This window comes from Carcharhinus amblyrhynchos, unplaced genomic scaffold (assembly GCF_965287045.1).
Source record: "Carcharhinus amblyrhynchos unplaced genomic scaffold, sCarAmb.v2.hapA chromosome_127, whole genome shotgun sequence".
In the NCBI taxonomy this organism is placed as follows: Eukaryota; Metazoa; Chordata; class Chondrichthyes; order Carcharhiniformes; family Carcharhinidae; genus Carcharhinus; species Carcharhinus amblyrhynchos.
The window spans coordinates 288,197-432,375 of NW_027649867.1; the positions used below are offsets into that span (position 1 = coordinate 288,197).

The 144,179-nt window shown below is 45.0% G+C and overlaps 1 protein-coding gene across 1 annotated transcript; it reads left to right on the forward strand.

Moving 5' to 3' along the window:
- Positions 1-48,813: 48,813 nt before the first annotated feature.
- On the forward strand, positions 48,814-113,003 carry LOC145338646 (putative G-protein coupled receptor 139). Its single transcript, XM_080183033.1, has 3 exons — positions 48,814-48,888; positions 67,301-67,388; positions 112,096-113,003. The coding sequence occupies exons 1-3, from the start codon at positions 48,814-48,816 to the stop codon at positions 113,001-113,003; spliced, it is 1,071 nt and encodes a 356-aa protein (XP_080039159.1).
- Positions 113,004-144,179: the final 31,176 nt, after the last annotated feature.

The following is a 144,179-nucleotide window of genomic DNA, read 5'->3' on the forward strand; positions in this document are numbered from 1 at the left end:
TGTGCATCTCAATGAAATGAGAAAGTGGTAACGTGCTTATCTCGATGAGTTCAGCAAGTTGTAGGAAATGTACAAAAGGTTACAATGATTCCCTGAATACGCTCGAAGAATGAATGCAATTTGGCTGATATGCTGCCAATGTGTGTATCTCAATGAAATGAGCAAGTGGTAACGTGCTTATCTCGATGAGTTCAGCAAGTTGGAAGAAATCCACAATATGTTGCAAAGTTTCTCTGAATACTATCGAGCACTGAATGCCATTTGGCTGATATTCTGCCAATGTGTGTATCTCCACGAAATGAGAAAGAGGTAGTGTGCTTATCTCGATGAGTTGTGCAAGTGGGAAGAATTCCACAATCGGTTCCAAAGTTTCTCTGAATATCCTTATTGTAGTGAATGCCATTTGGCTGATATTCTGCCAATGTGTGTATCTCAATGAAATGAGAAAGTGGAAAAGTGCTCATCTCGATGAGTTGAAGAAATTGGAGGAAATCCACAAAAGGTTCCAATGTTTCGCTGAATACTTTGTGGCACTGAATGACACTTGGCTGATAGTCTGCCAATGTGTGTATCTCAATGAAATGAGGAAGTGGGAAAGTGCTTATCTCGATGAGTTCAGCAAGTTGGAAGAAAACCACAGTAGGTCCCAAAGTTTCTCTGAACTCCTTCGAGTTGTGAATGCCAACTGGCTGATATTCTGCCAATGTGTGCATCTCAATGAAATGTGAAAGTGGTAACGTGCTTATCTCGATGAGTTCAGCAAGTTGTAGGAAATGTACAAAAGGTTACAATGATTCCCTGAATACGCTCGAACAATGAATGCAATTTGGCTGATATTCTGCCAATGTGTGCATCTCAATGAAATGAGAAAGTGGTAACGTGCTTATCTCGATGAGTTCAGCATGTTGGAAGAAATCCATAATATGTTGCAAAGTTTCTCTGAATACTATCGAGCACTGAATGCCATTTGGCTGATATTCTGCCAATGTGTGTATCTCAACGAAATGAGAAAGTGGTAATGTGCTTATCTCGATGAGTTGTGGAAGTTGGAAGAAATCCACATTCGGTTCCAAAGTTTCTCTGAATGCCTTAGAGTAGTGAATGCCATTTGGCTGATATTCTGCCAATCTGTGTATCTCAATGAAATGAGATAGTGGTAACGTGCTTATCTCGATGAGTTCTGCAAGATGGAAGAAAGCCACAATATGTTGCAAAGTTTCTCTGAATACTATCGAGCAGTGAATGTCATTTGGCTGTTATTCTGAAAGCGTGTGTATCTCAATGAAATGAGAAATTGGCAACGTCCTTATCTCGATGAGTTCAGCAAGTTGGAAGAAATCCACAATAGGTCCCAAACTTTCTGTGAATTCCTTCGAGTAGTCAAAGCCATTTGGCTGATATTCTGCCAATGTGTGGAACTCAAGGAAATCAGAAAGTGGTAAGGTGCTTATCTCGATGAGTTCAGCAAGTTGTAGGAAATGTACAAAAGGTTCCAATGATTCCCTGAATACGCTCGAAGAATGAGTGCAATTTGGCTGATATGCTGCCAATGTGTGTATCTCAATGAAATGAGCAAGTGGTAACGTGCTTATCTCGATGAGTTCAGCAAGTTGGAAGAAATCCGCAATATGTTGCAAAGTTTCTCTGAATACTATCGAGCACTGAATGCCATTTGGCTGATATTCTGCCAATGTGTGTATCTCAACGAAATGAGAAAGAGGTAATGTGCTTATCTCGATGAGTTGTGGAAGTGGGAAGAAATCCACAATCGGTTCCAAAGTTTCTCTGAATATCCTTATTGTAGTGAATGCCATTTGGCTGATATTCTGCCAATGTGTGTATCTCAATGAAATGAGAAAGTGGAAAAGGGCTCATCTCGATGAGTTGAAGAAATTGGAGGAAATCCACAAAAGGTTCCAATGTTTCTCTGAATACTCTCGAGCAGTGAATGCCATTTGGCTGATATTCTGCCAATGTGTGTATGTCAATGAAATGAGAAAGTGGTAACGTGCTTATCTCGAAGAGTTGTGCAAGTTGGAAGAAATCCACAATCGGTTACAAAGTTTCTCTGAATACCTTAGAGCAGTGAATGCCATTTGGCTGATGTTCTGCCAACGTGTGTATCTCAAGGAAATCAGAGAGTGGTAAAGTCCTTATCTCGATGAGTTCAGCAAGTTGTAGGAAATCTACTATCGGTTCCAATGTTTCTCTGAATACGCTCGAACAGTGATTGCAATTTGTCTGATTTTCTACCAATGTGTGCATCTCAATGAAACGAGAAAGTGGAAAAGTGCTCATCTCGATGAGTTGAACAAATTGGAGAAAATCCACAAAAGGTTCCAAAATTTCGTTGAATACTTTGTGGCACTGAATGACACTTGGCTGATATTCTGCCAATGTGTGTATCTCAATGAAATGAGGAAGTGGTAACGTGCTTATCTCGAGGAGTTCAGCAAGTTGGACTAAATCCACAATATGTTGCAAAGTTTCTCTGAATACCAACGAGCAGTGAATGCCTTTTGGCTGATATTCTGCCAATGTGTGTATCTCAACGAAATGAGAAAGTGGTAACGTGCTTATCTCGATGAGTTGTGCAAGTTGGAAGAAATCCACAATCGGTTCCAAAGTTTCTCTGAATACCTTAGAGCAGTGAATGCCATTTGGCTGATATTCTGCCAATGTGTGTATCTCAAGGAAATCAGAAAGTGGTAAAGTCCTTATCTCGATGAGTTCAGCAAGTTGCAGGAAATCCACAAACGGTTCCAATGTTTCTCGGAATACGCTCGAACAGTGATTGCAATTTGGCTGATTTTCTGCCAATGTGTGTATGTCAAGGAAATGAGAAAGTGGTAACGTGCTTATCTCGAAGAGTTCAGCAAGTTGGAAGAAATCCACAATCGGTTCCAAAGTTTCTCCGAATACCTTCGAGCAGTGAATGCCACTTGGCTGATTTTCTGCCAATGTGTGCATCTCAATGAAATGAGAAAGTGGAAAAGTGCTCATGTCGATGAGTTGAACATATTGGAGGAAATCCACAAAACGTTCCAAAGTTTCGCTGAATAATTTGTGGCACTGAATGACACTTGGCTGATATTCTGCCAATGTGTGTATCTCAATGAAATGAGGAAGTGGTAAAGTGCTTATCTCGATGAGTTGTGCAAGTTGGAAGAAAAGCACAATAGGTCCCAAAGTTTCTCTGAACGCCTTCGAGTTGTGAATGCCATTTGGCTGATATTCTGCCAATGTGTGTATCTCAATGAAATGAGAAATGGGTAACGTCCTTATCTCGATGAGTTCAGCAAGTTGGAAGAAATCCACAATAGGTCCCAAACTTTCTGTGAATTCCTTCGAGTAGTCAAAGCCATTTGGCTGATATTCTGCCAATGTGTGTAACTCAAGGAAATCAGAAAGTGGTAATGTGCTTATCTCGATGAGTTGTGCAAGTTGGAAGAAATCCACATTCGGTTCCAAAGTTTCTCTGAATGCCTTAGAGTAGTGAATGCCATTTGGCTGATATTCTGCCAATCTGTGTATCTCAATGAAATGAGAAAGTGGTAACGTGCTTATCTCGAAGAGTTCAGCAAGTTGGACGAAATCCACAATATGTTGCAAAGTTTCTCTGAGTACCAACGAGCAGTGAAAGCCTTTTGGCTGATATTCTGCCAATGTGTGTATCTCAACGAAATGAGAAAGTGGTAACGTGCTTATCTCGAAGAGTTCAGCAAGTTGGACGAAATCCGCAATATGTTGCAAAGTTACTCTGAATACTATCGAGCAGTGAATGCCATTTGGCTGATATTCTGCCAATGTGTGTATGTCAATGAAATGAGAAAGTGGTAAAGTGCTTATCTCGATGAGTTGTGCAAGTTGGAAGAAATCCACAATCGGTTCCAAAGTTTCTCAGAATGCCTTAGAGTAGTGAATGCCATTTGGCTGATATTCTGCCAAAGTGTGCATCTCAATGAAATGAGAAAGTGGAAAAGTGCTCATCTCGATGAGTTGAACAAATTGGAGGAAATCCACAAAAGGTTCCAAAGTTTCGCTGAATACTTTGTGGCACTGAATGACACTTGGCTGATATTCTGCCAATGTGTGTATCTCAATGAAATGAGGAAGTGGGAAAGTGCTTATCTCGATGAGTTCAGCAAGTTGGAAGAAAATCACAGTAGTTCCCAAAGTTTCTCTGATCTCCTTCGAGTTGTGAATGCCAACTGGCTGATATTCTGCCAATGTGTGCATCTCAATGAAATGAGAAAGTGGTAACGTGCTTATCTCGATGAGTTCAGCAAGTTGTAGGAAATGTACAAAAGGTGACAATGATTCCCTGAATACGCTCGAAGAATGAATGCAATTTGGCTGATATGCTGCCAATGTGTGTATCTCAGTGAAATGAGCAAGTGGTAACGTGCTTATCTCGATGAGTTCAGCAAGTTGGAAGAAATCCGCAATATGTTGCAAAGTTACTCTGAATACTATCGAGCAGTGAATGCCATTTGGCTGATATTCTGCCAATGTGTGTATGTCAATGAAATGAGAAAGAGGTAATGTGCTTATCTCGATGAGTTGTGGAAGTGGGAAGAAATCCACAATCGGTTCCAAAGTTTCTCTGAATATCCTTATTGTAGTGAATGCCATTTGGCTGATATTCTGCCAATGTGTGTATCTCAATGAAATGAGAAAGTGGAAAAGGGCTCATCTCGATGAGTTGAAGAAATTGGAGGAAATCCACAAAAGGTTCCAATGTTTCTCTGAATACTCTCGAGCAGTGAATGCCATTTGGCTGATATTCTGCCAATGTGTGTATGTCAATGAAATGAGAAAGTGGTAACGTGCTTATCTCGAAGAGTTGTGCAAGTTGGAAGAAATCCACAATCGGTTACAAAGTTTCTCTGAATACCTTAGAGCAGTGAATGCCATTTGGCTGATGTTCTGCCAACGTGTGTATCTCAAGGAAATCAGAGAGTGGTAAAGTCCTTATCTCGATGAGTTCAGCAAGTTGTAGGAAATCTACTATCGGTTCCAATGTTTCTCTGAATACGCTCGAACAGTGATTGCAATTTGTCTGATTTTCTACCAATGTGTGCATCTCAATGAAACGAGAAAGTGGAAAAGTGCTCATCTCGATGAGTTGAACAAATTGGAGAAAATCCACAAAAGGTTCCAAAATTTCGTTGAATACTTTGTGGCACTGAATGACACTTGGCTGATATTCTGCCAATGTGTGTATCTCAATGAAATGAGGAAGTGGTAACGTGCTTATCTCGAGGAGTTCAGCAAGTTGGACTAAATCCACAATATGTTGCAAAGTTTCTCTGAATACCAACGAGCAGTGAATGCCTTTTGGCTGATATTCTGCCAATGTGTGTATCTCAACGAAATGAGAAAGTGGTAACGTGCTTATCTCGATGAGTTGTGCAAGTTGGAAGAAATCCACAATCGGTTCCAAAGTTTCTCTGAATACCTTAGAGCAGTGAATGCCATTTGGCTGATATTCTGCCAATGTGTGTATCTCAAGGAAATCAGAAAGTGGTAAAGTCCTTATCTCGATGAGTTCAGCAAGTTGTAGGAAATCCACAAACGGTTCCAATGTTTCTCGGAATACGCTCGAACAGTGATTGCAATTTGGCTGATTTTCTGCCAATGTCTGTATGTCAAGGAAATGAGAAAGTGGTAACGTGCTTATCTCGAAGAGTTCAGCAAGTTGGAAGAAATCCACAATCGGTTCCAAAGTTTCTCCGAATACCTTCGAGCAGTGAATGCCACTTGGCTGATTTTCTGCCAATGTGTGCATCTCAATGAAATGAGAAAGTGGAAAAGTGCTCATGTCGATGAGTTGAACAAATTGGAGGAAATCCACAAAACGTTCCAAAGTTTCGCTGAATAATTTGTGGCACTGAATGACACTTGGCTGATATTCTGCCAATGTGTGTATCTCAATGAAATGAGGAAGTGGTAAAGTGCTTATCTCGATGAGTTGTGCAAGTTGGAAGAAAAGCACAATAGGTCCCAAAGTTTCTCTGAACGCCTTCGAGTTGTGAATGCCATTTGGCTGATATTCTGCCAATGTGTGTATCTCAATGAAATGAGAAATGGGTAACGTCCTTATCTCGATGAGTTCAGCAAGTTGGAAGAAATCCACAATAGGTCCCAAACTTTCTGTGAATTCCTTCGAGTAGTCAAAGCCATTTGGCTGATATTCTGCCAATGTGTGTAACTCAAGGAAATCAGAAAGTGGTAAGGTGCTTATCTCGATGAGTTCAGCAAGTTGTAGGAAATGTACAAAAGGTTCCAATGATTCCCTGCATACGCTCGAAGAATGAATGCAATTTGGCTGATATGCTGCCAATGTGTTTATCTCAATGAAATGAGAAAGTGGTAACGTGCTTATCTCGAAGAGTTCAGCAAGTTGGACGAAATCCACAATATGTTGCAAAGTTTCTCTGAGTACCAACGAGCAGTGAAAGCCTTTTGGCTGATATTCTGCCAATGTGTGTATCTCAACGAAATGAGAAAGTGGTAACGTGCTTATCTCGAAGAGTTCAGCAAGTTGGACGAAATCCGCAATATGTTGCAAAGTTACTCTGAATACTATCGAGCAGTGAATGCCATTTGGCTGATATTCTGCCAATGTGTGTATGTCAATGAAATGAGAAAGTGGTAAAGTGCTTATCTCGATGAGTTGTGCAAGTTGGAAGAAATCCACAATCGGTTCCAAAGTTTCTCAGAATGCCTTAGAGTAGTGAATGCCATTTGGCTGATATTCTGCCAAAGTGTGCATCTCAATGAAATGAGAAAGTGGAAAAGTGCTCATCTCGATGAGTTGAACAAATTGGAGGAAATCCACAAAAGGTTCCAAAGTTTCGCTGAATACTTTGTGGCACTGAATGACACTTGGCTGATATTCTGCCAATGTGTGTATCTCAATGAAATGAGGAAGTGGGAAAGTGCTTATCTCGATGAGTTCAGCAAGTTGTAGGAAATGTACAAAAGGTTACAATGATTCCCTGAATACGCTCGAAGAATGAATGCAATTTGGCTGATATGCTGCCAATGTGTGTATCTCAGTGAAATGAGCAAGTGGTAACGTGCTTATCTCGATGAGTTCAGCAAGTTGGAAGAAATCCACAATATGTTGCAAAGTTTCTCTGAATACTATCGAGCACTGAATGTCATTTGGCTGACATTCTGCCAATGTGTGTATCTTCACGAAATGAGAAAGAGGTAATGTGCTTATCTCGATGAGTTGTGCAAGTTGGAAGAAATCCACAATCGGTTCCAAAGTTTCTCTGAATATCCTTATAGTAGTGAACGCCATTTCGCTGATATTCTGCCAATGTGTGTATCTCAATGAAATGAGAAAGTGGAAAAGTGCTCATCTCGATGAGTTCAGCAAGTTGGATGAAATCCACAATATGTTGCAAAGTTTCTCTGAATAGTATCGAGCACTGAATGCCATTTGGCTGATATTCTGCCAATGTGTGTATCTCCACGAAATGAGAAAGAGGTAATGTGCTTATCTCGATGAGTTGTGCAAGTGGGAAGAAATCCACAATCGGTTCCAAAGTTTCTCTGAATATCCTTATTGTAGTGAATGCCATTTGGCTGATATTCTGCCAATGTGTGTATCTCAATGAAATGAGAAAGTGGAAATGTGCTCATCTCGATGAGTTGAACAAATTGGAGGAAATCCACAAAAGGTTCCAAAGTTTCGCTAAATGCTTTGTGGCACTGAATGACACTTGGCTGATATTCTGCCAATGTGTGCATCTCAATGAAAAGAGGAAGTGGTAAAGTGCTTATCTCGATCAGTTCAGCAAGTTGGAAGAAAAGCACAATAGGTCCCAAAGTTTCTCTGAACGCCTTCGAGATGTGAATGCCATTTGGCTGATATTCTGCCAATGTGTGTATCGCAATGAAATGAGAAAGTGGTAAAGTGCTTATCTCGATGAGTTGAGCAAGTTGGAAGAAATCCTCAATATGACACAGATTTAAGGTGCGGGGAGGAAAGTACAGAGGAGATGTCAGGGGTAAGTTTTTCACTCAGAGGGTGGTGAGTGAGTGGAATCGGCTGCCGTCAGTGGTGGTGGAGGCGAACTCGCTGGGGTCTTTTAAAAGACTTCTGGATGAGTATATGGGGTTTTATGGGATTGGGGGTTATAGATAGGTGTTGATGTGATCGGCGCAACTCGTGGGCCGAAGGGCCTGTTTGTGCTGTAGTGTTCTATGTTCTATGTTCTATGTTCCAAAGTTTCTCTGAATACCATCGAGCAGTGAATGCCATTTGGCTGATATTCTGCCAACGTGTCTATCTCAGGAAATCAGAAAGTGGTAAAGTCCTTATCTCGATGAATTCAGCATTTTGTAGGAAATGTACAAAAGGTTCCAATGATTCCCTGAATACGCTCGAACAATTAATGCAATTTGGCTGATATACTGCGAATATGAGTATCTCAATGAAATGAGAAAGAGGTAACGTGCTTGTCCCGATGAGTTGTGCAAGTTGGAAGAAATCCACAATCGGTTCCAAAGTTTCTCTGAATACCTTTGAGCAGTGAATGCCATTTGGCTGATATTCTGCCAATGTGTGTATGTCAATGAAATGAGAAAGTGGTAAAGTGCTTATCTCGATGAGTTGTGCAAGTTGGAAGAAATCCACAATCGGTTCCAAAGTTTCTCCGAATACCTACGAGCAGTGAATGCCATTTGGCTGATTTTCTGCCAATGTGTGCATCTCAATGAAATGAGAAAGTGGAAAAGTGCTCATCTCGATGAGTTGAACAAATTGGAGGAAATCCACAAAAGGTTCCAAAGTTTCGCTGAATACTTTGTGGCACTGAAAGACACTTGGCTGATATTCTGCCAATGTGTGTATGTCAATGAAATGAGGAAGTGCTTATCTCGATGAGTTGTGCAAGTTGAAAGAAAACCACAATAGGTCCCAAAGTTTCTCTGAACGCCTTCGAGTTGTGAATGCCATTTGGCTGATATTCTGCCAATGTGTGTATCTCAATGAAATGAGAAAGTGGTAAAGTGCTTATCTGGATGAGTTGAGCAAGTTGGAAGAAATCCTCAATGTGTTCCAAAGTTTCTCTGAATACCATCGAGCAGTGAATTTTCATTTGGCTGATATTCTGCCAATGTGTATATTTCAATGAAATGAGAAAGTGGTAAAGTGCTTATCTCGATGAGCTGAGCATGTTGGAAGAAATCCAAAATCGTTTCCAAAGTTTCTCTGAATACCATCGAGCAGTGTATGCCGTTTGTCTGATATTCTACCAATGTTTGTATCTCAATGAAATGAGGAAGTGGTAAAGTGCTTAACTCGACGTTTGAGCAAAATGGAGGAAATCGACAATAGGCTCCAAATTTTCTCTGAATATCATAGAGCAGTGAATGCCATTTGGCTGATATTCTGCCAACGTGTGTATCTCAATGAAATGAGAAATGGGTAACGTCCTTATCTCGATGAGTTCAGCAAGTTGGAAGAAATCCACAATAGGTCCCAAACTTTCTGTGAATTCCTTCGAGTAGTCAAAGCCATTTGGCTGATATTCTGCCAATGTGTGTACCTCAAGGAAATCAGAAAGTGGTAAGGTGCTTATCTCGATGAGTTCAGCAAGTTGTGGGGAATGTACAAAAGGTTCCAATGATTCCCTGAATACGCTCGAAGAATGAATGCAATTTGGCTGATATGCTGCCAATGTGTGTATCTCAGTGAAATGAGCAAGTGGTAACGTGCTTATCTCGATGAGTTCAGCAAGTTGGAAGAAATCCACAATATGTTGCAAAGTTTCTCTGAATACTATCGAGCACTGAATGCCATTTGGCTGATATTCTGCCAATGTGTGTATCTCAACGAAATGAGAAAGAGGTAATGTGCTTATCTCGATGAGTTGTGCAAGTGGGAAGAATTCCACAATCGGTTCCAAAGTTTCTCTGAATATCCTTATAGTAGTGAATGCCATTTGGCTGATATTCTGCCAATGTGTGTATCTCAATGAAATGAGAAAGTGGAAACGTGCTCATCTCGATGAGTCGAACAAACTGGAGGAAATCCACAAAAGGTTCCAAAGTTTTGCTGAATACTTTGTGGCACTGAATGACACTTGGCTGATATTCTGCCAATGTGTGTATCTCAATGAAATGAGGAAGTGGGAAAGTGCTTATCTCGATGAGTTCAGCAAGTTGGAAGAAAACCACAGTAGGTCCCAAAGTTTCTCTGATCTCCTTCGAGTTGTGAATGCCAACTGGCTGATATTCTGCCAATGTGTGCATCTCAATGAAATGAGAAAGTGGTAACGTGCTTATCTCGATGAGTTCAGCAAGTTGTAGGAAATGTACAAAAGGTTACAATGATTCCCTGTATACGCTCGAAGAATGAATGCAATTTGGCTGATACGCTGCCAATGTGAGTATCTCAATGAAATGAGCAAGTGGTAACGTGCTTATCTCGATGAGTTCAGCAAGTTGGAAGAAATCCACAATATGTTGCAAAGTTTCTCTGAATACTATCGAGCACTGAATGCCATTTGGCTGATATTCTGCCAATGTGTGTATCTCCACGAAATGAGAAAGAGGTAATGTGCTTATCTCGATGAGTTGTGCAAGTGGGAAGAAATCCACAATCAGTTCCAAAGTTTCTCTGAATATCCTTATTGTAGTGAATGCCATTTGGCTGATATTCTGCCAATGTGTGTATCTCAATGAAATGAGAAAGTGGAAGAGTGCTCATCTCGATGAGTTGAAGAAATTGGAGGAAATCCACAAAAGGTTCCAATGTTTCGCTGAATACTTTGTGGCACTGAATGACACTTGGCTGATAGTCTGCCAATGTGTGTATCTCAATGAAATGAGGAAGTGGGAAAGTGCTTATCTCGATGAGTTCAGCAAGTTGGAAGAAAACCACAGTAGGTCCCAAAGTTTCTCTGAACTCCTTCGAGTTGTGAATGCCAACTGGCTGATATTCTGCCAATGTGTGCATCTCAATGAAATGTGAAAGTGGTAACGTGCTTATCTCGATGAGTTCAGCAAGTTGTAGGAAATGTACAAAAGGTTACAATGATTCCCTGAATACGCTCGAACAATGAATGCAATTTGGCTGATATTCTGCCAATGTGTGCATCTCAATGAAATGAGAAAGTGGTAACGTGCTTATCTCGATGAGTTCAGCATGTTGGAAGAAATCCATAATATGTTGCAAAGTTTCTCTGAATACTATCGAGCACTGAATGCCATTTGGCTGATATTCTGCCAATGTGTGTATCTCAACGAAATGAGAAAGTGGTAATGTGCTTATCTCGATGAGTTGTGGAAGTTGGAAGAAATCCACATTCGGTTCCAAAGTTTCTCTGAATGCCTTAGAGTAGTGAATGCCATTTGGCTGATATTCTGCCAATCTGTGTATCTCAATGAAATGAGATAGTGGTAACGTGCTTATCTCGATGAGTTCTGCAAGATGGAAGAAAGCCACAATATGTTGCAAAGTTTCTCTGAATACTATCGAGCAGTGAATGTCATTTGGCTGTTATTCTGAAAGCGTGTGTATCTCAATGAAATGAGAAATTGGCAACGTCCTTATCTCGATGAGTTCAGCAAGTTGGAAGAAATCCACAATAGGTCCCAAACTTTCTGTGAATTCCTTCGAGTAGTCAAAGCCATTTGGCTGATATTCTGCCAATGTGTGGAACTCAAGGAAATCAGAAAGTGGTAAGGTGCTTATCTCGATGAGTTCAGCAAGTTGTAGGAAATGTACAAAAGGTTCCAATGATTCCCTGAATACGCTCGAAGAATGAATGCAATTTGGCTGATATGCTGCCAATGTGTGTATCTCAATGAAATGAGCAAGTGGTAACGTGCTTATCTCGATGAGTTCAGCAAGTTGGAAGAAATCCGCAATATGTTGCAAAGTTTCTCTGAATACTATCGAGCACTGAATGCCATTTGGCTGATATTCTGCCAATGTGTGTATCTCAACGAAATGAGAAAGAGGTAATGTGCTTATCTCGATGAGTTGTGGAAGTGGGAAGAAATCCACAATCGGTTCCAAAGTTTCTCTGAATATCCTTATTGTAGTGAATGCCATTTGGCTGATATTCTGCCAATGTGTGTATCTCAATGAAATGAGAAAGTGGAAAAGGGCTCATCTCGATGAGTTGAAGAAATTGGAGGAAATCCACAAAAGGTTCCAATGTTTCTCTGAATACTCTCGAGCAGTGAATGCCATTTGGCTGATATTCTGCCAATGTGTGTATGTCAATGAAATGAGAAAGTGGTAACGTGCTTATCTCGAAGAGTTGTGCAAGTTGGAAGAAATCCACAATCGGTTACAAAGTTTCTCTGAATACCTTAGAGCAGTGAATGCCATTTGGCTGATGTTCTGCCAACGTGTGTATCTCAAGGAAATCAGAGAGTGGTAAAGTCCTTATCTCGATGAGTTCAGCAAGTTGTAGGAAATCTACTATCGGTTCCAATGTTTCTCTGAATACGCTCGAACAGTGATTGCAATTTGTCTGATTTTCTACCAATGTGTGCATCTCAATGAAACGAGAAAGTGGAAAAGTGCTCATCTCGATGAGTTGAACAAATTGGAGAAAATCCACAAAAGGTTCCAAAATTTCGTTGAATACTTTGTGGCACTGAATGACACTTGGCTGATATTCTGCCAATGTGTGTATCTCAATGAAATGAGGAAGTGGTAACGTGCTTATCTCGAGGAGTTCAGCAAGTTGGACTAAATCCACAATATGTTGCAAAGTTTCTCTGAATACCAACGAGCAGTGAATGCCTTTTGGCTGATATTCTGCCAATGTGTGTATCTCAACGAAATGAGAAAGTGGTAACGTGCTTATCTCGATGAGTTGTGCAAGTTGGAAGAAATCCACAATCGGTTCCAAAGTTTCTCTGAATACCTTAGAGCAGTGAATGCCATTTGGCTGATATTCTGCCAATGTGTGTATCTCAAGGAAATCAGAAAGTGGTAAAGTCCTTATCTCGATGAGTTCAGCAAGTTGCAGGAAATCCACAAACGGTTCCAATGTTTCTCGGAATACGCTCGAACAGTGATTGCAATTTGGCTGATTTTCTGCCAATGTGTGTATGTCAAGGAAATGAGAAAGTGGTAACGTGCTTATCTCGAAGAGTTCAGCAAGTTGGAAGAAATCCACAATCGGTTCCAAAGTTTCTCCGAATACCTTCGAGCAGTGAATGCCACTTGGCTGATTTTCTGCCAATGTGTGCATCTCAATGAAATGAGAAAGTGGAAAAGTGCTCATGTCGATGAGTTGAACATATTGGAGGAAATCCACAAAACGTTCCAAAGTTTCGCTGAATAATTTGTGGCACTGAATGACACTTGGCTGATATTCTGCCAATGTGTGTATCTCAATGAAATGAGGAAGTGGTAAAGTGCTTATCTCGATGAGTTGTGCAAGTTGGAAGAAAAGCACAATAGGTCCCAAAGTTTCTCTGAACGCCTTCGAGTTGTGAATGCCATTTGGCTGATATTCTGCCAATGTGTGTATCTCAATGAAATGAGAAATGGGTAACGTCCTTATCTCGATGAGTTCAGCAAGTTGGAAGAAATCCACAATAGGTCCCAAACTTTCTGTGAATTCCTTCGAGTAGTCAAAGCCATTTGGCTGATATTCTGCCAATGTGTGTAACTCAAGGAAATCAGAAAGTGGTAATGTGCTTATCTCGATGAGTTGTGCAAGTTGGAAGAAATCCACATTCGGTTCCAAAGTTTCTCTGAATGCCTTAGAGTAGTGAATGCCATTTGGCTGATATTCTGCCAATCTGTGTATCTCAATGAAATGAGAAAGTGGTAACGTGCTTATCTCGAAGAGTTCAGCAAGTTGGACGAAATCCACAATATGTTGCAAAGTTTCTCTGAGTACCAACGAGCAGTGAAAGCCTTTTGGCTGATATTCTGCCAATGTGTGTATCTCAACGAAATGAGAAAGTGGTAACGTGCTTATCTCGAAGAGTTCAGCAAGTTGGACGAAATCCGCAATATGTTGCAAAGTTACTCTGAATACTATCGAGCAGTGAATGCCATTTGGCTGATATTCTGCCAATGTGTGTATGTCAATGAAATGAGAAAGTGGTAAAGTGCTTATCTCGATGAGTTGTGCAAGTTGGAAGAAATCCACAATCGGTTCCAAAGTTTCTCAGAATGCCTTAGAGTAGTGAATGCCATTTGGCTGATATTCTGCCAAAGTGTGCATCTCAATGAAATGAGAAAGTGGAAAAGTGCTCATCTCGATGAGTTGAACAAATTGGAGGAAATCCACAAAAGGTTCCAAAGTTTCGCTGAATACTTTGTGGCACTGAATGACACTTGGCTGATATTCTGCCAATGTGTGTATCTCAATGAAATGAGGAAGTGGGAAAGTGCTTATCTCGATGAGTTCAGCAAGTTGGAAGAAAATCACAGTAGTTCCCAAAGTTTCTCTGATCTCCTTCGAGTTGTGAATGCCAACTGGCTGATATTCTGCCAATGTGTGCATCTCAATGAAATGAGAAAGTGGTAACGTGCTTATCTCGATGAGTTCAGCAAGTTGTAGGAAATGTACAAAAGGTGACAATGATTCCCTGAATACGCTCGAAGAATGAATGCAATTTGGCTGATATGCTGCCAATGTGTGTATCTCAGTGAAATGAGCAAGTGGTAACGTGCTTATCTCGATGAGTTCAGCAAGTTGGAAGAAATCCGCAATATGTTGCAAAGTTACTCTGAATACTATCGAGCAGTGAATGCCATTTGGCTGATATTCTGCCAATGTGTGTATGTCAATGAAATGAGAAAGAGGTAATGTGCTTATCTCGATGAGTTGTGGAAGTGGGAAGAAATCCACAATCGGTTCCAAAGTTTCTCTGAATATCCTTATTGTAGTGAATGCCATTTGGCTGATATTCTGCCAATGTGTGTATCTCAATGAAATGAGAAAGTGGAAAAGGGCTCATCTCGATGAGTTGAAGAAATTGGAGGAAATCCACAAAAGGTTCCAATGTTTCTCTGAATACTCTCGAGCAGTGAATGCCATTTGGCTGATATTCTGCCAATGTGTGTATGTCAATGAAATGAGAAAGTGGTAACGTGCTTATCTCGAAGAGTTGTGCAAGTTGGAAGAAATCCACAATCGGTTACAAAGTTTCTCTGAATACCTTAGAGCAGTGAATGCCATTTGGCTGATGTTCTGCCAACGTGTGTATCTCAAGGAAATCAGAGAGTGGTAAAGTCCTTATCTCGATGAGTTCAGCAAGTTGTAGGAAATCTACTATCGGTTCCAATGTTTCTCTGAATACGCTCGAACAGTGATTGCAATTTGTCTGATTTTCTACCAATGTGTGCATCTCAATGAAACGAGAAAGTGGAAAAGTGCTCATCTCGATGAGTTGAACAAATTGGAGAAAATCCACAAAAGGTTCCAAAATTTCGTTGAATACTTTGTGGCACTGAATGACACTTGGCTGATATTCTGCCAATGTGTGTATCTCAATGAAATGAGGAAGTGGTAACGTGCTTATCTCGAGGAGTTCAGCAAGTTGGACTAAATCCACAATATGTTGCAAAGTTTCTCTGAATACCAACGAGCAGTGAATGCCTTTTGGCTGATATTCTGCCAATGTGTGTATCTCAACGAAATGAGAAAGTGGTAACGTGCTTATCTCGATGAGTTGTGCAAGTTGGAAGAAATCCACAATCGGTTCCAAAGTTTCTCTGAATACCTTAGAGCAGTGAATGCCATTTGGCTGATATTCTGCCAATGTGTGTATCTCAAGGAAATCAGAAAGTGGTAAAGTCCTTATCTCGATGAGTTCAGCAAGTTGTAGGAAATCCACAAACGGTTCCAATGTTTCTCGGAATACGCTCGAACAGTGATTGCAATTTGGCTGATTTTCTGCCAATGTCTGTATGTCAAGGAAATGAGAAAGTGGTAACGTGCTTATCTCGAAGAGTTCAGCAAGTTGGAAGAAATCCACAATCGGTTCCAAAGTTTCTCCGAATACCTTCGAGCAGTGAATGCCACTTGGCTGATTTTCTGCCAATGTGTGCATCTCAATGAAATGAGAAAGTGGAAAAGTGCTCATGTCGATGAGTTGAACAAATTGGAGGAAATCCACAAAACGTTCCAAAGTTTCGCTGAATAATTTGTGGCACTGAATGACACTTGGCTGATATTCTGCCAATGTGTGTATCTCAATGAAATGAGGAAGTGGTAAAGTGCTTATCTCGATGAGTTGTGCAAGTTGGAAGAAAAGCACAATAGGTCCCAAAGTTTCTCTGAACGCCTTCGAGTTGTGAATGCCATTTGGCTGATATTCTGCCAATGTGTGTATCTCAATGAAATGAGAAATGGGTAACGTCCTTATCTCGATGAGTTCAGCAAGTTGGAAGAAATCCACAATAGGTCCCAAACTTTCTGTGAATTCCTTCGAGTAGTCAAAGCCATTTGGCTGATATTCTGCCAATGTGTGTAACTCAAGGAAATCAGAAAGTGGTAAGGTGCTTATCTCGATGAGTTCAGCAAGTTGTAGGAAATGTACAAAAGGTTCCAATGATTCCCTGCATACGCTCGAAGAATGAATGCAATTTGGCTGATATGCTGCCAATGTGTTTATCTCAATGAAATGAGAAAGTGGTAACGTGCTTATCTCGAAGAGTTCAGCAAGTTGGACGAAATCCACAATATGTTGCAAAGTTTCTCTGAGTACCAACGAGCAGTGAAAGCCTTTTGGCTGATATTCTGCCAATGTGTGTATCTCAACGAAATGAGAAAGTGGTAACGTGCTTATCTCGAAGAGTTCAGCAAGTTGGACGAAATCCGCAATATGTTGCAAAGTTACTCTGAATACTATCGAGCAGTGAATGCCATTTGGCTGATATTCTGCCAATGTGTGTATGTCAATGAAATGAGAAAGTGGTAAAGTGCTTATCTCGATGAGTTGTGCAAGTTGGAAGAAATCCACAATCGGTTCCAAAGTTTCTCAGAATGCCTTAGAGTAGTGAATGCCATTTGGCTGATATTCTGCCAAAGTGTGCATCTCAATGAAATGAGAAAGTGGAAAAGTGCTCATCTCGATGAGTTGAACAAATTGGAGGAAATCCACAAAAGGTTCCAAAGTTTCGCTGAATACTTTGTGGCACTGAATGACACTTGGCTGATATTCTGCCAATGTGTGTATCTCAATGAAATGAGGAAGTGGGAAAGTGCTTATCTCGATGAGTTCAGCAAGTTGTAGGAAATGTACAAAAGGTTACAATGATTCCCTGAATACGCTCGAAGAATGAATGCAATTTGGCTGATATGCTGCCAATGTGTGTATCTCAGTGAAATGAGCAAGTGGTAACGTGCTTATCTCGATGAGTTCAGCAAGTTGGAAGAAATCCACAATATGTTGCAAAGTTTCTCTGAATACTATCGAGCACTGAATGTCATTTGGCTGACATTCTGCCAATGTGTGTATCTTCACGAAATGAGAAAGAGGTAATGTGCTTATCTCGATGAGTTGTGCAAGTTGGAAGAAATCCACAATCGGTTCCAAAGTTTCTCTGAATATCCTTATAGTAGTGAACGCCATTTCGCTGATATTCTGCCAATGTGTGTATCTCAATGAAATGAGAAAGTGGAAAAGTGCTCATCTCGATGAGTTCAGCAAGTTGGATGAAATCCACAATATGTTGCAAAGTTTCTCTGAATAGTATCGAGCACTGAATGCCATTTGGCTGATATTCTGCCAATGTGTGTATCTCCACGAAATGAGAAAGAGGTAATGTGCTTATCTCGATGAGTTGTGCAAGTGGGAAGAAATCCACAATCGGTTCCAAAGTTTCTCTGAATATCCTTATTGTAGTGAATGCCATTTGGCTGATATTCTGCCAATGTGTGTATCTCAATGAAATGAGAAAGTGGAAATGTGCTCATCTCGATGAGTTGAACAAATTGGAGGAAATCCACAAAAGGTTCCAAAGTTTCGCTAAATGCTTTGTGGCACTGAATGACACTTGGCTGATATTCTGCCAATGTGTGCATCTCAATGAAAAGAGGAAGTGGTAAAGTGCTTATCTCGATCAGTTCAGCAAGTTGGAAGAAAAGCACAATAGGTCCCAAAGTTTCTCTGAACGCCTTCGAGATGTGAATGCCATTTGGCTGATATTCTGCCAATGTGTGTATCGCAATGAAATGAGAAAGTGGTAAAGTGCTTATCTCGATGAGTTGAGCAAGTTGGAAGAAATCCTCAATATGACACAGATTTAAGGTGCGGGGAGGAAAGTACAGAGGAGATGTCAGGGGTAAGTTTTTCACTCAGAGGGTGGTGAGTGAGTGGAATCGGCTGCCGTCAGTGGTGGTGGAGGCGAACTCGCTGGGGTCTTTTAAAAGACTTCTGGATGAGTATATGGGGTTTTATGGGATTGGGGGTTATAGATAGGTGTTGATGTGATCGGCGCAACTCGTGGGCCGAAGGGCCTGTTTGTGCTGTAGTGTTCTATGTTCTATGTTCTATGTTCCAAAGTTTCTCTGAATACCATCGAGCAGTGAATGCCATTTGGCTGATATTCTGCCAACGTGTCTATCTCAGGAAATCAGAAAGTGGTAAAGTCCTTATCTCGATGAATTCAGCATTTTGTAGGAAATGTACAAAAGGTTCCAATGATTCCCTGAATACGCTCGAACAATTAATGCAATTTGGCTGATATACTGCGAATATGAGTATCTCAATGAAATGAGAAAGAGGTAACGTGCTTGTCCCGATGAGTTGTGCAAGTTGGAAGAAATCCACAATCGGTTCCAAAGTTTCTCTGAATACCTTTGAGCAGTGAATGCCATTTGGCTGATATTCTGCCAATGTGTGTATGTCAATGAAATGAGAAAGTGGTAAAGTGCTTATCTCGATGAGTTGTGCAAGTTGGAAGAAATCCACAATCGGTTCCAAAGTTTCTCCGAATACCTACGAGCAGTGAATGCCATTTGGCTGATTTTCTGCCAATGTGTGCATCTCAATGAAATGAGAAAGTGGAAAAGTGCTCATCTCGATGAGTTGAACAAATTGGAGGAAATCCACAAAAGGTTCCAAAGTTTCGCTGAATACTTTGTGGCACTGAAAGACACTTGGCTGATATTCTGCCAATGTGTGTATGTCAATGAAATGAGGAAGTGCTTATCTCGATGAGTTGTGCAAGTTGAAAGAAAACCACAATAGGTCCCAAAGTTTCTCTGAACGCCTTCGAGTTGTGAATGCCATTTGGCTGATATTCTGCCAATGTGTGTATCTCAATGAAATGAGAAAGTGGTAAAGTGCTTATCTGGATGAGTTGAGCAAGTTGGAAGAAATCCTCAATGTGTTCCAAAGTTTCTCTGAATACCATCGAGCAGTGAATTTTCATTTGGCTGATATTCTGCCAATGTGTATATTTCAATGAAATGAGAAAGTGGTAAAGTGCTTATCTCGATGAGCTGAGCATGTTGGAAGAAATCCAAAATCGTTTCCAAAGTTTCTCTGAATACCATCGAGCAGTGTATGCCGTTTGTCTGATATTCTACCAATGTTTGTATCTCAATGAAATGAGGAAGTGGTAAAGTGCTTAACTCGACGTTTGAGCAAAATGGAGGAAATCGACAATAGGCTCCAAATTTTCTCTGAATATCATAGAGCAGTGAATGCCATTTGGCTGATATTCTGCCAACGTGTGTATCTCAATGAAATGAGAAATGGGTAACGTCCTTATCTCGATGAGTTCAGCAAGTTGGAAGAAATCCACAATAGGTCCCAAACTTTCTGTGAATTCCTTCGAGTAGTCAAAGCCATTTGGCTGATATTCTGCCAATGTGTGTACCTCAAGGAAATCAGAAAGTGGTAAGGTGCTTATCTCGATGAGTTCAGCAAGTTGTGGGGAATGTACAAAAGGTTCCAATGATTCCCTGAATACGCTCGAAGAATGAATGCAATTTGGCTGATATGCTGCCAATGTGTGTATCTCAGTGAAATGAGCAAGTGGTAACGTGCTTATCTCGATGAGTTCAGCAAGTTGGAAGAAATCCACAATATGTTGCAAAGTTTCTCTGAATACTATCGAGCACTGAATGCCATTTGGCTGATATTCTGCCAATGTGTGTATCTCAACGAAATGAGAAAGAGGTAATGTGCTTATCTCGATGAGTTGTGCAAGTGGGAAGAATTCCACAATCGGTTCCAAAGTTTCTCTGAATATCCTTATAGTAGTGAATGCCATTTGGCTGATATTCTGCCAATGTGTGTATCTCAATGAAATGAGAAAGTGGAAACGTGCTCATCTCGATGAGTCGAACAAACTGGAGGAAATCCACAAAAGGTTCCAAAGTTTTGCTGAATACTTTGTGGCACTGAATGACACTTGGCTGATATTCTGCCAATGTGTGTATCTCAATGAAATGAGGAAGTGGGAAAGTGCTTATCTCGATGAGTTCAGCAAGTTGGAAGAAAACCACAGTAGGTCCCAAAGTTTCTCTGATCTCCTTCGAGTTGTGAATGCCAACTGGCTGATATTCTGCCAATGTGTGCATCTCAATGAAATGAGAAAGTGGTAACGTGCTTATCTCGATGAGTTCAGCAAGTTGTAGGAAATGTACAAAAGGTTACAATGATTCCCTGTATACGCTCGAAGAATGAATGCAATTTGGCTGATACGCTGCCAATGTGAGTATCTCAATGAAATGAGCAAGTGGTAACGTGCTTATCTCGATGAGTTCAGCAAGTTGGAAGAAATCCACAATATGTTGCAAAGTTTCTCTGAATACTATCGAGCACTGAATGCCATTTGGCTGATATTCTGCCAATGTGTGTATCTCCACGAAATGAGAAAGAGGTAATGTGCTTATCTCGATGAGTTGTGCAAGTGGGAAGAAATCCACAATCAGTTCCAAAGTTTCTCTGAATATCCTTATTGTAGTGAATGCCATTTGGCTGATATTCTGCCAATGTGTGTATCTCAATGAAATGAGAAAGTGGAAGAGTGCTCATCTCGATGAGTTGAAGAAATTGGAGGAAATCCACAAAAGGTTCCAATGTTTCGCTGAATGCTTTGTGGCACTGAATGACACTTGGCTGATATTCTGTCAATGTGTGCATCTCAATGAAATGAGGAAGTAGTAAAGTGCTCATCTCGATGAGTTGTGCAAGTTGGAAGAAAAGCACAATAGGTCCCAAAGTTTCTCTGAACGCCTTCGAGTTGTGAATGCCATTTGGCTGATATTCTGCCAATGTGTGTATCTCAATCAAACGAGAAAGTGGAAATGTGCTCATCTCGATGAGTTGAACAAATTGGAGGAAATCCACAAAAGGTTCCAAAGTTTCGCTAAATGCTTTGTGGCACTGAATGACACTTGGCTGATATTCTGCCAATGTGTGCATCTCAATGAAATGAGGAAGTGGTAAAGTGCTTATCTCGATCAGTTCAGCAAGTTGGAAGAAAAGCACAATAGGTCCCAAAGTTTCTCTGAACGCCTTCGAGATGTGAATGCCATTTGGCTGATATTCTGCCAATGTGTGTATCGCAATGAAATGAGAAAGTGGTAAAGTGCTTATCTCGATGAGTTGAGCGAGTTGTAAGAAATCCTCAATATGTTCCAAAGTTTCTCTGAATACCATCGAGCAGTGAATGCCATTTGGCTGATATTCTGCCAACGTGTCTATCTCAGGAAATCAGAAAGTGGTAAAGTCCTTATCTCGATGAGTTCAGCAGTTTGTAGGAAATGTACAAAAGGTTCCAATGATTCCCTGAATACGCTCGAACAATTAATGCAATTTGGCTGATATGCTGCGAATGTGAGTATCTCAATGAAATGAGAAAGTGGTAACGTGCTTATCTCGATGAGTTGTGCAAGTTGGAAGACATCCACAATCGGTTCCAAAGTTTCTCTGAATACCTTAGAGCAGTGAATGCCATTTGGCTGATATTCTGCCAATATGTGTATCTCAATGAAATGAGAAAGTGGTAAAGTGCTTATCTCGATGAGTTCAGCAAGTTGGAAGAAATCCACAATCGGTCCCAAACTTTCTGTGAATTCCTTCGAGTAGTCAAAGCCATTTGGCTGATATTCTGCCAATGGGTGTAACTCAAGGAAATCAGAAAGTGGTAAGGTGCTTATCTCGATGAGTTCAGCAAGATGTAGGAAATGTACAAATGGTTCCAATGATTCCCTGAACATGCTCGAACAATGAAAGCAATTTCGCTGATATGCTGCCAATGTGTGTATCTCAACGAAATGAGAAAGTGTAAACGTGCTTATCTCGATGAGTTGTGCAAGTTGGAAGAAATCCACAATCGGTTCCAAACTTTCTCTGAATACCTTAGAGCAGTGAGTGCCATTTGGCTGATATTCTGCCAACGTGTGTATCTCAAGGAAATCAGAAAGTGGTAAAGTCCTTATCTCGATGAGTTCAGCAAGTTGTAGGAAATCTACAAACGGTTCCAAAGATTCTCTGGATACGCTCGAACAGTGATTGCAATTTGGCTGATTTTCTGCCAATGTGTGTATCTCAAGGAAATGAGAAAGTGGTAACGTGCTTATCTCGAAGAGTTCAGCAAGTTGGACGAAATCCGCAATATGTTGCAAAGTTTCTCTGAATACTATCGAGCTGTGAATGCCATTTGGCTGATATTCTGCCAATGTGTGTATGTCAATGAAATGAGAAAGTGGTAAAGTGCTTATCTCGATGAGTTGTGCAAGTTGGACGAAATCCACAATCGGTTCCAAAGTTTCTCTTAATACCATCGAGCAGTGAATGCCATTTGGCTGATTTTCTACCAATGAGTGCATCTCAATGAAATGAGAAAGTAGAAAAGTGCTCATCTCGATGAGTTGAACAAATTGGAGAAAATCCACAAAAGGTTCCAAAATTTCGTTGAATACTATGTGGCACTGAATGACACTTGGCTGATATTCTGCCAATGTGTGTATCTCAATGAAATGAGGAAGTGGTAAAGTGTTTATCTTGATGAGTTGTGAAAGTTGGAAGAAATCCACAATCAGTTCCAAAGTTACTCCGAATACCTTAGAGTAGTGAATGCCATTTGGCTGATATTCTGCCAATGTGTGTATCTCAAGAAATGAGAAAGTGGTAAAGTGCTTATCTCGATGAGTTCAGGAAGTTAGAAGAAATCCACAGTAGGTCCCAAACTTTCTGTGAATTCCTTCGAGTAGTCAAAGCCATTTGGCTGATATTCTGCCAATGTGTGTATCTCAATGAAATGAGAAAGTGGTAAAGTGCTTATCTCGATGAGTTGAACAAATTGGAGAAAATCCACAAAACGTTCCAAAATTTCGTTGAATACTTTTTAGCACTGAATGACACTTGGCTGATATTCTGCCAATGTGTGTATTTCAATGAAATGAGAAAGTGTAAACGTGCTTATCTCGATGAGTTGAGCATGTTGGAAGAAAACCACAATAGGTCCCAAAGTTTCTCTGAACGCCTTCGAGTTGTGAATGCAATTTGGCTGATATGCTGTCAATGTCTGTATCTCAATGAAATGAGAAAGTGGTAACGTGCTTATCTCGATGAGTTCAGCAAGTTGGAAGAAATCCACAATAGGTCCCAAACTTTCTATGAATTCCATCGAGTAGACAAAGCCATTTGGCTGATATTCTGCCAATGTGTGTAACTCAAGGAAATCAGAAAGTGGTAAGGTGCTTATCTCGATGAGTTCAGCAAGTTGTAGGAAATGTACAAAAGGTTCCAATGATTCCCTGCATACGCTCGAAGAATGAATGCAATTTGGCTGATATGCTGCCAATGTGTGTATCTCAATGAAATGAGAAAGTGGTAACGTGCTTGTCTCGATGAGTTCAGCAAGATGGAAGAAATCCACAATCGGTTCCAAACTTGCTCTGAATACCTTAGAGCAGTGAATGCCATTTGGCTGATGTTCTGCCAACGTGTGTATCTCAAGGAAATCAGAGAGTGGTAAATCCTTATCTCGATGAGTTCAGCAAGTTGGACGAAATCCACAATATGTTGCAAAGTTTCTCTGAATACTATCGAGCAGTGAATGCCATTTGGCTGATATTCTGCCAATGTGTGTATGTCAATGAAATGAGAAAGTGTAAACGTGCTTATCTCGATGAGTTGAGCATGTTGGAAGAAAACCACAATAGGTCCCAAAGTTTCTCTGAATGCCTTCGAGTTGTGAATGCAATTTGGCTGAATTGCTGCCAATGTGTGTATCTCAATGAAATGAGAAAGTGGTAACGTGCTTATCTCGTAGAGTTCAGCAAGTTGGACGAAATCCACAATATGTTGCAAAGTTTCTCTGAATACCAACGAGCGGTGAATGCCTTTTGGCTGATATTCTGCCAATGTGTGTATCTCAACGAAATGAGAAAGTGGTAACGTGCTTATCTCGATGAGTTGTGCAAGTTGGAAGAAATCCACAATCGGTTCCAAAGTTTCTCTGAATACCTTAGAGCAGTGAATGCCATTTGGCTGATATTCTGCCAATGTGTGTATCTCAAGGAAATCAGAAAGTGGGAAAGTCCTTATCTCGATGAGTTCAGCAAGTTGTAGGTAATCTACAAACGGTTCCAATGTTTCTCTGAATACGCTCGAATAGTGATTGCAATTTGGCTGATTTTCTGCCAATGTGTGTATCTCAAGGAATTGAGAAAGTGGTAACGTGCTTATGTCGAAGAGTTCAGCAAGTTGGACGAAATCCGTAATATGTGGCAAAGTTTCTCTGAATACTATCGAGCAGCGAATGCCATTTGGCTGATATTCTGCCAATGTGTGTATGTCAATGAAATGAGAAAGTGGTAAAGAGCTTACCTCGATGAGTTGTGCAAGTTGGAAGAAATCCACAATCGGTTCCAAAGTTTCTCCGAATACCTTCGAGCAGTGAATGCCATTTGGCTGATATTCTGCCAATGTGTGTATGTCAATGAAATGAGAAAGTGGTAAAGTGCTTATTTCGATGAGTTGTGCAATTTGGACGAAATCCACAATCGGTTCCAAAGTCACTCCGAATACCTTAGAGCAGTGAATGCCATTTGGCTGATATTCTGCCAATGTGTGTATCTCAAAGAAATGAGAAAGTGGTAAAGTGCTTATCTCGATGAGTTCAGGAAGTTAGAAGAAATCCACAATAGGTCCCAAACTTTCTGTGAATTCCTTCGCGTAGTCAAAGCCATTTGGCTGATATTCTGCCAATGTGTGTATCTCAATGAAATGAGAAAGTGGTAAAGTGCTTATCTCGATGAGTTGAACAAATTGGAGAAAATCCACAAAAGGTTCCAAAATTTCGTTGAATACTTTGTGGCACTGAGTGACACTTGGCTGATATTCTGCCAATGTGTGTATCTCAATGAAATGAGGAAGTGGTAAAGTGCTTATCTCGATGAGTTCAGCAAGTTGGAAGAAATCCACAATAGGTCCCAAACTTTCTGTGAATTCCTTCGAGTAGTCAAAGCCATTTGGCTGATATTCTGCCAATGTGTGTAACTCAAGGAAATCAGAAGTGGAAAGGTGCTTATCTCGATGAGTTCAGCAAGTTGTAGGAAATGTAAAAAAGGTTCCAATGATTCCCTGAATACGCTCGAAGAATGAATGCAATTTGGCTGATATGCTGCCAATGTGTGAATCTCAATGAAATGAGAAAGTCGTAACGTCCTTATCTCGATGAGTTCAGCAAGTCGGAAGAAATTCACAATATGTTGCAAAGTTTCTCTGAATACCTTAGAGTACTGAATGCCATTTGGCTGATATTCTGCTAATGTGTGTATCTCAATGAAATGAGAAAGTGGTAAAGTGCTTATCTCGATGAGTTCAGCAAGTTGGAAGAAATCCACAATATATCCCAAACTTTCTCTGAATTCCTTCGAGTAGTCAAAGCCATTTTGCTGATATTCTGCCAATGTGTGTAACTCAAGGAAATCAGAAAGTGGTAAGGTGCTTATCTCGATGAGTTCAGCAAGTTGTAGGAAATGTACAAAAGGTTCCAATGATTCCCTGAATACGCATGAAGAATGAATGCAATTTGGCTGATATGCTGCCAATGTGTGTATCTCAATGAAATGAGAAAGTGGTAAAGTGCTTATCTCGATGAGTTAAGCAACTTGCCTCAAGGTCCATTAGTTTCCATTGTCTCTCTCAATGCCATGGTGAGTTTTCTGCCATGATATTAGTACTGCCCTAACGTGGTCACCACGCTGTGTTGAGCATTTTCTTCCTATCCACCAGAGTTTCTTAAGTATCACTCCATGCCATTCAAGATTTATTTTCCCAAGCAAGATAACGCTGCCGCCAAATGCCCATACCGTCGAGTTCAGCATTTGGAGTAAATCCGCATGAGCTCCCAATGTTTCTGTTATAGCAAGTCAACATTTTTCATCACAGAGCTGATATTGCGAGCGGGTGCTAATTTCGATGAGTTGAGCAGCTTGCATGACCGTCCAGTAGTTTCCATTGTCTGTCTCAGTGTCGCGATCAATTTCTGCCAAGTTACTGCGATAGCCCCAGCATGGCCACCACACTGCATTTAGCCGTTTCTTAACATGCACAACAGATTCCAAAGTATCACTCCATACCTTTCAAGATTTATTTTGCTTAGCAAGGTAATATTCTGGCCAAATGCCAATAACGTCGAGTAAAGCATTTGGACTAAATCCACTTTAGCTCCCAATGTTTCTTTGATAGTAAGTCAACATTTCCTGTCACTGAACTGATAATTGCGGCAAACTTCTTATCTCATTGACTTCAGCAACTTGCGTCAACGTCCATTAGTTTCCATTGTCTCTCTCAATGCTACGGTGAGTTTTCTGCCAAGTTACTGATGTTGTCCCAACGTTGTCATCACACTGTGTTAAGCATTTTCTTGATATCCCAAAGAGTTTCTAAGGTGTGACTACATGCCAATGAAGATATATTATGCCAAGCAAGATAATATTCCCGCCACACGCCCTTGCGTTGAGTTAAGCATTTGGAGTAAATCCACATTAGCTCCCAATGTTTGTTTCATAGGAAGTCAATAGATTTCGCCGCTGAACTGATATTGCGGCAAAGAGCATATCTCGATGAGTTGAGCAACTTTCGTTTACAATGGCTCCCTCAACGCCATGGAGACTTTCCTGGCAACGAATTGACATTGAGGCGAACTCCCTGTCTTGATGTGTTAAGAATTTTCACTGTCTCAACTTTAGGTTCTATGGTCCCACCTCATGCCTTTTAAGAATGCTTTCACCGAGGAAGGTAATATAGCCGCCAAGTAACCACCTCGTTGACTTAAGCATTTTGAGGAATAGTCCACATTCAGTTCCAATGTTTCTCTCACAGAAAGTCAACATTTTTGTGGCTGAAGTGTTACTGCGGCAAAGTGCTTATGTCGATGAGTTGAGGAACATAGCTGAACCCCATTAGTTTCCATTGGCTCTCACAATGATTTGGAGAGTTTTCTATGAAGGTTACATGGCAAAGGCCTCGTTTCGATATATGAAGTGCACAACAGTTTCCGAAGTAGCACTTCATCCCATTCAAGAGTCCTCTCGCCAAGCAAGTGCCCAACTTAAGCATTTGGAGGAAAAATACACTTTTGGTTCCAATGTTTTTTCTCACAGTAAGTCAACGTTCTTCATCGTTCAACTGATATTGCGGCAAAGTGCTTACCTCCATGAGTTGAGCAATTTGGTTCAACATCCTTCAGTTTCCATTGTTTCACTGAACGCCATGCTGTGTTTTCTACCAATTTATTGATGCTGCGGCAAAGTGGTCATCTCACTGTCTTAAGCATTTTCTACATACCCACAACAGAGTCCAAAGTATCACTCCATGCCATTCAAGATTTATTTTCCCAACGAATGTCATGTTGCCGCCAAATGCACATACCGTTGAGTTAAGAATTTCGAGTCAATTCACAGAAGCTCCCAACGTTTCTCAACATTTTTTGGCACTGAACTGGCATTACAGCAAAGTGCTTTTCTCCATGAGTTAAGCAACTTGCGTCAACGTCCATTGTTTCCATTGTCTCTCTCAATGCCATGGTGAGTTTTCTGGCACGATATTAATATTGCCCCAACGTGGTCACCACGCTGTGTTAAGCATTTTCTTACTATCCACAAGAGTTTCCAAAGTATCACTCCATGACATTCAAGATTTATTTTCCCAAGCAATGTCATGTTGCCGCCAAATGCACATACCGTTGAGTTAAGAATTTGGAGTCAATTCACATTAGCTCACAATCTTTCTCACATAGCAAGTCAACACTTTTTGCCACTCAGCTGGTATTGCAGCAAAGTGCTTATCTCGATGAGTTAAGCAACTTGCGTCAACGTCCATTGTTTCCATTGTCTCTCTCAATGCCATGGTGAGTTTTCTGCCATGATATTAGTATTGCCCTAACGTGGTCACCACGCTGTGTTGAGCATTTTCTTCCTAACCACAAGAGTTTCTTAAGTATCACTCCATGCCATTCAAGATTTATTTTCCCAAGCAAGGTAATGCTGCCGCCAAATGCCCATACCGTCGAGTTCAGCATTTGGAGTAAATCCGCATGAGCTCCCAATGTTTCTGTCGTAGCAAGTCTACATTTTTCGTCACTGAGCTGATATTGCGAGAGGGTGCTAATTTCGATGAGTTGAGCAGCTTGCATGACCGTCCAGTAGTTTCCATTGTCTGTCTCAGTGTCGCGATCAATTTCTGCCGAGTTACTGCGATAGCCCCAGCATGGCCACCACACTGCATTTAGCCATTTCTTAACATGCACAACAGATTCCAAAGTATCACTCCATACCTTTCAAGATTTATTTTGCTTAGCAAGGTAATATTCTGGCCAAGTGCCAATAACGTCGAGTAAAGCATTTGGACTAAATCCACTTTAGCTCCCAATGTTTCTTTGATAGTAAGTCAACATTTCCTGTCACTGAACTGATAATTGCGGCAAACTTCTTATCTCGTTGACTTCAGCAACTTGCGTCAACGTCCATTAGTTTCCAGTGTCTCTCTCAATGCTACGGTGAGTTTTCTGCCAAGTTACTGATGTTGTCCCAACGTTGTCATCACACTGTGTTAAGCATTTTCTTGATATCCCAAAGAGTTTCTAAGGTGTGACTACATGCCAATGAAGATATATTATGCCAAGCAAGATAATATTCCCGCCACACACCCTTGCGTTGAGTTAAGCATTTGGAGTAAATCCACATTAGCTCCCAATGTTTGTTTCATAGGAAGTCAATAGATTTCGCCGCTGAACTGATATTGCGGCAAAGAGCATATCTCGATGAGTTGAGCAACTTTCGTTTACAATGGCTCCCTCAACGCCATGGAGACTTTCCTGGCAACGAATTGACATTGAGGCGAACTCCCTGTCTTGATGTGTTAAGAATTTTCACTGTCTCAACTTTAGGTTCTATGGTTCCACCTCACGCCTTTTAAGAATGCTTTCACCGAGGAAGGTAACATAGCCGCCAAGTAACCACCTCGCTGACTTAAGCATTTTGAGGAATAGTCCACATTCAGTTCCAATGTTTCTCTCACAGAAAGTCAACATTTTCGTGGCTGAACTGTTACTGTGGCAAAGTGCTTATCTCGATGAGTTGAGGAACATACCTGAACCCCATTAGTTTGCATTGGCTCTCACAATGATTTGGTGAGTTTTCTATGAAGGTTACATGGCAAAAGCCTCATTTCGATGTATGAAGCATTTTCTTTAAGACCACAACAGTTTCCGAAGTAGAACTTCATCCCATTCAAGAGTTCTTTTGCCAAGCAAGGTAATAGTGCCGCCAAGTGCCCATCTCATTGACGTAACCACTTTGAGGAAAAATCCACTTTTGGTGCCAATGTTTCTCTCACAGTGAGTCAACGTTCTTCGTCAGTCAACTGATATTGCAGCAAAGTGCTTACCTCCATGAGTTGAGCAATTTGGCTCAACGTCCTTCAGTTTCCATTGTTTCTCTGAATGCCATGGTTTGTTTTCTGCCAAGTTATTGATGCTGTGGCAAAGTGGTCATCTCACTGTCTTAAGCATTTTCTACATACCCACAACAGTTTCCAAAGTATCACTCCATGCCATTCAAGATTTATTTTCCCAAACAAGGTAATGTTGCCGCCAAATGCACATACCGTTGAGTTAAGAATTTGGAGTCAATTCACATTAGCTCCCAATCTTTCTCACATAGCAAGTCAACATTTTTTGGCACTCAACTGGTATTGCAACAAAGTGCTTATCTTGATGAGTTAAGCAACTTGCGTCAACATCCATAAGTTTCCATTGTCTCTCTCAACGCCACGATGAGTTTTCTGCCATGATATTGTTGTAAAAATCAGTCTGTTTTAACCCTTATACGGTGGAGAAATCACTTTGAGTAGACGTCTTATTTGTACAAACAATATTTATTTAAACCCACACACTCAATAATCACCCACCCGACCAACAATAAGTTATCTTACAGAAAATACTAGAATTCAAGTACAATCCAAGACCTTGACTTATCTTTGCGTGACTGACTAATACCCAAACAGATACTGGCACACAGGTCACATACCTTCCTCCTAAATAAGGATTCACGGTGCCTTTACGTCTGGCACACAACCCAGTGTGACCAGAAAGTCTCTTTCATCCTGAAGATGGCCCATATCCTGTGTATTCACTCATCAGGGTTGCAGCCTGTTTGTCTGTCTTTAAACTGCAGCCTGTCGGTTTAGTTTCTTGCCCAGTTGTCCCAGAGAGCTTTACAAAACGCCATTTTAGAGGCCTGTTTGGCTACATTCCTGGTAGCCTACATGTGGAAATGGCTGAGGCATCGAATAACTTTTTTGTTTCAGTCTTCACGGAGGAGGGCGTAAATAATTTGCCGGGTGTTAGTGATGGAAAGGTGGTAGGACTGGAGGGTCTCAATGACATTATTGTTACTAGAGAGGCGGTGCTCGACAGACTGGAGGGGCTGATTGTGGACAAGTCCCCAGGACCGGATGGAATGCATCCAAGGGTTCTGAAAGAAATAGCGGAGGTGATAGTGGATGCCTTGGTGGTTATTTTCCAAACGTCGCTGGATTCCGGGGAAGTGCCGGAAGATTGGAAAACGGCTAATGTTACGCTGTTGTTTAAGAAGGGTGCCAGGCAAAAGGCAGGGCTGGTTAGTTTAACATCTGTTGTAGGTAAAATGTTAGAATCTGTGATCAAGGAGAAAATAGCGAGGCATCTTGAGGAGAATGGTTTGGTAGAGCAGACGCAGCATGGTTTCGTTAAGGGGAAGTTGTGTCTGACAAATTTATTGGAGTTCTATGAGGATGTGTCTAGGGCGGTGGATAGAGGAGAGCCAGTGGATGTGGTCTTTCTTGATTTTCAGAAGACGTTTGATAAGGTGCCGCACAAGAAGTTATTACAGAAGGTCAGGGGGCATGGAGTTGGGGGTAGGGTGTTAGCGTGGATAGGGGATTGGCTATCAAATAGGAGGCAGAGACTGGGGGTCAATGGGTGCTATTCGGATTGGCAGTTGGAGTGCCCCAGGGGTCGGTGCTGGGGCCTCAGCTATTTACCATTTATATAGATGATCTGGAGGAGGGAACCGAGTGTATGGTGTCAAAATTTGCTGATGGCGCCAAGATTGGTGGAACGGCAAATTGTGCAGAGGGTGTGGAAAGTCTGCAGAAGGATCTAGATAGGCTGGGCGAATGGGCCAGGAACTGGCAAATGGAATTTAATGTTGGCAAGTGTGAAGTTGTCCACTTTGGTAGGAATAGTGGTAGGAAGGACTATTACTTACGTGGTGAAAAACTGCAGCATGCAGCGGTGCAGAGGGACCTCGGGGTCCTTGTGCATGAGTCGCAAAAACCCAGCATGCAGGTGCAGCAGGTGGTCAGGTCGGCGAATGGGATGCTGGCCTTCATAGCGAGGGGGATTGAATATAAAAGCAGGGAGGTCTTGCTGCAGCTGTACAGGCCACTGGTGAGGTCGCAGCTGGAGTACTGTGTGCAGTTTTGGTCGCCGCACTTACGCAAGGATATTTTGGCCTTGGAAGGAGTGCAGAGGAGGTTCACTAGGCTGATACCGGAGTTGAGGGGGTTGAACTATGAGGAGAGGCTGAATAAACTAGGCTTGTACTCGTTAGAGTTTCGAAGAATGAGGGGAGATCTCATTGAGACATATAAGATGATGAATGGGATGGATAGGATAGAGGTGGAGAGGCTCTTCCTGCTCAGAAAGGACAGTAGGACTAGAGGGCACAGCCTCAAGATAAAGGGGGGGGGCGGTTTTGAACGAAGTTGAGGGGGAACTTTTTCAGCCAAAGGGTGGTGAATCTCTGGAATTCTCTGCCCGTCGAAGTGGTGGAGGCTACCTTGCTAAATATATTTAAGACGCGGGTTGATGGGTTTTTGATAGGCAAGGGGATTAAGGGTTATGGGGAGAAAGCGGGAAAGTGGAACTGAGTCACGAGAGATCAGCCATGATCTTATTGAATGGCGGGGCAGGCTCGAAGGGCTAGATGGCCTACTCCTGCTCCTATTTCTTGTGTTCTTATGTTCTTACATTCCCCCCTTTGATCCTGAACGTGAAGCGTGATGGATCACAAACTCAGGACCAATATCTGTCAAGAATTCCCCAGTCACTCAGTCAAGCAAGGCCCAGGTATTGACATGTACAGTAATGATCCATCCCTACAACATATTCCAGAGGCTACAGACAACAACAGTCTACAATACAAATACAAACAACCACATATTCTAAACCCCATTATTACAATAAGCTAGTTTCCCACAGATACAGACAATCAGATATTCCAAACACCATTACTATAATAAATTAATTATAAACCAACATTTAAACAAACATTAGAATAAAGTATTCGCATATCTGAGACACATTTTGGTAGTAGAATTTCTAATGGCTCATTAATATAAATGGTAAAATATCAGCCTTCCTATAAACATTGTTCTACTGAATTAGAGGAGACATGATTCAAGGGCAAACCCTACATTCTGCCTCCAGGTCATCCTTTTTTTCCATCGGCTGAATTGGACTGTGAGGATGATCAGATGTACGAGGGTAAACAAAATTAGTACTACAGCCAGGTGTGACATTAAGCGAACAAATGGATGGATTTGGATGTTTGAGCCCCAGTTCCAAAGGTCATCCCACCAAGTGGTGACTTTGATTTCCTTAATCCTCTTTTTTTACCCCTTGGGTCTGCTGTACTACTTTGGTGAAGGTTCTGTGGGCTGTAGCCAATTTTGCCCGAATCAGGTTCAATTCCTCCAGCAGGAGGTTTAAGCTTGTATCATATTTCTCATGGTACTCCCCCAGAGTCTGTCGGAGCTCGTCAGTGGCGTTCACATCTATCCTCTCCCTCTTATGAATGTCTATTAGTTGAATGAGGCCCACTCTGGCTGGTATGTCTGGTTTGATGCAGAATGTAGTGTTAGTAATGTTACAATGGGTTGTGCCATACTGATATTGTTTCAGGGAGGTGGTAAGACAGTATCTCCCTGCTCCTTTGTAAGCTACTCTGGTAATGTCTGTGTCCAGGTTATGAGCTTCTACTGAGCAATTTAGACTCGTGTTTGTTCTGAAGCCACACAGTGCGTGCTCATTTAAATAAACTGGGTACAGACATGCAATTATTTCATCAGTTTGCTGACATCTATCCAGAGTAGTGCTTATGAGTCTCCCTTCTTTTTCCATTGCGTACGGTAAAGTGCCATCATACCCTATCCAGATATCCTCATGGATAGTTCCTATATTTTCCACTTCAAAGACCCTCAGTCCAACCTGGTCGTCAGTGATTATGGGGAGCCCTAATATCATTCCCAGGGCTTTCCCTGGAGTCCCTTTGCAGTCGTCGTTGAACCAGACTTTGGTCAACTGTCGCATCTGGCAACCAGATAACTTGGGGTGTTTCTTACCCGTAAATAGATGGTCCATCTGTTAGTCACTAATCCACGATGGAACCTGTCCATTACGTACCTGCTCCAGGTTTTCCCTTAGCTGTTCTATCATCCACTGTCCATATGCACTACATAAAGTCCGGTTCTGTTGTCAGTCGTCATCCTCTAATTTTTCCCTAATAATTTGATTGATTGTCTTGGCGTGTCCGTCTAATACAGCTACCATGTGACTGCTGGCTACATTCCCAATCAGTTCCCCTTCAGCATCTTGCTGATTGTCCTCATTGATAGAACTTAGTGTCTGTTTAACCTGTTGGGTCAAAACCCTAAGTTTATTGTCCAGGTCAGCTCAATCAAGGGCGTTGATAGTTGCTACCCCTGCCCCGTATGCTGTGGCCATGTCATTGACTAACTCCCTCTTGGATCTTTGTCTCTCATCCATTTCTACCTTCTGTCCTGACAGTCTGCGAGTTAAGTGGGGGTATAATCTCTTCAGCTGGGGAGAGCACCACTCTGGCAGTTGGGTCCCAGCAATATCCACCACCACAGGTACTAATTTGTGGTGGATGTTGTCAAACAAGGTTTTCCCTGTGTGTTTTAGTATCAACCCATTCTGGGGCCCTGGAGTGGTTTTGGGACAAGTGGAGATGGGTTTGCCAACAGTTGGTCTTAACCCATTCTTAATTTCATAGTAGTTATACTCGTTCTGAATAACCTTCTTTCCTAATTCCAGCCCTTTTCTGGACCATAGGCTAGACAGGCTAGCTCCATGCACCCATGGTTAGTGTATGCCCACCAGTCAGTAGTGAGGGTCGTCCTTAGGAAGCAGTAATCAGAGCTCCTATTATCTTTCCTGTACACCACTCCTTGGATATTACATCCATCGGTGATACTCTTATTGGGGTGTACCCATAGGATGCCATCCTCACATTTGCCTGCTTCTGGTGGGATGAACCACATATATCCAGGGTATCGTAGGCTGCTCTTCTGGTCTTTGGTTGAGGTGGTGTCTGTGGTTCGGTCTGAGACGAGGAATCCCAGATAGCAGAGAAGTATGTTATTCATTCTGGGGGAGATCAAGGTAGCACCTGTTAATTCTTATTAATATCTGATTCTCTTTCCAGTTTCATTACAAGAATGTCGTATGACTCCCCCGCCCTTTTTTAAAAAAAAGAAATAAGTAAATGAATAATAAAGGCCCAATAGTGTCATATGAAGGGTTGGTTGGCAATCAGTGTTTAATGGGGTTGAGTGGGGTGAGGAATTTGCAGAACGTGAAAATAAAATGTCAATTGGGTGATGTGTGGCGTGGACGGATAAAGCTATTTACAATCTGGACTGTGATGTCCTGGTTCTTCCTGAGTGAAGGGACCTTACTTGGGCGGGCTTTGGCTGCCAGGTACCATCCCTGGTAGTGAGCGCCGGGTCAAACGGTTCTGGGAGTCCTGGTACCAGGGGTGCCGTAGGGGGTAAGGTTTGCGGGTTCCCCATCCTTTTCGTCGGGGTCCCCGGCCGAGGTTTTATTCCTGAAGCTCTGTAAATTGGAACGGGGACCGTGGGTGTATCTGTTGGTCCTGGGGATACTGGGTGGGGGTTGTAGCTGCTTGTCGGGCCGGTCCTGCGAGGGACATGGGTTGGGGTCCATCGTCAGAACCTCTGAGATGGTCGTGTGGGGTAGTTGGGTGGTGCCCTACAGTCCCGGGCAAAATGGTTGGGTTGCCCACAGGTGTAACACTGTACTTGTGGGCGTGGGCCTCTGGGCTCAGCTCTATATCGTTCTCGGTGTCGGGGATTGGGCCTATGTTCTGTGTGGCCTCGTGGTCCCCTGTGTCGATGATCAGCAGGGTTGTATGGGTGTGCAGGGTTTGCTGGTCCTCTGAAATTTGGTGCCCTACAATCTCGGGCAAAGTGTCCCGACTGTCCACAATTAAAACATGTCCCTCTATCTCTCCCTGGGGCTGCTGTGTAAGGTAGACGTGTACCTCTCTGGTATTGGTGATTCCCTCTACCTTTGTTTCTCCATACTGGACCCTGACTAGCCCTCATCGGAAGCATTTTTGCCTCCTTTTCTGGCCGTGACGTTGGGGCTCCCAGAACTTCCTGTTCCCAGATTCGAGCTAAGCGTCGGAGAACCCACGCTTCATTGTGTGTGGTTTCTGCAGGGTCAAAATTAGCACAGGCTTTCTTACCTTCCTCTGTAGCGTGCGACACTAATGTCCTAGCCCATTTGGATGAATCAGCTTCATTTAATCTAGTCCGATCTAATTCCCCATATACTCCTGTGAAGTGGATCCACAAACGACTGGCAAAGGCAGTGGGATGTTCCCCTTTCCTCTGTCTGCATTTATTTAACCCATCTACAGGATCCCCTTTATTAAATCCTATCGCAGTCAATATCGCTTCCTTCATTTTGTTTAATGTCCCTTCCCCAACATTTTGAGGGGCTGGCAGGGCAGACCGTACAGACTTGCTTAAGCACATGACTATCAGCTTCACCTCCTCTCTCTCATCCAGCCCATGCATTATCTTTTGCTGCCTAACATCCTCAAAGAAACTGTATGGGTCAGCCGATGGCTCAGAGGTTGTGATTTTATTTGCAATCTCAGCCAATTGTGCCACTGTAAATGGAGTGGTGTATGTAACAGCTGAGTCCTGACCCCCTCCTGTCCGACGTTCAGTCGTCACAGGGTACATTGGTACTGGAGGTACATCTGGGGGTGCCGTGGGTATGACCTCCCCTGGGAAAGACGGTGGTGGACCCCAACCCTCGGTTTGCATAACATAAAGTCTAGCATTCTCCTTTAACACTTCCCAGTCTGCACTCTCTATCCCCTTTTCCTCTTCTGTCCCGAAGGCACACATAAATCCATTTTGAACTGATAATAGGGATTCCAGCCTTGAGATTTCTCGCTGGCATTTGGAGTGGTCAGCAGTTGCCTGTCTCTGTTCTTTACTGGCTTGATGTAGAGCTTTTATAGCAGCCTGCAGATCAGTGCACTTAGCTTCCAATCGTGCTACTGCCTGCTCAGCTTCGTCTCTGGCCAAGACAGCACGCTGGGCATCTTGGTAGGCTCTCTCATACTGGGTTTGGAAATTGCCCAGATGTAATAAATTTGCCCGGTTAGTTCACCTTAATTCATCTATCTCTCTGTCCTTTTCGGCTTTTATCTGTTCTATCCTCTCCTGCTGCTGTTCCTTTAGTTTCTTAATCTCCTCCTCCTTTTCCACCTGTGCCTAGAACATAGAACACTACAGCACAAACAGGCCCTTCGGCCCACGAGTTGCGCCGATCACATCAACACCTACCAATCCATAGACCTATCTATAACCCCCAATCCCATTAAATCCCATATACTCATCCAGAAGTCTTAAAAGACCCCAGCGAGTTCGCCTCCACCACCACTGATGGCACCCGATTCCATTCACTCACCACCCTCTGAGTGAAAAACTTACCCCTAACATCTCCTCTGTACTTGCCTCCCCGCACCTTCAATCTGTGTCCTCTCGTAGCTACCATTTCAACCCAGGGAAATAGCTTCTGAGAATCCACCCTATCTATTCCTCTCAACATTTTATAAACTTCTATCAGGTCGCCTCTCAACCTTCGTCTCTCCAGGGAGAAGAGTCCCAGCTCCCTCAACCTGACTTCATAAGGCATGCCTCCCAGTCCAGGCAACATCCTTGTAAATTTCCTCTGCACCCTCTCAATAGCTTCTACGTCTTTCCTATAGTGAGGCGACCAGAACTGCGCATAGTACTCCAAGTGAGGCCTGACAAGGGTCTTATAACGTTGCAGCATTACCTCCCGACTCCTAAACTCAATCCCTCGATTAATGAAGGCCAGTACACCATACACCTTCTTAACCACATCCTCCACCTGCGAGGCTGATTTAAGAGTCCTGTGGACCCGGACCCCAAGATCCTTCTGCTCTTCAACACTACTAAGACTCCTGCCCTTGATATTGTACTCATTCATCCCATTGGTCCTGCCAAAATGGACCACTACACATTTATCTGTGTTGAAGTCCATCTGCCACTTCTCCGCCCAGTCCTGCATCCTATTTATGTCCTGCTGCAACTTCTGACATCCTTCCAGACCATCCACAACACCACCGACCTTCGTGTCATCAGCGAACTTACTTACCCATCCCTCCACTTCCTCATCTAGGTCATTTATGAGAATGACAAACAGCAAGGGTCCTAGAACAGATCCCTGGGGCACTCCACTGGTGACCGACCTCCATGCAGAAAAAGACCCATCCACAACCACTCTCTGCCTTCTGCAGGCAAGCCAGTTCTGGATCCACAAGGCCAAAGGCCCTTGGATCCCATGCCCTCTCACCTTCTCAAGAAGTCTTGCATGGGGGACCTTATCAAACGCCTTGCTGAAGTCCATGTACACCACGTCCACTGCACTTCCTTCGTCAATGTGTTCAGTCACATTATCGAAGAACTCAACTAGGCTCGTAAGGCACGACCTACCCTTGACAAATCCATGCTGACTATTTCTGATCATGTCAAACCTCTCCAAATGCTCGTAAATCTTGTCCCTCAGAAGCCTCTCCATCAGCTTACCAACCACTGAGGTCAGACTCACCGGTCGGTAATTTCCCGGGCTATCTCTGTTCCCTTTCTTGAAAATAGGAACCACATCCGCAATCCTCCAATCTTCCGGAACCTCTCCCGTCTCCATTGACGACGCAAAGATCATCGCCAGGGGCTCTGCAATCACTTCCCTCGCCTCCCACAGTATCCTGGGGTACATCCCATCTGGTCCCAGCGACTTATCGATCTTGATAGAATTCAAAAGTCCTAACACCTCCTCCTCCGCCTGTTTTGATTCCTCCAGTTCCTTACGAACTGTGTTTAACTCCTTTCTGTGCCTAGCAGCTGTCCGAAGCAGCTCACAATAGCAATCTGTTTCTCATATTTGTTTGCCCGTTTTCCCTGAACTTTCCTTAGATCATCCCAATACTTCTGCCCTAGGGATCCCGGTCCCGTCTCAGTATTGGCACAAGATTCTGCCCATAGGGGCCACCCTTCTTAATATATCTCCTGATTTTTTTTTCCCATATGGGACACTTCTCTGCCTCTATACTATTTCCTGCCATTCTGTATTTAATGACAAGGGGTAGGGAGGCGATCGGACTGCGGGTACGGCTTTGCGCTATGTTCTGGTCCTAATCCCTCTGGGTTCTAATACAAACCTACAGAGTTTACCCTATCCTCCTTGTTAGTAACAATACATGCACAATAAACAATTTCCCGAAAGCAGTTATTTGTCCAATAAGGAGTTCACACCTGTTGGCTCTGAGTTTTAAATAACCATTCAATTTAAAGTCTGTGGGGTTCGATATCGGAGCAACAAAGTTACTTCTTATCGAGGCCCACCCAGGGACGCCAAATGTTGTAAAAATCAGCCTGTTTTAACCCTTATACGGTGGACAAATCACTTTGAGCCGACGTCTTATTAGTACAAACAATATTTATTTAAACCCACACAATCAATAATCACCCACCCGACCAACAAAAAGTTATCTTACAGAAAATGCTAGAATTCAAGTACAATCCAAGACCTTGACTTAACTTTGTGTGACTGACAAATACCCAAACAGATACTGGCCTTTATCTGTATGCTGGTCTTGGTAGTTGCCTGTGTAGTTTGGTCCTTTGCTCTGGTCTGGCATTCTGGCTGTAGTGTCTCTTTCTTCCTTCTCGGGTGTGGTGTCTCTCCTCTTGCTGGCGATGTTCTCCATTGTTGTAGCTCGTTCGTGTGGTCAGAGAGAGAGAGAGAGTCCTGGTTTATACCCCGTTTGGTTTCACGCCCCTTTTTGGCCATTGCCAATCAATCGATCAGGACTTCATCACCCTGATCGATAAGAGTCCAATCAGGTGCTACCACACCGATCTCTGGGTGTGTCCCTGGCAGCCATGCCTGTAGGTGTTGTAGGCACATAGGTCACATACTTTCCTCCTAAATAAGGATTCACGGTGCCTTTACGTCTGGCACACAACCCAGTGTGACCAGAAAGTCTCTTTCATCCTGGAGATGGCCCATATCCTGTGTATTCACTCATCAGGGTTGCAGCCTGTTTGTCTGTCTTTAAACTGCAGCCTGTCGGATTAGTTTCTTGCCCCGTTGTCCCAGAGAGCTTTACAAAACACCATTTTAGATGGCCTGTTTGGCTACAATATTGATATTGCCCCAAAGTGGTCACCACGCTGTGTTAAGCCTTTTCTTTCTATCCACAAGAGTTTCCAAAGTATCACTCCATGCCATTCAAGATTTATTTTCCCAAGCAAGGTCATGCTGCCGCCAAATGCCCGTACCATCGAATTCAGCATTTTGAGTAAATCCGCATGAGCTCCCAACGTTTCTGTCATAGCAAGTCAACATTCTTCATCACTGAGCTGATATTGCGAGCGGGTGCTAATTTCGATGAGTTGAGCAGCTTGCATGACCGTCCAGTAGTTTCCATTGTCTGTCTCAGTGTCGCGATCAATTTCTGCCGAGTTACTGCGATAGCCCCAGCATGGCCACCACACTGCATTTAGCCATTTCTTAACATGCACAACAGATTCCACAGTATCACTCCATACCTTTCAAGATTTATTTTGCTTAGCAAGGTAATATTCTGGCCAAATGCCAATAACGTCGAGTAAAGCATTTGGACTAAATCCACTTTAGCTCCCAATGTTTCTTTGATAGTAAGTCAACATTTCCTGTCACTGAACTGATAATTGCGGCAAAGTTCTTATCTCATTGAGTTAAGCAATTTGCGTCAACGTCCATTAGTTTCCATTGTTTCTCTGAATGCCATGGTGGGTTTTCTGCCAAGTTATTGATGCTGCGGCAAAGTGGTCATCTCACTGTCTTAAGCATTTTCTACATACCCACAACAGTTTCCAAAGTATCACTCCATGCCATTCAAGATTTATTTTCCCAAACAAGGTAATGTTGCCACCAAGTGCCCATACCATAGAGTTAAGAATTTGGAGTCAATTCACATTAGCTCCCAATGTTTCTCACATAGCAAATCAACATTTTTTGGCACTGAACTGGTATTGCAGCAAAGTGCTTATCTTGCTGCAGTGATGTTATGGGCAACTAGCAACTTGCAGGAACGTCCATTAGTTTCCATTGTCTTTCTCAATGCCACGGTGAGTTTTCTGCCATTTTAACTGTGTTAAGCATTTTCTTGATATCCAAAACAGTTTCCAAAGTATCACTACATGCCATTGAAGATTTATTATGACAAGCAAGATAATATTCCCGCCAAATGCCATTGCGTTGAGTTAAGCATTTGGAGTAAATCCACATTACCTCCCAATGTTTGTTTCATAGTTAGTCAACAGATTTCGCCGCTGATCTGATATTGCAGCAAAGACCATATTTCGATGAGTTGAGCAATTTACGTGAACCACCATCAGTTGTCTCACTCAGTGCCATGGAGACTTTTCTGGCAATGCATTGATATTGAGGCGATCTCCCCATCTTCATGTGCTAAGAATTTTCACTATGTCAACTTTAGGTTCCAGGGTTCCATCTCATGCCTTTTAAGAATGCTTTCACCGAGGAAGGTAATACAGCTGCCAAGTAACCACCTTCAGCATTTTGAGGAAAAATCCACATTTCGTTCCAGTGTTTCTCTCGTAGAAAGTCAACATTTTCGTGGCTGAACTGTTACTGCGGCAAAGTGCTTATCTCGATGAGTTGAGGAACATACCTGAACCCCATTAGTTTCCATTGGCTCTCACAATGATTTGGAGAGTTTGCTATGAAGGTTACGCGGCAAAGGCCTCATTTCGATGTATGAAGCATTTTCTTTAAGTCCACAACAGTTTCCGAAGTAGCTCTTCATCCCATTCAAGAGTTCTTTTGCCAAGCAAGGTAATAGTGCCGCAAGTGCCCATCTCATTGACTTAAGCATTTTGAGGAAAAATCCACTTTTGGTTCAAATGTTTCTCTCATAGCAAGTTAACATTTTTCGTCGTTCAGGTGATATTGCAGCAAAGTGCTTACCTCCATGAGTTGAGCAATTTGGTTCAACATCCATCAGTTTCCATTGTTTCTTGAATGCCATGGTGTGTTTTCATCCAAGTTATTGATAGTGCGGCAAAGTAGTCATCTCACTGTCTTAAGCATTTTCTACACACCCACAACAGTTTCCAAAGTATCACTCCATGCCATTCAAGATTTATTTTTCCAAGCAAGGTAATGCTGCCGCCAAATGCCCGTACCGTCGAGTTAAGCATTTGAAGTAAATCCGCATTAGCTCCCAATGTTTCTGTCATAGCAAGTCATAGCAAGTTTTGGTCACCTAGCTGATGTTGCGACAGAGTGCTTATTTCGATGAATTGAGCAACTTGCATGAACATCCATTAGTTTCCATTGTCTCTTTCAATGCCACGATGAGTTGTCTGCCACGTTACTGTTGCTGCCGCTGATTTGGAGAGTTTTCTATGAAGGTTATGTGGCAAAGGCCTTGTTTCGATAAATGAAGCATTTTCTTTAAGTCCACAACAGTTTTCTAAGTAGCACTTCATCCCATTCAAGAGTTATTTTGCCAAGCATGGTAAATAACCATGCTTAAGCATTTTCTACATACCCACAACAGTTTCCAAAGTATCACTCCATGCCACTCAAGATTTATTTTCTCAAACAAGTGTCCATATGTTGAGTAAACGTACATCAGTTTCCATTGTTTCTCTGAATGCCATGGTGTGTTTTCTGCCAAGTTATTGATGTTGCGGCAAAGTGGTCATCTCACTGTCTTAAGCATTTTCTACATACCCACAACAGTTTCCAAAGTATCACTCCATGCCATTCAAGATTTATTTTCCCAAACAAGGTAATGTTGCCGCCAAATGCCCATACCGTTGTGTTAAGAATTTGGAGTCAATCCACATTAGCTCCCAATGTTTCTTTGATAGTAAGTCAACATTTCCTGTCACTGAACTGATTTTGAGCAAAGTGCTTATGTCGATGAGTTGAGCAATTTGCGTGAACGTCCATTAGTTTCCATTGTGTCTCTCAATGCTACGGTGCCAAGTTACTGATATTGCCCCAACGCGGTCATCGCAATGTGTTTAGCATTTTCTTTACATCCAAAACAGTTTCTAAAGTGTCACTCAATGCCATTCAAGATTTATTATGCCAAGCAAGGTAATATTCCCGCCAGACGCCATTCCGTTGAGTTCAGCAGTTGGAGTAAATCCACATTAGCTCCCAACGTTTGTTTCCTAGTAAGTCAACAGATTTCGCCGCTGAACTGATATTGCGGCAAAGAGCATATCTCGATGAGTTGAGCAATATACGTGAACCACCATTAGTTTACAATGTCACCCTCAACGCCATGGAGACTTTTCTGGCAACGTGTTGATATTGAGGCAAACTCCCCGTCTTGATGTGTTAAGTATTTTCACTCTGTCAACTTTAGGTTCCAGGGTTCCACCTCATGCCACTTAAGAATGCTTTCACCGAGGAAGGTAATATAGCCGCCAAGTGCCCATCTCATTGACTTAAGCATTTGAGGAAAAATCCACATTCAGTTCCAAAGTTTCTCTCACAGAAAGTCAACATTTTTGCGGCTGAAGTGTTACTGCGGCAAAGTGCTTATCTCGATGAGTTGAGGAACATGCCTGAACCCCACTAGTTTCCATTGGCTCTCACAATGATTTGGAGAGTTTCCTCTGAAGGTTATGCGGCAAAGGCCTCGTTTCGATATATGAAGCATTTTCTTTAAGTCCACAACAGTTTCCGAAGTAGCACTTCATCCCATTCAAGAGTTCTTTCGCCAAGCAAGGTAATAGTGCCAGCAAGTGTCCATCTCATTCACTTAAGCATTTTGAGGAAAAATCCACTTTTGGTTCCAATGTTTCTCTCATAGTAAGTTAACATTCTTCATTGTTCAACTGATTTTGCAGCAAAGTGCTTACCTCGATGAGTTAAGCAACTTGCATCAACGTCCACTAGTTTCCATTGTCTCTCTCAATGCCACGATCTGTTTTCTGCCATGATATTAATATTGCCCCATCGTGGTCACCACGCTGCATTTTCTTTCTTTCCACAAGAGTTTCCAAAGTATCACTCCATGCCATTCAAGATTTATTTTTCCAAGCAAGGTAATGCTGCCGCCAAATGCCCATACCGTCGAGTTAAGCATTTAGTGTTAATCCACATTAGCTTCCAATGTTTCTGTCATAGCAAGTCAACAGTTTTCGTCACTGAGCTGATATTGCGACAGAGTGCTTATTTCAATGAGTTGAGCAACTTGCATGCCCGTCCTCTAGTTTCCATTGTCTCTGTCAGTTCCACGATGAATTTCTGCCAAGCTACTGCTATTGCCCCAGTGTAGCCACCACACTGCGTTATGCAGTTTCTTTACATGCACAACAGATTCCAAATCACTCCATACCTTTCCAGATTTATTTTGCTTAGCAAGGTAATATTCTGGCCAAATGCCAACAACGTTGAGTAAAGCATTTGGACTAAATCCACATTAGCTCCCAATGTTTCTTTGATAGTAAGTCAACATTTCCTGTCGCTGAACTGATAATTGCGGCAAAGTTCTTATCTCGATGAGTTGAGCAACTTGCGTCAACGTCCATTAGTTTCCATTGTCTCTCTCAATGCTACGGTGAGTTTTCTGCCAAGTTACTGATGTTGCCCCAACGTTGTCATCACACTGTGTTAAGCATTTTCTTTACATCCAAAACAGTTTCTAAAGTGTCACTGCATGCCACTCAAGATTTATTATGCCAAGCAAGGTAATCTTCCCGCCAAACGCCATTGCGTTGAGTTAAGCATTTGGAATAAATCCACATTCGCTCCCAATGTCACATGGTACCCCAGCATTCTTGGGTTACCACGGAGCTATAAAATCCCTCCTCTGAGTTATAGAAGAGGTGGAAGGGTTTGGTTATGTTAGGCAGGCGTAGGGCTGGAGCTGCTAATAGTTCTGATTTTAGGCGGGTGTGTGCTACCTCCTGTTTGGGTCCCCACTCGATCGTTCCTGCTCCTGGCTTTCCCCCTTTGACCAGCCGCTGAATTGGTTCAGCCGGGGATGCAAACTGGTCAATGAAATTCCGGCAGTAGTTAAAGAGTCCCAAAACTCTACGCACCCCTTTAACTGGGTTTGGACAGGGAATATTTATAATTGCGGTATTCCGATTGGAGGGGAGGGCTCTTTTTCCTTGACTTATGCTGTGTCCTAAATACTGGACTTCCTGTTGTACAATCTGTGCCTTTGTTGGGTTGATTTTAAACCCCGCAGCCTGCAGGGCGCGTAGGATTGTGGACAGGGCTCCTTTCTGTCCTGTGAGGTTAGTGGAGGCAATAAGGATGTTGTCCACATATTGGAGGAAGGTCCTTCCATGTGGGGACAGATCGCAGTCCTCAAGGGCCTCACTCATAACTGGGTGGAAAATATTGGGCCTGTTGTGGAACCCTTGGGGGAGGCGTGTCCGTGTGTACTGTTTCCCTCCACAGGTAAAGGTGAACCTTTCCTGGGAGTCCGTGTGAAGTGGGATGGACCAGAATCCGTTCGCTGTGTCTAACACAGGGAAAATACCATGTTCAGGTCGGAGTCCGTTAAAAATAGTGGATGGACTCGCGACTATGGGGTGTTCTTTCGGGGTTATTTTGTTGAGGGCAGTGTAGTCTATGGCCAGTTGGTAACTTCCGTCTGGCTTACGGACTGGCCATATCGGGGGGTTGGTGTTGGACACTGTAGGTTTTAAAATACCCTGGGCAACCAGAGCCTGGAGGATTTTCTCAGCGGCCTGGAGCACCTCGGGCTTTCTGGGGAATTGTTTGTGGGGGGTGTGGATGGGCCCGTGTGTGTGTAGGGGAGGGATTTTTACCAGGCCGCAGTCTTGTTTCCCTGCTGCCCAGACTTGGGGTAATGATTGGCATCGAAGCCCTCCTAGCCCTTCCTATCCCCAGTCTCGGGCTGAGTGGCCTCCTCCCCGGGCCACAGCTACGTTTCTGTTCGGGACCCGGTATCCCCGAATCTCACTTTTGTGTTCCTTCCTCGCAGTCCACAGCAGGCGCTTGTTAAAGGCACCCACTACCACCCTTAACCACCCCCCCAGGAGGTCTATTCCCAAGATTGTTCCCTCCTGATTCGGGCAGACCCAGAAGGGTACTGGGAGTAAGATGTCCTCAATCTCGAGGAGGACTGCCTCGCTCTGGTAAGCTGTAGTTCTATTCCCCCCCGACCCCCACTACTCCGATGGACTGGTGGGTTGTGCCGTGTTGGTGAGGGATATCGCGGCCCCCTAACGATGCGTTAACCCAGATGCGGGGGTGGGCTCCCGGGGTGGGGGGGCCGATGTGATTCACACGGTCTTTTACAGCCCAGAGTCTGTATAATATCCAGCAGCTGCTGGTGGCTGAGGTGTGCAGTATCGGAAATGACTTCATTTGACGCCTTTTTCGCCCATGGGGGAATGCCCGATGCCGATAGACAGAACCCCACATTCCTCCAGCTATATAAGGACGGGCTGAGCCCAGCGCACCAAGCAATCCTAAAGACCGGGTTGGTAAACTTCAACACCTTTGATGAGCTAGAGAACTGGGCTATTACTGTAGACAAGATCCAAAGCGCGAGGGCAGGGATATCTTCCCTGGGAACTGACGGAGGGGCTGCTACAGGTGTGGGAAACCGGGTCATTATAGAAAGGATTGCCCAGTCCAGGCGTCCCAACCCTCCCACATACACCAGGTCGGGGGCGCTTGCCGGGGTTTGGTCGTACCGGGGGGGCTCTCTCTCTCTCCTCGGGAACCTCCTGCTACAGCAAGCTGACTCGTTGTGCCCAGTCCTGCTGCAGTTGTGGTGTATGTGGGAGGGTTGGGACGCCTGGACTGGGCAATCCTTTCTATAATGACCCGGTTTCCCACACCTGTAGCAGCCCCTCCGTCAGTTCCCAGGGAAGATATCCCTGCCCTCGCGCTTTGGATCTTGTCTACAGTAATAGCCCAGTTCTCTAGCTCATCAAAGGTGTTGAAGTTTACCAACCCGGTCTTTAGGATTGCTTGGTGCGCTGGGCTCAGCCCGTCCTTATATAGCTGGAGGAATGTGGGGTTCTGTCTATCGGCATCGGGCATTCCCCCATGGGCGAAAAAGGCGTCAAATTTCATTCGCCCGTATTCCTGGGCTCCTTCCTCCTTCCCCTGCATTACCCCTATGATTGCGTTCCAGCTCACGGGGACTCGCCCCATGGTTTGGGTGATATCATCTCTAAAATCCCTCAGAGCTTGGTCTTGCTCTCAGCGGCTCTCGTTCAGGTTCACGCACCAGGTCCCGTTCTGGTGCTCTACCTGAAGACGGGCCCAATAACTCTCTGGCATTTTGGCTCTTATGAGCCCTGCTATATCCCGATTATGTCAATTGTGACACATTTGCATCTCCTTAAGTTTTTGCCAGAAGATTGCGTTACTGTGTCTGGGCTGGAGGGTCGGGAGTTTGTCCAGCAGTTTCATGGTGTCCCCCGGGGTCAGGGATACATATGTCATCTTTATCCGAGCCTGGGCTGATCGCCCTCGCCCATCTCCCCCTTGCCCCCCGGGGACACACTCAATTTTAACGGGGGCTGCCATTACACTCTGGGATGGGGGGGTCGGTGGTAGGGGGAATGCTCCCCCCTGCCGGGCATAGATAACCCGTTTCATCCACTAAACATTCCCAGTCGGGACACTCCTCACTCGGAGGTTCGCTTGAGAAGTTGGACAGCGCTGGCAGCACAGGGTTAGCGGCCATCACAGCGGCGTGTTGTCGCTGTGCAGCTTGTTCCTGCTTGTCTTGTATATATTTATGAACTGGTCCTGCAAGGGTGACATGAACCTTTAATATTAGGATCCAAGCCTTGTCATCCTTGCTCCTTTTCTCTTTCGCCCACCATTCCCGTTGGGTTTCGAGCAGGTCGTGGGGCTTCCACCCTGCCTTCATCATGCGTTTAATTAGATTCTTGTTTTTCTCTGCTAGATAGCGGGTGAGGGACCCTTCTGGTCCCCATTCAAAGGTGGTACTGTTGCTATCCATGTTAGTTTCCTTTACTAGGGTCAGTAGTGTACCAACCCTGGCTCTAATGCTTTCACAGATACTTGTGTGTGTATCTCTGATTGGGTTACGGCCTTGTGTTCCCACTGTTAGTACATTTGTACCTTCAGTGACAACCCGCAGAGCCCGACCTGCGTGTAGTGGGGAGATTGCTGCTCTCAGAGGCAGATGAGCTCTGTACAGCCTCTCCGCAGGGGCCGCAGTGTACAGAGAGAATACCGACTACAGTGACCGGGGCCACTAGCTCCTACCCAAACTCCTATCACTAAATCGACTCTCAGAGAGCAGCCGTTTCCTTGTCTCCCAGGGAGTCACCCAGACCTGGGTGCGGACTGGCGTGTAGTCGACCGAAGTCCGAGTCCCCCAGCGTGTAGTCGTTTTTTCACGCTACCAGAGGTCTCCTGCTTGTAGTGGTCGAGGCACTCACAGAGGCTCCAGACTTAGTAGCGCCTGGACATACAGCAAATTCCTCACGGATTTTGCCCCCAGTGGCCCGATCTTTCGCGCCTGCAGAGGTCCTCACCGAGTTGCAGCACCCGGACATGTACCGAACTCCGGGAGTCCAATCCCAGTGGCCCGAAACCTTGGATGTCCTCCTTAACCTTCAATCCCAGGGTGCTGTCCCTGATCCTTAACTCCCAGAGTAATATCCCTACTCTGTAACACCTGTTCTGTCGGGTCCCCTGGTGGGCGGTCAGTCTGTGGTCGAGCTGGTCGGGGGTCAGCGGAATGTAAAAATAACACAATCACAGTTCGCGATCCCAGCCGCCCGCCCAAAAAGAAACTTAAACCCACGTTACCGCTGTGCAGCTACTGAATGGACCCTGTTCACAAGTTCAGATCGTGGCAGCTGTGAAACACCGCTCTGACACTGGGACACTAATATTCCGCAGGCTCGATGAGTAAAGATACTCACCCAGTGCCAGGAGACGGCGTTCCAGTGACGGTCGTGATCCCGGATGAGCCCCCAATTGTTAGCGCGAGTGGGCGAAACGACCACTACGGACTCAGGGTGAAGTTCAATAATGGCACAGCTTTATTTTCTTTACGTCGACGGAGAAGCACAGTCAGGACATACAATCGGACTGTCCCGAAAGCGCTGTAAAGACTCCCCCACAACGGGCTACAGTTATACCTGAACTTCGCGATTCAAATGCTAATCCTTTATTTACAGTATTTGACTTCAGCCATCCTGTTTCGATGTTTTCGAGTGTTGGAGCAATTGTTTTGAGTGTGTGTTAATCGTTTTTGTCTGGTTGGTTATCAATGGTCTGGAATCTCTGGGGTTTGAACCATCGGTGTGTTATTGATCTCAAAGAGATTTGAGAGGCCAGTGACGCTTTCTTAACTGTGTTAATTTTAGGTGTCTCCATGGGTTGTTTGACTGGTGAGGAAGTGCTGATTTTGATGGGGTGGGGATGTGTTCTTTAATTTAGTTCCTGTAGGTGCCATCCTGTCCCATTTCCCTTATGTGCTAGCCCTCATTTGCATTCTAAAAGCTCTTGCCAACTGATCAGTGTCTGTTACTTTGTGATTTTAGTGGAGGGCTCTGAGGAGAGCTTTAGTTTGCTTCCATTTTGTGCGCCCAATTTCATAAAATTTGTTGTCCAATAACAACGGTGAAGTCAACATCTCGATGAGTTAAGCATTTTCAACAAATCCACAATCATTCCCAAACTTTCACTGCATGCCAATCAATATTATTTTCGCAAAGCAAGGTCATGTTGCCAACAAGTGCCCCTCCCACACCCCAAAGATGTGCTCTTAGGCTGATTGTCCCTAAGAGGGACATGGGATCCAAGGGCCTTTGGCCTTGTGGATCCAGAACTGGCTTGCCTGCAGAAGGCAGAGAGTGGTTGTGGATGGGTCTTTTTCTGAATGGAGGTCAGTCACCAGTGGAGTGCCCCAGGGATCTGTTCTGTGACCCTTGCTGTTTGTCATTTTCATAAATGACCTGGATGAGGAAGTGGAAGGATGGGTAAGTAAGTTCGCTGATGACACGAAGGTCGGTGGTGTTGTGGATGGTCTGGAAGGATGGCAAAAGTTGCAGCAGGACATAAATAGGATGCAGGACTGGGCGGAGAAGTGGCAGATGGACTTCAACGCTGATAAATGCATAGTCGTCCATTTTGGCAGAACCAACGGGATGAATGAGTACACTATCAAGGGCAGAAGTCTTAGTAGTGTTGAGGAGCAGAAGGATCTTGGGGCCCGGGTCCACAGGACTCTTAAATCGGCCTCGCAGGTGGAGGATGTGGTCAAGAAGGTGTATGGTGTACTGGCCTTCATTAATCGAGGGATTGAGTTTAGGAGTCGGGAGGTAATGCTGCAACTTTATAAGACCCTTGTCAGGCCTCATTTGGAGTACTGTGCGCAGTTCTGATCGCCTCATTATAGGAAAGACGTAGAAGCTATTGAAAGGGTACAGAGGAGATTTACAAGGATGTTGCCTGGACTGGGAGGCATGCCTTATGAAGTTAGGTTGAGGGAACTGGGTCTCTTTTCCCTGGAGAGACGTAGGTTGAGAGGCGACCTGATAGAGGTTTATAAAATGTTGAGAGGAATAGATAGGGTGGATTCTCAGAGGCTATTTCCCCGGGTTGAAATGGTTGCTACGAGAGGACACAGGTTTAATGTGCGGGGAGGAAAGTACAGAAGTGATGTTAGGGGTAAGTTTTTCACTCAGAGGGTGGTGAGTGAATGGAATCGGCTGCCGTCAGTGGTGGTGGAGGCGAACTCGCTGGGGTCTTTTAAAAGACTTCTGGATGAGTATATGGGGTTTTATGGGATTGGGGGTTATAGATAGGAGTTGATGTGATCGGCGCAACTCGTGGGCCGAAGGGCCTGTTTGTGCTGTAGTGTTCTATGTTCTATGTTCTATGTTAAATTAGTCTCCCCTCAATCTGGTTTCCAGTGTGGAGTGCCATAAGCATAGACAAGGGTCATGGGTGGAGAGGGAATTCACAATGTTAAGATGGTGGCTTGGGCTCATTGGGCCGAAGGGCCTGTTTCCCGTGCTGTGTTGTTCTTTGTTCTTTGTTCCTCTCATAGTAACTGATCATTTTTGGCCTCTGAAGTGAAATCGCGGCACAATGCTTATCTCGATGAGTTCAGCAACTAGTGTTAATCCCCCTTAGTTTCCAATGATTCTCTCAAGGTGATTGAGAGTTTTATGCCAAGTTATTGATATTGTGGCGAAGTCAACATCTCGATGTGTTAAGCATTTTCATTAAATCCACGATCGATCCCAAACTTTCACCGAATGCCATTCAATATTCTTTTCGCCAAGCAAGGTGATGTTGCCACCAAGTGCCCATCCCGTTGAGTCAAGCATTTTGGGTAATTTGCCATTAGCTTCTCATTGTAGCTGATATTTTGTCGTCCCTGAAGTGAGTTTGTGGCAAAATGCTGATCTCGACGTGTTCAGCAATTTTCGTTAATCTCCATTTGTTTCCAATGATTCTCTCAATGTCATCGAGAGTTTTCTAGCACTAAATCCATAATCGTTCCCAAAGTTTCATTGCATGCCATTCAATATTCTGCTCGTAATGCAAGTTCCTATTGCCACCAACTGCCCATCCCGTTGAGATGAGCATTTTGTGGCAATCCACAATTTCCGTTCATCCCCATTAGTTTCCAAAGATTCTCTCAAGATGATTGAGAAATTTCTGCCAAGTGATTGACACATTGGCAAAGTCCTCATCTCGATGTGTTAAGCATTTTCACCAAATCCATAATCACTCGCAAAGTTTCAATGCATGCCTTTCAATATTGTTTTCACCAAGCAAGTTTGTATTGCCACCAACTGCCCATCCCGTTGAGACAAGTATTTTGTGGAAATCCTCATTAGCTTCCATCGTTCCTCTTATCGGAACTGATCATTTTTCGTCTCTGAAGTGAAATCGCAGCACAATGCTTATCTCGATGAGGTGAGTAACTTGAGTAAGTCACCTTTGGTTTCCAATGACTCTCTCAATGTCATAGAGAGTTTTCTGCCAAGTTATTGATATTGCAGCAAAGTTCTCATCTCGATGTGTTAAGCATTTTCACTCAATCCACAATCGTTTCCAAAGTTGCACAGCATGACATTCTATATTCTTTTCGTCACACAAGGTCGTACTGCCTCCAACTGCCCTTCCTGTTGAGATGAGCATTTTGAGCAAATCCACTTTCGCTTCCAGTCTTCCTCTCAGAGTAACTGATCATTTTTCGTCACTGAAGTGAAATAGCAGCAAAATGCTTATCTCGATGAGTTCAGCAATTAGCGTTAAACTCCATTAGTTTCCAATCATTCTCCCATTGTCATCGAGAATTTCCTGCCCGCTTAGTGATATTGTGGCAAAGGTCTTATCTCGATGTTTTAACCATTTTCACTAAATCCACAATCGTTCCCAAAGTTTCACTGAATGTCATTCAATATTCTTTGCATCAAGCAAGGTCGTATTGCCACCAACTGCCCATCCCGTTGAGAGAAGCATGTTGAGGAAATCCACCTTAGCTTCCATTGTTCCTCTCATCGTAACTGATCATTTTTGGTATTTGAAGTGAAATGGCGGCACAATGCTTATCTCGATGAGCTCAGCAATTTGCCTCAATTCCCCCTGAGTTTCCAATGATTCTCTCAAGGTGATTGAGAGTTTTATGCCAAGTTATTGATGTTGCGGCGAAGTCAACATCTCGATGTGTTAAGCATTTTCACTGAATCCACAATTGTTCACAAAGTTTCACTGAATGCCATTCAATATTCTTGTTGCCATGTGATGTGGCGTTGCTGCCAAGTGCCCATCTCATTGAGATGAGCATTTTGAGCAACTCCACATTAGCTTCCAGTCTTCCTCTCAAAGTAACTGATCATTTTTCGTCACTGAAGTGAAATAGTGGCTTATGTTTACACGTTTATGTTTAAATATGCTTATCTCGATGAGTTCAGCAATTAACATTAATCTCCATTAGTTTCCAATGATTGTCCCAATGTCATCGAGAATTTTCTGCCCAATTATCCTGAATAAATACTTTGCCTCGGTATTCATGAAGGAGAGGGGCTTGATGTCTGGTACTGTCTTGGAGAGATCTGTAGACGAGTTGAAGGAAATATCCATTACGAGGGAAGAAGTGTTAGGGTTTTTTGGTAGCATTAAAACTGATAAATCTCCGGGGCCCGCTTGCATTTATCCTAGGCTGCTTCGGGAGGCGAGAGATGAAATTGCTGGGCCTCTGACGCAAATCTCTGTCTCTTCTTTGGACACAGGTGAGGTCCCAGAGGACTGGAGGGTAGCGAACGTTGTTTAAAAAGGGTAGCAGGAATAACCCTGGTAATTATAGGCTGGCGAGTTTGACGTCAGTGGTAGGGAAAATGTTGGAGAGGATTCTTAGGGATAGGATGTATGAGCATTTAGAGCGTTGCGATCTGATTAGGGATACGCAGCATGGCTTTGTTAAAGGGGAGTCTTGCCTTTCGAACCTGGTAGAATTTTTTGAGGAGGTGACAAAAATGGTCGACGAAGATTGTCTATATGGATTTCAGTAAGGCGCTTGACAAAGTCCCTCATGGTAGGTTGGTTGAAAAGGTTAAGGCTCATGGAATACAAGGCCAGGTATCTAGATGGATTGATAACTGGCTTGGTAATAGGAGACAGAGAGTAGTAGTGGAGGGGTCCTTTTCTAGCTGGAGGTCTGTCACTCGTGGTGTGCCGCAGGGCTCAGTACTGGGACCTCTTCTCTTTGTAGTATATATAAATGATTTGGAAGAGGGAGTAAGTGGTGTGATCAGCAAGTTTGCAGATGACACTAAGATGGCTGGATTGGCGGGCAGTGAGGAGCAGTGTCAGGTAATACAGCGGGATATTGATAGGCTGGTATATTGGGCAGATAAATGGCAGATGGAATTTAATCCTGATAAATGTGAGGTGATGCATTTTGGCAGAAATAATGTAGGGGGGAGTTATATGATAAAAGGTAGACCTATAAAGAGTATAGGAACGCAGAGGGACGTGGGGGTGCAAAATGCACAAGTCTTTGAAGGTGGCAGTACAGGTGGAGAAGGTTGTGAAGAAAGCTTATAGTATGTTAGACTTTATAGGAAGGGGTACAGAATATAAGAGCTGGAGTCTAATGTTGCAGTTGTATAGAACGTTGGTTAGGCCGCATTTGGAGTACTGCGTCCAGTTCTGGTCACCTTACTACCGGAAGGATGTGGAGACTCTGGAGAGAGTGCAGAGGAGGTTTACCAGGATGTTACCTGGTCTGGAAGGACTGGGTTCTGCGGGAAGATTGGGCAAATTGGGGTTTTTTTCCCGAGAAAGATGAAGACTGAGGGGAGATCTAATAGAGGTATATAAGATTATGAAGGGGATAGATAGAGTAAACAGAGGTAAGCTTTTTCCTATGTTAGAGACACATAGTACGAGGGGCCACGGGCTTAGGGTGAGGGGGGAGAGGTACAACACAGATATTAGAGGGAGGTTTTTCACACAGAGGGTAGTGGGGGCATGGAATGCTCTGCCAAGCAAGGTGGTGGAGGCAGGAACGCTGGAGTTGTTTAAGAGATACTTAGATAGGCATATGAACGGGATGGAGGTGGAGGGATATAGGAGACTGTTTTAAATAAGGATCAGGAGCCTTGGGACGTCCCTGGGAATCAATTGATTCCTATGGACCTTCCAACATATTTTCTGGCTCACTTGTTTTACTTTTGAGCTTCTGGGGATTCCCTTGAATGTTTGTATAAGGATGTGCATGGTATTGATGTTTTTCTCTTCTAATCCACAGGTGCTTCTGTCCGCCTTGTTGTCTAACGAGGGGCATACACGCGATGGGTTGTACGAGGGCTGCTCTTGGATGTTTCGAGAGCATCCTAGTGCTTCATGTCGTTAGTGTGTGCTTAAACTGGACCAGATGCTGGGCAACATGACAGCTCAGTGACTATCACTGATTGCTGTGCAGACACATGGATTTGGGCCGGTGTCTGTGGGAGTTTGCGCATTCTCCCCGTGCTTGCGTGGGTTTTCTCCGGGTGCTCCGGTTTCCTCCCACACCCTAAAGATGTGCTCTTAGGCTGAGTGGTGTAACAAATTGTCCCTAAATTAATCTCCCCTCAATCTGGTTTCCAATGTGGAGTGCCATAAGCATAGATAAGGGTCATGGGTCGAGAGGGGACTCACAATGTTGAAATGGTGGTGCGGGCTCGTTGGGCCGAAGGGCCTGTTTCCTGTGCTGTGATGTTCTTAGCTCTTTGTTCTTTATTGATATTGTGGCAGAGGTCTCATCTCAATGTTTTAACCATTTTCACTAAACCTACAATCATTCCCAAAGTTTCACTGCATGCCTTTCTTTTTGTCAAGCAAGTTCGTATTGCCACCAACTGCCCATCCCGTTGAGATAAGCAATTTGTGGAAATCCTCATTAGCTTCCATCGTTCCTCTTATTGGAACTGATCATTTTTCGTCTCTGAAGTGAAATCGCAGCACAATGCTTATCTCGATGAGGTGAGTAATTTGAGTAAGTCACTTTGGTTTCCAATGACACTCTCAATGTCATCGAGAGTTTTCTGCCAAGTTATTGATATTGCGGCAAAGTTCTCATCTCGATGTGTTAAGCATTTTCACTCAATCCACAATCGTTTCCAAAGTTGCACGGCATGACATTCTATATTCTTTTCGTCACACAAGGTCGTACTGCCTCCAACTGCCCTTCCTGTTGAGATGAGCATTTTGAGCAAATCCACTTTCGCTTCCAGTCTTCCTCTCAGAGTAACTGATCATTTTTCGTCACTGAAGTGAAATAGCAGCAAAATGCTTATCTCGATGAGTTCAGCAATTAGCGTTAAACTCCATTAGTTTCCAATCATTCTCCCAATGTCATCGAGAATTTCCTGCCCGCTTAGTGATATTGTGGCAAAGGTCTTATCTCGATGTTTTAACCATTTTCACTAAATCCACAATCGTTCCCAAGGTTTCACTGAATGTCATTCAATATTCTTTGCATCAAGCAAGGTCGTATTGCCACCAACTGCCCATCCCGTTGAGAGAAGCATGTTGAGGAAATCCACCTTAGCTTCCATTGCTCCTCTGATCGTAACTGATCATTTTTGGTATTTGAAGTGAAATGGCGGCACAATGCTTATCTCGATGAGCTCAGCAATTTGCCTCAATTCCTCCTTAGTTTCCAATGATTCTCTCAAGGTGATTGAGAGTTTTATGCCAAGTTATTGATGTTGCGGCGAAGTCAACTTCTCGATGTGTTAAGCATTTTCACTGAATCCACAACTGTTCACAAAGTTTCACTGAATGCCATTCAATATTCTTGTCGCCATGCGATGTGGTGTTGCTGCCAAGTGCCCATCTCATTGAGATAAACATTTTGAGCAACTCCACATTAGCTTCCAGTCTTCCTGTCAGAGTAACTGATCATTTTTCGTCGCTGAAGTGAAATACTGGCAAAATGCTTATCTTGAAGAGTTCAGCAATTAGCGTTAATCTCCATTAGTTTCCAATGATTCTCCCAACGTCATCGAGAATTTTCTGCCCAGTTATTGACATTGTGGCGAATTCAACATCTCGATGTTGTAACCATTTTCACTAAACCCACAATCATTCCCAAAGTTTCACTCACTGCATGCTGTTCAATGTCCTTTTCGCCAAGCAAGGCCCTATTGCCACCAACTGCCCATCCCGTTGAGACAAGCATTTTGAGGAAATCCACCTTAACTTCCATTGTACCTCTCATTGTAACTGATCATTTTTGGTCTCTGAAGTGAAATCGCAGAACAATGCTTATCTCGAAGGATTCAGCAATTTGTGTTAATCCCCCTTAGTTTCCAATGATTCTCTCAAGGTGATTGAGAGTTTTCTGCCAAGTTATTGATATTGCGGTGAAGTCAACATCTCGATGAGTTAAGCATTTTCACTGAATCCACAATTGATCCCAAACTTTCACTGCATGCCATTCAATATTCTTTTCGCCAAGCAAGGTCATGTTGGGGCCACCAAGTGCCCATCCCGTTGAGTCAAGCATTTTGGGTAATTTGCCATTAGCTTCCAGTCTTCCTCTCATTGTAACTGATACTTTGTCGTCCCTGAAGTGAGATTGCGGCAAAATGCTGATCTCGATGAGTTCAGCAATTTTCATTAATCTCCATTTGTTTCCAATGATTCCCTCAATGTCATCGAGAGTTTTCTGGCAAGTTATTGGTCTTGTGGCAAATATCTCCTCTCGATGTGTTAAGCATGTTCACTAAATCCACAATTGTTCCCAAAGTTTCACTGCATGCCATTCAATATTCTTTTCGCCACGCAAGTTCCTATTGCCACCAACTGCCCATTCCGTTGAGATGAGCATTTTATGGAAATCCACATGAGCTTCCAGTGTTCCTCTCATTGTAACTGATCATTTTTCTTCTCTGAAGTGAAATCTCAGCAAAATGCTTATCTTGATGAGTTCAGCAATTTTCGTTAATCTCCATGTGTTTCCAATGATTCCCTCAATGTCATTGAGAGTTTTCTGGCAAGTTTTTGATACCGGGGCAAAGGTCTCATCTCGATGTGTTAAGCATGTTTGCTAAATCCACAACCGTTCCCAAACTTTCTCTGCAGCCATTTAATATTCTTTTCGCCACGCAAGGTCGTATTGCCACCTACTGCCGTTGAATTCTTCTGAATTCCAGTGAAAACAATCCAAACATCGTCAATCTCTCCTCACACATCAGTTTCTCCATTCCCGGAACCAGCCTGGTAAACATTCACTGCTCTCCCTCGAGAGCAGGAACGTCCTCCCTCAGAAAAGGAGACCAAAACTGCACACAATATTCCAGCTGTTTCCTCACCAAGGCAATTGCAACAACACATCCCTGCTCCTGTACACGAAACCTTAATTACCACAAACCATATTTTCTCTTTCTGCTTTTGGGCAGCACGGTGGCACACTGCTCAGCACTGCTGCCTCACAGTACCAGGGACCCTCATTCCATTCCTGGCTTGGGTCACTGTCTGAGCAAAGTCTGCATGTCCTTCCCGCATCTGCATGAGTTTCCTCTGGGTGCTCCAGTTTCCTCTCATAGCCCAAAGACATGTGGGTTATGTTGATTGGCCAAGCTAAATTAACCCTAGTGTCACGGGGATTAGCAGGGTAATTATGAAGGATCATGGGAATAGGCCTGGGGTGGGATTGTGATTGGTGTAGACTCAATGGGCAGAATGGCCTTGTTCTGCTCTGTAGGCATTCAATGATTCTAAATGCAGGAAGCACGGATAAAATCTTCAGTTCTGAAGAATGCAAGCGCTCAAAGATTATTTATTAGTATCACGTAGGCTTACACTGCGATGAAGTAACTGTGAAAATCCCCTAGACGCCACACCGTCATCTGTTTGGGTACACTGAGGGAGAACTTGGCATGGCTAATTCAAGCAACCAGCACATCTTTGGACTGTGAGAGGAAACTGGAGAACTGGTACGGTGTACTGGCCTTCATTAATCGAGGGATTGAGTTTAGGAGTCGGGAGGTAATGCTGCAACTTTATAAGACCCTTGTCAGGCCCCACTTGGAGTACTGTGCGCAGTTCTGGTCACCTCTCAACAGGAAGGGTGTGGAAGCTATTGAGAGGGTGCAGAGGAGATTTACAAGGATGTTGCCTGGATTGGGAGGCATGCCTTATGAAGATAGGTTGAGGGAGCTGGGACTCTTCTCCCTGGAGAGACGAAGGTTGAGAGGCGACCTGATAGAGGTTTATAAAATGTTGAGAGGAATAGATAGGGTGGATTCTCAGAGGCTATTTCCCAGGGCTGAAATGGTCGCTACGAGAGGACACAGGTTTAAGGTGCTGGGGAGCAGGTACAGAGGAAGTATCAGGGGTAAGTTTTTCACTCAGAGGGTAGTGAGTGAATGGAATTGGCTGCCGTTGGTGGTGGTGGAGGCGAACTCGCTGGGGTCTTTTAAAAGACTTCTGGATGAATACATGGGATTTAACGGGATTGGGAGTTACAGATATTCTATGGCTTGGTCGGTATAGATATGATCAGCGCAACTTGTGGGCCGAAGGGCCTGTTTGTGCTGTAGTGTTCTATGTTCTATGTTCTATGTTCTAACCCGGAGGAAACCGACGCATACACAGGGAGGACGTGCAGACTCCACATAGAACATAACTTGAGGCCAGAAATCAAACCCGGATCCGTGACGCTGTGAGGCAGCAATGTGCCACGGTAAATTCTCAGAATTGCGTTTATTAACAGGGGGTTTGAGTTTAAGAGCCATGGGGTTATGCTGCAACTATACAGGACTTTGGTGAGACCACATTTGGAATATTGTGTTCAGTTCTGGTCACCTCACTATAAGAAGGATGTGGAAGCATTGGAGAGAGTGCAGAGGAGATTTACCAGGATGCTGCCTGGTTTGGAGGGTAGGTCTTATGAGGAAAGGTTGAGGGAGCTGGGACTTTTCTCTTTAGAGCGGAGAAGGATGAGAGACGAGTTAATAGAGGTTTATAAGATGATGAGGGGGATTGATAGAGTGGATGTTCAGAGATTATTTCCTTGGGTGGATGTAGCTGTTACTAGGGGGCATAACTATAAGGTTCGTGGTGGGAGGGATGTCCGAGGTAGATTCCTCACTCAGAGAGTGGTTGGGGTGTGGAATGCACTGCCTGCTGTGATAGTGGAGTCGGACACTTTAGAAACTTTCAAGCAGTTATTGGATAGGCACATGGAGCACTCCAGAATGATGGGGAGTGGGATAGCTTGATCTTGGGTTTTGACATAGATCGGTACAACACTGAGGTCTGAAGTACTGTGCTGTACCGTTCTATGTTTCTATATTTCTATGTCACACTGAGGGAGAATTTAGCATGGCCAATGCACCTAACCAGCACATCTTTCAGACTGTGGGAGGAATCCGGAGAATGTGGAGGAATCCCACGTAGACATGGGAAGAACGTGTAGACTCCACATGGACAGTGACCCGAGGCTAGGAATCAAACCCGGGTCCCTGATGTTGTGAGGCAGCAGCGCCACCGTAAATTCTCAGAAGTGACAGGGTGAACCCCATTGTTTTTCTGCTGCATGTGTGTAACATTCCACCCAAAGCTGAGGAGGCCTATGTGAGGTGCAGTGTGCAAACAGTTAACCTGTCCTCTCAGCAGCCTTTGGTTAAGATGCTGGATAACAAAAACATCGCCTCACCCTTGGTTTTCAGCCGGTCCTGTTGGGATGAAGGCTGGAATCTGTGTTGACTTTTCCATTACCTTTTATACAAAAACAGTGTGGAAATAATTTAATTTTCACATTTTGGACTTAAGCAAGTAAGGATTCAGTAAAAAGGGAAAAAATAATGCTTAGTCACTCAGTAATACAGCTATACAGTTACACCGTGGGTAGCACAGTGGTTAGCACTGTTACCAGAGACTTGGGTTCAATTCCCGGCTTGGGACACTGTCTGTGCGGAGTCTACACATTCTCCCCGTGTCTGCATGGTTTCCTCCGTGTGCTCTAGTTCCCTATCACTGCCCAAAGATGTGGTGATTAGCTGTGCAAGATTGCTCCTTGCTGTCAGGAGGTTAGCAGGATAAACGCATGGGGTTGTGGGTATGGTTCCTGGATGGAATTGTTGTCGGTGCCGGTTCCATGGGCCGAATGGCCTCCTCCTGCACAGTCAGGATTCTATGAACAGTTTTATTAAAACCCCAGTTGGTGAGAATAGACACATAAACGCTTTCATAAAATCATCGAATCCCTGCAATGCAGAAGTAAGCTATTCACCCCATCAAGTCTTCACCGAACACAATCCAACTCAGGCCCTATCCCCATAATCCCACATATTTACCTGCTACCCCCTGGTAATTTCTTGTCAATTATTTTTTACAGACGTTTATCGATGAAAATCCAGTAATAATACTCAAGGCAAAATTATTCTCACTATATTCAACTCAACCTGGATAAATGTGTAGTGGTACATTTTAGCAGGTTGAATGGGATGAAGGAGTAAGACTATATTAAGGGTAAGATTCTTAGTGGTGTAAAGGATCAGAAGGACCTTGGGGTCCGGGTCCATAGGACTCTTAAATCAGCCTCGCAAGTAGACGATGTGGTCAAGAAGGCGTACGGTGTACTGGCCTTCATTAATTGAGGGATTGAGTTTAGGAGTTGGGAGATATAAGACCCTGGTCAGACCCCACCTGGAGTACTGTGTGCAGTTCTGGTCGCCTCATTACAGGAAGCAGAGGAGATTTACAAGGATGTTGCCTGGATTGGGTGGCATGCCTTAGGAGGATAGGTTGAGGGAACTCGGCCTTTTCTCCCTGGAGAGACGAAGGATAAGAGGTGACCTGATAGAGGTTCACAAAATGTTGAGAGGTATAGATCGGGTGGATTCTCGGACACTATTTCCCCGGGTTGAAATGGTCACTACGAGAGGACACAGGTTTAAGGTGCTGGGGAGCAAGTACAGAAGCGATGTTAGGGGTAAGTTTTTCACTCAGAGGGTGGTGAGTGAGTGGAATGGGCTGCCATCGGTGGTGGTGGAGGCAAATTCGTTAGGGTCTTTTAAGAGACTTCTGGATGAGTATGGAATCATAGAATCATGATGTGGGTATGCCGGCGTTGGACTGGTGTAAACACAGTAAAAAGTCTGACAACACCAGGTTTTAGTCCAACCGATTTATTTGATAATATACTCGCAAGCTTTCGGGTTAGCCCCTTCGTCAGGTGAATGGAGAGTTCTGGCGTCAGACAGAGCATATAAAGCACAGACAGTTTAGAGATAACTGATTAGAATGCGAATCCTTACACCTAACCTGCTCTTCAAGACCTGAAGTGGCTGACAATGTGAGTGGAAGGAGCACTGATCACAGTTTAAAGAGATGTGTATTGTCTCCAGACAGCACAGTGAGTGAGGTTTTGCAAACCCAGGCAAGTCACGGGGGTTACAGATAGTGCGACATGAACCCAAGATCCCTGTTGAGACCGTCCTCATGTGTGCGGAACTTGGCTATCAGTCTCTGTTCAGCGACTCTGCGCTGTCGTGTGTCGTGAAGGCCGCCTTGGAGAATGCTTACCCGAAGGTCAGAGGCTGAATGCCCGTGACCACTGAAGTGTTCGCCAACAGGAAGGGAACAGTCTTGCCTGGTGACTGTCGAGCGATGTTCATTCATCCGTTGTCGTAGCGTCTGCATGGTCTCCCCAATGTACCATGCTTCGGGACATCCTTTCTTGCAACGTATCAGGTAGACAATGTTGGCCGAGTTGCAAGAGTATTTACCGTGTACCTGGTGGATGGTATTCTCACATGTGATGATGGTATCCATGTCGATGATCCGGCATGTCTTGCAGAGGTTGCTGTGGCAGGGTTGTGTGGAATTGTGGTCACTGTTCTCCTGAAGGCTGGGTAGTTTGCTGCGAACAATGGTCTGTTTGAGGTTGTGTGGTTGTCTGAAAGCAAGAAGTGGGAGTGTGGGGATAGCCCTGGCGAGATGTTCGTCTTCATCAATGATATGTTGAAGACTCCGGAGAAGATGTCGTAGCTTCTCCACTCCGGGGAAGTACTGGACGACGAAGGGTACTCTGTCCACTGTGTCCTGTGTTTGCCTTCTGAGGAGATTGGTGCGGTTTTTCGCTGTGGCGCATCGGAACTGCCGATCTATGAGTCGAGCACCATATCCTGTTCTTATGAGGGCATCTTTCAGGGTCTGGAGGTGTCTGTCACGATCCTCCTCATCTGAGCAAATCCTGTGTATACGGAGGGCTTGTCCGTAGGGAATGGCTTCTTTAACGTGTTTAGGGTGGAAACTGGAGAAGTGGAGCATTGTGAGATTGTCTGTGGGCTTGCGGTACAGTGAGGTGCTGAGGTGACCGTCCTTAATGGAGATGCGTGTGTCCAAGAATGCAACTGATACTGGGGAATAGTCCATGGTGAGTCTGATGGTGGGGTGGAATTTGTTGATATCATCATATAGTTGCATCCAGAATCAGTTGCATTCTTGGACACACGCATCTCCATTAAGGACGGTCACCTCAGCACCTCACTGTACCGCAAGCCCACAGACAATCTCACAATGCTCCACTTCTCCAGTTTCCACCCTAAACATGTTAAAGAAGCCATTCCCTACGGACAAGCCCTCCGTATACACAGGATTTGCTCAGATGAGGAGGATCGTGACAGACACCTCCAGACCCTGAAAGATGCCCTCATAAGAACAGGATATGGTGCTCGACTCATAGATCGGCAGTTCCGATGCGCCACAGCGAAAAACCGCACCGATCTCCTCAGAAGGCAAACACAGGACACAGTGGACAGAGTACCCTTCGTCGTCCAGTACTTCCCCGGAGTGGAGAAGCTACGACATCTTCTCCGGAGTCTTCAACATATCATTGATGAAGACGAACATCTCGCCAGGGCTATCCCCACACCCCCACTTCTTGCTTTCAGACAACCACACAACCTCACACAGACCATTGTTCGCAGCAAACTACCCAGCCTTCAGGAGAACAGTGACCACAATACCACACAACCCTGCCACAGCAACCTCTGCAAGACATGCCGGATCATCGACATGGATACCATCATCACACGTGAGAATACCATCCACCAGGTACACGGTAAATACTCTTGCAGCTCGGCCAACATTGTCTACCTGATACGTTGCAAGAAAGGATGTCCCGAAGCATGGTACATTGGGGAGACCATGCAGACGCTACGACAATGGATGAATGAACATCGCTCGACAGTCACCAGGCAAGACTGTTCCCTTCCTGTTGGCGAACACTTCAGTGGTCACGGGCATTCAGCCTCTGACCTTCGGGTAAGCATTCTCCAAGGCGGCCTTCACGACACACGACAGCGCAGAGTCGCTGAACAGAGACTGATAGCCAAGTTCTGCACACATGAGGACGGTCTCAACAGGGATCTTGGGTTCATGTCGCACTATCTGTAACCCCCGTGACTTGCCTGGGTTTGCAAAACCTCACTTACTGTACCGTCTGGAGACAATACACATCTCTTTAAACTGTGATCAGTGCTCCTTCCACTCACATTGTCAGCCACTTCAGGTCTTGAAGAGCAGGTTAGGTGTAAGGATTCGCATTCTAATCAGTAATCTCTAAACTGTCTGTGCTTTATATGCTCTGTCTGAGGCCAGAACTCTCCATTCACCTGACGAAGGGGCTAACCCCGAAAGCTTGTGAGTCTATTATCAAATAAATAGGTTGGACTAAAACCTGGTGTTGTCAGACTTTTTACTGTATCATAGAATCATACAGCCCTACAGTGCAGAAAGAGGCCCTTCAGCCCATCGAGTCTGCACCAAACACAATCCCACCCAGGCCCTACCCCCATATCCCTACCTGTTATACCCACATGGGATTTAATAGGATTGAGTGTTATAGGTAGGCATATGATCAGAGCTACTTGTGGGCCAAAGGGCCAGTTTGTGCTGTAGTTTTTCACTGTTTTTTCTAAATCTTTCCCTTCTCTCCCATATATTATAGAATCATCGAACCCTACAGTGCAGAAAGAGGCCCTTCGGCCCATCGAGTCTGCACCGAACACAATCCCACCCAGGCCCTACCCCCATATCCCTACATATTATACCCACTAATCCCTCTAACCTACACATCCCTGGACACTAAGGGGCAATTTTAGCATGGCCAATCAACCTAACCCGCACATCTTTGGACTGTGGGAGGAAACCGGAGCACCCGGAGGAAACATAAGAACATAAGAACATAAGAAATAGGAGCAGGAGTAGGCCATCTAGCCCTTCGAGCCTGCCCCGCCATTCAATAAGATCATAGCTGATCTGTCATGTCTCAGTTCCACTTTCCCGCTTTCTCCCCATAACCCTTAATCCCCTTGCCTATCAAAAACCCATCAACCCGCGTCTTAAATATATTTAGCGAGGCAGCCTCCACCACTTCAACTAATTCCAGAGATTCGCCACCCTTTGGGTGAAGAAGTTCCTCCTCAACTCCGTTCTAAACTGCACCCCCCCTTAACTTGAGGCTGTGCCCTCTAGTCCTACTGTCCTTCCTGAGTGGGAAGAACCTCTCCACCTCTATCCAATCCATCCCATTCATCATCTTGTACGTCTCAATGAGATCTCCCCTCATCCTTCCAAACTCTAACGAGTACAAGCCCAGTTTATTCAGCCTCTCCTCATAGCTCAACCCCCTCAACTCCGGTATCAGCCTAGTAAACCTCCTCTGTACTCCCTCCAAGGCCAAAATATCCTTGCGTAAGTGCGGCGACCAAAACTGCACACAGTACTCCAGCTGCGGCCTCACCAGTGCCCTATACAGCTGCAGAAAGACCTCCCTGCTTTTATATTCAATCCCCCTCGCTATGAAGGCCAGCATCCCATTCGCCTTCCTGACCACCTGCTGCACCTGCAGGCTGGGTTTTTGCGACTCATGCACAAGGACCCCGAGGTCCCTCTGCACTGTAGCATGCTGCAGTTTTTCACCATGTAAGTAATAGTCCTTCCTACCATTATTCCTACCAAAGTGGACAACTTCACACTTGCCAACATTAAATTCCATTTGCCAGTTCCTGGCCCATTCGCCCAGCCTATCTAGATCCCTCTGCAGACTCTCCACACCCTCTGCACAATTTGCCGTTCCCCCAATCTTTGTGTCATCAGCAAATTTCGACACCATACACTCAGTTCCCTCCTCCAGATCATCTATATAAAATGGTAGGCCCCAGCACCGATCCCTGGGGCACTCCACTAGTCACCAACCGCCAATCCGAATAGCACCCATTGACCCCCACTCTCTGCCTCCTATTTGACAGCCAATCCTCTATCCACGCTAACACCCTACCCCCAACTCCATGTCCCCTGACCTTCTGTAACAACCTCTTGTGCGGCACCTTGTCAAACGCCTTCTGGAAATCAAGAAAGACCACATCCACCGGCTCTCCTCTATCCACCGCCCTAGACACATCCTCATAGAACTCCAATAAATTTGTCAGACACGACTTCCCCTTAACGAAACCGTGCTGCGTCTGCTCTATCAAGCAATTCCCCTCAAGATGCCTCGCTATTTCCTCCTTGATTACGGATTCAAGCATTTTACCCACAACAGACGTTAAACTAACCGGCCTATAATTCCCTGCCTTTTGCCTGCTACCCTTCTTAAACAACGACGTAACATAGCATACAAAACAAAGCTGACTCTGCAGTGTCCCATGGAGTAGTTCATTGCAAAGGGTGCTTACTTTGTTTTGAACCCCATTCTGAGCCATGTTTCTGACTTTACCATTGGATTACTATAAATGTTCCTCCGCTGAATATTTCCCAGGATAGGAACAGCATTAGGTAAAGTATATGGTCTTTATACTTTGGTCACATATAACTATGTGCTGCACTGCTAATTCAAACAGGCTGATAAAAGGGACGTGTATCTTCTGTATAAACCATGTTTCCATCACTGTACATGAAGTAATCCCTCGGCAGCGCCACTGATATTGATATTTTCCACTCGTGCTTTCAGAATACCGGCCTTCTGCTAAAATTCATTGTTCTAGTTTGTGAAATACTCCTTCAGATCTTTGCTAAATACAGTTTAGACACTTTGGAGTTGTAATGAATTAATTGCAAACATTTTCTGTTGTATGTGAAGAGTGCCCCAGTAAATCAGATTGATGAATGATTGTAATCAATGCCAAATGGGAAATAATTGTCCTGTGTAGAAGTGAGAACCTGTTCCACATTGTGATTGTTCTGCAATATTGGGACAGTGAGATAACCCTATCCAACACGAGAACACTTTGCAATATCTCCCAGAAACAGTGAGTCTGCGTGTCAGCGTTAACCAAGCAGGATGGCATTTCCAGAGGTGCTGACATCTCACGCAGAGTGAAAACCATCATTCAGTTGGTGGGGAATTGCCTTGTTAAATTCAGCTGGGGATTTATTTTGGGAATTTGTGAAAATGCATGTGGAGATCTTACACAATCTAATTGAAAAACATTTTGAAATCTGTTTCTCCAACTGACTGTACAGAAGAGGCACATTTATAGAGATCTCAAGGTGAATAAATTAGTTCCAGTCACCGTAAACCAGCATTAACCTTTTAATCCATGTCATTTTATACACGTTTCACATGCAGCGAATATATTTATTTTAATTCCAGTCTCTGAGCAGTCAGATATTGATACAGATAATTTTGATATTTAGCACCATGCTCTCACACTGTGACCTCTGTTTGACCTGAAAAAGATGTTTGTTCAGCATTTTGTTTAAACCAAATGTATTCGTGGAGGAACAAACTTACGTTCTGCATTCAAACTTTATATTGTTCATATCAGCCTAGGATCAGAATAATTGAAGGAACTGAAGGTTTTTTGAGGCAGTTTGTGTGACACTGCTGCTGTGTTGCTTTTATTCGTTCTTGTAATGTTTCAGGGAATCAGTAGCGACAATGAGAGTGAGGTTAGTGATGTGTTTGTTTGTCAGTTGGTAATAAGAATGAAGCCGGTGATACGCCTGGACGGTAAAGGCAGTAGGGATGAGGTTAGCCAGGCACCTGGATGTGTATTGTCAATGAGAACAATTCAGTAATGTAGCTGTGAGGGTAGTGAAAGGAGGGTGTGGTCACTGCTGTTCCTAAATACCTGGTTGCAATAAGAATCAGGTTATTTCTGCATATGCAGGGGCAGGTGTAACATAGAGAAAATACAACATAAAACTCCATCTGCAATTTCCCATCAAACACTCCCAGGACAGGTACCGCACGGGGTTAGATACAGAGTAAAGCTCCCTCTACACTGTCCCCCATCAAACACTCCCAGGACAGGTACCGCACGGGGTTAGATACAGAGTAAAGCTCCCTCTACACTGTCCCCCATCAAACACTCCCAGGACAGGTACAGCACGGGGTTAGATACAGAGTAAAGCTCTCTCTACACTGTCCCCATCAAACATCCCAGGACAGGTACAGCACAGGGTTAGATACAGAATAAAGCTCCCTCTACACTGTCCCCCCATCAAACACTCCCAGGACAGGTACTGCACGGGGTTAGATACAGAGTAAAGCTCCCTCTGCACTGTCCCCCATCAAACACTCCCAGGACAGGTACAGCACGGGGTTAGATACAGAGTAAAGCTCCCTCTACACTGTCCAGATTAACATAAGAACATAAGAACATAAGAAATAGGAGCAGGAGTAGGCCATCTAGCCCTTCGAGCCTGCCCCACCATTCAATAAGATCATGGCTGATCTGAAGTGAATCAGTTCCACTTTCCCGCTTTCTCCCCATAACCCTTAATTCCCCTGTCTATCAGAAATCTACTTAACCGTGACTTAAATATATTCAATGAGGTAGCCTCCACCACTTCAACGGGCAGAGAATTCCAGAGATTCACCACCCTTTGAGTGAAGAAGTTCCCCCTTGACTCCGATCTAAACCGCCCCCCTTATTTTGAGGCTGTACCCTATAGTTCTGCTATCTTTTCTAAGTGGGAAGAATCTCTCTACCTCTACCCTATCTAGCCCCTTCATTATCTTGTAAGTCTCTATTAGATCCCCTCTCAGCCTTCTAAACTCCAACGAGTACAGACCCAGTCTATTCAATCTCTCTTCATAAGCTAACCCCCTCATCTCCGGTATCAGCCTAGTGAACCTCCTCTGCGCTCCCTCCAAGGCCAATATATCCTTCCGCAAATACAGGGCCCAAAACTGCACACAGTACTCCAGCTGCGGCCTCACCAGTGCTCTGTACAGTTGCAGCAAGACCTCCCTACTTTTATATTCAATCCCCCTCGCTATAAAGGCCAGCATCCCATTCGCCTTCCTGACCACCTGCTGCACCTGCAGACTGGGTTTTTGCGATTCGTGCACAAGGACCCCCAGGTCCCTCTGCACCGTAGCATGCTGCAGCTTTTCACCCTTTAAATAATAATCCCTCCTGCTATTATTTCTACCAAAGTGGATAACCTCACATTTGCTAACGTTATACTCTATCTGCCAGGTCCTCGCCCACTCACTCAGCCTATCCAGATCCCTCTGCAGACTTTCCACACCCTTTCCACAATTTGCTTTTCCACTCATCTTCGTGTCATCAGCAAATTTTGTTACCCTACAATCAGCCCCCTCCTCCAGATCATCTACGTAAATGGTAAACAGTTGAGGCCCCAGCATTGATCCCTGCGGCACTCCACTAGTCACCAACTGCCAACCAGAATAGCACCCATTGATTCCAACTCTCTGCTTCCTGTTAGACAACCAATCCTCTATCCACGCTAACACTTTACCCCCAACTCCGTGCACCCTAACCTTCTGCAGCAACCTTTTGTGAGGCACCTTATCGATCGCCTTCTGGAAATCCAAAAACACCACATCCACCGGTTCCCCTCTGTCTACCACACTAGTCACATCCTCATAGAAATCCAATAAATTCATTAAACACAACTTCCCCTTCATGAATCCTTGCTGCGTCTGCTTGATCAAACCGATCTCTTCTTGGTGTCTCACTATTTCTTCTTTGATGATGGATTCTAGCATTTTTCCAACTACAGACAGTAAACTAACCGGCCTATAAGTCCCTGCCTTTTGTCTGCTACCTTTTTTAAACAGCGGCGTAACATTAGCCGTTTTTCAATCCTCCGGCACTTCCCCGGAGTCCAGCAAATTTTGAGAAATAATTACTAAGGCATCTGTTATTACTTCTGCCATTTCTTTCAGTACCCTGGGATGCATTCCATCCGGTCCCAGGGACTTGTCTACCTTCAATCCCATTAGTCTATCAAGCACTACCTCTCTAGTGACAGTAATTGCATTAAGGCCCTCATCTCCTACCATCCTTTGGTGGCACAGTAGCACAGCTCCTGGGTTCGCTTCCTGGCTCGGGTTACTGTCTGTATGGAGTTTGCACATTCTCCTCGTGTCTGTGTGGGTTTCCTCTGGGTGCTCCGGTTTCCTCCCACATCCAAAGATGTGCGGGTTAGTTTGATTGGCCATGCTAAGAAATTGCCCCTTAGTGTCCAGGGATGCATAGGTTAGAGGGATTAGTGGGTAAATATGTAGAGATAAGAGGGGAGGCCTGGTGGGATTGTAATTGGTGCAGACTCGATGTCCTCCTCCGTGAAGACCGACACAAAAAACTTATTTAAAGCCTCAGCCATTTCCTCGATACTCACCATTAAATCCCCCCTCTTGTCCTCGAAGGGTCCAACACTCACTCTAGCCAGTCTCTTCTTCTTTATATATCTGTAAAAACTATTACTACTGTTTTTTATACTTAGAGCTGGTTTAGCTTCATACTCTATCTTTCCTTTCTTTATCACCTTCTTAGTCATTCTTTGTTGATTTTTAAATGTTTCCCAATCTTCCAACCGCCCATTATTTTTAGCTACTCTGAACGCATCAGCTTTTAATTTAATACTCTCCTTTATTTCCTTCGAAAAACACAGCTGGTTACCCCTTCTCTTATAGTCCTTCTTTACCATCGGAATATATTTCTGCTGAGCACCAAAAAAGATCTCCTTAAAAATCCTCCACTGTTCCTCAGCCGTCCTACCAACCAATCTGCGCCCCCAATCTACATTCACCAATTCCGCTCTCATCCTATCGTACTCCCCTCTGTTCAAACAGAGGACACAGATTCGGGACCCTACTTTCTCATCCTCCATCTGCATCAGAAACTCAACCAGTCTATGATCACTCATCCCAAGAGGATCCCTCACAAGAAGATCCTTAATTCTACCTGCCTCGTTACACAGTACCAGATCTAAGATAGCTCGCTCCCTCGTAGGTTCCATCACACACTGCTCAAGGAAACTATCCCGACAGCATTTCAAGAACTCTTCCTCAAGCCCACCGCACTCGACTTGAGTCAACCAATCAATATGCAGATTAAAATCCCCATAATTATCACCGTTCTGTTTCTGCACCCATCATTTATTTACTTGTTTATAGCCCGCCCCACCTCAAAATTATTATTTGGGGGCCTATAGACCACACCCAGCATCGTCTTCCTCCCCTTACTGTTCCTTATCTCCACCCACAACAATTCCACGTTTTGCTCTATGGAGCCAAACTCTCTTACTACTGCACTGATATTATCCTTTATTCAGTAAAAAGTCTGACAACACCAGGTTAACAGAGCTACCCCACCTCCTTTTTTCCTCCTGTCTATCCTTCCTAAATGTCTGATAGTAAACATTCCCAGTACAGTTACAGCACAGGGTTAGACACATTCTAAAGTTTCCCCTGCACTATCTCAACCACAGAATGCCAGGACCAGGAAAAATACATGTACAGATCTGGAATAACATCTATTTTATGGTACCTACAGAAAAATATGATTAGAAGAAGGTCCTTATGCCCCAGGAGACTGTTGGTCCAGTTGATATGTTCAGGGTAGATTTCATATATCTCTCCCCACGCAATCCTGTAAATATTTCCTTTCATTTTCACAATCAATTTTCTACCCCTGTCTCTCTCACTCTTTCAGAATCTCGATCTGTCTCTATCTTTTCTCTCTGTCTATCTCTCTCGATCTCCCTTTTTCTTTCCTGTATCTGTTGGGTTATGAGGAAAGATTGGGTAAATTGGGGTTGTTTTCCTTAGAAAGACGGAGATTGAGGGAGGATCTAATAGAGGTGTATAAGATTATGAAGGGTATAGATAGAATAAACAGTGGCAGGCTTTTTCCTAGATTGGAGACAAATATCACAAGGGGCCACGGGCTTAGGGTGAGGGGGAGGCGAGGTATAATTTGGATGCTCGAGGGAGGTTTTTCACACAGAGGGTTGTGGGGGTATGGAATGCTCTGCCAAGTAAGGTGGTGGAGGCAGGCACGCTGGACTTGTTTAAAGTTTACTTAGATAGACACATGAGCGAAATAGGGATGGAGGGTTATAGCAGGCTGTTTTAAATAAGGATCAGAGCCTCGGGACGTTCCTGGAAATCAACTGTTACATGTGTTGATGTTTTTCTCTTTTACTCCACAGGTGTGTCGGTCCACCTTGTTGTCTAATGAGGGGCATGCACACGGTGGGTCGTGCGTGGGCTGCTCTTGGATGTTTCGAGAGTGGCCTCGTACTTTGCGTCGTTTGTGTACGCTTAAACTGGACCAGCAGATGGGCAACATGACAGCTCAGTGACTATCACTGTTTGCTGTGCAGATGCATGGATTTGGGCCAGTATCTGTGGGAGTTTGTGCATTCTCCCTGTGGTTGCGTGGGTTTCCTCCGGGCGCTCCGGTTTCCTCCCACACCCCAAAGATGTGCTCTTAGGCTGATTGGTGTAAGAAATTGACCCTAAATTATTCTCCCCTGAATCTGGTTTCCAATGTGGGTGCCATAAGCATAGACATGGGTCAAGGGTGGAAGAGGAAAAGCACAATGTTAAAATGGTGGAGCAGGCTCGTTGGGCCGAAGGGCCTGTTTTACATGCTGTGTTGTTTTGTTCTTTGAAACTCTTTCAAACTCTTTCGCTCTTCATCTCTTTGTGCCCTTCCCTCTCTGTCAATCTCTGTCTCTGTTTCACTCTCATTTTTGTTTTCACTGCCCTCCCTCTCTATCTGTCACTGTTTCTGACTTTGTGAGGCTATTTGTTATTTATAGTTTGAATGTTCAATAGGAAGAGTCAAGGGTCTTGTGGTTATAGCTTCTTCTCAGGGAAAATGAGTTGAAGAATTAAAGTAAGAGGATATTTCAGTAGATTTTTTAGATGCTGCCTGAACTGAGTCTGTGTCAAAGCATAAATGGCAGTGTTTGTGCAGCAACTTGTCAGTTGCAGCATGAGACCCAATTCCACAACAAAAAAATCTAACCATACCGAATAATAACCGAAATAAAACATCCGACGCCATATAGAATAAACCATTAATATTGACCATAAGAGGATGAAATTGGCTGAGATAACAAATAGTAAAATGATGGATTTCCTTCGACTCTCCATCTCTGGGTCTCTGGGATTCTCCCCACTGCTGTGAGCCCGGAGTCTCCTGCGGGCTCTGTTGCTCACTAAAATGTGTCTGACGGTGAGAGCATTGAGCAGCAGAATCAGGATGAATGGGACAGTCGGGGTTAGAACATTGTGGAGGAACTCGATTATTATCCAGACCGGAGAGGACATAACATCCGATGTGAAATTACAAAACCAGGGATTGTTCTCCAGTGAATATTGATTTAATAGCATAAAATACCAGAAAATGTTCTTTAAACAGCTCAGCACCGTCACTGTTCCCAGAACCACAGTTGCTGATTTCTCACTGCAATATTTACTTTTCAGCTTGGGGCAGCAAATGGCCACAAATCGATCAAAGGTGAAAGTGACGGTGAACCAGACAGAACAGTCAGTGGCTGCATAGAGCAGGACGGCGTGGATGTTACACAGGGGGACCGAGCGCAGGAAAAAGAACTGTTCCCTAAAAAGAATGGGAATGTGTCTCAATATCAGGTCGAGGATAATGACCAGCAGATCCCCCACTGACATGGCCACCAGGTAATGAGTCACACATTTGGACAGACCACAATTTCTCCTCGTCAGGGTCATAATTGTGATTATGTTCACTGTCAGGAAGGAAATTTAAAAAAAATAAGATAGGATCCAGGGGAAGAAGCTAGAATTCAGACTGAAGATGGCTTAAACTAAACAAAAAATGCACACACACATACACACACACACACACATACACACACACACACACACACACACACACACACACAGAGTTATATATATATATATATTTATTTATATATAATCCAGCATGTCTTAGAATGTGAGAGGAAAGAGGAGCATCCGGAGGAAACCTGCACAGACACGGGGAGAAGGTCCAAACTCCACACAGACAGTGACCCAAGCCAAGAAGTGAACCCAGTTTCCTGACGCTGTGAGTCAGCAGTGCCAACCATTGTGCCACCTGCTGCTCCATGGGAGTGACAAATTGGTATACATTTGGGAGGGGGTTTTCTGGGGAATCCTCAACGTTATCCCTCACTCAGCTACAGGTCCCTCTACCTTGTGGGGGATTTAGAGGGTAAAAAGCCTGAGGGAGTAAACCCTGACAGAAAATACTGATTGGAGTCCTGTAGGTGGTTATCTCTCAGCTGACAGCTGACTGACAACCCCTACAGCAGAGCTGATACCAAAGAGTGCTGGTTTCAGACCTGCCTCTGGACAATGCTAACAGTTGACAGAAGGAGACCTGATGCCTCAACAGCTCAGAATCTGTATTATACTTACACAGGACTGTACCGAGGAGAGCATTGTGGCCACTGTTTGTACAACACAGGAAGAAACAGTAATCTCACACTCGATTGGCACAGAACTCATGCACCAGGGTTTGCTTATAACATTGGGAGAAAGCTTCAGGGTTCAGTGAATAGCTACCACCCATCGTGTCCAGTGTGTTTGCTGCTGTCCCACTATAGCCTACTGGACCATTGAGTTCTCTCAGCAGGAAGTTTGTTAATCTATGCACCAGGTTAAAAACTCAAACCAAGGCCAGTACCAAAGAAAAGCCAAGCAGCCTGCCTTAATGACTATGGTCCGGTGACTCTGACATTCAATATGTGAAATACGTCAAAAGGATAGTCATGGTATGAATCAATTCCAGCCTCCCAGATTGCCTGGATCCCATACAGTTCACCGACCTCTACAACAGGTCCACAGATGCTTGCTCCCTTGCCTTACAGTCAACTTTGGAACACAGGTTCACGTTTATCGACTACAGCTCAGCATTTAACACCATTATTCCTACAAAACTCCTGTCCAAAGTCCGTGGCCTGGACCTCAGCTCTTGCCTCTGCAATTGGATCCAGAACTTACTAACCCATAGATAGCATTAAATTAGTTAACAACACCTCCACAAACATCCTCAACTGAAGTGATCCACGAGGCCGTGTGCTCAGTCCCTTACTGTACTCCTCACATGTCGATGACCGTGTGGCCAACTTCCCCTCCAACTGGATTTCCAACTTTGCTGATGACACCTGTAGTGGGTCGGATCTCAAACAACCATGATACTGGGAACAGGGAAGAGATGGGGAATCTGTCGAACTGGTGTGACAACAATAATCTCTTCCTCAATGTCAGCAAATCAAATCAGTTACAGGAAGCAGAGTGGAGTACATGCCCCTATTTACATCAATGGGATGAAGTTGAAATGGTCAAAAGCTTCAAGTTTTAGGGTCCAGATCACCAACAACCTTTCCTGGTCCCTCCATGATGACCCTACAGTTTAAAAAAAAGCCTATGAGCCCCTCTATTTTCTCAGAGATCTAAGGACATTTGACATGTCAGTTATGACTTTTACCAGCTTTCACAGATGCACCATAGAAAACATTCTAGCTTGGTACGGCTCCTGCTCTCTCCAAGCTCTTACGGTGCCCACCCCAGTCCATCGCTGGAATCTCCACATCATGGTTATCTCAAGGCAATGTTTCACCTTCCAGAAGGCGAGTGTGGGCCTCAAAACAACTCAATTACATTCAATCTCTTCTGTGTGAAGTCTGTGGACAGGGTTTTGACTATGAAACGGTTTGATTTGTTGTACAAGTTTGATTTTGAATTAAGAGTTAATTCATTATTGTGGTTGTTTTCTTTCTGTTGTTTTTGTTTGTATTTGATGATTTTGCTAATTTTCTATCTGAACATGTGAATTATATTCTGAATAAACTTAGCTTAACAAAAGCTCTGTGGCCGGTTGCTGAATCATACCTGAAGTGAACTCATCATGTTCATCCGAGCCAAACTCAAGGGGTAAAACTTATGGTTCAGGCAGTCTCCAAAAAGTACTTTGGAATTTTTAACCTGAACCATAAGAAAAGGACATGAGGGAACTGGATGGTATTTCATAACAATTGACAATGGTTTTATGTTCAGCATTACTGAGACTAATTTATTTACAATTGTACTTTTTGTCAATTGAATTTAAATTCAAACAACTCCTATGATGAGGTTTGCACCTGTGTACCAGGGCATGAGCCCAGGCTCAAGGTTCTTCTTGGGCGGAGAATTATGATCTTACACCGTAAATACCAGTGCTTGTCATTGTTGATTGAGACATTGCTGTCCTGTGAGACTTGATCTAGTAAGAAGCCTAATCTTCACATGGAACTTGCCTTACAAATCTGGTAGAATTTTTTGAGGAGGTTACAAAAACAGTCAATGAAGGATGAGCCATTGATGTCGTCTATATGGATTTCAGTAAGGTGTTCGACAAAGTCCCTCATGGTAAGTTGGTTGAAAAGATTAAAGCTCATGGGATTATGAGGCCAGGTATCTAGATGGGTAGGGAACTGGCTTGCTAAGAGGAGACAGAGAGTAGTAGTGGAAGGGTCCTCTTCTAGCTGGAGGTCTGTCACTAGTGGTATGCCGCAGGGCTCAGTACTGGGACCTCTTCTCTTTGTAGTGTATATAAATGATTTGGAAGAGGGAGTAGGTGGTGTGATCAGCAAATTTGCAGATTACACTAAGATGGCTGGATTGGCGGGCAGTGAGGAGCAGTGTCTGGCAATACAACGGGATATTGATAGGCTGGTATATTGGGCAGATAAATGGCAAATGGAGTTTAATCCGGATAAATGTGAGGTGATGCATTTTGGCCGAAATAATGTAGGGGGAAGATATACGATAAAGGGTAAGCCTATAAAGAGTATAGAATCGCAGCGAGACCTGGGGGTGCAAGTGCACAAGTCTTTGAAGGTGGCAGTGCAAGTGGAGAAGGTTGTGAAGAAAGCTTATAGTATGTTAGACTTTATAGGAAGGGGTATAGAATATAAGAGCTGGAGTCTAATGTTGCAGTTGTATAGAATGTTGGTTAGGCCGCATTTGGAGTACTGCGTCCAGTTCTGGTCGCCTTACTACCGGAAGGACGTGGAGACTCTGGAGAGAGTGCAGAGGAGGTTTACCAGGATGTTGCCTGGTATGGAAGGACTGGGTTATGAGGAAAGATTGAGCAAATTGGGGCTCTTTTCCCTTGAAAGACGGTGGCTGAGGGGGGATCTAATAGAGGTATATAAGATTATGAAGGGTATAGATGGAGTAAACAGTGGTAAGCTTTTTCCTATGTTAGAAATGCAAAGTAGGAGGGGCCACGGGCTTAAGGTGAGGGGGGAGAGGTATAACACGGATATTAGAGGGAGGTTTTTCACACAGAGGGTAGTGGGGGTATGGAATGCTCTGCCTAGCAAGGTGGTGGAGGCAGGCACGCTGGAGTTGTTTAAGAGTAACTTAGACAGGCACGAGTGGGTTGGAGATGGGAGGATATAGGAGACTGTTTTAAATAAGGGTCATTAGCATTGGGACGTGCCTGGTAATGGATAAGGATGTGGAATGATAATAATGTTTTTCTCTTTTAATTCACAGGTTTTAAGTCGGTCCGCCTCTTGTCCAACGAGGGGCATACACGCGATGGCTCGTACTGGGGCTGCTCTTGGTTGTTCAGGGTTGGCCTCGTGCTTCATGTCGTTAGTGTGTGCCTAAACTGGACAAGATACTGGGCAAGACGACAGCTCAGTGACTATCACTGATTGCTGTGCAGACACATGGATTTGGGCCAGTGTCTGTGGGAGTTTGCACATTCTCCCCATGCTTGCGTGGGTTTTCTCCGGGTGCTCCGGTTTCCTCCCACACCCCAAAGATGTGCTGTTAGGCTGATTGGCAGGAATAAATTGTCCCCAAATCAGTTTCCCTCAATCTGGATGGCCATAAAACATTAGACAGGGGTCATGAGTAGAGAGGGGGACTGGTGGTGTTGAGATGGCGGCGCGGGCTCGTTGGGCCGAAGGGCCTGTTTCCCGGGCTGATTTTGTTCTTTGTTCTTTGAAACACAGAAAATAGGAACAGGAGGAGGAGGCCATTCAGCCCTTCAAGCCTGTTACATAAGAGAAAAGGACAAAAAATGTACAGCACAGAAACAGGCCCTTCCGCCCTCCAAAGCAGTGCTGATCACGATGCCTGCCTCAACTAAAACCATAAGCACTTACAAATTCCATATCCTTCCATTCCCATCCTATTCATGTATTCATCTAGATGCCCCTTAGATGCCATGATCATATCTGCTCCCTCCACCGACTTAGGCAGCACATTCCAGACATTCACCATCCTCTGTTTAAAAAAACCTCGCCTCACACATCTCATCTGAACTGTTCCCCACGCACCTGAAACCCATGTCCCCTAGTACTTGACCTTTCTACCCTAGGAAAGAGCATCTGTCTTGCCATGCCACTCATAATCTTATAAATATCTATTTGTCACCCCTCAACCTCTGTCATTCCAGTGAGAACAAACAGAGTTTATCCAACCTCTCCTCATCAGCTTCACACCAGGTAACATCCAAGCAAATCCCTTCTGTACCGTCTCCCAAGCATCCACAAATTTCTGGGAGTGTGGTGACCAGAATTGTACACAATTTTCCAAATGAGGCTGAACGAAAGTTCTGTACAGCTGCAGAATAACCTGGCAATATTTAAGCTCAATGCCCCGACCGATGAAGGCAACATGTGCTATGCCTTCTTGACTATATTATTCACCTGCATTGCCACATTCATTGATCAGTGGAAATGTGGTTTCAGATCTCTCTCTCCCTGTTAACACTCCTGAGGATTCTACCATTTACTGTATGATTCCTACATGCCAAAATGCATTACCTCACATTTGTCAGGATTAAACTCCATCTGGCATTTCTCCACCAAATTCTCCAAAAGATCTATATCTTCCTGTCTCCTGTGAAGCTGGAGAACTGGTGCAGTGACAAAACCTCTCCCAAATGTCAACAAAACGAAGGAGATTGTCATCATTTCAGGAAGCATTGAGGAGAAAATGCCATGGTCCACATCAACAGGGATGAAGTAGAAAGTGTTGAGAGGTTCAGGTGTTTAGGATCCAGATCACCAACAACGTGTTCTGGGCCTCCCATGCCGACACTTAAGTTAAGAAAGCCCACCAGTGCCTATACTTCTTCAGACGGTTAGAGCGGGCACGGTAGCACAGTGGATTAGCACTGCTGCTTCACAGCCCCAGGGTCCTAGGTTCAATTCCCAGCTCGGGTCACTGTCTGTGTGGGGTTTGCACATGCTCCTCGTGTCTGTGTGGGTTTCCTCTGGGTGCTCCGGTTTCCTTTCACAGTCTGAAGTTGTGCGGGTTAGGTTGATTGGCCGTGCTAAGAAATTTCCCCTTTGTGTCCAGGGATGTGTAGGTTAGAGGGATTAGTGGGGATAATATGTAGGGATATTGGGGTAGGGCCTGGGTGGGATTGTGGTCAGTGCAGACTCAATGGGCCAAATGGCCTCTTTCTGCACTGTAGGGTTCTATGAAATTCGGCACATCAGCTATGACTCTCACCAACTATTATAGAGGCAGCATAGAAAACATTCTTTCTAGTTGTATCACAGCTTGGTATTGGTGTGGCTCCTGCTCTGCCCAAGACCAACAGAAACTACAAAAAGTCACGAATGTGGCATTTCTGGGTGAACAGATCATGGACAATCTGTCCTGGTCCGTGCATGCTGAAGGCATGATTAAGAAAGGAGGCTGAGGAGATTTGGTTACGGTGCGTCACATTTTTTACAAAGCACTCTTTCTGGTTGTATCACAGCTTAGAACATAGAACATAGAACATAGAACACTACAGCACAAACAGGCCCTTCGGCCCACGAGTTGCGCTGATCACATCAACACCTACCAATCCATAGACCTATCTATAACCCCCAATCCCATAAAACCCCATATACTCATCCAGAAGTCTTTTAAAAGACCCCAGCGAGTTCGCCTCCACCACCACTGACGGCAGCCGATTCCATTCACTCACCGCCCTCTGAGTGAAAAACTTACCCTTAACATCACTTCTGTACTTTCCTCCCCGCACCTTAAATCTGTGTTCTCTCGTAGCGACCATTTCAACCTGGGGAAATAGCCTCTGAGAATCCACCCTATCTATTCCTCTCAACATTTTATAAACTTCTATCAGGTCGCCTCTCAACCTTCGTCTCTCCAGGGAAAAGAGACCCAGCTCCCTCGACCTATCTTCATAAGGCATGCCTCCCAGTCCAGGCAACATCCTTGTAAATCTCCTCTGTACCCTTTCAATAGCTTCTACGTCTTTCCTATAGTGAGGCGACCAGAACTGCGCACAGTACTCCAAGTGAGGCCTGACAAGGGTCTTATAAAGTTGCAGCATTACCTCCCGACTCCTAAACTCAATCCCTTGATTAATGAAGGCCAGTACACCATACGCCTTCTTGACCACCTCCTCCACCTGCGAGGCCGATTTGAGAGTCCGGTGGACCCGGACCCCAAGATCCTTCTGCTCTTCAACACTACTAAGACTCCTGCCCTTGATAGTGTACTCGTTCATCCCGTTGGTTCTGCCAAAATGGATGACTACACATTTATCCGCGTTGAAGTCCATCTGCCACTTCTCTGCCCAGTCCTGCATCCTATTTATGTCCTGCTGCAACTTTTGCCATCCTTCCAGACCATCCACAACACCACCGACCTTCGTGTCATCAGCGAACTTACTTACCCATCCCTCCACTTCCTCATCTAGGTCATTTATGAAAATGACAAACAGCAAGGGTCCTAGAACAGATCCCTGGGGCACTCCACTGGTGACTGACCTCCATTCAGAAAAAGACCCATCCACAACCACTCTCTGCCTTCTGCAGGCAAGCCAGTTCTGGATCCACAAGGCCAAAGGCCCTTGGATCCCATGCCCTCTCACCTTCTCAAGAAGTCTTGCATGGGGGACCTTATCAAACGCCTTGCTGAAGTCCATGTACACCACGTCCACTGCACTTCCTTCGTCAATGTGTTCAGTCACATTATCGAAGAACTCAACTAGGCTCGTAAGGCACGACCTACCCTTGACAAATCCATGCTGACTATTTCTGATCATGTCAAACCTCTCCAAATGCTCGTAAATCTTGTCCCTCAGAAGCCTCTCCATCAGCTTACCAACCACTGAGGTCAGACTCACCGGTCGGTAATTTCCTGGGCTATCTCTGTTCCCTTTCTTGAAAATAGGGACTACATCCGCAATCCTCCAATCTTCCGGAACCTCTCCCGTCTCCATTGACGACGCAAAGATCATCGCCAGGGGCTCTGCAATCACTTCCCTCCCCTCCCACAATATCCTGGGGTACATCCCATCTGGTCCCGGCGACTTATCTATCTTGATAGAATTCAAAAGTTCTAACACATCCTCTACCTTAATATCCACATACTCAATCTTTTCCATCTGCTGCAAATCCGTAGCAAAATCTCCCAGATCAGCTTCCACCGTGAATACTGAGGCAAAGTACTCATTAAGCACCTCTGCCATTTCTTCTGGTTCCACACAGACCTTTCCCCCTTCACCTTTTATAGGTCCTATCCCTTCTCTTCTCATCCTTTTACCTTTCACATATTTATAGAAGGCCTTGGGATTCTCCTTAATCTTACCCACCAAGGTCTTCTCATGACCCCTTCTGGCTCTCCTAATTTCCCTTTTAAGCTCTTTTCTACAGTCCTTATACTCCTCAAGATCCTTAACCTCTTCTAGTTCCCTGAACCTTTTGTACACCTTCCCTTTCCTCCTGACTAGGTTCAACACAGCCTTCGTGCACCACGGTTCCCGCGACCTACCAAAACCTCCTTGTCTCATCGGAATGTTGTCATGCAGAGCTCCAGACAAACATTCCTTGAATATCCGCCACCTTCCTTCGGTACTTTTCCCTAAGAACGCCTCCTTCCAGCTTATTTGTCCAAGTAACTTCCTGACTTCTTCGTAGCTCCCCTTACTCCAGACAAACACCTTCCTAGCCTGCCTGATCCTATCTCGTTCCAATGCAATTGTGAAGGAGATAGAATTATGATCACCATTCCCAAGATGCTCTCCTACCGAGAGATCCATCACCTGCCCTGGTTCATTCGCCAGTACCAGGTCAAGTACAGCCTCTCCCCTCGTAGGCTTATCCACGTACTGTGTCAGGAAACCTTCCTGTACACACCTAACAAACTCCTCCCCATCCAAACCCCTTACGCTAGGGATATTCCAGTCGATGTTTGGGAAATTGAAGTCTCCCATCACGACAACTGCTTTGTGTGGTTCCTGCTCTGCCCAAAACCACAAGAAAATACAAAGGTTCATTAAAGAAGACCAATCCATTTTGCAAGCCAGCCTCCCATCCATTGACTATGCCTGCACTTCCGCTGCCTCGGGAAAAGCAGCCAGCATAATTAAGGACCCCCCACGCACCCTGGACACCATTGGGGAAAAAAAGGTGCAAATGTTCACAGCCCACCCGACTCAAGATCAGCTTCTTCCCCGCTGCCATCAGATTTTTGAATGGACCTTGCATTAAGTTGATCTTTCTCTACTCTCTAGTTATGAATATAGCACTACATTCTGCACTCTCTCATTTCCTTCTCTATGAACATTATGCTTTGTACAGCATGCAAAAAACAATACTTTTCACTGTGAGCTAATGCAAGTGACAGTAATAAGGCAAATCACTTCAAATCAAATCAAAAAACAATTCTCTTCACGATCCAAAACTCCACCAATTATTGTGGACTTTTTGCGAGCTTACTAAACAGACCAAATACGTTTTCCTCCAAATCATTTATATATACTATGAACAATAAAGGTCCCAGACATGATCCCTACGCAACACCGCTGGTCACAGCCTTCCATTCAGAAAAACACCCCTTCTACTGCAACCCTCTGTCTTCTATGGTTAAACCAGTTCCGAAACCGTCTTGAGAGCTCCCATCTGAACTTTCATACCAGTCACCCATGAGGTACCTTGTTGAAGCCTTTACTGAAGTCAATGCGTACAACATCCATTGCCTTTCCCTCATCTTTCACCTTCATCACTTCCTAGAAAAGTACTATCAAGTTAATGCTGCATGACCTCCCCTTCACAAACCATGTTATCACTAATAAGTCCTTTTTTTCCCAAATCTGAATAAATCCTGTCCCTAAAAATTATTTCAAATGATTTCCCAACCACTGACGTAAGACTCACTGGCCTATAATTTTCTGGATTATCCCTGCAGCCCTCTTAAAAAAATGGAATAACATTGGCTATGTTCAAGTCCTAGGGAACTTCACCTGTAACCAGAATTGGCTAGCAGATAGGAGACAGAGGGTGGTGGTTGATGGTAGGTATTCGTCATGGAGTTCGGTTACAAGTGGTGTGCCTCAGGGATCTGTTTTGGGGCCACTGCTGTTTGTAATTTTTATAAATGATCTGGATGAGGGTATAGTTGGGTGGATCAGTAAATTTGCTGATGACACCAAAGTCGGAGGTGTGGTAGATAGTGAGGAAGGGTGTCATAGTTTACAGAGAGACTTGGACAAGTTTCAGAGCTGGGCCGAGAGGTGGCGGGTGGAGTTTAATGCGAAGAAGTGTGAGGTAATTCACTTTGGCAGGAATAACAGATGTGTGGAGTATAGGGCTAACGGTAGGACTCTGAATAGTGTGGATGAACGGAGGGATCTAGGTGTATGTGTACATAGATCCCTGAAAGTTGGGAATCAAGTAGATAAGGTTGTTAAGAAGGCATACGGTGTCTTGGTGTTTATTGGTAGGGGGATTGAATTTAGGAGCCGCAGCGTCATGTTGCAACTGTACAAAACTCTGGTGCGGCCGCACTTGGAGTATTGTGTGCAGTTCTGGTCCCCACATTATAGGAAGGATGTGGAGGCTTTGGAGAGGGTGCAGAGGAGGTTTACCAGGATGTTGCCTGGTATGGAGGGGAGGTCCTATGAGGAGAGACTGAGGGATTTGAGGTTGCTTTCATTAGAAAGAAGGCGGCTAAGAGGGGATCTTATTGAAACATATAAGATGATCAGAGGTTTAGATAGGGTGGACAGTGATAGCCTTTTTCCTTGGATGGAGAAAGCTAGCATGAGGGGGCATAGCTTTAAATTAAGGGGTGGTAGTTATAGGACGGATGTCAGGGGTAGGTTCTTTACCCAGAGGGTGGTGAGGGATTGGAATGCCCTGCCTGCTGCAGTTGTAAATGCGCCTAGTTTGGGGGCGTTTAAGAGATCCGTGGTTAGGTTTATAGACGGAAAGGGATTGGTTTAGGTTAGAGGGTCATTGCTTCTTAATTGGCCGGCGCAACATCATGGGCGCTGTAATGTTCTATGTTCTATGTTCTAGATACATCTGTCAAGGCTCCTCCTCCATCATGCTTCTGTAGTTGCCTCTACTCCACCGTAATACCTTTACATCTGATCCAGCTGTTCCCTCTCAAACTGCAGGGTGAATTCTACCATAGTATGGTCACTGTTTCCTTTGGGTTCCTTCATCCTAAACTCCCATATCAAGACTGACTCATTATACATCACCAAATACAGAATTCCTTGTTTCCTGGTGGGCTCCACGACAAGCTGCTCCAAAATCCCATCCTGCAGAAATTCCGCAAATTCATTTTCTTGGAATCCACTCGTAACCTGATTTTCCCAGTCCACCTGGATATTGAAGACCCCATAATCACTGTAACATTGCCCTTCTTAGACACCACTTTTATCTTCCGGTTACTTTGTCCTCCACATCCTGACTACTGCTCGGAGGCCTGGACTTTACTCCCAAGGACTTTTAGTTTTGTGGTTCCTCAACTCAACCCACTCTGATTCTATGGCTGGAATTGTACCGTCTTGCCTACCACAACAATCGGAGCAGGTGATGGGCAGGCGAGGGAAAGGTCTGTTGACCCTGGGCAGGATTTCACTGTTTGGGGATGAGTGGGGCCGTCATGTTCTACCCTGTGTCTTCTGACTCTATATCCTTTCTTGCTATCAATTTAATTTAATTTCTTACAAACAAATCAATGCTAATCCCTCTGCCCACCTGCCTGTCCTTTCAATAGGATGCCTACCTTTGGATAATTAGTTCCCAGACTTGGTCCGCTAGCCGCTACATCCCTGTGACACCCACAACATTGCACCCGCCAATTTCAATCTGTGTTACAAGCTCATTGACTTTATTTTGTAAGCTTCGTGCATTCAAATACAACAGCCTCAGATCTACTTTAACCACCCCCTTTCACGTTATCCTTACGTTATCTGTTGTGCAGCCTTACAATGTCCTGGCGTTATACTGAAGACAGGCCTATTGTGGGGGGAGGGGTGTTTGGTGGTCTCTGTTGAAATTCCAATAAAATGAACATAGAACATAGAACATTACAGCGCAGAACAGGCCCTTCGGCCCACGATGTTGCGCCGACCAGTTAAAAAACAATGACCCTCTAACCTAAACCAAACCCTTTCCATCCATAAACCTATCCACGGATCTCTTAAACGCCCCCAAACTAGGCGCATTTACAACTGCAGCAGGCAGGGCATTCCAATCCCTCACCACCCTCTGGGTAAAGAACCTACCCCTGACATCCGTCCTATATCTACCATCCCTTAATTTAAAGCCATGCCCCCTCGTGCTAGCTTTCTCCATCCGAGGAAAAAGGCTATCACTGTCCACCCTAACCAAACCTCTAATCATCTTATATGTTTCAATAAGGTCCCCTCTTAGCCGCCTTCTTTCTAACGAAAACAACCGCAAATCCCTCAGTCTCTCCTCATAGGACCTCCCCTCCATACCAGGCAACATCCTGGTAAACCTCCTCTGCACCCTCTCCAAAGCCTCCACATCCTTCCTGTAATGTGGGGACCAGAACTGTGCACAATACTCCAAGTGCGGCCACACCAGAGTTTTGTACAGTTGCAACGTGACGCTGCAGCTCCTAAATTCAATCCCCCTACCAATAAACGCCAAGACACCTTATGCCTTCCTAACAACCTTATCTGCTTGATTTCCAACTTTCAGGGATCTATGTACACATACACCTAGATCCCTCTGTTCATCCACACTATTCAGAGTCCTACCGTTAGCCCTATAAATTAGTTTCCCTCAATCTGGATGGCCATAAAACATTAGACAGGGGTTGTGGGGGGACAGGGGGACTGGTGGTGTTGAGATGGTGGCGTGGGCTCGTTGGGCCGAAGGGCCTGTTTCCCGGGCTGATTTTGTTCTTTGTTCTTTGTATCATATCCATACCTACCAGGCCTATCCTCTACTCTCAATCCCATGATGTGGTGGATAGCACAGGAACAGGCCCTTTGGCCCTCCAAACCCATGACAATCATGATTTATCTGGCAAGCTGATTCCAGGGATGGCAGTATGAGGAGAGATTGATTAGGTTAGGATTATTTTCACTGGAGTTCAGACTCGTGAGTAGGGATTTCACAGAGACTTGTAAAATTCTAACAGGACTGGATAGGGTAAATGCATGATGGGTATTCCCGACGATGGGAGAATCTGGAATCAGGGATCATAGTCTGAGGATTCGCGGTTGACCATTTAGGACAAAGATGAGGAGACATTTCTTCACCCAAAGAGTGGTGAACCTGTGGAATTCATTGCTGCAGGAAATAGTTGATGCCAAAACACTGAATGTATTCAAGGGGTAGCTGGATATAGCACTTGGGGCAAATGGAATCAAAGGTTATGGGGAGAAAGCAGGATTAAGCTACTGAGTTGGACAATCAGCCATGACTGTGATGAATGTCAGAGCAGGTTTGAAGGCTGATTGGCCTCTTCCAGCTCTTATCTTCTATATTTCTATGTTTCTACAATGCCGTAATTAAATGAAGAAAAGGTACTGCCATTACTCTGACAGTATCTCTCCATTCCACCACATCCTCTGGTAGCACAAAACAGGCACCCACCACACTCTGCTGAAAAAAACCTTCCCCACACATCTCCCTTAAACTTTATCCTTCTCACCTTGAACCTCTGCCATCTCGTAATTGACACTTCCACCCTGGAAAAAGTAGTGTCTGACTATCCTCCCTGTCATTCCCTCTGATAAATTTGCAGATATCTCTCAGCTCTCTCCTCAGTCACTGTCTTTCCAGTGAAAACGATTCTGCTTTATCCAGCCTCGCCTCATAAACAGCACCCTCGAGACCACGCAACGTACTTTTAAATTCGTTCGTTCGACATGAGCGTTGCTGGGTGGCCATCATTTTAAATTGCCCATTCGCAATTACCCTTGAGAAGGTTGTTGTGAGCCAGCTTCTTGAATCGATGCAGTCCATGTGCTGTGGGTTGACCCACAATGCCATTTTGAAGGGGTTTTCAGTATATAACACAGCGACTGCGAAGGAAACGACAATATATTTCCAAACCAGCAGTTGGGTGGCTTGGAGGGGAGCTTGCAAGTGTTGGTGACCCCATGTACCTGCTGTCTTTGTCCTTCTAGGCAGAAGTGGTCTTGGGCTTGAAAGTTGCTGTCTAAGGATCTTTGGAGAATTGCCACAGTGCAACTTGTAGATGGTACACACTGCTGCTACTGAGCATCGGTGATGGAGGAAGTGGATGTTTGTGGATGTGCCAATCAAGCAGACTGCTGTGTCCTGGATGGCGCCAAGCTTTCTTAGTGTTGTCGGAGTTGTACCCATACAGGCAAGTGGGGAGTATTTCATCACAATCCTGACTTATGCCTTGTAGATGGTGGACAGGCTTTGTGGAGTCAGGAGGTGATTACCCGCCACAGTATTCCTTGCCCCTGATATGCTCTTGTCACCACTGTGTTTATGTGGTGAGACCAGTTGAGTTTCTGGTTAATGGTAGCATCCTGGTGAACTCTCTTTGCACTGCCTCCAAGCTTACACTACCTTCAGGTAGTGGGGCGAACAACATTGCGCACAATACCCGAAATGTGGTCTAACCAATGTTTTATACGGCTACATGGGATATGGGGTGAGTATTCTGTTCAAAATCAAAGGGTGAATGGAGGGTCTAATCAGTATGGACCAGCTTCAAGTACAGGAATAGAGTAAATTGACAGGGATCAGAGATTTAGAGTGAAACTGAAGTCAATGGAATCCATGTTCCCAAAACTGAAATAAGAAGGAGAATAATACAATGAAACATGGATGACAAATAGAATAAGTGGAAACAGAGACTTACCAGGGACACCAACAATAGCCAGGATTGGATAGTAAACCCCTTGAATAACCCAGAGCACAAATTCAATGCGAATTGCTAATGGTTTCGAACCAAACCAATCTTGAGAAATAAAGAACAGACCATAATAAAAATTCCTGTCCAGTGTTGGAACATTCCAATCCATTGTTCCCAGATTCTGATCCATTGTTGGAGCATTCCGGTCCATTGTTCCCAGATTCTGATCCATTGTTGGAGCATTCCGGTCCATTGTTCCCAGATTCTGATCCATTGTTGGAGCATTCCGGTCCATTGTTCCCAGATTCTGATCTCTCCTCTCTCTCTCCCCCCACAGCTGACGATTTCTGCTAGTGTTGAAGTTGTTTCTCCTGCTGACTCAATGGGACAGCTTATTAATAGAAAAAGGAAAAGCCTCCAGGCACACTAATTGGATCCATGGAGACTCACATCAATTCCAGTCATTAAACAAACATCTTCACTTAACCCCATTCAATCCAATACTTCTCATATCACAATGCAATAGAATATATACCCAGCCTGGATAACGGTGGAACTTCTCTGAGAGCAGGACAAGTGGAAATAGTGGAGGCACTGGCCATAAACTTTCAATCTTTCCACTTCTTTCAAAATTCATTTTATGGAATGTTGGTATCACTGGCTTAGTCCCAGTATTTATTGTCCATCCCTAGCTGTCCTTAAGATGCTGGTGGTGAGCTCCTTTTTGAACCATTGCAGCCTGTCCAGTGGGTACAACCACAGCGCTGTTAGGGAGGGCATTCCACAATTTGGACCCAGTGACAGTGAAGGAACAGCTGATACATTTCCAAGTCAGGATGGTGTGAGATTTGCCAACTGTAGAAGTGTGGCCCCTTCAAGGGAGGATTTCCTATGGACCATGTGGTTGGGCCTGACAGTATGGAGTGTTGAGGTGGGATGATGAGTCACTCGAGTGTGAGGCGTATATTCCGAGCCAGGGGAGGATTGGTAGCCGAATCTCGGAAGGTGCAGTTGCAGAGTTATGCTGTCTGACCAGGTGGTAAATCTAGTTTAAGAGGGAACAAGAGCAATTAGAGTAAACACACACAGACACAGGGAGAATGAACAAACACAATTTGTTTGAGGCTGAATTTAGAGTATTGTGAACAGTTTTGGTCACCTAGTTACAGGAAGGATGTAAATAAGGTTGAAAGAGTGCAGAGAAGGTTCACAAGGATGTTGCTGGGACTTGAGAAGCTGAGTTACAGAGAGAGATTGAATAGGCTAGGACTTTATTCCCTGGAGTGTAGAAGAATGAGGCGAGATTTGATAGAGGTGTATAAGATTATGATGGGTAAAGATAGAATGAATGCAAGCAGGCTTTTTCCACTGAGGCTAGGGGAGAAAAAAAACCAGAGGGCATGGGTTAAGGGTGAAAGGAGAAAAGTTTTAAGGGAATATTAGGGGGTGGGGGCATCTTCAACCTTATTTATATCCTTCCTGTAACTAGGTGACCAAAACTGTACACAATACTCTGAATTCAGCCTCACCAATGCCTTATATAACCTCACCATAACGCTCCAACTTTTATACTCGATAGTCCGATTTATAAAGGCCAATGTACCAAAAGCACTCTTTACGACCCTATCCACCTGTGACATCACTTTTAGGGAATTCTGTACCTGTATTCCCAGATCCCTCTGTTCATCTGCACTCTTCAGAGTCCTACCATTTACCCTGTATGTCCTACTTTGGTTTGTTCTTCCAAACTGCAATACCTCGCACTTGTCTGTGTTAAATTCCATCTGCCATTTTTCAGCCCATTTTTCTAGTTGATCCAAATCCTCCTGCAAGCTTTGAAAATCTTCCTCACTGTCTACTACACCTCCAGTCTTTGTTGATCCAATTTACCACATTATCATCCAGATCATTGATATAGATGACAAACAACAATGGACCCAGCACTGATCCCTACGGCACACCACTAGTCACAGGCCTCCACTCAGAGAAGCAATCCTCCACTACCAATCTCTGGCTTCTTCCACTGAACATAGAACATAGAACACTACAGCACAAACAGGCTCTTCGGCCCACAAATTGCGCCGATCATATCCATACCTACCAGGCCACAGAACTATCTATAACTCCCAATCCCATTAAATCTCACGTACTCCTCCAGAAGTTTTTTAAAAGACCCCAGCGAGTTCGCCTCTACCACCACCGACGGCAGCCGATTTCACTCAGTCACCACCCTCTGAGTGAAAAGCTTAACCCTAACATCTCCATTGAGCCAGTGTCTAATCCAATTTACTACCTCCCCATGTATACCTAGCAACTGAAGCTTCCTAACTAACCTCCCATGAGGGACCTTATCAAAGGCCTTTCTGAAATCCAGGTAGATAACATCCACCACCTTCCCTTCATCCACTTTCTTGGTAACCTCCTTGAAAAACTTGAATAGATTGGTCAATCATGACCTATCACGCACAAAGTCACGTTGACTCTTCCTAATAAGCCCCTGTCTATCCAAATATTTGTAGATCCTATCCCTTATCACACCTTCCAATAACTTGCCCACCACCGATGTCAAACTTACTGGCCTATAATTTCCTGGATTTTTTTGGAACTTTTTTAAACAACGGAACAACATGAGCCACCCTCCAATCATCCAGCACCTCCCCCGTGAATACTGACATTTTAAATATGTCTGCCAGGGCCCCTGCAAGTTCAACACAAGCCTCCCTCAAGGTCCGTGGGAATACCCTGTCGGTCCTGGGGATTTATCCACTCTGACTTGCCTCAAGACAGCCAGCACCACCTCCTCTTTAATCTGTAAAGGTTCCATGACCTTCCTACCTATTTGCCCTGTTTGGGTTACACTGAGGGAGAATTTAGCATGGCCCAATGCATCTAACCAGCACATCTTTCAGACTATGGGAGGAAACCGGGGAAACCAGAAGAAACCCACGCAGATACAGTGAGAATGTGCAGACTCCGCATAAACAATGACCCAAGCCAGCAATTGAACCCAGGTCTCTGACGTTATGAAGCAGCAGTGCCAACCACTATCATACCTCGTCTGTGGTGATAGTTTGGGCAAAGAAGTTCCAGAAACACCTGCATGATGGGACAGCCCATAACATCAGCCCATATCCAGCTGTGGGCTTTATTACTGTCTGCCTAGCATTATCGATTGGAGCATCCTCTAGGAGGCTGAGTCTGACACAGATGCCTTGAGTTGGCTACAATTAACAGACATTTGTCGTACCCGCAACGGAAGAGTTGGTAATCGTGAACTTTTCCAAAACTCTTCCCGTGGCTGCCGATAATATTCGGCTATGGACACAGAATGACCCATTCCTGAATGAATTGAAGCAGCTTGTGCTGACGGGGGAATCCAAAAGGCTGTTACAGCCTGAATTGCACCCAGATTGGAGAGGCAGAGAGCAGCTGACTGTGGAAAATGGCACATGCCTATAGGGTTCAAGAGTGTCATCCTGAGCCAGGTTCACTATCCCAGGGTGAACTTTACCATGGCCACCCAGGAGTGGCAAACTGAAGTTCCTCCAAGCTGCCCTGTCCGTTGGCCGGGTATGGATACAGATATTTGCCCGTGAGTCAGTGTTGGCAATATCAACAAGGGCAGAACTATCACCAGTCACCACTCTGCCCCCTTGGGAATGGCCAGGACGGCCATAGATGTGGCTGCACATGGACATGCCAGACTGTTCATGGGGTCTATGTTTCTGGTGATGGTAGATACTGATTCAAAATGGATGGCCGTACACAGGGTGAGTTAATCAAACACAAGGACAAGAGTGGAGAAACTTTGTGTCTCTTTCTTGACACCCGGGATCCTGGAAATGTCAGTTTCTCAAAATGGACTGCCTTTCATCAGCCAGGAATTTGATGAAGTTGAACAGAATTTAACACGTTAGGACTGTGCCATATTACCCATCACCAACTGCCTGGCAGAAAGAACGGCCCAAACAGTAAAAGCAGTTTCAAAAAACTAGCCCACAGCCTCTTTGGACACCAAACCATCCAGACTCATCTTCAATTACAGGAAGGCCAGCATCCCATTTGCCTTCTTGATCACCTGCTGCACCTGCAGACTGGGTTTTTGCGACTCATGCACAAGGACCCCCAGGTCCCTTTGCACCGTAGCATGCTGCAGCTTTTCGCCTTTTAAATAATAATCCCTCCTACTATTATTCCTGCCAAAGTGGATAACCTCACATTTGCTAACATTACACTCCATCTGCCAGGTCCTCGCCCACTCGCTCAGTCTATCCAGATCCCTCTGCAGACTTTCCACACCCTCCGCGCAATTTGTTTTTCCACTCATCTTCGTGTCATCAGCAAATTTCGTCACCCTACACTCAGCCCCCTCCTCCAGATCATCCATATAAATGGTAGATAGTTGAGGCCCCAGCACCGATCCCTGTGGCACTCCACTAGTCACCAACCGCCAATCAGAATAGCACCCATTGATACCAACTCTCTGCCTCCTATTAGACAGCCAGTCCTCTATCCACGCTAACACCTTACCCCCAACTCCGTGCACCCTAACCTTCTGAAGCAACCTTTTATGAGGCACCTTATCAAACACCTTTTGAAAATCTAAAAACACCACATCCACCGGTTCCCCTCTGTCGACCGCACTAGTCACATCCTCATAGAAATCCAATAAATTCGTCAAACACGACTTCCCCTTAACGAATCTGTGCTGCATCTGTGCGATCAAACCATTCTTTTCTAGGTGCCTCGCTATTTCTTCTTTGATGACGGATTCAAGCATTTTTCCAACTACAGACATTAAACTAACCGGCCTATAATTCCCTGCCTTTTGTCTGCTACCTTTTTTAAACAGCGGTGTAACATTAGCTGTTTTCCAATCTTCTGGCACTTCCCCGGAATCCAGCGAGGTTTGGAAAATAATCACTAAAGCATCCACTATCACCTCCGCCGTTTCCTTCAGAACCCTGGGATGCATTCCATCCGGTCCTGGGGACTTGTCCACCATCAGTCCCGTTAGTCTATAGAGCACTACCTCTCTAGTGACAATAATCGCATTCAGGCCCTCAACTCCTACCATCCTTCTATCTTTAAGATCCAGCAAACTATTTGCGTCCTCCTCCGTGAAGACCGAGGCAAAAAACTTATTTAAGGCCTTAGCCATTTCCTCATCCCCCACCACTAAATCCCCCCTCTCATCCTCTAAGGGTCCAACATTCCAAGGTGGTCAGCCCTCAGCGGTTACTCAGACCTAGATTTGATGAGGTGGGGGGGGGTGGTGGTGGTGGGGGCAGCATGCAATGAGTTGGGCATGTGCAAATATAAACTTCTGAAATGAGGCCTGTGAAATCTGCCCACTCAGGGAGCTCCACGGAATGCAAGCTGCAGAGAGTGAAGCACTGAGAGTGGGGGGAAGTGTGGGGGTTTAGGGAAGTGGGTGGAGAGGTGTTACTTTGTCCCTCACTACCCGGTCCCTTATGACCAGGTCCAGTGTGGGAAGATGTCTCTCAGACAACATAGTCCAGAAAGTGATGTGGGACCAATGGAAGCAGCTGATTGGTGAGTAAGTCCTTGGAAGGAACATTGAGGGAATTTTCTGAGCAGCTCCTGCTAATGTCACAACTTCAGGAAGGTTTCCTGATGTTGTTAATGTTCTGGGGACCCAGGGTCAAATCCCATCACTTCAGCTGGTGGAATTTTAATTGAATAAAAATTGTTTGGAACTAGAACAAAAATCTACCGATGACCATAAAACCATATTCGATTGTTGAAAGGACCCATTTTGTCCTTTAGGTAAGGAGATCTGCCAGGGGGTGGGGATCAAAGCAAAGGTCAATTAATTGAAGTGGAACTAGAGAGCAGGTCCAGTAAGACTCAGAGAAAGAGCAGGCACCGTGTGGATACTAATCAAAGAGGGCCTGGCAGACTGGAGCGCATTTGTTTCAATACAAGAAGTGTAACAGGTGAGGCAGATGAACTTAGAGCTCGGATTCATACTTGGCACTATGATGTTGTTGTCATTATAATTGCTTGGTTAAGGGAAGGAGGGGAAAGACAGCTTAATGTATGATGATACAGGTGTTTCAGGCAGAATGGAGGGGGATATAAAATGATTGGGGCATTTTCACTACTAATTAAAGAGAATATCATGGCTGTACTGTGGGAGGGCCGTACCTACTGTACCTTGGAGGGCTCATACAGTGAGGTAATATGGGTACAGCTTAGGAATAGGAAGGGTGCAGTCACAATGTTGGGAGTTTACTATAGGCCACCCAACAGCCAGCGGGAGAGAGAGGAACAGATATATCGGCAGATTTTGGCAAGGTGTGAAAGTAACAGGGCTGTTGTTGTGGGGATTTTATCTTGCCCTATATTGACTGGGAATCACTTATAGTGAGGGACATGGACAGGGCAGAGATTGTAAGAAGCATCTGAGGTTGGGGGGGGTGTGGGGGGTGGTTTCTTGAAGCAGCATGTAGATAATCCAATGAGGAAGGGGCCAGATTGGACTGGGACTGGGGGATGAGCTTGGCCAGGTGGTCGATGTTTCTATAGGGGAGCAGTTTGGGAACAGTGATCACAATTCAGTAAGCTTTAAGGTCTGAAAGCTAAAGATAGATGTAGTTCTCAAGTTAAGGTGTAAATTGGGGGAAGTCTAATGACAATAATATAAAGCAGGAACTGAAGAATGTAGACTGGGGGCAGATGTTTGAGGGGAAACCCACATATTACATGTGGGAGGCTTTCAAGTGTAAGTTGATAGCAATTCAGGAGCCACTTTTCTTGAAGGATGAAGGGTAAGTTTGGCAAGTTGTGGGAACCTTGGATAATGAGAGATATTGTGAGCCTATCAAAAATTAAAAAAAATGAAATATTTGTCAAGGCTTGGAGGCTTGGAACACACAAAGAAAATATGGAATACAAGGAAAGTGAAAAGAAACTGAAGCAAGGAGTAAGGAGGTCAAAAAGGGGTCACAAAAAGTCATTGGCCAACAGGATTAAGGAAAATTCCAAGCTTTTTACACATATATAAAGAGGCAGAGGGTAGCTCGCGAGAGTGTTAGCCCCCTCAAGGATAGGGGAGGGAATCTATGTGTGGAGCCAGAGGAAATGGGCAAGTTATTAAATGAGTACTTCGTGTCAGTATTCACGAAAGCGAAGGACTTACCTTGAGGCTGTGCCCTCTAGTCCTGCTATCCTTACTAAGCGGGAAGAATCTCTCTACTTCGACCCTATCCATCCCTTTCATTATCTTATACATCTCTATAAGATCCCCCCTCATCCTTCTAAACTCCGACGAGTACAGACCCAGTCTATTTAGTCTCTCTTCATAGTCCAACCCCCTCATCTCCGGTATCAGCCTAGTGAACCTCCTCTGAACTCCCTCCAAGGCCAAAATATCCTTGCGCAAGTGCGGCAACCAAAACTGCACACAGTACTCCAGCTGCGGCCTCACCAGTACCCTGTACAGTTGCAGCAAGACGTCCCTACTTTTATATTCTATCCCCCTCGCTATAAAGGCCAGCATCCCATTCGCCTTCTTGATCACCTGCTGCACCTGCAGACTGGGTTTTTGCAATTCGTGCACAAGGACCCCCAGGTCCCTCTGCACCATAGCACTGTGTCCCAGCAATAAAACAGAAAGTCATTCTTCATAAGGACTGCAGGTATCCTTCCTTCGCATGGATTTCATCTATAGTGTCATTGGAGGACATAAACTGTGGCTTTGCAGGATGATCACTTTGATCGATCGACTAATGAATTGATGTTAAATTATTCATTGCAGCGGTTCACCAGCATAAGCATCAATTATGTCTTTAAAAGTCCAAAGTAGAAGGAGCACATCTCCCTGGAGTAAACAGGGAAACAAAAAGAATACATTTCCTTGTTAGACATCAGATGTACATGTTATAATGAGAGAATTATAATGAGCAGTATTTATTTATTAGTCACAAGTAAGCTTCACCTCGTGTCTGTCTGGGTTTCCTCCGGGTGCTCCTGTTTCCTCCCACAGTCCAAAGATGTGCGGGTTAGGTTGATTGGCCATAATAAATTGCCCCTCAGTGGGATTAGCATGGTAAATGCATGATGTTATGGGGATAGGGTCTGGGTGGGATTACGGTCAGAGCAGACTCGATGGGCAGAATGGCCATCACCTGCACTGTCGGGATTCTATGATATCCCATGGGGAGGGAGGGATATGGGCCAAATGCAAGCAATTGAACTTAACGGTAAAAACTGGGAGGTTTGGACAAGTTGTGCCAAAGAGCCTGCTTCCATGCTGTAAAGCAGTATGAATGGATTGTGAAAATCCCCCATTCTGGCACCTATTCGGGTACACTGAGGGACAACTTAGAATGGCCAATGTACCTAACCTTCACATCTTTCAGAGTGTGAGAGGAAATTAGAGCACCCGGAGGAAACCCACACAGATACAGGGAGAATGTGCAAACTCTACAATGACAGTAACTTAAGCTGGGAATTGAACCAGGTCTCTGTCGCTGTGAGACAGCAGTGTTAACCCACTGTGCCACAGTGTCATGGTGAGACAGCAGTGTTAACCCACTGTGCCACAACGTCGTGGTGAGACAGCAGTGTTAACCCACTGTGCCACAGTGTCGTGGTGAGACAGCAGTGTTAACCCACTGTGCCACAGTGTCGTGGTGAGACAGCAGTGTTAACCCACTGTGCCACAGTGTGATGCTGGAAAGTGGGATTTGTTTGTTTGGAGATAAGGAGTTGTTAGGGAAAGAATCCACCAGTGAGAGCGATCTTTGGGCAACTTAACAGGAATCAGGATGTAGAGTAAAGTATACCAGAAGAAACAGAAACAGAAAATGCGGGAAAGTTCAGCAAGTCTGACTTGAGGGAATCATACTTGCTGAGACAAGAGGGAGTAGGTGGTGTGATCAGCGAGTTTCCAGATGACACAAAGATGGCTGGACTTGCTGATAGTAGGGAGCAGTGTCAGGCAATACAGCAGGATATAGATAGGCAGGTATATTGGGCAGAGAAATGGCAGATGGAATTTAATCCAGATAAATGTGAGATGATGCATTTTGGAAGAAATAATGTAGGGGGGAATTATACAATAAATGGTAGGCCTGTTAAGAGTATAGAGGCAAAGAGGGACCTGGGGGTGCAAGTGCACAAGTCCTTGAAGGTGATGAAGAAGTCTTATGGTATGTTAGCCTTTATAGGGAGGGGTATAGAGTGTAAGAGCTGGAGTCTAATGTTGCAGTTGTATAGAACATTGGTTCACCCGCATTTAGAGTACTGCATCCAGTTCTGGTCACCTTACTACCGGAAGTACGTGGAGACCCTGGAGAGAGTGCAGAGGAGGTTTACAGGATGTTGCCTGGTATGGAAGGACTGGGTTATGAGGAGAGATTGGGCAAATGGGGCTGTTCTCCTTAGAAAGGCGGAGAATGAGGGGAGATCTAATAGAGGGGTATAAGATTATGAAGGGTATAGATAGAGTGAACAGTGGTAAGCTTTTTCCTAGGTTGGATACAATAATTACGAGGGGCCACGGGCTTCGGGTGAGGGGGGCGAGGTATAACTCGGATGTTAGAGGGAGGTTGTTCACACAGAGGGTGGTGGGGGTATGGAATGCTCTGCCAAGTAGGGTGGTGAGGCAGGCACACTGCAGTTGTTTAAGGTTTGCTTAGACAGGCACATGAGTGGATTGGAGATGGAGGGATACAGGAGACTTTTCTAAATAAAGATCAAGAGCTTTGGGACATCCCTGGGAATCAATCGATTCCTATGGACCTTCCAACATATTGTATGGCTCACTTGTTTTACTTCTGAGCTTCTGGGGATTCCTTCAATGTCTGTCAAAGTTTTGCATGTTTATTGATGTCTTTTCTTTTACTTCACAGTCCGCCTTGTTGTCCAGCAAGGGGGATACACGCGGTGGGTCGTGCGAGGGCTGCTCTTGTTGCTTCAAGAGTTGCCGAGTGCTCTACATCGTTAGTGTACGCTTAAACTGGACCAACTGACAGGCAACATGACAGCTCAGTGACTATCACTGTTTGCTGCGCAGATACATGGATTCGGGCCGGTGTCTGTGGGAGTTTGCACATTCTCCCCGTGATTGTTTTCTCCAGGTGCTCCAGTTTCCTCCCACGCCCCAAAAACGTGCTCTTAGGCTGATTGGTGTACCAGATTATCCTTAAATTAGTCTTCCCTCAATCTTCCCCAATAGGCGTAGACAAACGTCATAGGTAGAGGAGGGCGCTCACAGTGTTAAAATGGCGGTGCGGGCTCGTTGGGCTGAAGGGCCTGTTTCCTGTGCTGTGTTGTTCTTTGTTCTTTGTTCTTCACTAGTAAAGGGATCAAAGGTTATGGGGAAAAAAAACAGGAGAATGGGTTTGAGAAACTTCTCAGCCATAATTGAATGGTGGAGCCTGCTCGATGGGCCGAATGGCCTAATTATGCTCCTATATCTTGTGTCTTATGGTTATCATGGTTGTGGGTTTTACATGTGGTTAACACTAATTAGGATTCATATAGACTGCTACATCCAGGCTGTAGGTGATTTTATGTACAGCTCATGTACAGAACAACCTTAGTAAGGGACTTCACACAGATCAATATCTCAGCATTACGGACAGTATAGTCTTAGCGAGAGTCATCAGATAGAACTATCTCTCAGTGTCACGCACAGAAGAACTTATCAAGGGGCTTCACATCAAATGTTCTCGTCATTTTCAATTGCGAGGTTGTAAGGAAGCAAGAGTGAGTTGAGGAGAGTGTGGGAGAAGGACACCGGAACAGAGTCAGCAGCACCTTGAGGAGAGTGTGAGAGCAGGACAGTGAGACACCAGGACAGACAAAAGAGTGTGAGAGGGGGACACTGGGACACCGGGACAGACAGTCAGCATCTTGAGGAGAGTGTGAGAGGGGGACAGTGAAACACCAGGACAGACAAAAGAGTGTGAGAGGGGGACACTGGGACACCGGGACAGACAGTCAATGCCTTGAGGAGAGTGTGAGAGGAGGACATAGCAGAACTAGAGGGCACAGCCTCAAAATAAGGGGGGGGGGGGGCGCAGTTTAGATCGGAGTTAAGGAGGAACTTCTTCACTCAAAGGGTGGTGAATCTCTGGAATTCTCTGCCCATTGAAGTGGTGGAGGCTGCCTCGCTGAATATATTTGAGTCACAGGTAGATAGGTTTCTGATAGACAAGGGAATTAAGGGTTATGGGGAGAAAGCGGGAAAGTGGAACTGTGGCGGGGCAGGTTTGAAGGGCTAGATGGCCTACTCCTGCTCCTATTTCTTATGTTCTTATGTTCTTACATAGAGGATTCAAGCTATTGATAGAGTTGTGCAGCACTGGGACTGAGACCATTTGTTTCTGTTCTGTCGTGCTGAGGATTCTCTTCAGTATCGACTCCACAGTGAGGTGTCAGGGACACAACTCTTTATTCCATCTATTCACACAACGCTCCAAATATTGACTGGCCACTCTGGAAGGATCCCCACAGCTCATCCCACACCTGAGATCACATAGTCTGTTCCCTGAAAGGAATGCCCCAACATAGATATAACACTCCTCCCCTGTAAATAACAACCCCCTAGTCCCAGTACATTTACGAACATAGAACATAGAACATTACAGCGCAGAACAGGCCCTTCGGCCCACGATGTTGCGCCGACCAGTTACAAAACAATGACCCACTAACCTAAACCAATCCCTTTTCGTCCATAAACCTATCCACGGATCTCTTAAACGCCCCCAAACTAGGCGCATTTACAACTGCAGCAGGCAGGGCATTCCAATCCCTCACCACCCTCTGGGTCGGAGGAGATTGGAGAGGCATTGAACCAATATTTCTCTTCGGTGTTCACGCAGGGGGACAGGGATATAGCTGAGGAGGACACTGGGTTGCAGGGGAGTAGAATTGACAGTGTTACAGTTGATAAGGAGGATGTGCTAGATATTCTGGAGGGTCTGAAAATAGATAAGTCCCCTGGTCCGGATGGGATTTACCCCAGGATTCTCTGGGAGGCAAGAGAAGTGATTGCTGAGCCTCTGGCTCTGATCTTCAGGTCGTCGTTGGCCTCTGGTATGAACAATTGTACATTTTTCTCTATTTACTTCATACAGGCTTGGTGCACAATCCACATCGGTGGTGGTGGAGGCAAATTTGTTAGAGTCTTTTAAGAGACTTCTGGATTGAGTACATGGGACTTAATAGGATTGAGGGTGATAGGTAAGCCTAGCAGGTAGGTATATGATTGGTGCAACTTATGGGCTGAAGAGTCTGTTTGTGCTGTAGTATTTCTATGTTCTATTTACAATATAATACAGCCCATTGTTCATTCCTGATCCTTATGTCCATCTCAAATGTGTACAAATGTGCAGATCTTGTTGCATGTATTGAAATTGGCCGGTACGATGTTGTGGGCATCACAGAGATGTGTTTGCAAGGGGATCAGGGCTGGGATCTAAATATCCAAGGATATGTGTCCTAGTGAAAGGACAGGCAGATGGGCAAAGGGGGCGGGGTCATATTGTTTATAAGGAATGAAGTTAAAAAGATAGCAAGAAGTGAGAAAGGACCAAAAGGGAGAGAATCTCTGTCAGTGGAGTTGAGGAATCATAAGGATGTAAAGACTCTGATGGGAATTAGGTACAAGCCCCCCCTCCCCTCCAGCAGCAGTCAGGATGTGGGCAGAAAATAAATAAGGAGATAGAAAAAAACATTTGTTTTGAAACATTTGTTTTGTTTTGAAAAAAGCACTGTTGATATCGAGCTGGGGAATCCTGTCTATTGCCTCATCGTTAATAGATGACTATTGGTTGAGGACGGCTTCAAAGTGTTCAGCCCATCTCTGCAGGATCTGAGCCCTCTCTGTAACGAGAGTTGTACCATCTGTACTCAGGAGGGGGGAACTCCCAAGAGATTGAGGTCCATAGAGAGTGTTGAGGGCTTCATAGAACCGTTTCAAGTCATTTCTGTCAGCGTATCCCTGTATTTCATCTACGTTGGCGCTCAGCCAGGCATTCTGCATTTTACGTAGTTTATTCTGGACTGTTCTGCGAGCATTTTTCTTGGTAGCTGAAGATGGATCGTTCTGACAGGCCCGATGAAGATGGTGCTTTTCAACGTTCTCCTCATCATTCTCATCAAACCAATCATGCTGCTTGTGAGTGGAGGGCCTGAGCGTCTTCAGTGCAGATGTATGGATAGCATCCCTGAAGCGTTCCCAGTCATCCTCAGTGCTGCCTGCGAGGTGTAGGTCAGCAAGCTTGATTTCTAAGTCTTCAGCTACTACTGAAACTATGCTGGGGTTCTTTAGCTTGGCCGCTTTGATTCTTTTCATAACCTCGCTTCCTTCAGGAAGAAACGAAAGGCGTACGTTAGGTCTAAGCAACTGGGAACGGAGAGAGCGTTGGAGGAATACAGAGAGAGTAGGGAGTAGGGAGGTCTTGCTGCGGCTGTATAGGGCATTGGTGAGGCCGCAGTTGGGGTACTGTGTGCAGTTTTGGGCGCCGTACTTATGCAAGGATATTTTGGCCTTGGAGGGAGTGCAGAGGAGGTTTACTAGGCTGATACCGGAGTTGAAGGGGTTGAGCTATGAGGAGAGGCTGAATAAACTAGGCTTGTACTCGTTAGAGTTTAGAAGAATGAGGGGAGATCTCATTGAGATGTACAAGATGATGAATGGGTTGGATAGGATAGAGGTGGAGAGACTCTTCCTGCTCAGAAAGGACAGTAGGACTAGAGGGCACAGCCTCAAGATAAAGGGGGGGTGGTTTAGAATGGAGTTGAGGAGGAACTTCTTCACTCAAAGGGTGGTGAATCTCTGGAATTCTCTGCCCGTTGAAGTGGTGGAGGCTGCCTCGCTAAGTATTTTTAAGACGCGGGTTGATGGGTTTTTGGTAAGCGAGGGGATTAAGGGTTATGGGGAGAGGGCGGGAAAGTGGAACTGAGCCACGACAGATCAGCCATGATCTTATTGAATGGCGGGGCAGGCTCGAAGGGCTAGATGGCCTACTCCTGCTCCTATTTCTTATGTTCTTATGAAAGGAGTTTTGGGGGGGCGGGCCAGTATGAGAAAGTATTTTTTTACCCAGAGGGTGGTGATGGTCTGGAATGCGCTGCCTGGGAGGGTGGTGGGGGTGGGTTACCTCACATTCTTTAAAATGTATCTGGGTGAGCACTTACTCCATCATAACATTCAGGGCGATGGGCCAAGTGCTGACAGATGGGGTTCGGTGGGATTTCACGTATTTCTAATGTGTCAGTACAGACTCGATGGGCCGAACTGCCTCTGCTGCTCGATATGATTTGATTCTTCTATACATCTCACTCTCGGTTCCCCTCATTCTCTCTCACACTTTCCTTCCCTCCATTTCTTCCAATCAGACAGAAACATTGAAATGGAGAAAGAGAGAGATTCACAGAGAGAACCTTCTAAAGCTGAATTAAAATGCCAGCCCTGCTGCTCCCTGCCCAGCCCCTGTTCCCTCTCAGTCCCTGGAAACTGTTCAACTCACTCTTTCCGTTTGGGAAGCGGCTGCTGATATCTTCAGGACACTTTTTAAATCCTCCCAGACGATCTGACAGGGTTTGAGTGGAGCTGCAGGCAGTGACCACACACTGGAGACTCTCACACCCTGTCTCTCTTTCTCAAATACTCTCCTTTGATCACCACCTCTGCTTTGACCGTCCACTCCCCTCGGGCCTCCCTCTATCTCTGTTCCACCCCCTCCTTCTCTTTTCTCCCCCTGTCACTATCACTCTCACTCATTGTAAAGATGGATGTTCTGATTGAGGGCCAGGTCTTTGGACCCACACCCACCTCCTCTTACTCCATCCCTCCCTCTAACTTCCTATCTCTGTCCATATCTCTGCTTCTTTCCCTCTATTTCATGTGCTCTGTGTTGAAAGGAGCGATGTAATATTTCTGAGCCACATTGTGAATAATCATAAATCATATCGCTGTGACGGGGTGGGACGATCCACCTTATCTGGGAATCTCCAGTTAGGAGGCAGTGCCCAGCTTCCTGTCTCTGGAGAACAGCCTCAGTCAGAGCCCTGAGATTCCTCATTTACACAAATCAATCAATAGATCAATAAATCAGTTAATTTATTTATTAATAACTTCAGGGAGGCTCATTTTAAAAAGGGAATATGTATCCAATCTCAGAATTCACACGGTGCTGGGTGGAGATTTACATCAAGCCCGAGGCTGTGGAAATGAAAAGTCTCCACTCCCACTTTGTTCTCTGTGGATATGGTCACAGTGCTGCCCATGGGATCATGCTGTGCTTAAAAGCCCCACAAAGAAAGCTGGAAAGGGAGAGGGAGAGATTCTGGAGGGAGGTGAACAGAAATGGGGAGAAAGCGAGATAGAGAGAGGAATACTGCAATGAGATAAAGAGATATGGCAGAGAGAGAACAATTAGAGAGCGATAGGGAGATATGGGGTAAAGCGATGATGTGAATGAAGAATGGAAATGCACTGGGTGGGAGAGAAATCCAGATAGAGGGGAATAAAGCTGGTCGGAGAGAAGAAGAGTTTAGGAAGAGATAGATAGGGAAGCAAAGGAGAAGGCACAGAGAGAGGGAGAGGAGAAAGGAGAAAAAGAGACAGACAGAGGATACAATCTGTAAATTAGAAGCAGAAAGGCTGGGGGGGTGGGGAGAATTGGGAGGAAATTTGGAGAGGGGAAGTTAAATAGAAAAATCCTGAATTGACATCCAACTCCATCAGCTGTCCAGCCCAGGGAAGTGTTCAATCCCGGGGTGGACTCTGATAATTGGCTGCAGGAAAGGATTGCAGATTCTATCTCTGTCCATTTTGGGTCTAATTGGGAAACCTGTCCAGTCTGAATTAATCCTGTAAAACAGATCAGATGAGAAATCCAATCTCTCTGAAATATTTGAATGATCAGAATTTGCAGATTTGCTCCATCAAAGTGAGAGATGTGTAATTCACAGCTTCCTGTCCCCCAGTCCCTATTTAACCAGTGATGTTACATTGGCTACTTTCCAAATTGCAATGTTAATCTCTAACACAATCCTCCAATAACACCGCTACCCGGGAACTCCTGTCCATTGGATTGATGCTGAAATCCTCTCCTTAATGTCGGCTCACACATGGAGAATGTTTACTCAATAATTTCCGAGCTCTTATCCCTTTCTCACTAACAGTTAATTTACTGGGAATTGTGATCCTGACTTGAGGAAAGTGTGGCCTCTCCACTTGCACCACTCGCTACCTGATGGCCATGGCAGTGGCAGATCTACTGTACATCATCCTTAACCTCATTCTCAGCTTCATAAATGGTTATTATTTCCCCTTGAGTTTCCTAGACCTCACCTCTGTGTGTCGTGTTCACACTGTCCTGCTGCCTGCAGCCAAAGACTGTTCTGTTTGGTTCACCATCACTTTGTCCTTTGATCGATTTGTGGCCATTCGCTGTCAGAAACTGAAATGTAAATATTGCTCCAGGAAAACTGCGGCTGTGGTTCTGGCAACAACTGGCATCCTGCTCTCTGTGAAAAACATCCCCATGTACTTTACATATGAACCTGTAAGGATAATCGACAATGTCCAGTGGGGCTGTCGGTCAAAGACAAGCTATTGGACTGATCCTGGCTGGATTGGATTTTTCTGGTTTGTTATGGTTTTAACCCCATTACTCCCATCCGGTTTAATCCTGTTGATTAGCGCTCTGACAGTCAGACACATTTTGGTGAACAGTCGAGTCCGGAAAGGAAAGGACTGAGGGCTCAGAGTCAGGGAGAAAATCACAGAGATCCCGAGATGGAGAGCAGAAGGAAGTCAATAATTTTACTCTTCAGCATATCTGGAGCTTTCATTCTCCTCTGGTCAGTGTTTGTTATATTTTTTATCTATTCGAAAGTGAAAGGATTTATTTCTGCCGCCCTTCCTGAATATACATTTCAACAATTCGGATTTATGCTTCAAGGTTTAAATTGCTGCACAAACGCATTTATTTATGTGGTGACTCAATCCAAATTCAGGGAGCAGATCAGAATCGCGGTGAAATATCCAGTTACATCAATTATTCAAATAATGAAGAAAAAGCAACTGATAGCCAATCACAGAGCAGGATCACTAACAAACCACCTCAGCCAATCAGAGACTGGATTGCTAACTGACTGTCTCAGCCAATCAGAGACTGGATTGCTCACTGACGCTCTCTCTCGCTCTCTCTCCCCCACCCCCCAGCCAATTAATTACTGGATTGCTAACTGACTGCCTCAGCCAATCAGAGAATAGATTGCTAACTGATCACCTCAGCCAATCAGAGACTGGATTGCTAACTCCCCCTCCCCCTCAGCGAATCAGAATTGCTGCTCACTTCCAGACAACCAATGACTGGTCTCTGCACTTTGACAGCAGATAAGCCAATCAGAGGCTGGATATTCTGAATGACAGCTGTGTCAGCCAATCAGAACACTGGCTGTGAATTACCCCCCCGCCCCCCCCCCCCGCAGAGTAAATCCTGGAGCTCCATTGGCTGAGCCACAGGTGCTTCAACCAATGAGGAAGCTGGTACATGTTTGTATGTGTGTGTGTGACTGTCTGTGTGTGTGCCTGTCAGGATCTGTGTGTATGTCTGTCTGTCAGTATTCATGTGTGTGTGTCTGTCAGTGTCTGTGTGTCTGTCTGTCAGAGCCTGTGTCTGTCTGTCAGTATCTATGTGTGCGTGTGTGTCTGTCAATGCCTGTGTGTGTGTGTCTGTCAGTGCCTGTGTGTGTGTCTGTCAGTGTGTGTATGTGCATGTGTGTCTGTCAGTGTCTGTGTGTGTGACTGTCAGTGTCTGTGTCAGTCTGTGTGACTGTCAGTGTCAGTGTATGTGTCTCTGTCAGTGTGTGTGTGTGTCTGTGTGTGTGTGTCTATCAGTGTCTGTGTGTGTGTCTGTCAGTGTCTATGCATGTGTGTGTCTGTCAGTGTCTGTGTGCATGTGTGTGTGTCAGCATCTCTATGTGTGTGTCAGTATTTATGTGTGTGTGTGTGTGTCAGTATCTATGTGTGTGTGTCTGTCAGTGTCTGTGTGTGTTTGTCAGTGTCTATGTATGTGTGTCTGTTAGAGTCTGTGTGTGTGTCAGAGTCTGTGTGTGTCTGTCAGTATTTATGTGTGTGTGTCAGTATCTATGTCTGTGTGTGTCTGTTAGAGTCTGTGTGTGTGTGACTGTCAGTGTCTGTGTCAGTCTGTGTGAGTGTCAGTGTATGTGTCTCTGTCAGTGTGTGCGTGTGTCTGTGTGTGTGTGTCTATCAGTGTCTGTGTGTGTCTATCAGTGTCTGTGTGTGTGTCTGTCAGTGTCTGTGTGCATGTGTGTGTGTGTCAGCATCTCTATGTGTGTCTGTCAGTATTTATGTGTGTGTGTGTCAGTATCGATGTATGTGTGTCTGTCAGAGTCTGTGTGTGTCTGTCAGTATTTATGTGTACGTGTGTGTGTGTGTGTGTGTGTGTGTGTGTCAGTATCTATGTGTATGTGTCTGTTAGAGTCTGTGTGCGTCTGTCAGTGTCTGTGTGTGTGTGTGTGTCTGTGTATGTGTCTGTCAGAGCCTGTGTGTCTGTCAGAGACTATGTGTGTGTGCATGTCAGAGACTCTGTGTGTGTCTGTCAGTGTCTATGTGTGTGTGTCTGTCAATGTCTGTCTGTGTGTATCTGTCCATGTCTGTGTGCACGTGTCTGTCAGTGTGTGTGTCTGTCAGTTTCTGTATGTGTATGTCTCTCAGTGTCTGTGTGTCTGTCTGTTAGAATCTGTGTGTGTGTCTGTCAGTATCTATGTATGTGTGACTGCCTGTATCCATGTATGTGTGCCTGTCAGTGTCTATGTGTGCATGTGTGTCTGTCAGTGTCTGTGTGTGTGACTGTCAGTGTCTGTGTCAGTCTGTGTGACTGTCAGTGTCTATGTGTGTGTGTGTGACTGTCAGTGTCAGTGTATGTGTCTCTGTTAGTGTGTGTGTCTGTCTGTCAGTGTCTGTGTGTGTGTCTGTCAGTATCTATGTGCGTATGTCTGTCAGTATTTATGTGTGTGTGTCTGTCAAAGTCTGTGTGTCTATGTGTCAGAGTCTGTGTGTGTCTGTCAGTATTTATTTGTGTAGAACAAAGAACATAAGAAATAGGAGCAGGAGTCGGCCATCTAGCCCTTCGAGCCTGCCCCGCCATTCAATAAGATCATGGCTGATCTGAAGTGGCTCAGTTCCACTTCCCCGCTTTCTCCCCATAACCCTTAATTCCCTTGTCTATCAAAAACCCATCAACCCGCGTCTTAAATATATTTAGCGAGGTAGCCTCCACCACTTCAACGGGCAGAGAATTCCAGAGATTCACCACCCTTTGAGTGAAGAAGTTCCTCCTCAACTCCGTTCTAAACCGCGCCCCCCTTTATCTTGAGGCTGTGCCCCCTAGTCCTGCTGTCCTTTCTGAGCGGGAAGAGTCTCTCCACCTCTATCCTATCCATCCCTTTCATCATCTTGTACGTCTCAATGAGATCTCCCCTCATTCTTCTAAACTCTAACGAGTACAAGCCTAGTTTATTCAGCCTCTCCTCATAGCTCAACCCCCTCAACTCCGGCATCAGCCTAGTAAACCTCCTCTGCACTCCCTCCAAGGCCAAAATATCCTTGCGTAAGTACGGCGCCCAAAACTGCACACAGTACTCCAGCTGCGGCCTCACCAGTGCCCTGTACAGTTGCAGCAAGACTTCCCTACTTTTATATTCAATCCCCCTCGCTATGAAGGCCAGCATCCCATTCGCCTTCCTGACCACCTGCTGCACCTGCAGGCTGGGTTTTTGCGACTCATGCACAAGGACCCCGAGGTCCCTCTGCACCGTCGCCTGCTGCAGTTTTTTGCCACGTAAGTAATAATCCTTCCTACCGTTATTCCTACCAAAGTGGACCACCTCGCACTTGCCATCATTAAATTCCATTTGCCATTTCCTGGCCCATTCGCCCAGCCTATCTAGATCCTTCTGCAGACTCTCCACACCCTCCGCGCAATTTGCCGTTCCACCAATCTTGGTGTCATCAGCAAATTTCGACACCCTACACTCGGTTCCCTCCTCCAGATCATCTATATAAATGGTAAAAAGCTGAGGCCCCAGCACCGACCCCTGGGGCACTCCACTAGTCACCAACCGCCAATCCGAATAGCACCCATTGACCCCCACTCTCTGCCTCCTATTTGACAACCAGTCCTCTATCCGCGCTAACACCCTACCCCCAACTCCATGTCCCCTGACCTTCTGCAATAACCTCTTGTGAGGTACCTTGTCAAACGCCTTCTGAAAATCGAGAAACACCACATCCACCGGCTCTCCTCTATCCACCGCACTAGACACATCCTCATAGAACTCCAATAAATTTGTCAGACACAACTCCCCCTTAATGAAACCGTGCTGCGGGTGCTCTATCAAGCAATTCTCCTCATTACATCACAGTGCAGTACAGGCCCTTTGGCCCTCGATGTTGCGCTGACCAGTGGAACCAATCGAATGACCCTCTAACCTAAACTATTCCAATGTTATCCATATGCCTATCCACTGACCATTTGAACACTCTTAAAGTTGGCGTGTATGTCAGTGTCTGCGTGTGTCTCTGTCAGAATCAGTGTGTGTGTGTGTCTGTCTGTCTGTCAGTATCTATGTGTGTGTGTCTGTCATAGTCTGTGTGTCTGTCGGTGTCTGTGCGTGTGTGTCTGTCGGAGTTTATGTGTGTCTCTGTCAGTGTCTGTGTGTGTATGTGTGTGTGTCTGTCTGTGTCTGTCTGAGTGTGTGTGTCTGTCAGTGTGTGTGTGTCTGTCAGAATCTGCGTGTGTATGTGTCAGAGTTGTGTGTGTCTGTCAGTCTTTATGTGTGTATGTCAGTGTCTGTGTGTGTCTCTGTCAGAGTCAGTGTGTGTGTGTCAGAGTCTGTGTGTGTCTGTCAGTATGTATGTGTGTATGTCAGTGTCTGTGTGTGTCTGTGTCAGAGTCAGTGTGTGTGTGTCAGAGTCTGTGTGTGTCTGTCAGTATTTATGTGTGTATGTCAGTGTCTGTGTGTGTCTCTGTCAGAGTCTGTGTGTGTGTGTGTGCCTGTCTGTCTGTCTGTCAGCGTCTGTGAGTGTGTCTGTCAGAATCTGTGTGTATGTGTCAGAGTCTGTGTGTGTCTGTCAGTATCTATGTGTGTGTGTCTGTCAGAGTGTGTGTGTGTGTCAGAGTTGTGTGTGCCTGTCAGTATGTATGTGTGTGTGTCTGTCAGAGTGTGTGTGTGTGTCTGTCGGAGTTTATGGGTGTCTCTGTCAGTGTCTGTGTGTGTGTGTGCGCGTGTGTGTGTCTGTCTGTCTGTCAATGTCTGTGAGTGTGTCTGTCAGGATCTGTGTGTATGTGTCAGAGTTGTGTGTGTCTGTCAGTATGTATGTGTGTATGTCAGTGTCTGTGTGTGTCTCTGTCAGAGTCAGTGTGTGTGTGTCAGAGTCTGTGTGTGTCTGTCAGTATTTATGTGTGTATGTCGGTGTCTGTGTGTGTCCCTGTCAGAGTCTGTGTGTGTGTGTGTGTGTCTGTCTGTCTGTCAGTGTCTGTGAGTGTGTCTGTCAGAATCTGTGTGTGTCAGAGTTGTGTATGTCTGTCAGTATGTATGTGTGTATGTCAGTGTCTGTGTGTGTGTCTCTGTCAGAGTCAGCGTGTGTATGTGTGTGTGTCAGAGTCTGTGTGTGTGTGTCAGAGTCTTTGTGTGTCTGTCAGTATTTATGTGTGTATGTCGGTGTCTGTGTGTGTCTCTGTCAGAGTCAGTGTGTGTGTGTGTATCTGTCAGTGTCCATGTGTGTGTCTCTGTCAGTGTCTGTGTGTGTGTGTCTGTCGGAGTTCATGTGTCTCTGTCAGTGTCTGTTTGTGTGTGTGTGTGCATGTGTGTGTGTGTGTCAGTGTCTGTATGTGTCAGTGTCTATGTGTTAGAATCTGTGTGTGTGTGTCTGTCAGTATCTGTGAGTGTCTGTCAGTGTCTGTGTGTGTCTGTCAGTGTCTGTGTGTGTGTCTGTCAGTATCTGTGAGTGTCTGTCAGTGTCTGTGTGTGTCTGTCAGTGTCTGTGTGTGTGTCTGTCAGTGTCTGTGAGTGTCTGTCAGAGTCTGTGTGTGTGTCTGTCAGTGTCTGTGTGTGTCTGTCAGTGTCTGTGTGTGTGTCTGTCAGTGTCTGTGAGTGTCTGTCAGTGTCTGTGTGTGTCTGTCAGCGTCTGTGAGTGTCTGTCAGAGTCTGTGTGTGTCTGTCAGTGTCTGTGTGTGTGTCTGTCAGAGTCTGTGTGTGTGACTGTCAGTGTCTGTGTGTGTCTGTCAGTGTCTGTGTGTGTGTCTGTCAGTGTCTGTGAGTGTCTGTCAGTGTCTGTGTGTGTCTGTCAGAGTCTGTGTGTGTCTGTCAGTGTCTGTGTGTGTCTGTCAGAGTCTGTGTGTGTCTGTCAGTGTCTGTGTGTGTGTCTGTCAGTATCTGTGAGTGTCTGTCAGAGTCTGTGTGTGTGTCTGTCAGTGTCTGTGTGTGTCTGTCAGTGTCTGTGAGTGTCTGTCAGAGTCTGTGTGTGTGTCTGTCAGTGTCTGTGTGTGTCTGTCAGTGTCTGTGTGTGTGCCTGTCAGTGTCTGTGTGTGTCTGTCAGTGTCTGTGTGTGTGTCTGTCAGTGTCTGTGTGTGTCTGTCAGAGTCTGTGTGTGTCTGTCAGTGTCTGTGTGTGTCTGTCAGTGTCTTATGTGTCTCTGTCAGAGACATCATGTCAGAATCATGAGGAAGCTCTCCTTGTGCTGATGTGCGTGTTATAAACTTCACAGTTCGTTTGCAAAAGTGAGAGTGAATTCCAACCAGCTGTCACATGAACTCCAGGTTGTGCCCACCGCCTGAGCGATCCATATCTGACTATTCGCTCTCTGCCATTGAATCCTCAACAGCAATTCACCGCCTATCAATTGAATAACATGTTCCCTGTGTGAAGCAAACAGAAATTAAACTCTCTACATTATAACCAACTCGTCCATTTCTGGCTTTCTGTCCAGGTCAAGCAAGATGGCTACTCCCGACTCGTTGGCATTGCCATGATGTTGGCTATGTTTTTGGTTTGGGTTTTCCTCCATTGGTGCATAGCGGGCAGACTGGTGCACAAATCTCTGAGCTTTCATTCTTTGTTCTTGACAATTCCAGGTTACTTTAACGTACTGCTATGTTCCATGTCTCTCTTATCCTACCCTATCGCTTTAAGTCAGTTTCTGAGAAGACACGAGGATCAGACCTGGTTCTATTCTGAGAAGTGTTACCTCGAATGGATCACCATGCTTCTATTTCCAGGAGAGAATGTTTGAACCTGAATGTGCTTGATTAATTAGAGAGGATGTTTAAAGCTGACAGCCTCTGGCACCAGCAAGAAGTGAGATGCCTCCTGATCATGAGTGATTTCCGAATTTGGGGGTGTAGAGGGGGATCGTGCGGCTTTAAGGGGGAAAGAATCTATTAACCATCACTGGAAATGAAAAGCGTCACCTGGGGAAGATCGTGTCCGAATGTCTCATCCAATACAGGACATTTCCCATTCTTGGTCTGGCTCTGATCTGACAATCTGGCCCAATAACCAGTTGAAGAGAAATCATGGAAATGTTGAATTTGATGGGGTCCGATTATCTAGGAGATTGGGGGAGGGGGAGGGAAGAATCTTACAATACTTTTTGGCGTGGCGCTAACCTGGAAATCTCCTTGCCTGAAAGTGTATACTTCCAGGTCGTAATCTCGCGAGCAATGGGGAGAGTCGTGTTTCCTTTCTGATACTCTCACCTTGGGCAACATCTTAAATTAGAACAAGCTCTACCCCCACTCTTGAAGTGCCAATTCTGTGACAGTGGACAGCTTCTTGTGTATTCCAAGATTTGTGGATGAACATAGAACACTACAGCACAAACAGGCCCTTCGGCCCACAAGTTACACCGATCACATTAATGCTCATGGCCAATTATGGATTTGAAACAATCCTTGTGAGTAGAATAATCTATAGCTATCCTTTGTTTGAGAGACACTTTGCACTGATCAATAATTCTCAGGGATTGTGTATGATGGAGAGCTGGTCAGACTTAAAGGAGAAAAAGAAGAATCTGTTACACAGCATCTAGCCTCATGAAAATCTCTGATTTCATTTGTGTCAGAATTGTGGTAGTTATTTTAAGCTCTATTATCATTTCACACATTTAACTTCCAACCGTTTTCTTGATAGTTTCCAGTTTCTAAGTTTAGGCACAGACTGGAAGTGTTTTGGTTGATAATTTCCAGACTACATTCCCAATTCTCTCTTACAGCTAATTTACTCGGAATCCTGATTCTGTCCCGGGGCAAATGCGGCCTTTCCATCTGCATCACCCGTTACCTGGTGACCATGGCAACGGCAGATCTCCTGGTCATTTTCACTGAGGTCATTTTGAGACAAATCAACAAGTTTTTTTTCCCGATATCATTCCTGCTCATCACCCCTGTGTGCAGTGTTCGTTATATCTTGATTCGTGCGAGCACGGACTGTTCTGTCTGGTTCACCGTCACTTTCTCCTTTGATCGATTTGTGGCCATCTGTTGGCCAAAGCTGAAAACCAAATATTGCACTGGGGAAACTGCCTCTCTGGTGCTAGCAACAACGGCCATTCTACTCTGTTTGAAAAATATCCCTTACTATTTTACATTTGAGCCTGGACGGATAATTGACAATGTACCTTGGTTCTGTTATCCAAAGTTAAACTGCTACACAGATCCTGGATGGGTAGCTTTTAATTGGTTGGACACAATTATAACCCCTTTGCTCCCTTTCATTTTTATTCTTTTGCTCAATGCTCTGACAGTAAGACACATTTTATTGACCAGTGAAGCCCGTAAGCGACTGAAGGGACAGAATCAGGGAAATAATCACAGTGACCCAGAGATGGAAAGCAGAAAGAGGTCTCTGGTTTTACTCTTCACAATATCGGGCAGCTTTATACTTCTTTGGCTGGTACATGTTGCAGAATTCTTATATTACAACATGACTGGAGCAGATTATAGTGATTACACAGTTTCCGAATACACATTTGAACAAGCTGGAGTTCTACTTCTGAGTTTAAATTGTTGCACAAATACATTTATTTATGTGATGACTCAGTCCAAATTCAGAGAGCAGGTCAAAAACGCCTTGACATTTCCTATCTCTTCAGTTATTCAGTTAATGAGAAACAAAAACTGAGAAACCTACTTGCCAGTTGTTTTCTTAATTGTTCTATAAGCTTATTATTTCTTAGTGATGTATGGTTAAGGGAAACACATCCCTTTGAGGTGCAGTAATTCAGGAATTAAAACAAATGGCTGGTATGATGCAATCACATTTCAGCCTGACAATATGTTTTTCATCTTCCCATAACCATCACATTCCCTTTTCAAGCCACAATAAATTCTGAATTCTCTCAGAGAATTTAATTCATATTCTACATGGTCTCGCTATAAAAACAGGGTATATTTTCCTTACAATAACCATTATTTGTCTGTGAACCTCGTAACATTGGAACTCCCTCCTAAACATTCATTCTGCCTCTCCTGAGCAATCCTCCTGCATTGCCACCTCACTGGGTCTCTCTCACCTTCTCTTATGAGTTTACAGGAAGGGTTGATTTATTTGTTTCTTAGTCATTATTCTTTTGCTGACTATTAACGTGAGAAATGGAACTGACCTGTCACTAGACCCCATCCTGTCTGACAGAAGTTCTGGCTCAGGAAGAATCGTTCTTGCATCTGAGCAGGAACTTTCGGGTAGAAGTCCGACAACAGGATGGCTGATCTTCAATATACTCAACCTGTTAATCCTTACAGCTGCTAAAGACGATTCTCCAAACTGAAATAAGGTATCTGTTAGTGGATGGAAATAAAAACCTTGTGTGAATCAGTTGAGAAAATTATGAGCAATGAACTGTGATTTTAATGGAAACTCCGACTCACATTTCTGCTTGTGAAGATAATCTACATCTCCAGTACTCCTGCCTGAAGCTTTGGTTCCACAGCTTGCATCACGCTCTCGATATTACATAGAGACAATCTCATTGGCTGAAGATTGACATCTGTAATAGTGAAAGATTCCGGAAATGGCCGAGTTGGCATGTGATCCTGCGCTTCCCATTGGACCAATACCTCGCCACCATCTTGATGATAGTGCTGGAGCACTGTGCGCTGGCAGATGTCACCTTACGAAATTTGCCTTAAATTGCCAAGTTTTTAGGTTGCTAGATCTTTTCTCTGAATATCCAATTTTCCCCGATGGTCGTTCTAGACATCATGATGGAGTGTGTCCTAAGTTTGAAAAGAGGATTTGCCTTCATAGACAGTAGGCTTTTTGGTGTTGGTTGTACCTCACAGTCCTCCACCTGAATCTCTAGATTCCACTTCGAGACCCAGTGCGATCTTTCCTTTGACAAGAGAAACATTGCGCTGAATACAGATGTGTCCAGCCTGCCTATCTTTAAAAATGATTTGATATACCAAATGAAATGCATTACAATGTAAACCACGGCTTCTTCAACACAAAATATATCATCGGTACATAAAAAAGAATAAGGAAATATAATGTTTGACTGTCAAAATTAGTTATCATTATTTTGGATTATTATTTCAAAGATGAAGGAATGTTAGCATAGCAAAATAAGATCTACATTTTACAAATGTCTCAGTAATAAAATATTACTGTTACTCAGATGCCTACGCACTTCCCACATGCAGTGAAATTAACAGTAAAACAACAAATTAAAACAAAACAAATATACTGGGGGACACAATAAGTGGTAGTAAATGTGAGGAGCACACATTTAAACAAAGAACAAAGAACAACCCAGCACAGGAAACTGCCTCAAGTAACTAGTATCTGATCAGTAATGGAATACAAATTAACACTTCTACCCAAGCCAGTCAAATTCACGGGAAACACCAGATACGACCAATATTCTCACCAGCCCTTTGGGACCTGCTTTGAGCCTCATGCTGATCTCCACAGCAAGTTTAAAGTTTATTTTTAAAAGTCACAAATAAGGCTTTCATTAACACTATAATGAAGTTATTATGAAATTCAGATGGCATGAAATCTAGTCACCAATCTTCAGCATCTGTTTGGGTCAATGCACCAAAGCAGCACATCTTTCAGACTGTGGGAGGAAACCCACACTCACACGGGGAGAACATGCAAACTCCACACAGGTAGTGGCCCAAGCCAGGAATCGAACCCACGCCCCTGATGCTATAAGGCAGCAGTGCTAACCACTGCGCCACCATTCCACCCAACAAGTATTTACCGATTGAAAAGACTGACCCTTGGTGGTCAAGCAGTGGGCAGTCTGTGCATTGTCCACAGAGATGAGCTTTTGTAACCCATGTGGAGCTGATTTCTTTCAGAGAATCCTCAATACTGTCAAATAGGGTAACAACTGGGGACCGGCGAGTTGCAGGCAAGTATTTAACAAACTGTAAAACAGACGGACATAGAAAGGCACTCAGCCCATGGCTGGAAAGCTGTGCTGGATTAAAGGGGACCTGGCTGGCTGGGTTGAGAGGAGAGAGAGAGATGTGGGAATCAGGAAATGTAGATGGTTTTAAAAAGGGAGAGGAATTGAATGGGGACCTCGACAAGTATACAAATTGGGAAGTTATGTTGCAGTTGTACAGCACGTTGGTCTGGCCACCGCTGGAGTATTGTGTTCGGTTTTGGTTGCCTTGCTATGGGAAAGATACTTTTAAACTGAAAAGTTTGTAGAAGAGATTCACAAGGATGTCGCCAAGACTCAGTGGCCTGGGAGATTAGACTATGACTTTTTGTTTCAGCGTATAGGAGACTGAGGTGTTATCTTCTAGAGGTGTATAAGATCATGAGACACTTGGGTCTTTTGTCAGGTTTGGAGAATCGAGAACTAGAGGACGTAGGTTTAAGTTGAGAGGAGAGAGAACTAATGAAAACCTCCCGAGCCAGAGGGTGGTACGTGTGTGGAATGAGCTGCCAGAGGAAGCAGTTGAGACAGGGACATTGACAACAGTTCAAAGGGCATTTGGACAGATACATGGATAGAAAAGTTTTTGAGTGATTTTGGCCAAATGCAGGCCAAGCAGATAATTTAGGTACACATTTTGTGGAGGGGGTGGGAGGTGGAGGGAGTGGGGAGGAGGCAGGGAGGGGGGTAGTTTGGTATGGATGAGGTTAAGCAGAAGCTCCAGTCTCCATGCCGTAGTTTCTATGATTTTATGAAGAAAACTGGACACAAACAATTGAGGGCAGGAGGGCAGGGCTGTTGATAAATAATTGCAGATGTTCAGGAAGATATTGAATACCTCTCAATGGAAGTATATTCCTGAGAGGAAGAGGAACTGTATAAGGAAGTGAAACATCCCATGGATGGACAATGAAGTCAAAGAGGAAGTAACAGCAAAAACTAGGACATGGCAAATTGCAAAAGTTGGTGGTAAACTGGAGGATTGGGAGAAATTTAAGATTCAGCAAATGACTTCTAAAAATAGAATCAAAAGTGAGCCATAAAAGTAAACTAGCAGAACACATCAATACATGACAAAAGTTTATATGAGCATATAAACAGAAAGAGAGTATCTAAAGCAAATGTTGGCCATTTAAAAACAACACTGATGATGTATAAATGGGGACCATGGAGGTAAACACAGTATGAAGTCTCACAACACCAGGTTAAAGTCCAACTGGTTTATCTGGTAGCAAAAGCCACTAGCTTTCAGAGCGCTGCCCCTTCATCAGGTAAGTGGGAGTTTTATTCACAAACAGGGCATATAAAGACAAACTCAATTTACAAAATAATGATTGGAATGCGAGTCTTTACAGGTAATCAAGCCTTAAAGATACAGACAATGTGAGTGGAGAGAGGGTTAAGCACAGGTTAAAGAGATGTGCATTGTCTCCAGACAGGACAGTTAGTGAGGTTTTGCAAACTCAGGCAAGTCGTGGTGGTTACAGATAGTGTGATAGGAACCCAAGATCCCTGTTGAGGCCGTCCTCATGTGTGCGGAACTTGGCTGTCAGTCTCTGCTCAGTGACTCTGCGCTGCCGTGTGTTGTGAAGGCCGCCTTGGAGAACATTTACCCGAAGGTCAGAGACCGCTGAAGTGTTTGCCAACAGGAAGGGAACAGTTTTGCCTGGTGATCGTCGAGCGATGTTCATTCATCCGTTGTTGTAGTGTCTGCATGGTCTCCCCAATGTACCATGGCTTCGGGATGTCGCGAGGCTTCTTATTGTGTTTACCCAGTCCAGTGTCAGCATCGTCACTTCATGACAACCATGGAGGTAGCAGAGGTACTAAACCAATATTTTGCCTCTGTCTTCAATGCGGAGAATAATGTAGATTTTTCCAAAAACTGTTGTTAATGCAGAGGAACCTGGTGCAACAACCATTACCATGGAAAAGAAGTCACAGGTTGAGAAGTGGTAGATTTAAACTGAGATAAAGAGGAGCTACTTCTCGCAGAGGGTGGTGTATTTGTGGAACTCGCGATACAGTGAGGTGGGTCCATTCAAAAGTCTGACAGCAGCAGGGAAGAAGCTGTTCTTGAGTCGGTCGGTACGGGACCTCAGACTTTTGTATCTTTTTCCTGACGGAAGAAGGTCCGGGGTGTGAGAGGTCCTTAATTATCCCAGCTGCTTTTCCCGAGGCAGCGGGAAGTGTAGACAGAGTCAATGGTTGGGAGGCTGGTTTGTGTGATGGATTGGGGCTACATTCACCATCTTATTCTCACAAGGGTTCAAGTCCCCTGAGGGTACTGCACAAGGGCTGGGGGTTGGGTCTTTCCAGGGTTCAGTCCCTGGAAAACCACTTGATTAATTAACTCATGACAATTCAATTCTGATTTTGCCTTCACTGTGAGACCCTCTTTCTGCCACATGATGGCAGTCTGAGCCAGGTGATCTCGCTCTGTTAGAATCGTGTTTTAATCCTTTGTGGACCTTTTTCATTGGTCTTGGATGTTTAGTCTGTGATCATAAGACACAGGAGCAGAATGAGGCCACTCGGCCCATCGAGTCTGCTTCACCATTCAATCATGGCTGATATTTTTCTCATCCCTCTGCGGCAAAGAGTTTCACAGATTCCCCACTCTCTGGCTGAAGAAATTCCTCCTCATCTCTGTTTTAAAGGACCGTCCCTTTACCCTGAGGTTGTATCCTCTCAGTTTTTCCTACTAGTGGAAACATCCTCTCCACGTCCACTCTATCCAGGGCCTCGCAGTATCCTGTAAGTTTCAATAAGATCCCCCCCTCATCCTTCTAAACTCCAACCAGTACAGACCCAGAGTCCTCAACCCGTTCCTCATCCAACAAGCTCTTCATTCCAGGGATCATTCTTGTGATCCTCCTCTGGATCCTTTCCGAGGCCGGCACATCCTTCCTTAGATACTGGGCCCAAAACTGCTCACAATACTCCAAATGGGGTCTAACCGGAGCCTTATACAGCCTCAGAAGTACATCCCTGTTTTTATATTCTAGCCCTCTCCACATGAATGTTAACATTGCATTTGCCTTCCTAACTGCTGACTGAACCTGCACATTAACCTTAACAGAATCTTGAACAAGGATTCCCAAGTCTCTTTGTGTTTCTGATTTCCGAAGCATTTCCCCATTTAGAAAATAGTCTCTGCCCCCATTCCTCCTTCCAAAGTGCAAAACCTCACACTTTTCCACATTAATTCCATCTGCCCCTTCTTTACCCGCTCTCCGAACCTGTCCAAGTCCTTCTGCAGCCCCCCGCTTCCTCAATACTAAGGGACAATTTAGCACGGCCAATCCACCCTAACCTACACATCTTTGGACACTAAGGGACAATTCAGCATGGCCAATCCACCCTAACCTACACATCTTTGGACACTAAGGGACAATTTAGCACGGCCAATCCACCCTAACCTACACATCTTTGGACACTAAGGGGCAATTTAGCATGGCCAATCCACCCTAACCTACACATCTTTGGACACTAAGGGACAATTCAGCATGGCAAATCCACCCTAACCTACACATCTTTGGGCACTAAGGGACAATTCAGCATGGCCAATCCACCCTAACCTACACATCTTTGGACACTAAGGGACAATTTAGCACGGCCAATCCACCCTAACCTACACATTCTGTTCTTGTACTGTAATTTTCTTTGTTCTTCTTTGTTCTTTATCATTGGGCACTAAACTCCACACAGTCAGTGACCCAAGCCGGGAATCGAACCTGGGTTGCTGGCGCTGTGAGGCAGCAGTGCTAACCACTGGGCCACCCTGCCATCCAATAATGGCACCCAACAATGCCACACCAACTATTTCATGTCAAGTGTTTGCCAAGCAGCTGAGGAAGTCTCATTCACAATGATGGGTCAGAGTGTTGGAATGAGATAGAGAGTCTGGTGAACTGGTGCAGCAACCATAATCTCTCAAAAGTCTGACAGCAGCAGGGAAGAAGCTGTTCTTGAGTTGGTCGGTACGTGACCTCAGACTTTTGTATCTTTTTCCTGATGGAAGAAGGCGGAAGAGAGAATGTCCAGGGTGCGTGGGGTCCTTAATTGTATCGGCTGTTTTTCCCGAGTGAATTCCACACATTCCCCACCCTCTGGGTGAAGAAATTTCTCCTCACCTCAGTCCCTAAAAGGTTTCCCCCTTATCCTCAAACTCTGACCCCTAGTTCTGGACTCCCCCCACCATGGGGAACATTCTTTCTGAATCTACCCTGTCTAACCCTGTGTGAATTTTATAAGTTTCTATCAGATCCCCTCTCACTCTTCTAAACTCCAGTGAATATAATCCTAACCCATTCAGTCTGTCCTCATACGACAGACCTGCCATCCCAGGAATCAGCCTGGTAAACCTTCGCTGTACTCCCTCTATAGCAAGGAACATCCTTCCTCAGATAAGGAGACCAAAACTGCACACAATATTCCAGGTGTGGCCTCACCAACACCCTGTACAATTGCAGCAAAACATCCCTATCCCTCTGCTCAAATCCTCTCTCTATGAACAATCCATTTACCTTCTTTACTGCCTGCTGTACCTGCGCGCTTACTCTCAGCGACTGATACACAAGGACTCCAAGGTCTCGCTGAGTATCCGTCTCTCCCAATTTACACCCATTCCAGTGATAATCTGTCTGTTTATTATTGCTCCCAGAGTGGATATAGCAGTTCCCAAAACACATTGTCATTTCTATTGAATTGGGAGGCTGTGCAATGTAGGCTAACTCATTTCAGATTTTCTCCAGCTCTCCCTTTCTTTTCTGAACCTCTGTCGGGAACATTTCAACTTGTTGGATCTTTTGATGCATTGTTCTTCCGCAGTAAACTTGATGAGGGAGCCCCCTGTTCCCCAGGTGAAGTTGACGATAATTTCTTTATCTGATCCTGATGGCTTTCTCTCCCGCCTGTCTCTTCTCACATTATTATTATTGTCACGTGTAGCAGGATACAGTGTAGAGTATTGTTTCTTGCGCGCTGTACAGACAAAGCATACCGTTCATCGAGTACATAGGGGAGAAGGAAAGGAGAATGTGGTAATCTAATCAGGGCCTAGTTTTCAGGCTGATTAAATTGGATATCCTAAATGAAAGAATTGGGCACAATAAAATCAAACACAGTCAAATCTTGGGCAGGACAGACTTGACTCAGGTCAGATGTACTAAGATGCAGGAACATGTCTGGGCCTAGCCCACCAATCGCCCATCATTGCCCTCTACTGAGACCCCACAGCACCCCATTGAACTGCACTGGCCTGCTGTTAGAAGCCAGACTGTTAGAAGGTGTTGTGGTGTTTACCCCAGTCTAATGCTGGCATCTCCACATCATGGTTGTTGTTAGAAGCCCAGATCGGGTCAGGCTCTCTGTCACTGCGAGTTCCTGCAGTTGGTTTAATCTGATAACAGGTTACATGTAAGGAGCAGCATGGAGATGGACACCTGGGGGCGGACCCTGGTGTCCTGTCTGACAGACACCAAGAAACCCACTGGGTATTGGAACCCCCCTCCTGGGACCTCACTGGCCGGAAGCCAGAGAAGTTTCTGGAAAGGCAGGCGGGGAATAAGGTACACATCTCAGACATACCAGCAATGAAGACTTAACGAGGGAGGCGACCTTGACCATTCGGAAGACTGACCAGAGAAGGAAGAAGCTGCCATCGAGACTCACCTTCATGATGATGGGGCAGAGAGACTCAGAGAATCGAGCCTGCGGTTTAACCATCTTTACAGGCAGTAAGCTGGAGTCTGCCTTATTCTCTTGTTTCCTGTGAGTAATTTAAGGGCCAATAGTGTTATATTAATAAACTTATTGAATCTTTACTTGTGTTTGTCCTTCTTGCAAAAAGAGCACTGGGGTAAAACTTTGAGTGAGTAAACTGGTGAAAGGATTACAGGTTCAACATAGGCTGCAGAATGGAGTGTTACCGTCACAGCTAGGATGCAGAGAAAGATGCCCACAATACAGAAGGAGAACATTCAATCCATTGATATTTCCCAGACAATAATCTACTCAGCCCCTATCCCCATAACCGCACAAATTTACACTCCTAATCCCCCAGACAAAGAACAAAGAAAATTCCAGCACAGGAACAGGCCCTTTGGCCCTCCAAGCCTGCACTAACCCTGCTGCCCCGACTGAACGAAAACCCCCTACCCTTCCGGGGACCATAACCCATTCTTCTCATCTCATTCACGTACTTGTCAAGACACCCCTTAAAAGTCACTACTGTATCCGCTTCCACTCCCTCCCCCGGCAAAGAGTTCCAGGCACCCAAAATCTGCCTTGTACATCTCCTTTAAACTTTGCCCCTCGCACCTTAAACCTGTGCCCTCCCTGGTAATTGACTCTTCCACCCTGGGAAAAAGCTTCTGACTATCCACTCTGTCCATGCCTCTCATAATCTTATAGACTTCGATCAGGTCTCCCCTCAACCTCTGTTGTTCCAGTGAGAACAAACCAAGTTTCTCCAACCTCTCCTCATAGCTAATGCCCTCCATACCAGGCAACATCCTGGTAAATCTTTTCTGTACCCTCTCCAAAGCCTCCACATCCTTCTGGTAGTGTGGTGACCAGAATTGAACACTATATTCCAAGTGCCGCCTCACTAAGGTTCTATAAAGCTGCAACATGACTTGCCAATTTTTAAACTCAATGCCCCAGCCAATGAAGGCAAGCATGCCGTATGCCTTCTTGACTCCCTTCTCCACCTGCATTGCCACTTTCAGTGACCTGTGTACCTGTATACCCAGATCCCTCTGCCTATCAATACTCAACGGTTCTGCCATTTACTGTATATTTCCTATCTGTATTAGACCTTCCAAAATGCATTACCTCACATTTGTCTGGATTAAACTCCATCTGCCATCTCTCCGCCCAAGTCTCCAACTGATCTATATCCTGCTGTATCCTCTGATGGTCCACATCACTATCCGCAAATCCACCAACTTTTGTGTCGTCCCCAAACTTACTAATCAATCCAGTTACATTTTCCCCAAATTGTTTATATGTGTTTCAAACAGCAAAGATCCCAGCACTGATCCCTGCGGAACACCACTTGTCACAGCCCTCCATTCAGAAACACACCCTTCCACTGCTACCCTCTGCCTTCTTTGACCGAGTAAAAAGTCTGACAACACCAGGTTTTAGTCCAACCTAATTATTTGATAATATACTCACAAGCTTTCGGGGTTAGTCCCTTCGTCCATTCACCTGACGAAGGGACTAACCCCGAAAGCTTGTGAGTATATTATCAAATAAATAGGTTGGACTAAAAACTGGTGTTGTCAGACTTTTTACTGTGTTTACGCCAGTCCAACGCCGGCATACCCACATCATTCTTTGACCGAGCCAGTTTTGTATCCACCTTGCCAGCTCACCTCTGATCCCATGCGACTTCACCTTCTGCACCAGTCTGCCATGAGGGACCTTGTCAAAGGCCTTACTGAAGTCCATGTAGACAGCATCCACTGCCCTACCCTCATCAATCATCTTCATCGCTTCCCCGAAAAACTTGATGAAGTTTGTGAGACACGACCTCCCCTTCATAAAACCATGTTGCCTCTCACTAATATGTCCATTTATCTTCAAGTGGGAATAAATCCTGTCTCGAAGAATCCTCTCCAATAATTTCTAGCTTCCTACCAGCATAAAAGACAAGCAGACATGAGTACAAGCAGACATGAGTACAAGCAGACATGAGTACAGTACCAAAAGCAAAACAAACTTCATTCCCTGTCCACAAAAGAAATCAAGAAGTCTGTCAACACCAGGTTAAGTCCAACCAATTTCTTTGATAGTAAACTCACAAGCTTCCTTGTAAACTCACAAATCAGGTCAGCAGAAGGAGGGCGGAATTGGCTAAGATTTTTGTGTCAGTCTTCACGGTTGAGGATACAAATAGCTTACTGAACATTAATGGTCATGGGACTGTAGGGGGTGAGGTCCCTAAAACAATTACTATTACTAAAGAGGTAGTGCTGGGTAGGCTAATGGGACTGAAGGTAGACAAGTCCCCGGGCCCAGATGGAATGCATCCCAGGGTACTGAAAGAAATGGCAGAAGTAATAGCAGATGCGTTAGTTGTAATTTATCAAAATTCACTGGATTCTGGGGAAGTGCTGGCTGATTGGAAAACAGCTAATGTTACGCCGCTGTTTAAAAAAGATAGCAGACAAAAGGTGGGTAACTATAGGCCGGTTAGCTTAACGTCTGTAGTTGGAAAAATGCTAGAATCCATCATTAAAGAAGAAATAGCAGGACACCTGGAAAAGAATGGTTCGATCAAACAGACACAGCATGGATTCATGAAGGGGAAGTCGTGTTTAATGAATTTACTGGATTTTTATGGAGATGTGACTAGTGCGGTTGACAGAGGGGAACTGGTGGATGTGGTGTTTTTAGATTTCCAGCAGGCGTTCGATAAGGTGCCTCACAAAAGGTTGCTGCAGAAGGTTAGGGTGCACGGAGTTGTGGATAAAGTGTTAGCGTGGATTGAGGATTGGTTGTCTAACAGGAATCAGAGAGTTGGAATCAATGTGTGCTTTTCTGGTTGGCGGTTGGTGACTAGTGGAGTGCCGCAGGGATCGGTGCTGGGGCCTCAACTGTTTACCATTTACACAGACAATCTGGAGGAGAAGGCTGAGTGTAGGGTAACAAAATTCACTGATGACACGAAGATGAGTGGAAAAGCGAATTGCGTGGAGGACGCGGGAAGTCTGCAGAGGGATCTGGATAGGCTGGGCGAGTGGGCGAGGACCTGGCAGATGGAATATAACATTGGCAAGTGTGAGGTTATCCACTTTGGAAGGAATAATAGTAAAATAGACTATTATTTAAATTGTGAAAAATTACAACATGCTACAGTGCAGAGGGACCTGGGGGTCCTTGTGCATAAATCGCAAAAACCCAGTCTGCAGGTGCAGCAGGTGATCAAGAAGGCGAATGGGATGTTGGCCTTCATAGCGAGGGGGATAGAATATAAAAGCAGGGAGGTCTTGCTGCAACTGTACAGGGCACTGGTGAGGCCGCAGCTGGAGTACTGTGTGCAGTTTTGGTCGCTGCACTTGCGCAAGGATATATTGGCCTTGGAGGGAGCGCAGAGGAGGTTCACTAGGCTGATACCGGAGATGAGGGGGTTGGACTATGAGAAGAGATTGAGTAGACTGGGTCTGTACTCGTGGAGTTTAGAAGGATGAGGGGGGATCTTATAGAGACGTATAAGATAATGAAGGGGATGGATAGGGTGGAGGCAGAGAGATTCTTTCCACTTAGAAAGGAAACAAGAACTAGAGGGCACAGCCTCAAAATAAAGGGGAGTCAGTTTAGAACGGAGTTGAGGAGGAACTTCTTCTCTCAGAGGGTAGTGAATCTTTGGAATTCTCTGCCCATTGAAGTGGTGGAAGCTACCTCGTTAAATGCGTTTAAGTTGCGGAAAGATAGATTTTTGACCAATACGGGAATTAAGGGTTATGGGGAGAAAGTGGGAAAGTGGAACTGATCCACTTCAGATCAGCCATGATCTTATTGAATGGCGGGGCAGGTTCGAGGGGCTAGATGGCCTACTCCTGCTCCTATTTCTTATGTTCTTATGTGTGTAATTTTTTGAGAGTTTTGGTACTGAATGATCCTTGTCTTTATTTGAACAACATTTCAGTTGAGCCTTCCTTTAATTAAAATGTTACTTGTTGAGTTAAAGTTCTGATTTATCGAATAAAATAGCTTGTTAATTATTCACTGAAATTGAGGGCGAGGTTTTATTGAACCTCTCACTGTTCAAGTAGAACAGTTCACACCTTCCCAAACACTTTTACCAGATTATGAAGTGAGATAAAGGGGATTAAATTCTGCACTGCAACACTGTGAAAACCATTGTCAATTGTGGAAAAACGCACCTGGTTCACTAAAGTCCTTTAGGGAAGGAAATCTGCCGTCCTTACCCGGTCTGGCCTACCTGTGATTCCAGAGCCACAGCAATGTGGGTGATTCTCAACTGCCCTCCAAGGGCAACTAGGGATGGGTAATAAATGCTGGCCCAGCGATGTCTGTGGCCCAGGGATAAATATTAAAAAATCTTTCTCACCAGCCTCCCTACATCATTTATATAGCAGGGTAGCAGATCCACACACACCATTCTTTCCGTGTGCGTCTAACTAAGGTTCAGCACAGGCTTAACATCAGCTCCCCAGTTTGCGATCCTCTCACAAGTCGTGCTCTGAGGTTTGTGAGGAGTTCCACCCTCGCTCGCCTCTGCACCCATGGGCTGGTCATTGGTGCTCACAGGACCCTCCCCAAACCTCAGGGGCACAGGGAATCATTCAGCCCCGTCCCCCACACCCCCTTGTGTTGTTTGCTGTGCGGAAACTGCTCCGAGACATTCTGACAATTTCCTTTATTTAAAGTGCATTTATTTATTAATCACGAGTAAGGCTGACATTAACACTGCAGTGAAGTTACTGCAAAGCTCCCCTGATTCCGTCTGGTGAAATTATTCAGTGCTGAGAAAATACATCGTGCTTGTGGTGGAGTAAGCAATACAATTTGGAGAGCACCGCTCCCCGCCCCCAACAACCCCCCCACCCCACCCCCCCAACACACAACCACCCCATCCACCCCCCCCACACACACACACTCACAGAAACACACACACACTCACAGACACACACACACACACACACACACACAGACACGTTCACATACACACACACACTCACACACTCACAGACACACACACACTCACAGACACACACACACACACACACACACAGACACGTTCACATACACACACACACACACACACACACAGACACGTTCACATACACACACACACTCACACACTCACAGAAGCACACACACACTCACACACACACACACACACACACACACACACAGACACATTCACATACACACATACACACACACACTCACAGACACACACACACACACACACACACACAGACACGTTCACATACACACACACACACACACACACACAGACACGTTCACATACACACACACACACACACTCACAGACACACACACACACACACACACACACAGACACGTTCACATACACACACACACTCACACACACACACTCACAGAAACACACACACACTCACAGACACGTTCACATACACACACACACACACACACACACACACACAGACACGTTCACATACACACACACACACACACACACAGACACGTTCACATACACACACACACACACACACACACACACACAGACACGTTCACATACACACACACACACACACACACAGACACGTTCACATACACACACACACACACACACAGACACGTTCACATACACACACACACTCACACACACACACACACACACACAGACACGTTCACATACACACATACACACACACACACACACACACACACTCACAGACACAGACACACACACACACACACACACACACGTTCACATACACACACACTCACACACACACACTCACACACTCACACACTCACAGACACACACATACACACACACACTCACAGACACACACATACACACACACACTCACAGACACACACACACACACTCACACATAAGAACATAAGAAATAGGAGCAGGAGTAGGCCATCTAGCCCTTCGAGCCTGCCCCGCCATTCAATAAGATCATGGCTGATCTGTCGTGGCTCAGTTCCACATTCCCGCCCTCTCCCCGTAACCCTTAATCCCCTCTCTTATCAAAAACCCATCAACCCGCATCTTAAAAATATTTAGCGAGGTAGCCTCCACCACTTCAACGGACAGAGAATTCCAGAGATTCACCACCCTTTGAGTGAAGAAGTTCCTCCTCAACTCCGTTCTAAACCGCCCCCCCTTTATCTTGAGGCTGTGCCCCCTAGTCCTACTGTCTTTTTTGAGTGGGAAGAGTCTCTCCACCTCTATCCTATCCATCCCATTCATCATCTTATACATCTCAATGAGATCTCCCCTCATTCTTCTAAACTCTAACGAGTACAAGCCTAGTTTATTCAGCCTCTCCTCATAGCTCAACCCCCTCAACTCTGGTATCAGCCTAGTAAACCTCCTCTGCACTCCCTCCAAGGCCAAAATATCTTTGTGCAGGTGCGGCGCCCAAAACTGCACACAGTACTCCAGCTGCGGCCTCACCAATGCCCTATACAGCTGCAGCAAGACCTCCCTACTTTTATATTCAATCCCCCTCGCTATGAAGGCCAGCATCCCATTCGCCTTCCTGACCACCTGCTGCACCTGCAAGCTGGGTTTTTGCGACTCATGCACAAGGACCCCGAGGTCCCTCTGCACCGTCGCCTGCTGCAGTTTTTTGACACGTAAGTAATAATCCTTCCTACCATTACTCCTACCAAAGTGGACCACCTCACACTTGCCAACATTAAATTCCATTTGCCATTTCCTGGCCCATTCGCCCAGCCTATCTAGATCCTTCTGCAGACTCTCCACACCCTCCGCACAATTTGCCGTTCCCCCAATCTTGGTGTCATCAGCAAATTGCGACACCATACACTCGGTTCCCTCCTCCAGATCATCTATATTAATGGTAAATAGCTGAGGCCCCAGCACCGACCCCTGAGGCACTCCACTAGTCACCATCCGCCAATCCGAATAGCACCCATTGACCCCCACTCTCTGCCTCCTATTTGACAACCAATCCTCTATCCACGCTAACACCCTACCCCCAACTCCATGTCCCTCGACCTTCTGCAATAACCTCTTGTGAGGTACTTTGTCAAACGCCTTCTGAAAATCCAGAAAGACCACATCCACCGGCTCTCCTCTATCCACCGCCCTAGACACATCCTCATAGAACTCCAGTAAATTTGTCAGACACAACTTCCCTTTAATGAAACCGTGCTGCGTCTTCTCTATCAAGCAATTCCCTTCAAGATGCCTCGCAATCTCCTCCTTAATGACAGATTCTAACATTTTACCTACCACAGACGTTAAACTAACCGGCCTATAATTCCCCGCCTTTTGCCTGGCACCCTTCTTAAACAATGGCGTAACATTAGCCGTTTTCCAATCATCCGGCACTTCTCCGGCACACACTCACAGACACACACACACACACACTCACACACTCACAGACACACACACACACACACTCACACACTCACAGACACACACACGCACACACTCACAGACACACACACACACACACACACACTCACACACTCACAGACACACACACTCACACACTCACAGACACACACACACACTCACACACACACACACACACTCACATGCTCAGACACTCACACACTCACAGACACACACACACTCACACACTCACAGACACACACACACACGCACACACTCACAGACACACACATACGCACACACACTCACACACTCACAGACACACACACACACACGCACACACTCACAGACACACACATACACACACACACTCACACACTCACAGACACACACACACACACTCACAGACACACACACACACACGCACGCACTCACAGACACACACACACTCGCACACACTCACAGACACACACACACACTCACACACTCACACACTCACAGACACACACATACACACACACACCCACTCACAGACACACATACACACACATACACACACACACACACTCACAGACACACTCACACACTCACTGACACACACACTCACACTCACAGATACACACACACTCACAGACACACACACACACACACTCACAGACACACACACACACACACTCACAGACGCACTCACAGACGCACTCACAGACACACTAACTTGCTCTCCGGAGCAGTGTACTTGGTGGCTGGTGAGTCTTTGAATTTGCTATTTAGTTTTTTCCTTCTCTCTATTGCCGGTTTGCAGGGTTTTTGTTTGTTTTCACTTTCCGTAGCGGGAGCTAGTCGCGGGGGCAGTCGGGAAGGGAGCGTGGGAGTACAAAAAGAAGGCTGCAGTAGACAGCGGGCAGCATCAGGAGTGGGCAGTGGAGTGAGGTGGGTGCAGAGTGAGTGCTGTAAAGGCTTTGGCTCACAGGGCTTAGGTGAGAGCAGGTTTAGGCACGGTGAGTTACCAATCCATTTTACCCTGTTTTCCATTTCTGTGTCCATAACTCTAAGGATGGTCAGGTAAATGGCAGGGTCCTTGGGGAGACGTGTCAGCTGCGTTAGGTGCAATATGTGGGAGTTCCTGGAGACAACGCGTCTCCCGAAAATCCACATCTGCACCAAATGTCTGGAGTTGCAGCGTTTGAGGGCCCGGGTTAGGCAATTAGAGCTGAGGCTGGAAGATTTATATTTAGTGAGGGAGAATGAGGCGATAATGGAGAGGAACCAGGGTCATGAGGAGATCACAGAGCTTGTGGGGGGGGATGGGTGGGTTACAGTTAGGAAGGGGAAAAAGAAGAGGAGTAATGTTCCAAAGGCTACCCCAGGGGGAGTCTCTCAAGATAGCAGGGGTAAGGCACCAACTGAGGTGGAAAGGGCATGAGGGGAAGAGGAAAATGCCTCAGAGGGAAGGAAGGGGGCCGGATGTGAGATAGCAGTGGGGGACGGGAGGGTTAGAGGAATTGATAGGCGGTTCTGTGGGCAAAAGTGGGACTCCAGGAGTACCTCCGAGCAGTGAATGCCATTTGGCTGATATTCTGCCAATGTGTGTGTCTCAATGAAATGAGAAAGTGGTAACGTGCTTATCTCGATGAGTTCAGCAAGTTGGAAGAAATCCACAATCGTTTCCAAAGTATCTCTGAATACCTTCGAGCAGTGAATGCCATTTGGCTGATATTCTGCCAATGTGTGTGTCTCAATGAAATGAGAAAGTGGTAACGTGCTTATCTCGATGAGTTCAGCAAGTTGGAAGAAATCCACAATCGTTTCCAAAGTTTCTCCGAATACCTTCGAGCAGTGAATGCCATTTGGCTGATATTCTGCCAATGTGTGTATCTCAATGAAATGAGAAAGTGGTAAAGTGCTTATCTCGATGAGTTCAGCAAGTTGGAAGAAACCCACAATAGGTCCCAAACTTTCTGTGAATTCCTTCGAGTAGTGAATGCCATTTGGCTGATATTCTGCCAATGTGTGTATCACAAGGAAATCAGAAAGTGGTAAAGTCCTTATCTCGATGAGTTCAGCAAGTTGTAGGAAATCTACAATCGGTTCCAATGTTTCTCTGAATACGCTCGAACAGTGATTGCAATTTGGCTGATATTCTGCCAATGTGTGTATCTCAATGAAATGAGAAAGTGGTAACGTGCTTATCTCGAAGAGTTCAGCAAGTTGGACGAAATCCACAATATGTTGCAAAGTTTCTCTGAATACCATCGAGCAGTGAATGCCTTTTGGCTGATATTCTGCCAATGCGTGTATCTCAACGAAATGAGAAAGTGGTAACGTGCTTATCTCGATGAGTTGTGCAAGTTGGAAGAAATCCACAATCGGTTCCAAAGTTTCTCTGAATATCTTGAAGCAGTTAATGCACTTTGCCGCAATATCAGTTCAGTGGCAAAAAGAGTATAATTACTACGAGAGAAAGGGTGGAAACTAATCTGGATTGACTCTAAATGCTGAATTTAACGGGATAGGCACTTGGTTGCAAGATTACGTTGCTTGGAGAAAGGAGCATGGTTGGTATGAGTGGAAATATGGATTCAGAATGGACTTAGTGAAAATGCTTAACACATCAAAATCAGGTCTCCTCTACAATGTAAATAACTTAGCAGAAAATGCTCTATGACCTTGAGAGAACCATTGCAAACCTTGCTTTGGCGAATAATGTTTGGTTGGTACGGTTGAAAGTGAGGAAACATTGCAGATTTACGAGACGTGCTTTGAACATCGGGATGAGGTCTTCGGCACAATGTGAATAAGTTGGCAGAAACTCCTCTATGGCATTGAGAGAACGAATTTCCCAACTCATCGAGATATGCACTTGGGCGCAATATCAGTTCAGTGACAAAAAAGGTTAATTACTGTAAGAGAAAAATTGGAAACTAATCTGGTTTGGCTACAAATGCTTAACTCAATGGGATAAGCACTTGGCAGGAATGTCGCTTGCTTTGGCGAATAATGGTTGGTTGGTACGAGGGAAATTTAGGAAACATTGCGGATTTAGTAAACTTGCTTCGAGCATCGGGATGAGGTCTTCGCCTCAATATGAATAACTTGGCAGAAAACTCTCGATGCCACTGAGAGAATGAATTGCTCAACTCTTCGAGATCAGCACTTTGTCACAATATGGCTTCATTGGCAAAAAAAAGTAGAATTACTATGAGACAACGATTGAAAACTAATCTAGATTGACTCTAAATTCTTAACTCAACGGCATAGGCATTTGGCGGCAAGGTCACATTGCATGGCGAACAAAGCTTCATTGGTATGGATGAAAGTTTGGAAACATTTTGGATTGAGTGAAAGTGCACATCGATATGAGGTCTTTGAATAACTTGGCAGAACACTCTCTATTGAAAGAATCATTGTAAACTAATTGAGATATGCGGAAATGTATCAGCTCCTCGAAAAAAGCAGTTTGCCATAAAACCAGTTGAGTGGCGAACAATGTTCAATTCGTATGAGAGGAAGATTGGAAGCTAATCTGGATTGACTCCAAATGCTTAACTCAACGGGATAAGCTCTTGGCAGCAATGTCAGCTTGCTTTGGCGAATAAAGTGTGGTTGGAGTGGGTGAAAGTTTGGAAACATTGCGGATTTCGTAAACTTGCTTAGAGCGTCCGGAAGAGGTCTTCGCCGCAATGTGAAGAACGTAGCAGAAAACGCACGATGCCATTGAGAGAATGAATTGCTCATCTCGTCGAGATAAGCACTATGCCGCAATATCAGTTCAGTGGCAAAAAGAGTATAATTACTACGAGAGAAAGGGTGGAAACTAATCTGGATTGACTCTAAATGCTGAATTTAACGGGATAGGCACTTGGTTGCAAGATTACGTTGCTTGGAGAAAGGAGCATGGTTGGTATGAGTGAAAATATGGATTCAGAATGGATTTAGTGAAAATGCTTAACACGTCAAAATCAGGTCTCCTCTACAATGTAAATAACTTAGCAGAAAACGCTCTATGACCTTGAGAGAACCATTGCAGACCTTCCTTTGGCGAATAATGGTTGGTTGTTACGGGTGAAATTTTGGAAACGTTGCGGATTTAGTAAACTTGCTTAGAGCATCGGGATGAGGTCTTTGCCACAATATGAATAACTTGGCAGAAAACCCTCGATGCCATTGAGAGAATAAATTGCTCAACTCGTCGCGCTAAGCACTTAGCAGCAATATTACTTCAGTGGCAAGAAAAGTATGATTACTATGAGAGAAAGATTGGAAACTGATCTGGATTGACTCCAAATGCTTAATTCAATGGGAGAGGCAGTTGGTGGCAAGATTACATTGCTTGCTTGGTATGGGTGTAAGTTTGAAATCAGAATGGATTTAGTCAAAATGCTCAACACATCAAGATGAGACCTCCGCTACAATGTGAATGACTTGGCAGAAAACTCTCTATGACATTGAGAGAATCATTGCAAACCTTGCTTTGGCAAGTAAAGGTTGGTTGGTATGGATGAAAGTTAGGAAGCATTGCAGACTTAGTAGACATCCTTGGAGCATCGGGATGAGGTCGTCGCCACAATGTGAATAACTTGGCAGAAACTCCTCTATGGCATTGAGAGGACGAATTGCTCAAGTCATCGAGATAAGCACTTGGCCGCAATGTCAGTTCAGTGGCAACAAAAGGATAATTACTATGAGAGAAAAATTGGAAACTAATCTGTTTTGTCTCCAATTGCTTAACTCAATGGGATAGGCACTCTGTGGCAAGATCACGTTGCCTGGCGAACAAAGCTTCATTGGTACGGATGAAAGTTTGCAAACATTATGGATTTAGTGAAAATGCTTGGCACATCGAGCTGAGGTCTTCGCCCCAGTATGAATAACTGGGCAGAACGCTCTCTATGCCATTGAGAGAATCATTGCAAACTAATTGAGATTTACACAAATGTCTCAACTCCTCGAGAGTTGAGACACTTTGCCACAATGTGTGTTGAGTGGCAAAAAATGTTTAATTAGCATGAGATAAGGAAAGGAAGCTAATCTGGATTGACTCCAATTGCTTAACTCAACGGGATAAGCACTTGGTGGCAATGTCACCTTGCTTTGGCGAACAAAGGTTGGTTGGAATGGGTGAAAGTTAGAAACATTGCGGATTTAGTAACCTTGCTTAGAGCATCGGGATGAGGTCTTCGCCTCAATATGAATAACTTGGCAGAAAACCCACGATGCCATTGAGAGAATGAATTGCTCAACTCGTCGAGATAAGCACTTTGCCGCAATATCAGTTCAGTGTCAAGAAATGTAAAATTACTATCAGAGAAAGATTGGAAACTAATCCTAAATGCTTAATGCAACAGGATAGGCACTTGGTGGTAAGATCAAGTTGCTTGGCGAAGAAAGCTTCATTGGTATGGATGAAAGTTTGGAAACATTATGGATTTAGTGAAAATACTTGGCACATCGCGATGAGATCTTTGCCCCAGTATGAATAACTTCACAGAACACTCTCAATGCCATTGAGAGAATCATTGCAAACTAAGACCTGACATACGCCTCTCGTTTCCCCTTGACCAAGTCCTCAAGTTCCTTGTGCATGAGTCGCAAAAACCCAGCTTGCAGGTGCAGCAGGTGGTCAGGAAGGCGAATGGGATGCTGGCCTTCATAGCGAGGGGGATTGAATATAAAAGTAGGGAGGTCTTGCTTCAGCTGTAAAGGGCATTGGTGAGGCCGCAGCTGGAGTACTGTGTGCAGTTTTGGGCGCCGCACCTGCGCAAAGATATTCTGGCCTTGGAGGGAGTGCAGAGGAGATTTACTAGGCTGATACCAGAGTTGAGGGGGTTGAGCTATGAGGAGAGGCTGAATAAACTAGGCTTGTACTCGTTAGAGTTTAGAAGAATGAGGGGAGATCTCATTGAGATGTATAAGATGATGAATGGGATGGATAGGATAGAGGTGGAGAGACTCTTCCCACTCAAAAAAGACAGTAGGACTAGGGGGCACAGCCTCAAGATAAAGGGGGGGCGGTTTAGAACGGAGTTGAGGAGGAACTTCTTCACTCAAAGGGTGGTGAATCTCTGGAATTCTCTGTCCGTTGAAGTGGTGGAGGCTGCCTCGCTAAATATTTTTAAGACGCGGGTTGATGGGTTTTTGATAAGAGAGGGGATTAAGGGTTATGGGGAGAGGGCGGGAATGTGGAACTGAGCCACGACAGATCAGCCATGATCTTATTGAATGGCGGGGCAGGCTCGAAGGGCTAGATGGCCTACTCCTGCTCCTATTTCTTATGTTCTTATGTGTGAGTGTATGTGTGTGTGTCTGTGAGTTTGTGTGTGTATGTGAGTGTGTGTGTGTATGTGTGTGTCTGTGAGTGTGTGAGTGTGTGTGTGTGAGTGTGTGTGTATGTGAACGTGTGTGTGTGTGAGTGTGTGTGTATGTGTGTGTCTGTGAGTGTGTGTGTGTATGTGAACGTGTGTGTGTGTGTGTCTGTGAGTGTGTGTGTGTATGTGTGTATGTGAACGTGTCTGTGTGTGTGTGTGTGTGTGTATGTGAACGTGTCTGTGTGTGGGTGTGTGTGTGTGCGTGTGTGTGTGTGTCTGTGAGTGTGTTGTGTGTATGTGAATGTGTCTGTGTGTGTGTGTATGTGTGTATGTGAACGTGTCTGTGTGTGTGTGTGTGTGTCTGTGAGTGTGTGTGTGTCTGTGTGTATGTGAATGTGTCTGTGTGTGTGTGTGTCTGTGAGTGTGTGTGTGTATGTGTGTATGTGAATGTGTCTGTGTGTGTGTGTGTGTGTGTGTGTGTGTGTGTGAGTGTGTGTGTGCTTCTGTGAGTGTGTGAGTGTGTGTGTGTATGTGAACGTGTCTGTGTGTGTGTGTGTGTGTGTGTGTATGTGAACGTGTCTGTGTGTGTGTGTGTGTGTGTGTGTGTCTGTGAGTGTGTGTGTGTCTGTGAGTGTGTGAGTGTGTGTGTGTATGTGAACGTGTCTGTGTGTGTGTGTGTGTGTGTGTGTGTCTGTGAGTGTGTGTGTGTTTCTGTGAGTGTGTGTGTGTGGGGGGGGTGGATGGGGTGGTTGTGTGTTGGGGGGGTGGGGTGGGGGGGTTGTTGGGGGCGGGGAGCGGTGCTCTCCAAATTGTATTGCTTACTCCACCACAAGCACGATGTATTTTCTCAGCACTGAATAATTTCACCAGACGGAATCAGGGGAGCTTTGCAGTAACTTCACTGCAGTGTTAATGTCAGCCTTACTCGTGATTAATAAATAAATGCACTTTAAATAAAGGAAATTGTCAGAATGTCTCGGAGCAGTTTCCGCACAGCAAACAACACAAGGGGGTGTGGGGGACGGGGCTGAATGATTCCCTGTGCCCCTGAGGTTTGGGGAGGGTCCTGTGAGCACCAATGACCAGCCCATGGGTGCAGAGGCGAGCGAGGGTGGAACTCCTCACAAACCTCAGAGCACGACTTGTGAGAGGATCGCAAACTGGGGAGCTGATGTTAAGCCTGTGCTGAACCTTAGTTAGACGCACACGGAAAGAATGGTGTGTGTGGATCTGCTACCCTGCTATATAAATGATGTAGGGAGGCTGGTGAGAAAGATTTTTTAATATTTATCCCTGGGCCACAGACATCGCTGGGCCAGCATTTATTACCCATCCCTAGTTGCCCTTGGAGGGCAGTTGAGAATCACCCACATTGCTGTGGCTCTGGAATCACAGGTAGGCCAGACCGGGTAAGGACGGCAGATTTCCTTCCCTAAAGGACTTTAGTGAACCAGGTGCGTTTTTCCACAATTGACAATGGTTTTCACAGTGTTGCAGTGCAGAATTTAATCCCCTTTATCTCACTTCATAATCTGGTAAAAGTGTTTGGGAAGGTGTGAACTGTTCTACTTGAACAGTGAGAGGTTCAATAAAACCTCGCCCTCAATTTCAGTGAATAATTAACAAGCTATTTTATTCGATAAATCAGAACTTTAACTCAACAAGTAACATTTTAATTAAAGGAAGGCTCAACTGAAATGTTGTTCAAATAAAGACAAGGATCATTCAGTACCAAAACTCTCAAAAAATTACACACATAAGAACATAAGAAATAGGAGCAGGAGTAGGCCATCTAGCCCCTCGAGCCTGCCCCGCCATTCAATAAGATCATGGCTGATCTGAAGTGGATCAGTTCCACTTTCCCACTTTCTCCCCATAACCCTTAATTCCCGTATTGGTCAAAAATCTATCTTTCCGCAACTTAAACGCATTTAACGAGGTAGCTTCCACCACTTCAATGGGCAGAGAATTCCAAAGATTCACTACCCTCTGAGAGAAGAAGTTCCTCCTCAACTCCGTTCTAAACTGACTCCCCTTTATTTTGAGGCTGTGCCCTCTAGTTCTTGTTTCCTTTCTAAGTGGAAAGAATCTCTCTGCCTCCACCCTATCCATCCCCTTCATTATCTTATACGTCTCTATAAGATCCCCCCTCATCCTTCTAAACTCCACGAGTACAGACCCAGTCTACTCAATCTCTTCTCATAGTCCAACCCCCTCATCTCCGGTATCAGCCTAGTGAACCTCCTCTGCGCTCCCTCCAAGGCCAATATATCCTTGCGCAAGTGCAGCGACCAAAACTGCACACAGTACTCCAGCTGCGGCCTCACCAGTGCCCTGTACAGTTGCAGCAAGACCTCCCTGCTTTTATATTCTATCCCCCTCGCTATGAAGGCCAACATCCCATTCGCCTTCTTGATCACCTGCTGCACCTGCAGACTGGGTTTTTGCGATTTATGCACAAGGACCCCCAGGTCCCTCTGCACTGTAGCATGTTGTAATTTTTCACAATTTAAATAATAGTCTATTTTACTATTATTCCTTCCAAAGTGGATAACCTCACACTTGCCAATGTTATATTCCATCTGCCAGGTCCTCGCCTACTCGCCCAGCCTATCCAGATCCCTCTGCAGACTTTCTGCGTCCTCCATGCAATTCGCTTTTCCACTCATCTTCGTGTCATCAGTGAATTTTGTTACCCTACACTCAGCCTTCTCCTCCAGATTGTCTGTGTAAATGGTAAACAGTTGAGGCCCCAGCACCGATCCCTGCGGCACTCCACTAGTCACCAACCGCCAACCAGAAAAGCACACATTGATTCCAACTCTCTGATTCCTGTTAGACAACCAATCCTCAATCCACGCTAACACTTTATCCACAACTCCGTGCACCCTAACCTTCTGCAGCAACCTTTTGTGAGGCACCTTATCGAACGCCTGCTGGAAATCTAAAAACACCACATCCACCGGTTCCCCTCTGTCAACCGCACTAGTCACATCTCCATAAAAATCCAGTAAATTCATTAAACACGACTTCCCCTTCATGAATCCATGCTGTGTCTGTTTGATCGAACCATTCTTTTCCAGGTGTCCTGCTATTTCTTCTTTAATGATGGATTCTAGCATTTTTCCAACTACAGACGTTAAGCTAACCGGCCTATAGTTACCCACCTTTTGTCTGCTATCTTTTTTAAACAGCGGCGTAACATTAGCTGTTTTCCAATCAGCCAGCACTTCCCCAGAATCCAGTGAATTTTGATAAATTACAACTAACGCATCTGCTATTACTTCTGCCATTTCTTTCAGTACCCTGGGATGCATTCCATCTGGGCCCGGGGACTTGTCTACCTTCAGTCCCATTAGCCTACCCAACACTACCTCTTTAGTAATAGTAATTGTTTTAGGGACCTCACCCCCTACAGTCCCATGACCATTAATGTTCAGTAAGCTATTTGTATCCTCAACCGTGAAGACTGACACAAAAATCTTAGCCAATTCCGCCCTCCTTCTGCTGACCTGATTTGTGAGTTTACAAGGAAGCTTGTGAGTTTACTATCAAAGAAATTGGTTGGACTTAACCTGGTGTTGACAGACTTCTTGATTTCTTTTGTGGACAGGGAATGAAGTTTGTTTTGCTTTTGGTACTGTACTCATGTCTGCTTGTACTCATGTCTGCTTGTACTCATGTCTGCTTGTCTTTTATGCTGGTAGGAAGCTAGAAATTATTGGAGAGGATTCTTCGAGACAGGATTTATTCCCACTTGAAGATAAATGGACATATTAGTGAGAGGCAACATGGTTTTATGAAGGGGAGGTCGTGTCTCACAAACTTCATCAAGTTTTTCGGGGAAGCGATGAAGATGATTGATGAGGGTAGGGCAGTGGATGCTGTCTACATGGACTTCAGTAAGGCCTTTGACAAGGTCCCTCATGGCAGACTGGTGCAGAAGGTGAAGTCGCATGGGATCAGAGGTGAGCTGGCAAGGTGGATACAAAACTGGCTCGGTCAAAGAATGATGTGGGTATGCCGGCGTTGGACTGGCGTAAACACAGTAAAAAGTCTGACAACACCAGTTTTTAGTCCAACCTAATTATTTGATAATATACTCACAAGCTTTCGGGGTTAGTCCCTTCGTCAGGTGAATGGACGAAGGGACTAACCCCGAAAGCTTGTGAGTATATTATCAAATAATTAGGTTGGACTAAAACCTGGTGTTGTCAGACTTTTTACTCGGTCAAAGAAGGCAGAGGGTAGCAGTGGAAGGGTGTGTTTCTGAATGGAGGGCTGTGACAAGTGGTGTTCCGCAGGGATCAGTGCTGGGATCTTTGCTGTTTGAAACACATATAAACAATTTGGGGAAAATGTAACTGGATTGATTAGTAAGTTTGGGGACGACACAAAAGTTGGTGGATTTGCGGATAGTGATGTGGACCATCAGAGGATACAGCAGGATATAGATCAGTTGGAGACGTGGGTGGAGAAATGGCAGATGGAGTTTAATCCAGACAAATGTGAGGTAATGCATTTTGGAAGGTCTAATACAGATAGGAAATATACAGTAAATGGCAGAACCGTTGAGTATTGATAGGCAGAGGGATCTGGGTGTACAGGTACACAGGTCACTGAAAGTGGCAATGCAGGTGGAGAAGGGAGTCAAGAAGGCATACGGCATGCTTGCCTTCATTGGCTGGGGCATTGAGTTTAAAAATTGGCAAGTCATGTTGCAGCTTTATAGAACCTTAGTGAGGCGGCACTTGGAATATAGTGTTCAATTCTGGTCACCACACTACCAGAAGGATGTGGAGGCTTTGGAGAGGGTACAGAAAAGATTTACCAGGATGTTGCCTGGTATGGAGGGCATTAGCTATGAGGAGAGGTTGGAGAAACTTGGTTTGTTCTCACTGGAACAACAGAGGTTGAGGGGAGACCTGATCGAAGTCTATAAGATTATGAGAGGCATGGACAGAGTGGATAGTCAGAAGCTTTTTCCCAGGGTGGAAGAGTCAATTACCAGGGAGGGCACAGGTTTAAGGTGCGAGGGGCAAAGTTTAAAGGAGATGTACAAGGCAGATTTTGGGTGCCTGGAACTCTTTGCCGGGGGAGGGAGTGGAAGCGGATACAGTAGTGACTTTTAAGGGGTGTCTTGACAAGTACGTGAATGAGATGAGAAGAATGGGTTATGGTCCCCGGAAGGGTAGGGGGTTTTCGTTCAGTCGGGGCAGCAGGGTTAGTGCAGGCTTGGAGGGCCAAAGGGCCTGTTCCTGTGCTGGAATTTTCTTTGTTCTTTGTCTGGGGGATTAGGAGTGTAAATTTGTGCGGTTATGGGGATAGGGGCTGAGTAGATTATTGTCTGGGAAATATCAATGGATTGAATGTTCTCCTTCTGTATTGTGGGCATCTTTCTCTGCATCCTAGCTGTGACGGTAACACTCCATTCTGCAGCCTATGTTGAACCTGTAATCCTTTCACCAGTTTACTCACTCAAAGTTTTACCCCAGTGCTCTTTTTGCAAGAAGGACAAACACAAGTAAAGATTCAATAAGTTTATTAATATAACACTATTGGCCCTTAAATTACTCACAGGAAACAAGAGAATAAGGCAGACTCCAGCTTACTGCCTGTAAAGATGGTTAAACCGCAGGCTCGATTCTCTGAGTCTCTCTGCCCCATCATCATGAAGGTGAGTCTCGATGGCAGCTTCTTCCTTCTCTGGTCAGTCTTCCGAATGGTCAAGGTCGCCTCCCTCGTTAAGTCTTCATTGCTGGTATGTCTGAGATGTGTACCTTATTCCCCGCCTGCCTTTCCAGAAACTTCTCTGGCTTCCGGCCAGTGAGGTCCCAGGAGGGGGGTTCCAATACCCAGTGGGTTTCTTGGTGTCTGTCAGACAGGACACCAGGGTCCGCCCCCAGGTGTCCATCTCCATGCTGCTCCTTACATGTAACCTGTTATCAGATTAAACCAACTGCAGGAACTCGCAGTGACAGAGAGCCTGACCCGATCTGGGCTTCTAACAACAACCATGATGTGGAGATGCCAGCATTAGACTGGGGTAAACACCACAACACCTTCTAACAGTCTGGCTTCTAACAGCAGGCCAGTGCAGTTCAATGGGGTGCTGTGGGGTCTCAGTAGAGGGCAATGATGGGCGATTGGTGGGCTAGGCCCAGACATGTTCCTGCATCTTAGTACATCTGACCTGAGTCAAGTCTGTCCTGCCCAAGATTTGACTGTGTTTGATTTTATTGTGCCCAATTCTTTCATTTAGGATATCCAATTTAATCAGCCTGAAAACTAGGCCCTGATTAGATTACCACATTCTCCTTTCCTTCTCCCCTATGTACTCGATGAACGGTATGCTTTGTCTGTACAGCGCGCAAGAAACAATACTCTACACTGTATCCTGCTACACGTGACAATAATAATAATGTGAGAAGAGACAGGCGGGAGAGAAAGCCATCAGGATCAGATAAAGAAATTATCGTCAACTTCACCTGGGGAACAGGGGGCTCCCTCATCAAGTTTACTGCGGAAGAACAATGCATCAAAAGATCCAACAAGTTGAAATGTTCCCGACAGAGGTTCAGAAAAGAAAGGGAGAGCTGGAGAAAATCCGAAATGAGTTAGCCTACATTGCACAGCCTCCCAATTCAATAGAAATGACAATGTGTTTTGGGAACTGCTATATCCACTCTGGGAGCAATAATAAACAGACAGATTATCACTGGAATGGGTGTAAATTGGGAGAGACGGATACTCAGCGAGACCTTGGAGTCCTTGTGTATCAGTCGCTGAGAGTAAGCGCGCAGGTACAGCAGGCAGTAAAGAAGGTAAATGGATTGTTCATAGAGAGAGGATTTGAGCAGAGGGATAGGGATGTTTTGCTGCAATTGTACAGGGTGTTGGTGAGGCCACACCTGGAATATTGTGTGCAGTTTTGGTCTCCTTATCTGAGGAAGGATGTTCCTTGCTATAGAGGGAGTACAGCGAAGGTTTACCAGGCTGATTCCTGGGATGGCAGGTCTGTCGTATGAGGACAGACTGAATGGGTTAGGATTATATTCACTGGAGTTTAGAAGAGTGAGAGGGGATCTGATAGAAACTTATAAAATTCACACAGGGTTAGACAGGGTAGATTCAGAAAGAATGTTCCCCATGGTGGGGGGAGTCCAGAACTAGGGGTCAGAGTTTGAGGATAAGGGGGAAACCTTTTAGGGACTGAGGTGAGGAGAAATTTCTTCACCCAGAGGGTGGGGAATGTGTGGAATTCACTTGGGAAAAACAGCCGATACAATTAAGGACCCCACGCACCCTGGACATTCTCTCTTCCGCCTTCTTCCATCAGGAAAAAGATACAAAAGTCTGAGGTCACGTACCGACCAACTCAAGAACAGCTTCTTCCCTGCTGCTGTCAGACTTTTGAGAGATTATGGTTGCTGCACCAGTTCACCAGACTCTCTATCTCATTCCAACACTCTGACCCATCATTGTGAATGAGACTTCCTCAGCTGCTTGGCAAACACTTGACATGAAATAGTTGGTGTGGCATTGTTGGGTGCCATTATTGGATGGCAGGGTGGCCCAGTGGTTAGCACTGCTGCCTCACAGCGCCAGCAACCCAGGTTCGATTCCCGGCTTGGGTCACTGACTGTGTGGAGTTTAGTGCCCAATGATAAAGAACAAAGAAGAACAAAGAAAATTACAGTACAAGAACAGAATGTGTAGGTTAGGGTGGATTGGCCGTGCTAAATTGTCCCTTAGTGTCCAAAGATGTGTAGGTTAGGGTGGATTGGCCATGCTGAATTGTCCCTTAGTGTCCAAAGATGTGTAGGTTAGGGTGGATTGGCCGTGCTAAATTGTCCCTTAGTGTCCAAAGATATGTAGGTTAGGGTGGATTGGCCATGCTAAATTGTCCCTTAGTGCCCAAAGATGTGTAGGTTAGGGTGGATTGGCCATGCTAAATTGTCCCTTTGTGTCCCAAAGATGTGTAGGTTAGGGTGGATTGGCCATGCTGAATTGTCCCTTAGTGTCCAAAGATGTGTAGGTTAGGGTGGATTGGCCATGCTGAATTGTCCCTTAGTGTCCAAAGATGTGTAGGTTAGGGTGGATTGGCCATGCTAAATTGTCCCTTAGTGTCCAAAGATGTGTAGGTTAGGGTGGATTGGCCATGCTAAATTGTCCCTTAGTGCCCAAAGATGTGTAGGTTAGGGTGGATTGGCCATGCTAAATTGTCCCTTAGTGTCCCAAAGATGTGTAGGTTAGGGTGGATTGGCCATGCTAAATTGTCCCTTAGTGTCCAAAGATGTTTAGGTTAGGGTGGATTGGCCATGCTAAATTGTCCCTTAGTGCCCAAAGATGTGTAGGTTAGGGTGGATTGGCCATGCTAAATTGTCCCTTAGTGTCCCAAAGATGTGTAGGTTAGGGTGGATTGGCCATGCTAAATTGTCCCTTAGTGCCCAAAGATGTGTAGGTTAGGGTGGATTGGCCATGCTAAATTGTCCCTTAGTGTCCCAAAGATGTGTAGGTTAGGGTGGATTGGCCATGCTGAATTGTCCCTTAGTGTCCAAAGATGTGTAGGTTAGGGTGGATTGGCCGTGCTAAATTGTCCCTTAGTGTCCAACGATATGTAGGTTAGGGTGGATTGGCCATGCTAAATTGTCCCTTAGTGCCCAAAGATGTGTAGGTTAGGGTGGATTGGCCATGCTAAATTGTCCCTTTGTGTCCCAAAGATGTGTAGGTTAGGGTGGATTGGCCATGCTGAATTGTCCCTTAGTGTCCAAAGATGTGTAGGTTAGGGTGGATTGGCCATGCTGAATTGTCCCTTAGTGTCCAAAGATGTGTAGGTTAGGGTGGATTGGCCATGCTAAATTGTCCCTTAGTGTCCAAAGATGTGCAGGTTAGGGGGGATTGGCCATGCTAAATTGTCCCTTAGTGTCCAAAGATGTGCAGGTTAGGGGGGATTGGCCGTGCTGAATTGTCCCTTAGTGTCCAAAGATGTGCAGGTTAGGGTGGATTGGCCATGCTAAATTGTCCCTTAGTGTCCAAAGATGTGTAGGTTAGGGTGGATTGGCCATGCTGAATTGTCCCTTAGTGTCCAAAGATGTGTAGGTTAGGGTGGATTGGCCGTGCTAAATTGTCCCTTAGTGTCCAAAGATGTGTAGGTTAGGGTGGATTGGCCGTGCTAAATTGTCCCTTAGTGTCCAAAGATGTGTAGGTTAGGGGGGATTGGCCATGCTAAATTGTCCCTTAGTATTGAGGAAGCGGGGGGCTGCAGAAGGACTTGGACAGGTTCGGAGAGCGGGTAAAGAAGGGGCAGATGGAATTAATGTGGAAAAGTGTGAGGTTTTGCACTTTGGAAGGAGGAATGGGGGCAGAGACTATTTTCTAAATGGGGAAATGCTTCGGAAATCAGAAACACAAAGAGACTTGGGAATCCTTGTTCAAGATTCTGTTAAGGTTAATGTGCAGGTTCAGTCAGCAGTTAGGAAGGCAAATGCAATGTTAACATTCATGTGGAGAGGGCTAGAATATAA

Excerpts from the sequence above, each read along its gene's own strand:
- LOC145338646 (XM_080183033.1), top strand. The coding sequence starts at position 48,814 with ATGAGTAAAGATACTCACCCAGTGCCAGGAGACGGCGTTCCAGTGACG. Across the intron at positions 48,889-67,300 it reads TCCCGGATGAGCCCCCAATT|GGAATCAGTAGCGACAATGA; the intron begins GTTAGCGCGAGT and ends GTAATGTTTCAG. Across the intron at positions 67,389-112,095 it reads GCCGGTGATACGCCTGGACG|CTAATTTACTCGGAATCCTG; the intron begins GTAAAGGCAGTA and ends TCTCTCTTACAG.